This window comes from Hemitrygon akajei, chromosome 21, assembly GCF_048418815.1.
Source record: "Hemitrygon akajei chromosome 21, sHemAka1.3, whole genome shotgun sequence".
NCBI classification, from domain to species: domain Eukaryota; kingdom Metazoa; phylum Chordata; class Chondrichthyes; order Myliobatiformes; family Dasyatidae; genus Hemitrygon; species Hemitrygon akajei.
This window is the reverse complement of record NC_133144.1, coordinates 49,795,981-49,909,208: the sequence shown is the minus strand read 5'-3', so window position 1 is coordinate 49,909,208 and position 113,228 is coordinate 49,795,981. Positions and strand designations below refer to the sequence as shown.

General features: G+C 40.4%; 3 protein-coding genes across 6 annotated transcripts; all 3 read left to right on the top strand.

Moving 5' to 3' along the window:
• The first annotated feature begins 3,765 nt into the window (after window positions 1-3,765).
• On the top strand, window positions 3,766-46,512 carry LOC140714281 (heterogeneous nuclear ribonucleoprotein D-like). 4 transcript variants are annotated; one of them, XR_012095854.1, is made up of 9 exons: window positions 3,767-4,122; window positions 23,765-23,933; window positions 34,209-34,367; window positions 35,295-35,426; window positions 35,693-35,786; window positions 37,013-37,180; window positions 44,009-44,114; window positions 45,431-45,516; window positions 46,141-46,512. XR_012095854.1 is itself a non-coding variant. In XM_073025361.1 (8 exons), exons 1-7 carry the CDS (start codon window positions 3,842-3,844, stop codon window positions 44,077-44,079), a joined length of 1,074 nt encoding a protein of 357 aa, XP_072881462.1. In that variant the 5' UTR covers window positions 3,767-3,841; the 3' UTR covers window positions 44,080-44,114; window positions 46,141-46,512. The 4 variants fall into 4 exon arrangements, 3 of the variants coding, with proteins under 3 accessions (XP_072881464.1, XP_072881462.1, XP_072881463.1); XM_073025361.1 differs by lacking the exon at window positions 45,431-45,516; XM_073025362.1 differs by lacking the exon at window positions 45,431-45,516 and having other exon boundaries at window positions 3,768-4,122; window positions 35,693-35,777.
• Window positions 46,513-49,969: 3,457 nt separating this feature from the next.
• bloc1s2 (biogenesis of lysosomal organelles complex-1, subunit 2) lies at window positions 49,970-69,140 on the top strand. The gene is made up of 5 exons (XM_073025360.1): window positions 49,970-50,141; window positions 52,638-52,754; window positions 54,554-54,673; window positions 61,169-61,273; window positions 65,750-69,140. Exons 1-5 carry the CDS (start codon window positions 50,006-50,008, stop codon window positions 65,779-65,781), a joined length of 510 nt encoding a protein of 169 aa, XP_072881461.1. The 5' UTR covers window positions 49,970-50,005; the 3' UTR covers window positions 65,782-69,140.
• Window positions 69,141-73,336: 4,196 nt separating this feature from the next.
• LOC140714484 (calcium-binding mitochondrial carrier protein SCaMC-2-like) lies at window positions 73,337-104,637 on the top strand. The gene is made up of 10 exons (XM_073025779.1): window positions 73,337-73,621; window positions 75,493-75,595; window positions 76,388-76,475; window positions 79,827-79,938; window positions 82,610-82,765; window positions 86,991-87,143; window positions 94,695-94,802; window positions 97,637-97,804; window positions 99,706-99,856; window positions 103,911-104,637. Exons 1-10 carry the CDS (start codon window positions 73,463-73,465, stop codon window positions 104,093-104,095), a joined length of 1,383 nt encoding a protein of 460 aa, XP_072881880.1. The 5' UTR covers window positions 73,337-73,462; the 3' UTR covers window positions 104,096-104,637.
• The last annotated feature ends 8,591 nt before the right edge of the window (window positions 104,638-113,228 follow it).

Sequence of the window (113,228 nt, the reverse complement as noted above, 5' to 3'; positions counted from 1 at the left end):
CACTGATGTCAGGCTACACACCTTTTCTATCTGCTGCTGTAATTTGTAATCCACATCCCGGCTGATGTTTGGAGGCCTGTATACAACTGCCATTAGGGTCCTTTTACCCTTGCCATTTCTTAACTCAACCCATAGAGGCCACAACATCACACTTGCCAATCTGTAGCTGAATTTGAAGATCGTCCATTTTATTTCGTGTGTATTTCAAATATTTATAGATTTCAAATATAACACTTTCAGTCCAGTATTTGTTGCTCTCTGTTTTAACTGCACCATTCCTCTATTGTCCTGTAACTCATCCCACTGGCTGTGATTATGCCTCATCTCCTGCCTGTCATTTCTATAATCTCTGTTGCACGCTACCTTTGATTTATTTCTGTTCTCCCTTTCCTCAGCCCTATCACTCTGGTTCCCATTCCCCTGCCAAATTAATCTAAACTCTCGCTAACAGCTCTATTGAATCTGCCTGCTAGGATATTGGACCCCTTTGGGTTCAGGTGTAACCCATCCTTTTTGTACAGGTCGTAGCTCCCCCAGAAGAGGCCCTAATGATCCAGGAACCCGAAGCCCTGCCCCCTACACCAGTCTCTCAACCACGCATTAATATGCCTGATCATGCTATTCTTGCACTCGTTAGCACGTGGCACAAGCAGCAATCCTGAGGTTACTACCCTGGAGGGCCTGCTTTTCAGCTTCCTACCTAACTCCCCGAATTCTCTCTTTAGGATCTCCTCCCTTTTTCTACCTATGTCATCAGTACCAAGGTGTACCAAGACTTCTGGCTGTTCACCCTCTCCCTTCAGAATACTCAGCACCCGATCCGAGACATCCTGAAACCCTGGCACTTGGGAGGCAACACACCATGGGGGTATCTCTATCAGGCTGACAGAACCTCCTGTCTGTTCCCCTCACTATGGAATCCCCTATGACTACCGCATTCCTCATCTTCTCTCCCTTCTACACCACAGAACCAGGCTCAGTGCCAGAGACCTGACCGCCGTGGTCTTCCTCTGTCAGGTCACCCCTCCAATGGCATCCAAAACAAGGTAACAATTACTGAGGGGGTTGGCCAAGGGGGTGGTCTCTACTATCTGAGCTCTCCCATCCCTTCCCTAATTGAGTTGGAGTTCATAGCTAATCAGTGAGGAGTGTTGTGTATTTAATATTTCAGTAATATTTGAGTAATATGTTTGATTAAGCATTCTTGTTCATTTAAAATCATCACACACAAAGTGCTGGACGAACTCAGCAGGTCAGGTGGCATCCATGGAAAAGAGTCAACAGTCAACCTTTCGGGCCCAGACCCTTCTTCATGGTCAGTCTTGAAGAAGGGTGTCAGCCCGAAACGTTGACTATTTACTCCCTTCTATAGATGCTGCCTGACCTGCTGAGTTCCTCCAGCATTTTGTGTGTGTTGCTTTGGATTTCCTACATTTTCAGACTTTCTCGAGTTTGTCGTTTAAAACCATTACAGGGTGTATGTAAAATAACATGAGTGGCATAAATCATAATATCATAAGTGCGCACCTCGCTTAAATTAAAAAAAAAACTAAGATACCCATATCTCCCTCCTGGTAATTATCCTTGCAAGCAGAACAAGTGCTACACCTGCCCATACACCTCCTCCCTCACTACCATTCAGGGCCACAAACAGTCCTTCCAGGTGAGGCGACACTTCACCTCTGAGTCTGCTGGGATCATATACTATGTCCGGTGTTCCCGGTGTGGCCTCCTGTATACCGGAAAAACACCTTATATTCTGACTGGGTAACCTCCAACCGGATGGTGTGAACATCAATTTCTCGAACTTCCGGTAATGCCCCTCCGCCACCATTCCCCATCCCCTTTTCCCTCTCTCAACATATCTCCTTGCCTGCCCCTCACCTTCCTCTGCTGCTCCTCCCCCCTTTCTCTTTGTTCCATGGCCGATCCTCTTCTATCAGAATCCCCCTTCCCCAGCCCTGTATCTCTTTCACCAATCAACTTTCCAGCTCTTTATTTCATCCTTACCCCTCCCGGTTTCACCTGTCACCTTGTGTCCCCCCCCCCCCCACCCATTTCTTTTTTTTTCTCTCCAGTCCTGTTGAAGAGTACCGGCCCGAAACGCCGACTGTACTTTTTTTCTATACCTGGCCTGCTGAGTTCCTCCAGTATTTTTGTGTGTGTTGCTCGGATTTCCAGGAACTACAGATTTTCTCTTCCTGGCACTTTGTTTTCCTTTCATTTAGTTTTATGTAACGGAGTTACAAAACACAACAAATACGTGCAAGTCAATTATAAAAGGGATTATTGTTGTCTCAAGGTGCACTCCATTCTAAACACGGCGCAATTGTGTGTGTGTGTTTAAAAGTACCTTGCCAATCTAATTTTCTGCCAACGATCGGGTATCGGAGTCACCAGGGTGAACCGGTATCGTCTGGGCCAGCTGCTATATATATTATAATAATCTCGCTTCTCTGCCTCTTCCCTGGGGCCACATGTCAGCTATCATTTCTTACCACCTTTTAATTCAGGGCCTTTAAAATTCAGATCAGGTCCCACAGTGGGGAGGGCCAGGGCGGGTCTGTAACAGCCGTCAAACTACTCCCGCCTCAAAGTTCTTGTTTGGCTCGGGTTTGGGCTGTGATGAGAGGCTGATGTCTTCCCCCTAATATTTAAGTCATAATGCTGTCAAATTTGTAGGACATTTAAAACTCCCGCATGAAGTAGAGCGGTCGTAAGGGTTCACTGCTATTTGTAGCACGGATTCAGTCAAACCTCACTCGGAACCTTATCAAACCCGCCAGTGATCTGTTACTGAACTTACATTCCATGATGAATCACTCCTGATGAAGGGTTTCGGCCCAAAACGTCGTCACTACCTCCTCCCATAGATGCTGTCTGGCCTGCTGAGTTCTGCCAGCATTTTGTGTTTTTATTACATTCCATGTATTTGTTGTTCATCCAGATTATTCCAAATAATTTGTTTCTATGGCACTTTCGTGGTGGTTTACAATTCATAATAACTCATTGTATAAATATCATTTCTAAGTATCATCTTTTAATTTGTTTTCACTTTTCTTATTCATTGAACTTAAAACAATAAAAAACAACAAGACACATGGAGTCTCCAAAAAGAACCCAAATAAATGATAATGGAGTATTTAAATATTGGTGCAAACTGTAAAATGGGGGAGAAGTAGATTTGGGTGTAGAGGTGTGGATTGAGCTGTGTTACTTTAATGGAGAAAACATGAAATTATTAGATGGCTAAAAGATCCTTAATGGAAAGATGCATTAAATACGTTGAAGAAACAAACAATATGAAAGCGCTGGAAGAATTGAGAGGCAAACCTTAATTTATTCGCGAACGGAAGCGATAAAACAGATGCAATGCAAAGTCAATAATGTTTTATTCTCTAGAAGGAAAGGAAAAATCTTCAGTAGGGATGCGTGGAAGACGGATGGTGACTTCTGCACTGAAATATTTGGCAACATCAATGGAACATCCGAATTGTTGCAGAGAATTCATCGCTTCATTCATTGCTCCTCCGCCCCGGCTGATTTGACCTACGATTGGCTTAAACCTGCCATTGTTTCATCATTTTCCCAGTTCCCATTGGTGAAGCCTGATGCCACTTCGAATTCTTTTCTTTTCAAACCGGAGAAGCGCTGGGAGTCAGGATTGGTCCATCTGTCTACTTGTCTGCCTTTCCGGGCGCTGTTGGTCAGGTGATCCAGCAGCTGGGCAAGGCTCGGTTGACGATTGGTGAAGGGGGGTGCCTGTCAATCAGGCCGAGTGGAACCCGCCCTATCCCCACCTGCCGTCAAGCAGAACGGACTTGCTCTCCAGCTTCTCAAGATGGCGGACTCGGCTCAGTTCACTGAGAACGGTGGTGCCGGGGCGGGTCCCGACGGCTTTGATGCAGCCTTCTACAGTTTCGGCGGCCCGGCGGAGAACGAGACATTCGGCGAGTCGAAAGCCAACGGGGCTAAGGGCGTTAGCGGCGAGCAGGGCCACGAGGCCTCGGGCCGCGTGGGAGATGGGGGCCATGAGCAATCGCAACAACAGCAACCTCCGCCACCGCCCAAGGAGATGGAAGGGTCGAAGATCAACGCCAGCAAGAACGAGGATGACGAGGGGTGAGTGCAGGGCTCGCGTTGGGGTTCTGAGGCCTGTTCCTTAGTCTGCAGCCGTGATGACCCGAGACTGACCCCTTTGTCGGGCTCATTGAGGGTCTGGACTCCTGGGGGTTTGAATGTTCCTTCTCCTGTCGGTACAGTGCTTTAAGCACTGATAATCCAGCAGCCGGGTCTAAACAGCCGCGGCTTCACATCAACCAAAACAACAAGGGGATTTCTATAATTACTTGAAATCAAGTGGTGAGGCCATGTTATATAAAACTTATTTCACTTTTGGGATCTATCTGTCTTTGTCTATACATTCTTTAAAACACAACTCTATGGCAGCATTCGTTGCGTGGTAGGCTATGTTATTTAGTTCAAGTCAATGCATCACACACACAAAATGCAGGAGAAACTCAGCATCTATGGGAAAAAGTACAGTTGACGTTTCGGGCCGACGTTTCGACTGTACTTCGTTCACAGATGCTGCCTGGCCTGCTGAATTCCTCCAGCATTTTGTGTGTGTTGCTCGGATTTCCGGCATCTGTAGGTTTTCTCTTGTTTGTAGTTCAAGTCAATGATCGTTTATGAGAATGTGATTTCTGACTTGCAGCAGTATTGTTGATTCATTTGAAATGGCCCAAGTGATCAAAGAATTACTAGAACAACAAAGTTGCAACTTATTGGCCTGGACAGCGTAAAAAAGTTTTCATTAGTGTGTCTTCCGTGCCCTTTTCAAAATATTTTGCAGCATGAAGAGTACCTGGAGTATAGCATAATTTAGGCAATAACAGCAGCCTGTCTAGTGCATGGCATTGTACCTCTTACAAATGAGTGACATGATAGCGGGAAGATGAGTTTGGAGTTTGCTGTATGGGTGTTGAGTCAGAGGTAGGCAATCTAGGTTAAGATGGCAGATTGACATTAGTGAACCACAGTATATGCTATGACAATCCAGTCACTTTGTGACTCAGACTACTCTTTACAATTCCATATTTATTGTGAAGTTAAGTTCCATAGTTATCTGTGGGGTTTAAAACTTGATTCGAGATTATTGGTCCTGAACATGGCTTCATTGTTGTACCCATGGTATTGTGGCACTAACCATTTATCTAGCAAAGTCTTTGTTCAACACCTCCTCTTAAATGTCTTTGACCATGAAATTTCCCTAAATACTGCCCTGAAATGTTGTAAATATTTCAAACATTTGGTGAAGGACTTGGAATTGTGAACTTCATTCTTGGGTGAGAATGTCATGAACTGTTCTAAGGTTGACCAAGCTGGATTTTATGAGAAAAATCTTGAGTATTCAGCATCTTACCCAGCATCTCTGTCCACAGTGTATGACATATAAGTTTTCCAGTGTTTTGACTTTAATACTGGTTTCTAACATCTGCAGTTTTTTAATAGTCTGATATTTCACCAGTCTGGGTTCTGTAGGCTTCCTTTAGTCGTTAGGCTGCAGTGACTGAAATGCAAGTCTAAAATATTGAGTTGTTCAATAGAGTACTGTTCTTATGAATATTATTCTCACTTGTGTTTTTTCTCTCAAAAGTGAACAAATCATAGAAATTTGCAATAAAATAGAACATTATGTACGTTTTGATTTCTTGAGTTTACACTATAAGTACAGTGCTGCCCTGATGCTCTGATCTGAGGCTGGTAATGCAGTGGTTTGCAGCAAGACCCTGACCATTGCTGCTTAAATCCTCTAGTAATAGGAATATTGAAAAGGTTTCCCACAGAAGTCTACATCTTGTTTTTCTGCGAACCATGTTGGAGTCTGCTTTTAAAATGTAATCCCTGCCTGTTTGAGCGTTTTGTATCTTATTACCCTTTTTGTGTAATTCTTTCTACCTTTTTTCATTTACCTCATTTATAACCTGCCTCCACTGTACAATAATGCACTGGGAGGAAAAAAAGTTCTGCTTTGCACATCCCAAGAACCACCTCTTGGCAAAGGCAGGTATTGATGATAAGAATCACCGTTGTCTTCAGTGTTTCAAAGAAGCCTGAGGAAGAAGTGTTTCAACATCCTGACCTGGTATTCATAGTCTAGCAGACAGCAAAAGTTCCTAACTTCTGCTTCATGGACTACAGGGAAGTAGCATACATTCAGCTACACGGTCCTCTCCAAAGCCTTGTTCTGCAGCACTGAGGCCTTAATTTTACTTGGCTTCACCAGGGGCCATTTTTTGTATGCCTGACACCAGCATTCAATGCAAAGCCTTTATTTTACTTGGTTTCACCAGGGCGGTGAAGGCGGTACCTACCACCTTTGTATGCCTGACACCAGCACTCAATGCAAAGCCTTGTCATGGCCATGGCTTCAAAGGATTCAAAGTATATTTATGAAAGTGTGTATGCAGTATGCAACCCTGAAATTCATCTTCTCCACAGACAATCATGAAACAAAACTACTGAACCTATTCAAAGCAAAACATCAACTGCCCCCATGCACAAACAGCAGCAAGTACATTAAATCTCTCACGTGCAAGAAAAATTGTGCAAATGGGAACAAGATCAGCTCCCCCATCTCCAAAATAAAAACAAATTGTGCAAGTGGCAAAAGGAACATCAGACCCCTCACATACAAGAAAAAATGCGCAAATGGGAACAGGATCATCAACTCTCCTACATACACAAAAAACAAATTGACTTTTGCCCAGTAGCACTTACACCACGCTTAGTCTTAGGCAAATGTAAAAATGGATGATTTCAAAAATAATGAAATGAAAAGTTTCTAAATATCAAAAATTACTATAAAGAGCAGTAAGTTGTTTAAAAAAAACTAAAATCAATATTTGTTGTGCCAACTCTTTGCCTTTAAAACGGCATCAATTTGGGTACACTGTTGGACTCTTTTGTCAGAAAATTGCCTGGTAGGCTGTTTTAAGCACCTTGGAGAATTTGCCACAGTCCTGCAGATTTTGCTTGTCTCACTTCTCTCTCACTAGGTAATCCCAGATAGCCTTGCTGTTGAGATCAGGGCTTTGTGGAGGCCATACCATCTGTTGCAGAGCTCCTTGTTCTTTTCACTGAAGATAATTCTTTGATTTTGGCACGTGTGTTTGGGGTCATTGTCCTGTACCAGAATGCAGTTGGAACCAGTCAGATGCCTCCTTCATAGCATTGCATGATGGACAAGAGTCTGCTTGAACTTGGCATTGAGGATTCCATTAATTCTGACCAGATCACCAACTCTATTTGCAAAACGTCCCAAACCTGCTTCACTGTTGCCTACAGACACTCATCCAGGTAGCACCCTCCAGCTCTTCTGTGGACACAGTCACAAATTTCAAATTTTGATTTGTCAGTCTAGAGCATTTGCTGCCATTGTTTAGCATGCCAATCCTTATGTTTTTGTGCATAGGATAATGTCTTGGTTTTGCTTCTACTTCGGAGGAATGGCTTTTCTGGCAGCAACTCTTCCACAAAGACCACTTCTAACAAGACTTCTCTGGGCTGTAAAGGGATGTACTTGGGTTCCAGTGGTTTCTGTGAGTTCAGAGCTGATAGCATGCTGGATTTCTGATTTAGAAGGGATGTCAGTTTGATGTATCTCATCTGCTGCACTCAGTTTCCATGACCAAACACTGCATTTCTTGCCTACTTCTTTGTGCTTCTTGAGCTTGGACAGCACATCTTGAAACTCCTGTCTGCTGCAAAATTTCTGTTTGGGAGAGACTTTGGTGGTCCACTCCAGTTTGCCTAATTTCACAACAGGTCTACAGCAAATGTTATTTCATTGACTCTTCACTCAATCCTGGAACATCTGGACACAGCAAAGGTGCAGATGTCACAGTGCTCTTCATTGGCTACAGATCGGCATTCAATACTATCATCACCTCAAATCTAATCAATAAACTTCAAGTCCTAGTCCTCAATACCTCTTTGTGCAACTGGATCCTCGAATTTCCTGACTTGCAGACCCTAGTCAGTTTGGATTGGCAACATCTCTACAAGTCTCCCTTGCAAAAATTTAACTATGTAGCTTGGTCCATTAGATTTGCTTCTCGTTTCTGTCCACTGTAAATGAAAGAAACCTTAAGTGAACAGTTAAGCTTATCAAAATGAAGAATCAGAATAAAGTTTAGTATCACTGGCATATATTGTAAAATTTGTTAACGTAGTGGCAGCAGTACAATGCAATATATGATAAATACAGAAAAAATTACAGTAATTTTTTTTGTGTGTGTATATATTGTATTGTGGCGACCCACTTCCCAGCGCACTCGAACCGGTTCACAAAGCGGCGCGCACCGGCTTTGAGGCAGGTCCCAAAGAGGGCGCCAAGCCTGCTTCACCAGCAAGGGGAAAAGCCCGCGTGCGGGACGGGACTGTGAATACGCGCCCCCTACAGCATTCCCGCCCGGGGAGGGCGGGATTAGGAAGGCTTTAAAGCGAGGCCGCAAAGTTTGAGTAAAGCTCTTTTGTAACTGCAGCTCACCGACTCCATGTCGTTATTGCAGTGCTGCGTGTAGCACACCGCTACAATTGGTGACCCCAACGGCCCAAACAATATTTGGACCAGAGATGAACGACGCTGCATCTGTTCATGCAGTTTCGTTAAAACTGCAAAGCATCTGGATGCTGCGACCTCACCTATGGTTCCAGCAAGCAGAGGCCCAATTCCACATTTGGGAGATAACCTCGGATGCCACACGTTACTACTACGCGGTGAGCTCCCTCGACCAGGAGACAGCCGCCCAGGTTGAGGAGTTCATACAATTGCCCCCAGCGGACGGCAAATACACAGAATTCAAAGCCTTGCTCATAAGGACTTTTGGACTCTCACGGCGCGAGTGAGCTGCCCGCTTACTGCACCTGGATGGTTTGGGGGACAGGCCATTGTCGGCTTTGATGAACGAGATGCTGTCCCTGGCCGGAGGTCACAAGCCCTGCCTCATGTTTGAGCAGGCATTCCTGGAGCAGCTGCCCGAGGATATACGCCTGCTGCTGTCCGACGCAGATTTCAGCGACCCCCGGAAGGTGGCGGCCTGGGCAGATGTGCTGTAGAAAGCCAAGAAGGAGAGTGGGGCGTCCGTCGCACAGATCACCAGGCCACGCTCCCAGCAGCAAACCAGACCAGGCCCCGGCCGCAGAGCCCGCTAACCACAGAGGCAGGGGTGAGGAGGCCAATGAACAATGGTGCTTCTACCACCAGCGGTGGGGCGCAGAAGCCCGCCGCTGTAGCCCGTCCTGCAAGTTCCTGGGAAACGCTGGGGCCAGCTGCAGCTGATAGCTACAGTGGCTGGCCATCGGGATAGCCTCCTGTATGTCTGGGACAAGCAGTCGGGACGCTGCTTTTTGGTCGGAGCCGAGATCAGCGTCTTACCTTCGACGAGTTACGACACCTGCAACAGAGAACCGGGTCCCACCCTGAGGGCCGCGAATGGCAGCACAGTGCGGACCTACGGCACCCGTACGGTGCGGCTACAGTTCGGCTCCAGCCGGTTCACGTGGGACTTCACACTGGCCGCCGTAGCCCAACCGCTCCTGGGAGCGGATTTTTTGCGAGCTCACAACCTACTGGTCGACCTGCCCAGGAAGAGACTGGTCCACGCCGAGACCTTTCAAACGTTCTCCCTGGGTGAAGCCCAGTTGCCGGCCCCACACCTAGACTCCATCACGCTGTCCAACAACGACTTCACCAGAGTCCTGGCGGATTTCCCATCTGTTCTGGCACCGCAGTTCACGGCAGTCATGCCCAGACACGGCATACAGCACCACATCCCGACACAAGGACCACCCCTCCACGCCCGTGCTCAAAGGCTTCCCCCGGACAAGCTCTGGCTGGCAAAGGAGGAGTTCAAGAGGATGGAGGAATTGGGGATCATACGGTGGTCCGACAGCCCATGGGCCTCCCCCCGCACATGGTGCCCAAAGCAACGGGGCTGGAGACCATGCGGCGACTACCGCAGGCAGAACGAGTCTACAACACCGGACCGCTACCCTGTGCCGCACATTCAGGACTTTGCAGCAAACCTGCACGGCGCGCGGATCTTCTCCAAGGTAGACCTCGTCCAGGGATACCATCAAATCCCGATGCATCTGGGCGACGTCCCCAAAACGGCACTCATCACCCCTTTCGGCCTTTTCAAGTTCCTCTGCATGCCGTTCGGCCTAAAGAATGCCGCATAGACGTTTCAGCGGTTAATGGATGCGGTGGGACGCGACCTAGACTTCGCTTTCATCTATTTGGACGACATCCTCATAGCCAGCAGCAGTCATCAGGAGCATCTGTCCCACCTCCATCAACTCTACGCCCGACTGAGTGAATACGGCCTGACAGTCAACCCGGCCAAATGCCAGTTCGGGCTCGACACCATCGACTTCCTGGGCCATAGGGTTACTAAAGACAGGGCAACCCCTCTGCCCGCCAAGGTAGACGCGGTCTGCCATTTCCCCCGACCCAACACAATCAAAGACCTTCAGGAATTCGTGGGTATGGTGAATTTCTACCACAGCTTCCTCCCTTCAGCTGCCCGAATCATGTGGCCCCTGTTCGCCCTGATGTCGGGTAAGGGCAAGGACATTACCTGGGACGAGGAGTCCGCCGCCGCTTTCATTAAAACCAAAGAAGCCTTGGCAAACGCCACGATGCTAGGGCACCACAGAACGGACGTCCCTACCGCCCTCACAGTGGACGCATCCAACACGGCAGTTGGTGGAGTGCTGGAACAACTCATCGAGGGTCGCTGGCCAACCCCTGGTGTTTTTCAGCAAACACCTATGACCACCCGAGCTCAAATACAGTGCTTTTGACCGGGAACTGTTGGCGCTATACCTGGCAATCCGGCATTTCAGGTACTTCTTAGAAGGTAGGCCCTTCACCACGTTCATGGACCACAAACCGCTTACCTTTGTGTTCACGAAAGCATCCGACCCCTGGTCGTCCCGCCAACAGTGTCATCTGTCCTACATCTCCGAATACACGACGGATGTCTGGCATGTCGCGGGAAAGGACAATGTCGTGGCGGACGCCCTCTCCTGCCCTAACATCCAAGCCCTGTCCCGGGGGTAGACTATGAAGCACTGGCGGAGGCGCAGCAGGCAGACGAGGAGATCCCTAGTTACAGAACTGCAGTCTCCGGTTTGCAGCTCCAGGACCTCCCCGTAGGCCCAGGTGAGAGGACCCTACTATGTGACATCACCACCGGCCAACCCTGCCCTGTCGTTCCGGCAGCCTGGCGGCGGCGTATTTTCAACTTCATTCACAACTTAGCGCACCCCTCCATCAGGACAACCGTCTGGATGGTAGCCAACAGGTTCGTTGGGCACGGACTCCGCAAGCAGGTCAGTGAATGGGCCAGAACGCGCATGCACTACCAAACAGCCAAGGTGCAGCGGCACACCAAAGCTCTGCCGCAGCAGTTCCACCCCATCCGCCGGCGTTTCGACCACATTCATGTGGATATCGTGGGCCCCCTGCCAGTGTCGCGAGGAGCACAGCACCTCCTGACTATCGTGGACTGGTTCACAAGATGGCCAGAGGCGGTCCCGCTCACCGACACCACCTCCGAATCTTGCGCTCGGGCACTGATTGCCACCTGGGTATCTCACTTTGGTGTACCGGCCCACATTACCTCCGACAGAGGCGTCCAGTTCACCTCCAGCCTGTAGTCAGCTATGGCCAGCCTTTTGGGGACACAGCTGCACCACACAACTGCCTACCACCCACAGTCGAACGGACTAGTGGAGCATTTCCACCGTCACCTGAAGTTGGCTCTCATGGCCCGCCTCATAGGGCCTAACTGGGTGGACGAGCTCCCCTGGGTCGTGCTCGGAATCTGCACGGCACTCTAAGAGGATCTGCACACCTCGTCGGCTGAGTTGGTGTACGGCGCACCCCTGGTCGTCCAGGAGAGCTGGTACCAGCCCCAAGGAGACAAGAGGAAGAACCCGCAGCAGTCCTGGGCAGACTATGCGAGAGGATCAGTAACCTGGCCCCCATACCCACTTCACAGCATGGGCAGAACCCGACCTGCGTACCTAAAGACCTGCAAAACTGTAAGTTCGTTTTTGTACGACGGGGCGGACATTGGGCACCGCTACAGTGGCCCTACGAGGGGCCGTTTACGGTGATCAGAAACAACGGGTCCACATTTGTGCTGGACATTGGGGGGGAAAAAGGAGGTTTTCACAGTGGACCGACTCAAACCGGCCCATGAGAACTTGGCGTAGCCGGTCAAGATTCAGGCACCGCGGCGCAGAGGCAGGCCTCCCAAACAGAGTCCGACCCAGACTGTGGACATTGGGGGGTGTATCGCCGGTTCTGGGGGGGGGGGGGGAGTATGTGGCGACCCACTTCCCAGCGCACTCGAACCAGCTCGCAAAGCGGCGCGCGCCAGCATTGAGGCAGGTCCCAAAGAGGGCGCCAAGCCTGCTTCACCAGCAAGGGGAAAAACCCGCGCGCGAGATGGGACTGTGAATACACGCCCCCTACAGCATTCCTGCCCGGAGAGGGCGGGATCAGGAAGGCTTTAAAGCGAGGCCGTGAAGTTTGAGTAAAGCTGTTCTGTAACTGCAGCTCACCGACTCTGTGTCGTTATTGCAGCGCTGCGTGTAGCACATCGCTACAATATATTAAATAGTTCAATTAAGAATAGGAGTACAAAAACAGAAATAAAAAAGTGAGGTAGTATTTATGGGTTCCAATGTCCATTTACAAATAGGATGGCAGAGGAGAAGAACCTATTCCTGAATCAGAGTTCCTCCTTTCTGACAGTAAAAATGAGAAGAGAGTTGGTATAAATGCTTCTTGATTCCTTAAGGATTAAGCAATCACTAGGGTGAAAAAGGATCTAGTGCTTTTAGGGTATTAATTCCAGCATAATCATTATTTAATCCTGGCTTATTCCTTACATGGATGTTTTGATACACTGACCCATGTGATGGTCTTGATAACGTGATAGCTCTAGCTTTTGCCAGCATGTCATTTGGGTGTTTTTTTTTGCAGCTATCTAGCTTTTATTGTGTGGAGACAGCAATAACTTCATTAGGTAGGAAATTAATCTATGCCTCTAATGGAAAAACTTGAGCTTTATTGGACCTATTTAATTTTGAACTTCGCTCCTTTATATGCTTGATGCTGATGAAGTTGTACATCCTCAGGGCTTGTCTTTGCATGTTTAAGGACTACTTCTCTGTTTTCTTTCAGTCTTTTCTATCTTTAAGTTAGTTTAGCATGTCTAATTTACTGGTTGCATATAGTGTAAAACTTTGGCACTCTGTCTTGTGGTCCTTGAACTTTTTTTGTTTTTGTAAATTTTTACTCTTGCATTAGGAAAGTTGTAAGTTAGAACAGTTTATTAAATAGCAGGACTTAATTTGTGCAAGAGGATAGACAATTTTTTTTGTATTTGCATATCTATACAGCTGATAGACGCATCAGTGAATTAGAACTCTGTTCCTTTGATTCAGTGATTGAATGGCCTTTTAAAGATGTAATTTTCAAGGATACAATTCTTTCACCTTGTATTTTGACATACCATACTAAAATATGTTGCAACACAATAAGGGTAAAAGACTAGTTGCAAAAAAGTTCAAGAACCACAACTGCAGGGATCAGTCCTAGAGTCCCAGGTCCTCATGATTTGTATCAAGAATCTGGTTGGGGAGATCCAATATCATATTTGCAAGTTCAATTTGAGATTAGGATTGAGTGTGAATGGGGGGAGAGGAAGTTGGAAAGAAATGTTAGGGTATATAAACAAGCTGAGTGAAGGGGCAAGAATGTATTGAATGCATTATATGGAGAGACATTGTGAGCTTGCTCACTTTTGGTGCACAGAACAGAAATGGTAATTGAGTATTGTGGATGTTCATAAGGTCTTGGTATCCTGGTACACTAGTCACTGAAAACTAACATTCAGACGTTAGCAAATAGAAAGCAAATGGGATGTTAGACCTGTACTGGTGTACTTGAATCTACTAGTAATAAAGTCGTCAGTCTTCAAATATATAGTCCTGTTAAGAAACTCTCTTAAAGAATTGTGAAGTATTTTCCTTTTTAGGATGGAAAATGCATATGAAATACAGATTCATTAGTGTAGTTCTAGGGCTGGTGGGTTTGCCATACAAGGAAAGGTGGAGGAGACTACATATCCATTCTCTGGAGTAGAGAATAATGGGAGAACTCGTTAAAGCTTGCATGCAATCTAAAGTAAATGTGCAAGTTGGATATTTTTCCTGGCAAGAACAAGAGTTATCGTCTAGAATTTGGAGTCATAGTTTCAGAATAAGGGCCAAACCTTTTAGGATTAAGCAATTTCTTTACTTGGTAATGAATCAAAAGAGTCCTTTACCCTGGAGAACTGCAGAGGTTTGGTCATTGAAAATTAAAGTTGATAGCTTTCTGGATATAAAGTAAATCAAGGTGTGTTGCAACATAATGGGGAAAGTGGTGTGTAATTAAATGGTAAGCCATGATCTTGATAAATGACAGAACAGGATTGAAGGGCCAGCCAATCAACTTTTACTTTACCACCTTTTGCTATCAAGTTTCTGTTATTTGTATATTTGTTTAATGCTCCCTAATTCAATACAGTTTAACATCTAATTAACTATCTAATATCTCAAAACTCTTCCTTTGCATTTATTTTACATGGTGTCTTTTTTTGCTCTTGCTATCTTCTATTGGAGTGATTGTGAAATTTGTTGCAATCAGCTTTAATTTTGACTAAACTGTCTAGGAGTTTTAACTTGCTCAATTAGTTTACTTGAATGCCCGGTAGTGGGTAAGGAGTGGAGCATTTGACTTCGTAGTACAGCTGCTGGAAGGTGTCATAGTTGTAAGCTTTTCATCTCTGCCTTTGTTTTTCTTGTGGGGTAGTTAGAATTGTAATATGCCAAGGTAGGTAGGAGGGTTGTAACTGCAGCTCATTTGGTGTATATTTATAGTTATGTAATCTTTGTGTACTGTGACTGAGGGCATTTGGGCAGTTTGATTTGAGCTTTTGTTGCTTGGTCCTTGACTGATGCAGTGAACATCAAACCTTGCTTTCATCTCTAATTTCAGTTATCTGCATTTGTTAAGGAATACACATAAAATTTTGATAAAATTGTGCTTAATATCTGAGATTTCTTCATGGATTAGAATTGCTCAGCTTGATCTTAGCACAAAGCAAATTTTTGGTATGTGGATAATGCTGACTTCAGTTTAATTTTTAAGCTGCAGAATGGTATAAACCCTGTTATCCTGGCTGGTTCAGGAGTAATTCAAAGGTATTTTAGGAACAAAAATATACACAGGATTTTATAACTTTTACTTATTATTCTTTGCTAATATTTGAGGTTTTACTTATTGGAGATTAATGTGACTGCATTGTTGGCAGGGTGCACAGTGCCTCCTGTCTAAACCCTTGCTGACTTAAAAATACTCTTTGTAAATACAACAATATTGTTTGACAGGCTATGCCTGGAAGTGCAAAAGACTTGGCCTTATAAATTCCCAACCAAACTTTTAAGTTGTCTTTTTGCCAGGAATGGTGAAGTTCTGGTCCATCCCATCCTTTGTCTGCAAGGCTGATCTTTTGGATTATGCTGATAGCTAACCATGATGCCAGTTTCTAGAGTTCATTGTTCCAGAATCGAAATTTGGTATTCGTACGTGGCTCATTTCACATGGATTAGAGTTTATACCGGTGTGTATTTACATTTAAAGACTTGTTTAAAAGCAAGACTTCCAGTAGGATGGCAGCATGCTTGGACACAGCGGCTTCTGCAGGGTTTGCCAAAGGTGTTGCTTTTTTAAAAAGTATTTCAAAAGCAAGACCCTGCTGGACATTGAGGACTTAAAGCTCTGCAGATCTACCCCATCAGTGAGTTGCTCGTTGACAGAAAAACTGATGGAACTGAATATGATGCTGCCTGTGACAGAGGTGTTGGTGTGTGAAGGTGTTCAGTCATACAGTGAATGATGGTCTTAGTCGCTTTTCTAGTGACTACAATCACAATACCCTGTTGGACATTGCTGTGCTGGTGTGGACTGCTACAAGTCTTTGGTTTATTGGCAATCAGTGGAGCTGCGTGGCCTTGGTCATAGTGAAGACCAGGTTTCAAGCCTCAGGCTATATCCACACTGGACCAGATAATTTTGAAAATGCCGGTTTCGTGTAAAAACAATAGGCGTCCACACTATGCGTTTTTAAAAATTTCTCTATCCACATTGAAATGGAGATTTCAGCGAATCTCCTCCTCCTGCGCATGCGCAGGATACATCTACCGAAAACAAGCGACATGTTTGGTGTCGAATCTTGCCGTAAAAGTGCGCGTTTGTGTAGTTACAGACTAGAAAAACTTAAAACGACGGACAGCTGTTGGCTTTCGCACAGGAGAACTTAAAAGTAAAAAAAAACAAATACTGGAGTGTACGGAGGCAACCGACAGGGAGTTCACGGACAGATTGACCCGGCTGATGACAAACATTGAAAAGCTGACAAACTCTGTTGCATTAATAAAGCACCTTGTTAAATGTATAAATGTTTTAATGTCTTCAGTGTTATCTTGTATTTCCATACAATTTACATTAGGCTGTTACACATCTATTGTCAGAGAAGTATTTGCATAAATAGGTAAACCACCTTCATACGAGCAAGGACAGAAAACAGGGCCAAGTGAGTATACTTATTTATTCAGTAAATTATGGGTCAAAGTATTTGGTGAGTACATTTCTAACTCTTCTGGCTTCAGTCTCGTTGCCGTCTGTTCTGAAATTGTTAGGTTGCGTTCAAGAAAACAATGGAGTAGCATGCTGCAGTCTGATAGTGTTTTTAGAAGTCTCCAGTTACCCCGTCCACACTGATCTGGCCAGTTCAGTGTTTTCAAAAATACCCACTTTGGAGAGTGTTTCTGAGAAGCTCCGGTTTCGGGGGATGAAAACGCCATTTAGTGTGGATGAAGGGTAATAATGAAGAGAAAAAGCTTCGGTTGCAGATTTATCTGGTGCAGTGTGGACGTAGCCTCAGTGTCGGCTGTTTACAGCCAACCATGGGACACATTTGAATTGGTCACTCCAGTGGAGTGCTGGCAGCAACGTGGCATGGCACCCATGCTGGGGTTTGTGCTGTCCCCTAGTGTCTGCTCAGCAGAATACAAAGCTAGGTTGTGTTTGACTGTAGACAACTGCAACTTCCATGAACTTGGACTTGGACTAACATACACAAAATGCTGGAGCAACTCAGCAGACGAGACAGCACATAGCAAAAAAAGTACAGTTGATGTTTCGGGCTTTGACCCTTTGCCAAATTTCAGCTTGAAATGTCAACTGAATTTTCCATGGGGGGGGGGGGGTGGGTGTGTGTGTGCATGTGCGTGCGCGCTTTGCATTTCCAGCATCTGCAGATTCTCTCTTGTTTCTGATCGGACTTGCACTATGTTTTTTGTGTGACTGTATATTACTCTTAACTTATGTGCTTGCTTTTTTATGTGTTTGCTATCTTTTATATGCCTTGTGCTGTGCATCACTGTTTACTGTGTTTTGCACCTTGGCCCCGGAGTAACCCTGCTTTGGGGTATATTCAATTCATGTAGAATTGAATTACAATTAGACTTCAACTTGTTGGTTCAGTAATATCTTTCAGGAGAGGAAATCTCCTATCATTTATACAGTCTAGGCTGTATGTGATTCCTGACCAATCCCATGTGGTTTATTTGTAAATGGCCTTGTAAGCTGCTCAGTTCAACAATTAGTTAAGGGCAGGTATTAAATGCTGGCTTAGCTTGAGATGACCAGAGCTTGAAATATTAATTATTAATTATTAATTTAAGAAAAGTGAAGCTTAATGTGTTATCTTTGCTTGATCATGGAAAGTTGAGTTTGTGTAGGTGAAGTTGCTGTCTGGTGTCATCACAATGAACAGAACAAATCAGTGCAGTTGTGGTTCTAGATTTCTACCTGGTTTAGCCATCCATCAGTGCACTGGCAGGACCATAGTGTTTCACCTGTAACACTGTCTTTCTGCTGCATTCAAATGTCTCATTTAATGTGTGCAGAAATAATTGAGGCCATTTGTTTGGCAGCTGTGTTTGCCCTGTTTGTTCACTAGGTTAATCTGCCTCTCAGGATCCACGTAGCTGAAAACCACCATTGTGACCACTGTTGCATCTCCTAAACAGCTTTTATTAGGTTTTGGCTCCTGCATCAACTCTGAAATGGCCTAAAGCACATTCCCACTTCAGTCTTTTTCTGTGCAACTGGTACACCTTGATATTCTGCAGAGTTCTTGTGTTTGACAAGATGGTTCTATTATTTTAACCTACATGTACGTCTTTGCTCCTTCTGTCCAAAGATGTAGCGGGGAGGTTAATTGGTCATTGTAAATTGCCCCATGATTGTTAGGGTTAAATTGGGGTTGTTGGGGATTGCTGTGTGATGTGACTCGAAGGGCCATAAGGGTCTATTCTGCACTGTAGCTATAAATAAATTTTCTTCATAGAGACTAACTCATTGGATTGCTCTTGTTGAATTCTATGTCCATATGACTGAAGCTTTGTAACAAGCTCCTCTTACCATTGAACAGAAATGGAGGTGATCCAAAGATCTAATGACTGTAGCAAACTTAAATGGGACTGAAAAGTTTTCAAATCTCCTGTACTTGATGTTCCAGAAGAGTCTGCAAAGACTGGTGGCATTGTGATGTTCCAGATTACCTGGATTATGGAATAGTTCCAATATGTTCTTTATAAATATAACAACAGTTCAGGAACTTTTTGGAAGGATAGGGAAGAGGGCAAATAGAATTATTAATTGAGAGTCAGCATGATTTCATGAAAGGGAAATTCTTTGTCAAATTTTTTTTGTTTATGTTTCCAGCAGGATAAAGATGAAATCTGGATGTGGTAGAATGTGAAAGGAATGTAAAAAGAAAGACTCTGGTAAAAGTTGTCAATTATCATGAATAGAATAAAATTGGTTTCCTAGAATGGTTTTCATTTTATCTGTTAGGGATGTGGGCCATGACTGGCTGTTGGAAGCTTACAAAGTATATTGCAACAGAAATGATAGATATATCGGACTATCTGCTGATCATACAGGCTAGGTGGTTTTGTGAGATGGAAGGAAGACTGAAAGCATTCTTAAAGGAAAAACACGGGTTAATGAAGAAGGTTGCAGATGGAATATAATGCGGGAAAAGTCAAAGTTAATTTTAATTGTTGGTGTACAGGGTTTATCACTGGTTTATGAAATGTAGAAAGTTAAGTGGTGCAGCAAGCAGTTGGGAAAGATACACATACTGATTTGTGTAAGTTGGCATGTAAAGGTGTAGAAGCCTTCTGTAATTTTGTGGGATTTTGCTGAGTCCACAACTGGATTGCTCCTTAATTTTGATCTCCCAGGATAGAGGGTGTGTCTGGATGGCAGTGTGGCTTGGGTTCACCAGGATGAGCTCACCTTTTAGAAATATTCTGTCAAGGTAACTGCCAAGTGCCTGTTTCTACTGATGGGTTTGGAACTAATGGGTGTAGTGGCAGGATAGGAGATCGGTCATTCAAACAATAAAGTTCTCTAATCAGGCGAAGATAAATGTTTAAATTCTCTACTCTAAAAGACCATAAGATATAGGAGCTGAAGTAGGCCATCTGGCCCATTGAGTCTGCTCTGCTATTCAATCATGGGCTGATCCAATTCTTCCAGTCATCCCACTCCCCTGCCTTCTCCCCATACCCTGGCTAATCAAGAACCTATCTATCTCTGCCTTAAATGCACCCAGTGACTTGGCCTTCACAACCACTCATGGCAACAAATACCACAGATTTAACCACCCTCTGACTAAAGTCATTTAGAACCATAGAACATTACAGCACAGAAACAGGCCTTTTGGCCCTTCTTGGCTGTGCCGAACCATTTTTCTGCCTAGTCCCACTGACCTGCACCTGGGCCATATCCCTCCAAACCCCTCCCATCCATATACCTGTCAAAGTTTTTCTGAAATGTCAAAAGTGAGCCTGCATTCACCACTTCATCTGGCAGCTCATTCCACACTCCCACCACTCTCTGCGTGAAGAAGCCCTCCCTAATGTTCCCTTTAAACTTTTCCCTCTTCACCCTTAACTGTAACTCAGTTTCTCAAGTCTCGGCAACATTCTTGTAAACTTTCTCTGCACTCTTTCAACCTTATTAATATCCTTCCTGTAATTAGGTGACCAAAACTGCACACAATACTCCAAATTCGGCCTCACCAATGTCTTATACACCTCACCATTACATTCCAACTCTTATACTCAATACTTTGATTTATAAAGGCCAGTGTACCAAAAGCTTTCTTTACAACCCTATCTTCTTGTGAAGCCACTTTTAGGGAATTATGTATCTGTACTCCCAGATCCCTCTGTTCTACTGCACTCCTCAGTGTCCTACCATTTACCTTGTATGTCTACCCTGGTTTGACCTTCTGAAGTGCAATACCTCACACTTGTCCGCATTAACCTCCATCTGCCATTTTCAGCCCGTTCCTCCAATTGGTCCAAATCCCTCTGCAAGCTTTGAAAACCTTCACTGTCCACTACACCTCCAATCTTTGTATCATCAGCAAATTTGCTGATCCAATTTGCCACATTATCATCCAGATCATTGATATAGATGACAAATAACAATGGACCCAGCACTGATCCCTGTGGCACACCACTAGTCACAGGCTTCCACTCAGAGTAGCAATCCTCCACTACCACTCTCTGGCTTCTTCCGTTGAGCCAATATCTAATCCAATTTACTAACTCTCCATTTATACCTAGCGAATGAATCATCCTAACTAACCTCCCATGCAGGACCTTGTCAAAGGCCTTACTGAAGTCCATGTATACAAACAACATCCACTGCCTTCCCTTCATCCACTTTCCTGGTAACTTCCTCGAAAAACTCTAATAGATTGGTTAAACATGACCTACCATGCACAAAGCCATGCTGACTTTTTCTAATAAGTCCCTGTCTATCCAAATACTTGTAGATCCTATCTCTTAGTATTCCTTCCAATAATTTACCTACTACCGATGTCAAATTTACCGGCCTATAATTTCCCGGCTTACTTTTTGAGCCTTTTTTAAACAACGGAACTACATGAGCTATCCTCCATTCCTCCGGCACCTGACCCGTGGATATCGACATTTTAAATATTTCTGCCAGGGCCCCTGCAATTTCAACACTAGTCTCCTTCAAGGTCCGAGGGAATACCCTGTCAGGTCCTGGAGATTTATCTACTCTGATTTGCCTCAAGACATCAAGCACCTCCTCCTCTTTAATCTGTATAAGTTCCATGACCTCCTTGTTTGCCTTGTTTCCATAGACTCCATTCCAGTTTCCTTAGTAAATACAGATGCAAAAAAACCCATTTAATATCTCTCCCATTTCTTTTGGTTCCATACATAGCTGACCACTCTGATCTTCAAGAGGACCAATTTTATCCCTTACTATCCTTTTGCTCTTAACATACCTGTAGAAGCTCTTAGGATTATCCTTCACCCTGACTGCCAAAGCAACCTCATGTCTTTTTTCAGTCCTCCTGGTTTCTTTCTTAAGTATTTTCTTACTCTTTTTATTTCTCCACATCTGTTCCAAATGGACATCCTTCAATCCTGAGTCATGCTCTCTTATCCTACTGTTGTTCTACCATGGGAAATAACTTTGCCACATCTAATAAAAATGTTGCGAATGCTTAATAATTGAGCAAGGAGAGTGGGTTGAGCTCTTGGCTCCTGGTGGAATGCTGCAGCTTGATTTGCATTGTATAGAAATCAGTATTTTTTTAGTTCCACTGTACATTTAGTTGTTTGTGAGATATCAACTTGTGTCAAGGTTCACCTTTCAACCTTTTGTTACAGTTTTTGTCCACCATTGCATCATTTTAAATGTTTATTTTCATATGTGTTGCAGTGCAAATAGTACATTTGAATAGCCTTGTAACAAAACAATTTAAAAAACTACTTGGGACATTGCAAAGCTCTGTATATTTTGCCTTCCACTTCTGTTTTTGATCTCTAGTATTTATCTCATTGAATTAATTTGATTTTAATTTCATTCAAAAAAATAACTCTTCTGTATCTGTTTCCGAAACAGGTAACATGGTTTAATGCAAGAGAAAGACTGAACTCTAGTTTTAAGGATTAATTTTCAAAATCCAAGCATTTAAATTTACAGTACTGGAACTTTTTCAATAGCTATTCAGGCCAATGTGCCTTGGTTTTAAGGGTCAGTAAATCCGCCAATTAATAACCTAGAGGTCTTCCTTTCAACACCACCAATGTCTCTTGTATAGTGGTTACCATAGCACAATTCATTAAATCCAAGAGTTTCTAATTTGTTTAGCCTGCTGTCTCAACCGACAAGAAGACTCAGGGGTTCTTTTCTAATTTTGAATCCACTTCAGTTTGATTATCTCCCTATTAATGCTATTTTGCAAAGCTGAAGTAGCAAATTCTTTGTGTGAAAGACAAATTTTAACAATTTTTAATTGGTTTTAGTAATTTCTTTCATTGGGCATCTTGAAAAATCATTTATAACTTATCAACTGCTAGCTTTAATCAGAAAATAAGCTCTGCTTGGAAATCTAAGCAATTATTTTTTAGTGGCAAGATTGGAACCAGAGTGTGATAAGTGAACTGGGATTAAAGAGTCTGCTTCCTTTTGTTTTCGGTTGGCTGAGAAACAGTTCAAAGTGAAAATGCAATTTAAAATTAGCAACATCCATGACAATGAGAGGAAAATGTCACAGAACACCTTTCACAGTTATGGTGTAGACTCTGCATGCATCATTTGGAATTGTTGGCTTGGCGGAGGCCTTAACAATGACCATTCTGCCATTTCATCGTGGCTGATTGATTTTCCTTCTCAACCCTATTTTTCTGCCTTCTTCCCGTAATCTTTGATGTTCTTACTAATCAGGGCCTATCAATGTCCACGTTAAATATACCCAATGACTTGGCCTCTCCAGCATACCCAGTAGCAATTCTACAGATTCAGCACCTGGCTAAAGAAATTCCTCCTCATCTCTGTTCTGAAGGGATGTCCTTGTATTCTGAGGCTGTATCTGGTTTATGACTCCCCACTATAGGAAACATTCTCACCCCGTCCACTCTTTTCATTATTCTTTAAGTAGCTGTTCAAGGATACTCCTTTTCAGCTCTTGTATTATTTTGGCATGTTTTATTTTCAATGGGGGTGGCATGATAAAGAAATGTTAGGTTATCAACTGCAGTTATTGCTTACAATCTGTGAACAATGTTCACACTAATGTACAAAGCTTTTGCCATCCTACTTCAAATTCTCAGATGTAAATTTGTCTTCTTGGCCTTGATGTTACATAAATTATTCAATGTCCTGGGTGGCTTAAGATAATGATTTAAGTTTTTGATGCAAAGTACTAAAGCTTAGCATCCCTTTTTTTCCATTATTTCTTGCCAAACATATATCATTGGAGCTTGAATGACATCTGATTTTCTGAGTAATGTAATTTTGGGTAATGTTAACTTGTCCCCAGAACAAGAGTGGTAGAAACTTGATATTTACCTTTAAGTCAAAGATTGAGGTTGTATTTAAGTGCTAGTATCGAGATGAGCAGTATTGGCAGTGCTGTTCCCCCACTAGACCTAAGATGATAAACTTGTACTGGCACTGTTTTCAAAACTGATTTGCACTTCCTCTTTTTATATTGTCACTGTGCAGGAAGATGTTTATTGGTGGACTCAGCTGGGAAACAAGCAAGAAAGATTTAAGGGACTACTTTTCTAAATTTGGAGAAATTGTAGACTGCGTAATCAAAATGGATCCTGTGACTGGGCGTTCGCGAGGATTTGGGTTTATCCTCTTCAAAGATCCTGAAAGTGTAGAAAAGGTAGGATTTGGTATTCACTGCCAGTTTTAACCTGACTCCATTCAGGTTAAATGAGGATACCTGACTTCTTAAAACTATTCAACTGTGACACTGCGAAAGGTTGAACAGCAGTTTTCTTTGGTTTCCATTTTACTTACGCCTTCCGAATCTACTGAAGATGGTTGCCTTTATTTAAGATGGTGGGTAAACTATCTGCTCCTGGGTGTTTGCCCAATTCACTTAACATTTTAACACATACCATCTGTTCACCAGATCTTTTTGTAGGGTGCAAGTTTTACAGGGTGTGAGAAAGTAAAATTAAACTTTGTCATCATGTAATTGGGCATCCAAAGTATTGAAATATATTCAATTTTTGGCCAAATATAGCTGCCATGATGATCTATGCAGGGTACGACAAAGAATAAGATGAATGATTCTGATACTGTTCTTGAGAGAAGTATCTGAAGTACCAAGGGAACTTGCTTCAGTTGGCTATCATCATCTGCATCATCCACCTAAAATTGGTTAAGAATTGATGATCTAGAGAATGGCTTCAACAATGCAGCACCTTCATAGTGCTCCAGCCCCAGTGGAGCCTGAATCCACAACTGTTCGACTATCATGGGGAAAGTGCTACATTTATCAGAATATTGACTATTTTAAAAAGATCTCATGAGCACATGGGCAAGTGTCAAATCACTCAGGTGTTTACTCAGAACCACTAGGTGTTTTCTTTGGACTCTTCAGCTTGTTCAGATACAGCTAAAGCATTCTTCTTGTCTTTGTTCTTGTGCATTTATTAACTAGAGTTCTGCATGAGAAGTAGATAGAAATCAAAATTATCCTGCAGTCAGGTAGCAGAGTCTTCTTTGAAAATACCAACTTAATGGCTACGAGCCACTGAGCTAGGAATTGAATCTTATGGTTCTGAATACATAATTTTATTTTCCTTAAAAGTAATCAGTGAATGCAAACTTTATTCCAACCTTTTAAACATCCTGAATTTAAATCTCAATGGATATGCAATTATTTTTTTATTTTCCCCTTCACGCCCCTCGTCTTTATTTTAAAGAAAAGAGTGTCTTCTGAGGTAATGACACAAATAAAATTTGTATAATTAACCTTGAAAATTATGACTTTTGGAATTTGCAGGTTTCTAATCCCAGGGGTTGATTGTTTGGGGTGGAAATATAGTAAAATACACTCAGTGGCCACTCGTTAGTTACACCTACTTGTTAATGTAAATGTCTAATCAGCCAATCATGTAGCAGCAACTCAATGCATAAAAGCATACTGACATGGTCAAAAGATTCAGTTGTTCAGTCCAAATAATCAGCATGGGGGAAGAAATGAGATCCACGTGATTTTGATCGTGATTATTGGTGCCAGGTGGGGTGGTTTGAGTACAGGTAGTCCCGAGTTACGAACGTCTGACTTATGAACAACTCGTACTTACGAACCAAGGAAGGAGAACGCCGTCCGCCATTTTAAGTCGTTGCCATTGACACTGTGTTGAGTGTGTAACTTTGTATTTGGCTTAAATTTTTCTTAGCAAGATACACCCTGGCCCCCCCTTCCAGTCGGCTGGTGGTGCAGTGAGATCAGCGCCGGGCTCGAGAATGGAGGTTCCGGAGTTTGATCCAGTGACAGATCACTTCTGAGCGCGCCAGATTGATGTCGAGCTTGCAACTCGACCTCGTTAAAAAAAAACACTGCCACCTTCAGTTTAAATTCCCACGCGGAATATTGTGGAGGATCAAATACCCAAACCCAGCACAGCCCCCACTTGTCCCATTTAACCTGGCTCAGTGTGGTGGACTTTAGGACCTGGGGAATTCAGTGTGGTGGTCCTTAGGACCCAGGGAATTCAGTGTGGTGGTCCTTAGGACCCAGTGGAGCTTGGGAGCTGGCAAAGTTCTGGATCCACTGCTCGCAGTTTTTCTGTTCTGTTGACGGGAAACGATCATGATTGAAAATAAAGTGGAAATAATAAAGCGTTTGGAAAGAGGTGAAATGTCATCCGTCATTGGAAAAGTGTTAGACTACAGTCGGTCAATGATTGGAACAATTTTAAAGGATAAAGTGAGAATAATGGAGCATGTGAAAAGCCCTGCCCCGATGAAAGCTACAATTATTACTAAGCAACGCAGTGGTTTAGGTATTGAAATACGTATGTTTCTTAAGTGTTTTACATGCATAGAGAGGTAAAATATATACTATATACTAAGACAAACATTTGACTAAGTGACGCTAAATAATACCAGATGTACTTGTTCTGACTTGTGTACAAATCCGACTTAAAGACAGACTCAGGAATGGAACTTGTTCGTAACCCAGGGACTGCCTGTATTACTTGGGATTTTCATGCACAGGAGTCTCTAGACTTTATAGAGAATGTTCTGAATGGTAATGATGGTGTGTTTGATCACTGCAGCTTCTATGGGGTCAACCAGCAGTGTTACTGTCCTATTTTAAACTGTTTTCTTTATGATCGCAAGATCCTGCTGGACATTAAGAACTTAAAAGTACTGCAGGTCTACTCTGTCAGCGAGTTGCTCTTTGGCAGAAAAACTGGATAGTGTGGATCGTCTTCTGCCTGTGTCAGAGAAGCGTCAGTGTGCGAAGAAGGTGGGCAGTCTAATGGCAAGTGATGGTCTTCGTCGCTTTTCCTGTTGGACATTGTTAAAGTGGAATGCTGCAAGTCCAGATCACTGATTTATTGGCAGATAGCGGAGGAGCTCTGAGCACTAGGCCTCAAGCTGCAGTGTCGCCTGTTTACAGCTGTCCAGGAGAGAAGCATCAGCATCGGTGCTGCCCCCAGTGTTCACTCGGCAGAAAACTGTGTATTGTGTCCAACTGCAACATTCATGGACTCAGCATCTTAGACTATATTTTTTATATTACTGTATTTTACTGATATCTTGTATGTGCTTTGTGTGGTGTGTGACTGTGGTACTGTGTTTTGGAGTAATGCTGTTTTGTTTGGCTGTATTCATGGGTGTTCATGTATGGTTGAATGACAATTAAACTTGAACTTGAATATTGTTTGTTTTGTGGAACATTTAGTGAATGGCAATTCTGTGGGTAAAAGTGATTTGTTCATAAGGGATCATAGACAATTGGACAGACTTGTTCAAACTGACAGGAAGGTGACTGTAACTCAAAAAAAATCACACATTACAACAGTGTTGTGTGGAAGAGCATCTCTGAACACACGACACACCGAACCTTCAAGTGTATGGGCCACAGCAGCAGAAGTCCACCCTGTGTTTCACTCCTGTACCTGATAAAGTGGCCACTGAGTGTATACTTATTGAACTATTTGTTTTGAGCACTCTGGCTAGTAGTTTTTGCATGTCAGTTATTGCTTGGGGTGTAAATAATGTATTTATAAATTGGGTTGAAGCTTTCTGTGAAATTAGCTTTTACCAGTGTGTATTAGAACATGACAATATACAGCATTAGAACTTTATAAATTGTTGTATTATATTGCTGTGGTATGGATTATAGTGCATTAACAATATTTTTTGTTGAAAATACTGTTAGACTTGATATCTGCCTTGTGGAGAAAATTTCTATTTACTTTTGCATGTCAAACTTTTTTTCTGATTTTTATTCCTTACGAGCCAAGTTTTGATTCATAATTATGCTTACTCAGTTCTTGTCTCTTTACAAATTATTTTGAATTCCTTCATTTTGAACACCTCATCTGGGTTATTTCTTAATTGGTAAACAGTAATTATCTATATTAATAACTGATGAACTGAGTCAAGTATCAGAAGACTTGAGTACGAAGTTAGAGGCACAAGAGGTTGTAGATGCTGGAATCTGGGCCAAGAAGTTTGAGAGGATAAAGATATTTATGCAGTCTGTCCTTGTGGTGCAGTGGTTCCCAACCTAGGTCCATGGACCCCTTCCTTCATGGTATTGGTCCATGGCATAAAGGTGGGGAAGCTCTGTTGTGGTGTGTCCTTATCCTGATTCAATTCTGATGGATCTGCAGTGCATTCATTGTAGGACAGTATATCGTGTCATCGTAGTTGGAGTTCATTGCTGGGTGATGTGCTTTTGTTGAATAAATGGGAATTGTTCAAATGTTGAAAAGGATTTAGCTATGCTAGCATTGAAGTTGGTTTGAGAGGAAGCACCTTTGTTGATACTGCACTCCCTTGCACATTGATATAGAGTACTGTGCAAGGGGGCTTAAGCTAGGGTGCCTAAGACCTTTGCACAGTACTGTATCTGTCGATGTGGAACAGAGAGTGAGCTTGTAAATCTGGCAGGAGTAAAGGATATTGCGAATGGGGTGGGGTGTGCAGAGGGGGGTGTGGGAGTGGTAGCAGAGGAGGGGTGTTGGGGGTGGGTGGAGGGCAGATGCAGGCACACCCAGCCTTAAGACATCAGGCAGGGTCATTTGATTCTAAACATTTGGTTTATTGACCATTACAGAACGTCTCTGGTGCCTTCCATTCTGTCCCCTCTCCTTTCCCCTTTTTCCAACAATGATTCCCCTCTCCCTGCCCCTTCTCCACTCAGTCAACAATAGAGACCCACATATCAGAATCAGGTTTTGCATCATTCACATACATCATGATATTTTTTCAGCAGCAGTACAGTGCAATACATAGAACTACTACAGAACTGTGCAAAAGTCTTATACCCAAGACATTACAGTACTGTAGATAATACTTGGTTATAAATTGGAGCTTGAAAAGCATGCCATTTTATCAGGGTGTTACTGCCGCAAACATTACTGTTGTGTTTGGAGCATATTGAAAGAGGCTTGGGGAATGGAGCTCTTCACCCCTGCAAGCGCTCCAGTAGAGGAAAAATAAGAATGTTTTTAAAAAGGTGAAAAACTGGAAATATTTGTTGAGAGCTATAAATGTTAATTGTTCTTGAAAACTTGATTACTTATGGCCCGTTGCATTGCTGGCGTTTAGGGCAGCAATGAAGATCCTCCATCTCTGGCGGAGTTCAGGGCTTTCTCATTCTGTTAGTAACTTCAGTTTTTCACTGCTGACAGTCATTCAAGGACCTGGTTAAGACTCGGGAGTACTGTCACACTCAGAAGTAGGATTCTTCATTGCCATTTCCATAACAGTTTTATTTTATCAGTCAGGGTTGTTAGCCCTGAGCTGAACCCCTGAACCTGGAGGACCAGTGGGCCACTTAGTCTGGCCTCAACCTTTTGACCTGTTTGGCATGGTTGACCCTGCCAAGAGCCAAAGCATAAAGCCCTGACTCCTGCCAACATAGCTCTGCGTCATTGAGGCATGTAAACTTCCAAACCATGACAAGGTTGTGGTCCGCTTGAGGTCTTGAAAGCTGATTTTACTTTTATTTGCCAAATTTTTATTGTGAAGGTGAATGATGGGAACTATTGCAATGCAGTTTTGACTTGAAGAAACTCAATAGCAATGTTATGGTATTTGTGTACTGCAATTTATTCCTTCTACCATGAACATTTTGACTTATTGGTTAACTGTTGTAGCCTGTATTTAAGCTAGTTTTCCTTGTCTTTAATTTTCCGTAGAAGGATGCAAAACATGAAAGTGGGGGAAGGGGGAATCAGTTGAACACAGTGAAAGAAGTTTATACTAAAGAAGCAGATTTTTAACCCCAAGCATTAGCTCACATTTCAGGAGCTAATTGCTGCACATTTTTTAAAGCAAGTTTTGTACATGTTATGGACCGCTCACCTATTACTTTTAAAGTTAAAAATGATGAGGGGTTTCATAAAGCACTGCTTCTGGTGACTGATAATGAGATACATCTACCTTTGAATGAAGCAAGGGAGCTTGTTTGCAAATCCCATGGTGAGAACCTCCATGAGTGCTGTTTGCTTCAGGCTGTGGTTCATTTGAGCTTTGAAACTTGACTTGGATCTGTACACAGGGAAGACAGTTGGTTTATGTATAAAGATGTCAAATGAAAATCTTAAGCAAATGCTTGGCTGCACTTAACCTACTTTCTGAATTCCATTAACTACGATGTAAATAAGATGACTTCTCAGCAGAGCTGTTGAAATGTTTTCTCCTATATAATTAATGTAGTGTATGGTCTTTTTCAATTTCACCTTGGAAGATCATGTTGGAAGCTATTTTGTTTGCATTAAAAGCCCAATTACATGCAAATACACTTTCTCCTTGCATTTTATTTTGACATCTTTTGACCTATAATCCAAGTGCATTTCATATTGTTGTCACAAGTACGGTGGTGCATGTTGGTAGCCAAGTTATGAAGAGCAAGATTCGAGAAGTAATTATTGCATCAGCTAATGTCTAGAAATCATTGTTAAGTGATAACAAAGTAGTGTTTTTATGAAAAGGATGTTTTAACATGTTAGTTCTTTTGAAGATCTAAGTGTGAAGGGGAACTTAGGAATATATTTGGATAAAGTATTGTTTCCTTTTTTATTCCCTCCATTTTCACTCCATTGACCAAAAAAGGTCAATTCCATTTGCCTTAATTACTTATTATACCTGTATTGTAACTTCCTGCATGTGATAAGGTGCCCCTTTAGTTATGTGCAAAAGATAAGGACTTGTGGAGTTGAGTACTGTTGGAGGATTAGTTAACAACTGGAAGTAGCAACATGGGTTGGTTTTCAAGTTGATGAACAGTAATTATTTAGTACTGGGACTGTGGTTCCTTCATCAGTTATTAACATAGATTATAAAAGAGTCATATATCTGAAAAACTGGATAGAAAGGTTGGAGATGCTGGAATCTGGAGCAGGAAACAAACTGTTGGAGGAATTTGGGGCGCCAAGCAGCATCTCTGGTGGCAATAATAGTTGACATTTTGGGCCAGGATGAGTTTCTGTTACCAAAACACATCAGTCTGTTCTTGATAAGTGTATTGAAGTATCTAGCCTTTGGGGTGTGAAAGTTGTGAGGTACTAATTTACCACAGTTGGTGGTTCTGAGAAGATGCTCTCATTTAAGCCTGGCAGTGAAAAATTAGGAATTAAATCTAGAGTTGTCCTCTGGCATGTTGCTGTTGATATTTAATGTCCAGAAAGGCTGGGGGATAAAATCCTCAAACTGCTGTAAAGCTGAGACACTTGAATACACCGAAACCAAGATGAATTGTATCTTCATTTTTAAAAAAAAAAGGCATGTTTAAGAGTTTTATATTTCCGCTGAAGTGTGAAATAGTGTGTGAGATTTGAAAATGATCTAGAATTTTAAATAGTGACAAATTAGTGTAGTAGCAAGCCTTTCATAAAGTTTATCTTGGAAATCAGAAGTTAGTCTGAAACTCAGACACGAGGAAATCTGCAGATGCTGGAAATTCAAGCACCACACACAAAATGCTGGTGGAACGCAGCAGGCCAGGCAGCATCTATAGGGAGAAGTACAGCTGACGTTTCGGGCCGAGACCCTTCGTCAGGACTAACTGAAAGAAGAGATAGTAAGAGATTTGAAAGTGGGAGAGGGAGATCTGAAATGATAGGAGAAGACGGGGGGATGAAGCTAAGAGCTGGAAAGTTGATTGGCAAAAGGGATACAGAGCTGGAGAAGGGAGAGGATCATGGGATGGGAAGCCTAGGGAGAAAGTAAGGGGGAGGGGAGCACCAGAGAGAGATGGAGAGCAGGCAAAGTGTGGGCAGAGAGAGAGAGAAAAGGGGAAAAAATAATAAGGGATGGGGTAAGAAGGGGAGGAGGGGCATTGACGGAAGTTAGAGAAATCAATGTTCATGCCATCAGGTTGGAGTCTACCCAGACAAAATATAAGGTGTAGTTCCTTCAAACTGAGAGTGGCTTCATTTTGACAGTAGAGGAGGCCACGGATAGACATATCAGAATGGGAATGGGATGTGGAATTAAAATGTGTGGCTTCTGGGAGATTGTGCTTTCTCTGGCGGACAGAGCGTAGGTGTTCAGCGAAACGGTCTCCCAGTCTGCGTCAGGTCTCACCAATATTTAAAAGACCACACCGGGAGCACCGGACGTAGTATACCACACCAGCCGACTCACAGGTGAAGTGTCGCCTCACCTGGAAGGACTGTCTGGGGCCCTGAATTGTGGTGAGGGAGGAAGTGTAAGGGCAGGTGTAGCACTTGTTCCACTTACAAGGATAAGTACCAGGAGGGAGATCGGTGGGAAGGGATGGGTGGTATGAATGGACAATTCGCATAGGTTGTGATCCCTGTGGAAAGTAGAAGTGGGGGGGGGGAAGGGAAAGATGTGCTTGGTGGTGTGTTCCCGTTGGAGGTAATCTGAGACTACCAGTTGAATGATGAAAATGCTTGTACTGATGGTCTTTGTTCCCTGAACATGGGAAATTTAATTTATTTGTTCTGCAGTGTTGTTGCTTGCATCAGGCTAGCTTTAAAACTGATTCCTGGGTAGTATTGCCAGTTATTTTATGGGATTTCTTTGGGTTAATTGCTTACTACTTGTACTGATGGGTTTAATAATTTATGATGGCCATCCATGCACAAATAATATGGCAGCCTAGGCAATGTCAGAAGCCAGACTTGCATGAATGTGACATGTCTGCTCAGTCAGATGACTGGAATGCTATTGCTATCCCTGTACTTGAGCAACCAAGAGCTTCAGAATCGAAACGGTCAAAATTGACTGTGAAGAATTAAAAAGCTGTATAGCTGTGTATTAAGTTAATATTCATGACTGAATTTCAGTAGTTTTGATAATGCAAAAACTAATGGAATGGGTGGCAAATTGACAGCTTAGTACTATGTATGCTAGGTTGTGGCACTGTTTGGACAGTTGTGTGAATATGTAAGAACAAATTAGAGTTCAAGTTAATGTGCCTTCAATTATTTTAAAATGGATATTGGTCTCTAGAAGGAAGAATTTTTATTAGATGTATGTATCTTGGAAAAAAATGCTAGTGAGTGGAAGATTGAAAGGTTTTGTTCAGAATTTGTTTGTCCCTTTGCATGAATCACTGAAAGAAGTTGTACAAGAGATTAGGAAGTCAAATGACATGTGGCCCTTTATTGCAAAAGAATTTAAATGCAAGAGTAGAAACATTTTCCTGCAGTTGAATTCCTGGCTCATCCAGATTGAGAATATTATGTGCAAATCTGCCCGCTCCAGCCTCGTGTTAGAAAGAACATATTTGCCATAGAGAAAGTTTAACAGTGAGTCACAAAATTGGTCTGTTACATGTGGATAATTAAGTGGATGGGGCCTATACTCTCAAGTTTTAACTGAATGGGAACTGCTGTGATTGAAACATTCAAAATTCTTACAATATTTCATAAGTAGATGTGGAGTTGATGGTTCCATTGGAGATCTGGAAGTCCCAGAATAGGATGGAGATAAGAAATTTCTTGACCTATAAGATTGTGAAAATCTTTGGAATTTATTCAGGAAGACTGAGCTATGTCACTCAATTCTGTATATTTGAGGATAAAGATTAATAAATTTTTAAGAGGGATATGGGGTTTGTAGAGGATTCTGATAAAAGTAAAAAGTTCAGAGTGGAATAAGCTATAGGCAGTCTCCAGGATATCACAGGGTTCTTGAACTGTTTGTAATAGGAAACTGCATGAAAGGGTCGCAGAACCAGCTGTGGTGGGAGAATGCTAAAGCAGAGGAAGAACAGCTACCAGTGGCATCAATGATTCAGTGAGTGAGGCGAATAAGTTTGTTCATGGGGTGTGGGGGGGGGGCAGTTGTTAGAGAAAGCCTGCAGAAATGCCCCATTCCTGGCAGAAGATAACTTGCAACTGGAAAATTCATCCTGTTGGTCTCCTAAAAACTTGTTTGTATGTAAGGGGTGTCTGTAAGTTGAGAATTTGTTTTCTTTAGTATAAAAGGTTACCTGCAGGACAGAGTATGTAATTCGGGGAGGGAAGATGAGGGTTATTGAATGTTCACAGTATTCGTTGTAGTGGTTAGCGCAGTGCTTTACAGCACCAGCTGTAAGATTGGGTTCAATTCCCTCCATTGTCTGTAAGGAGTTTGTATGTTTTTCCCATGATTGCATGGGTTTCCTCAGGGTGCTCTGATTTCCCCTCGCATTCCAACAGCATAGGGTTAGCGTTAATGAGTTGTGGACATGCCATGTTGGTGCTGGAAGTGTGACGATACTTGCACAATCTGCACTGATTGTAAATTATGCAATTCACTGTTTCAGTGCACATGTGACAAAGTTAATCTTATAAAAACAATTTCCTTTATAGTAACTTTTTCCAGTGATTTCAGAACTTAAAGAATTTACATGTAAATTAATTTCATTTGCTAGTTTAAATAAACTTATACAACACTAATTTGACAAAAGCATTATAGATGAATCTTTTGTTTTAACATTCAGGTATTAAATAAAGAACACAAACTTGATGGAAGAGTTATTGATCCCAAGAGAGCACAAGCTATGAAAGGCAAGGAGCAGATCAAGAAAATCTTTGTCGGTGGGTTGGATCCTGACTGTCCGGAAGAAAAAGTGAGAGAATACTTTGGAACTTTTGGAGAGGTAAGATCCTTGTTTGTACTCAGAAGTACATAAATCTTTTTACTGTGAATGTATCAGAGGTTCATAAATTAGCCCAGATTAGAAACCTGTGTCTACATAATTTGCATCCAAGAAGGAAGTATTCATGGTATTTCTATATTAACCTTTTTCTAGCTAATCACTTTTGCCAGTTCTTTGCTGTTACTGGGGCATTGGTGATTAATCTGATAATATGCATGTTTCTTTGCAAAATACTGTTTGAATCTTGATTTTTGTTGAAAGCTGCTTTCTCATTGTTGTCGTGAGCATAGGAGGTGGGGCATGGTCTGCCAGCTGAATTTAGTTATAGGTAGGAGTTTATACGCATGTAAGTAGTAAGTTATAATACTGTGGATAGACACTCATTTTGGGTTAAAATATCCTGTTCCCACATGAATGTAGAGCCAGTTTCATTTATTTTCCAGCTTATTATAAGTGAAGCAAGTCAGGTTATTGTTCTACTCAACCAAATCAATGTTATGCAAAAAAAGGAGCAAATTGCTGGAATACCTTAGTGGGTCAAGTAGCATATGCAAGAGGATGGTTGATGTTTCAGGCTGAGATACTTAGAGGAAATGGACAGTATCTAGAAGTGAGGAGGAATTAGACAGGTTGGTAGAACTGGATGAAGCATCATAATGGGCAGGGTGAGCTAGTTAGGAGGGGTGGGGGTGTTGTTAAGATGGTGGCTTGTAAATTATTGGATGGGCACAGGGGGAAGAAAATACAGTGGATTTAAAAAATGAGGGGTTTGAAAATAACTTCAAAAGGCAGGAGAAAGTATGGCCAAAAGTTTGTTTTGGACCAATATTATCAGTGATGTAAAGGAATCTAGAACAAAATTGTTAAGGGAACAATAGAGTTGCTTTCCCTGCGGAACTTAGAAAAGATAATTATTTTATTCCTTAGATTGAATCCATTGAACTTCCCATGGACACAAAGACCAACAAAAGGAGAGGATTCTGCTTCATCACATTCAAAGAGGATAACCCAGTGAAGACAATTATGGAGAAAAAGTTTCATGATGTTGGAACGAGCAAGGTATGGTAAATTTTAAAAAATATATTATTGGTAATTAGTCGTTGTACAGCATAGAAATGTGCCCATTGGCCTACACTAATCCCACTTGCCTGCATTAGGTAGTAAATGCTGGTTATTCATATGCATTTTTAATACTTTGTCAATCAAGAATAAATGAAAATCTCAACTATTTTTATATATCACATTCATAATTGAAATAAGCTTTCATATAATGTTATTTCTAGACAATATTCACACATTCAGTTGCTGTTATGTTTTTTTTAAAGGTTGAAATCAAATTGGCCCAGCCAAAGGAAGTCTACCAGCAACAACAGTGGGGAGGCAGAGGTGGATTCACTGGAAGAGGACGAGGTAGTGGAGGTATAATGTATGGAGGGTAGTGATTTAGCAGGAAATGATCATTGCATATTATTCTATACCTGTATAACTCTCGTCAGCCTAGGCAAAGTTTGTAATGTCTGCTGACCATTGAACTTTTTACTAAGGCTTGAGAGCTGCGCAGCCAAACCTTGGTGAGGGCGGGGTATTGATGATTAGAATGACAGCAACTTCTGTTACATCTAACAAGTATGAAATACATATTTTTAAGAGCCTATAAGATCTAAGCATTCTGTCAATGCATGGATTAAGGCTAGATATGCTGTACTGGCTTGAATGCAGCCCTTAGCCCTGTGAATAGCTTGTTAGTTGTCAGTGAGCTGTTGTGTTACTTGCCCAACACCAGCCCCTACACACTGAACCTTGAGCATTCTATATCTGTGGGTGCACCAATAGAAAGCACCAGGTACCCAGCAAAGTAGTATGTAGTGATAGGAAGGGAACAACAACCTCTCCATGTACATGTGTGGCCAATTCATTTCTGCTGGAGTTTTCACCGAAAGCACCATATTCCCAGTAGAGCAGTACACAATGATAGGAAGGGTGATAGTTTGTGACAGGTGCTTGATGCACCAAAGTGAGAGGAAGCCATGCTGTCAATAACACATCATTTTCAATGTAATGCTTTAATAACTTGGTGCTGATTCCATCACTGCTCTTGTGCCTGTGAGCATACCCCCAGCACAAAACAAAGTATCACTGGGTCATGAAATACAAATTTACTCTATCTCAATTAGCGATACTGGTGGGCATGGCTACTACTTTTGCAGTCAATGCATTCCTCCCCCCTCCCAAAAGATCACTTGGCTAAAAGAGCTGCTGATGAAATGTTTACATAGAGATGAGGCATGCATTTAGAGTACAAATCATGTCTTCAGATTGATCCTACATGCATTAATGGAGAAATATGATTGCCTGTGCTATCTTAAGTTTTAAACAGAATTCCATGAACAGTTGTGGGATGAGTTAGATCATTTATCTGTTGTGCCTTCTGCCTTGAAGTGAACGGATCTGTAACTCTTGTGCTTTCATTCTTTTATATTTTATTTGCTTTAGTAACTTTTTGTTATCAGTCCACCTTATTCGCAATTGTAGTTGAGCATGGGGTAAATGGATTGCTGTAGTAAGGATTAAATAAAATGGATGGTGCTGCTATTGACCCTCTGAGTCCACTTGGAATGCTAACAATTTTTGTTTTCCCTTTCTAGGACAAAGTCAGACCTGGGGTCAAAGCTACAACAGTAACTATTGGAACCCAAGTTATGGAAATTATAACTATGGCTATAACCAGAATTATGGTGGATATAGTGGCTATGACTACCCAGCATACAACTATGGCTATTATGGTTATGGACAGGGATATGGTGATTATAACAGTAAGTTTCAGAGACCAGGAGTCAATTCTCAATAGTTTACTAGACAAAGTCCAGTAAGTAGCCCCTCATTCTGTTAGTCTGCTGAGTTGCTGATCTTGTTTAATCTGTTTTGGAGAAAAAAAATTCAAAAAGCATTGCAAAATGGAGAGAGACTTGCTTTGTCTCTCTAGTAGGATTCTTTAATAGTGAGTCACATATCTACCTATAGTCTTTACATGGTGTGGAGAAACCTAGAAAGAATGTAGTTTTACCCCATACATTGGTGTCTGGCTAATGGCTTACTAGGGAGGCAATCGGATTTTCAAACTCTGGTATTAAATCATCTGCATTTGGATGGTGGTAGGTGTAAAATAAAAATTTGAATAACTGAGTTTTCATAACCACATCACACCCTAAACAATGAAATGGTCATTGTAGTAAGATATTGTTGTAAAATTTTATTTTATTAGATACACCGTGGAATAGCGCTTAGCTGTCCTTTGAGCTGCACCACCCAGCAACCCACCGATTTAACCCTAGCCTAATTACGGGACAATTAGCAATGAACAAGTAACCTGCAAACTGGTGCGTCTTTGGACTATGGGAGGAAGCTGGAGCACTCGGTGGAAACACGCATCCACGGGGAGGACATACAAGTTCCTTACGGAGGACACCGGGTTTGAATTTCAAACTCCGATGCCTCGAACTGTTATAGTGTCGCCTTTACTACAGTACTGCGATGGTTAACTCAGTAAATTTCTGCCAAAGTGTAAATGTCTACCAATTTGTGTACAGCAGTACCTGAAAAACAGCAATACATTTAATAAATTTATTATCTATTTAAAATGTTTGTTGAGGAATATGAAGTATTGATAATGAAACCCCTTTATAGTGAGCTTCTCTAGAGATGCAGCTCGTTAGCCCCTCACTAACAGCCACTGGACTCAACCGTGAGAAAACTACCTTTGTCAAATTCTGTTTATCTAGGGTCAGTATGACTTAAGTCCCACTAAAACTGGGAAGTTGGGATGTTTCAACCAACCAAACCCCAATCTGTACAAATATTGCCCCCATGCAATTTGCCGTCAGCAAGAAATAACTGATTGTACACTGCATACGATTATAAAGAAAGTATATTTACAAATCTCATTCTTATTGAACAGTTAGTAGGAAAAAGAAAAGAAAAAAAATAACGAGCCCATTACAGTTAACCCAGTCCAAGTGTGCACACAAGTCAAAACTCATCTTAGTTGTCTTTAACTTGCACGCTGGACCCATGGTTTGCATGAAAGCTCACACCACCTTCTGAATCTCACTCAAAATCCAACTCAAGCAAACAGACTCCCCCACGGTGTATTGGTCCTTCTTCCTTGAAGCCATTCATGTGCAGAATGTACCTTGTGCAACAGTGATGGAATCCTTAGCCATCATCCCTCCTGTCTTTTCCCAGCTCCCACTCAAAAAAACCTTAACCCAGGTCAGTGTCCCGTCACAAAAACTCCTCTGCCCAACGTTCTCTAGAACCTTTTCCCAACTCTATCATCCTTATTGGCTGACATAACATTCCTCAGTTGAGCAATATAGCCCTTCATTAGCTCAAACCCAAACATGCTAAAAGCAAAACAGACTACTCTTACAGAACTGCTAAAATGAAATATCTACAGCATAGCAGTAAAAATCTTATCCAGGGTTTTGCAGCTACAATTGGGCCACCGGCTCTTTCCCAGCTCTTCACGCCTAGTAGAGATCATAACATTTTGCAGAGCTAGTGCTCGGAAGATTGTGGTTTCAATTCTCGCCACTGTCTGTGAGGAGTTTGTACATTCTCTGGTTTCCTCCCACATTCCATAGATTCACAGCTTAGAGTTAGTAAGTTGTGGGCATGTGATGTTGACACTTGAAGGCTGCCCCAGCACATCTTTAGGTGTTGATGCAAACGATACATTTCATTGCATGTTTTGATGTACATGTGACAAATAAAGAATCTTTTTATTTGATCTTTAATATTTGATGTCAGGGACAGTGCCTCTGACAGGATAATATACTTACTGCATTGGAGTGCCATCCTAAATTTTTGTGCTCATGTCCTTGGGCTTGAACTACAACTTGAATTCTGAGGTGCACAATTGACCCAATAAGCCATTGCTGATGTGTTCAAGTTATATTGGTTGAAACATTTCCTTGGTCACAGAAAAGTTATGATGCGGGATTTTCACCCAGGCTCCTTATCGGATCCTTTTATGGACATTTACCTGTTAGTAGTTGAGAAGATTGGATTTTGGTTCCTTCATTAGATCATAAGACATGGGAGCAGAATTAGGCCATTTGGCCTATTGTGTCTACTCCACCATTCAATCATGGCTGATTTATTATCGCTCTCAACCCCATTCTTTGCCTTCTCCCTGTAAATTACATTAGCATGCTGAGTCTCAGCTCGCATTAGAACAGTAACTTCATTAAGGTATTGAGTATTGATTCCTGTGGAATTGATAAATAACAAGGGAGTTTAATGCCTTCTCTTCTATACCCTTTTAGGCCCCAGTATGTATCTCTTTGTTAGCATCCTGTGTCTTTGAAAATCTGTAGTATTCCAGCAATGGTCTTTCCTATTTTGCAACAGTGCCTTTTCATACCACAAAGTAATTTTTTGAGATGATAGAATCCCAGAATACCTGTGTAGTGAAATGCTGCGATGGCCTTAGTTACGTTTTCACAGGAAGAGAATGCTATCTTCAGATTACAGTAGAATTCCCTTCATTGTTGACCAGGTGATCCTCCCAAATTTGATTGCTGAATGGAATAGAAATGATATCTGCCTGTTTTAGGCAGGTTTATTTAAATAGAATAAACCTTTACCTTAAGATGGTGGCTTGTGATGCTTTGGCAGAGCAGTACACTGGAATTAACATGTCCAGTGGTATCTTTGCACCTTCTGAAACCAGCAAAGACTAAAGGATAATGGTTGGAAGAATATCTTGAAGTGAAATTTGGTTTAAGTAGAAGTGCCTGAGGTCAGCACTATTTTGTTGATTAAAGTGGTAGTAGATTAAGTATTTATATTTGAAATAAACTTTCAGGTTGCACTGATACTGGATAAAATATGCAAATTTAATCTGAGGGGAATTTGAGGATGATAGTTTTGTGTGATCAGGAGAGACTGGTATCTCCAGTCTGTGAAGTATAAATGGAACTTCTGACAATAAAACCCTGGTACTGTATTTGGAAAAAAAGAATAAAAGTTGAATACAACTCTGCCCTTTTCAAAACCTATCTAGTTGTTTGGAAAGTTGCAAATTGTCAATAAAAAAAGATTTCAAAGAATGTTATGTAATGTAATTTCTCTGTCCAAAAGGCATCCAATTTTTCCATTATAGTTTCTATGTTGTTAACCACTTTACACATAGCATGCCATCAACAGCAATAAAAATGGCTGTGATTTGTTTGTGTTCAGTTGAGTGAATGTTAGCTTCCTGTTTCTTGGAATAGTACAAGAGATTCCTTTTAGATTATACAACCCCTCTTTTTAACATACCATAAGATTAGGAGCAGTATTAGGCCATTCAGTCCATTAAGTCTGCTCTGTCAATCCATCATAGCTGAGCTATTATCCCTTTCAACCCCATTCACCTACCTTCTCCTCATGACCTTTGACGCCCTTGCTAATCAAGAACCTATCAATTGCTCTTTTAAATACATCCTATGACTTGGCCTCCACAGCTGTCTGTGGCAGTGAATTCCAGAGATTCACCACCCTGTAGCTAAAGAAATAACTCATCACCATTCTATAGAGACATTCCCCTATTCTGAGACTGTGTCCTTTGGTCCTCAAATCCACCACCATTGGAAACATTCCCTCCACACCCACTATCCATGCCTTTCAATATTAGATAAGATTCAGTGAAATGCCCTCTTCTCCTCTCAACTATTTTTCTAAACTCCAGCGAGTACAGGCCAAGAACCATCAAACTCTTCATAAGTTAACCCTTCCATTCCCAAAATAATTCTTGTGTATCTCCAACTTTGTTAGACAAGGGGCCTAAAACTGCTTACGATACTCCAAATGCAGTCTGACCAGTACATTGTAAAGCTTCAGCATTACATTGTTGCAGTGCCTTGGAAAAAGTATTCATCCCAACTCTTTGTTCACATACATGATTATTACAGCCAGGGATTTTGAACAATTTAACTGAGAATTATTTGTGAATCACGTGCTCCTTTCTTTCACCGACTTAAAAATACAGGGAAAAATGTAAAGCATGAAAAAACTTAAAAACTCAAATTGAAATATCAGCAGTTCAAAGGTATTATTCCCCTTTGCTCAGTACTTAGCTGAACCACCTCTGGCAGCTTTTACAACCGGTAGTCTTTTTGGATAAGACTCTATTAACTTTGTACAACGTGATGGAACAAGATTTACCCATTCCTCCTTGCAAAATTACTCAAGCTATGCCAGGATAGTTGGGGAGCGACGGTGGTCAGCCTTGAGTTCTTGCCCAGAGAAGTTTGATCAAGTTGAGGTCAGGACCCTGACTGGACCACTTAAGGCCATAAATTTTCTTTATTTGAAGCTATTCAATGGTTGCCCTGGCAGTGTGCTTTGGGTCATTCTCCTGCTGAAAGAAGAACTTCCACCCTAGTTTAAGCTTTCTGGCTGAGACTAGCAGATTTTTAATCCAGGATCGCTCTGTATTTCACAACACTCATTTTCCCATCAATCCTGACCAGGTTTCCACTCCCTGCTGGTGAAAAGCATCCCCGTAGCATGATGTTATCACCACCATACTTTATAGTAAGGGTGGTGTTACCTGGCTGATGCACAGTATAGTTGGCGCTCACTATCCACGGGAGATTGGTTCCCCCCGTGGATACCAAAAAACACAGATGCTCAAGTCCCTTATATAAAATGGTGTAGTATTTGCATATAACCTACACACATCCTCCCGTATACTTTAAATGATCTTTAGATTACTTATAATACCTAATATGTAAATGCTATGTAAATAGTTATACTATATTGTTTAGGGAATAATGACAAGGAAAAATCTGTACACGAATCCCAAGGCGAACAATGGTCAAACAACGAGTGTTGGAGAGAGAACTTCCAGGTTTTCCCGATCCGCGGTTGGTTGAATCCACGCATGCAGAACCGCGGATAAGGAGGGCCGACTGTATTAGATTTACGTCACATATACCACTTAGTTTTGAGGCCAACAGGTTCCACTTTAGTCTCATCCAAACATAAGACCATCTTCCACATCCTTACAGTTTCTTCTAAGTGACAATTTGCAAGGATGTACATTTTTTTTAAAAGTCAGGACTTCTTCCTTGCTGCTCTTATGTAAAAACACTTTTTGTGCAAGGCCTTGGAGATTGCAGCCACTGACTTCTGCAGCTCACTCGGAGTGACTATTGAAATCACAATAACTCCTCTTACAAGTGCCGTTATTCTCTGGCGGCCTGACCTAGGCAGTGTGGCTGTGGTCCCATATTTTTTCTACTTTTTCTTGATGGACTACACTGAACTCTGAGGCATGTTCAGTGCCTTTGAGATGGTTTTGTACCCTTCCCCAGATATGTGCTTCTACTATTTCCCTGACTTGAGTTGAATGCTCTTTAGTTGTCATTTTGGGTTGGTTTGACAGGAAGAGGGGTATTTATTCAGGTGATCCTTCAATTTTCTACATCAACAAATTGGGTGAGTTTGTAAGGTAATATACAGTATTGCACTGAGGAAAGTTAGTATAATAATTATAAAGGGGATGAATACTTACACAGCTTCACAATTTTTTTAAATTTTTAGTAAATTGTTTACAGATTTTGGAATTTTTCTTTTGATTTGACATGATGCACAATGTTTTGTAGATTTGCTCAAAAATCCTACAATATATTTTAAATTTAGAAAATGAGACAGTAAAATGTGAAAACAGTTGTGGCAGCTAAGTTTTTCAAGACACTGTATATTCTAATCTTCTATTAAACTCTTTGTTCACTATAATGTAATGCTGACATTACATTTGCCTCCCTTGCCACTGACTCAACCTGCAATTTAATCTTTAGGGAATCCTGCAAGAGAACTCCCAAGTCCCTTTGCACATGTAATTTCTGAATTTGCTCTCTGTTTAAAAAATAGTCTGTGCCTTTATTCCTTCTAACAATGTGCATGATTACATACTTCCCTATTCAATGTTGCATCTGCCACTTCTTTGCCCATTCTCCTAATCTTAGTCCTTCTGCAGACTCTCTGCTTCCTCACCACTGCCTGGCCCTCCATCTATCTTCGTATTGTCTGCAAACTTGGCTAGAAAGCCATTTATTATTAATCAAATAATTGACATAGAAAGTGGAAAGAAGTGGTCCCAACATTGACCCCTGCAGTCCACCGCTAGTCACCAGCAGCCAAACACAGATGCTCCCTTTATTCCCACTCTTTAACTAATGCATTCAGCCAATTTTCTATTCATGCCAGCATCTTTCCTGCTAGTATAGTACCTCATTGCATTAGTCAATACTGTGATGGAAATCCTGGATTTTGCATTCAAAACATGAGGAAATCGGCAGATGCTGGAAATTCAAAGCAATTCACACAATGCTGGAGGAACAGCAGGCCAGGCAGCATCTATGGAAAAGAGTAAACAGTCGACGCTTTAGGCCAAGACCTGGGTTCCTTTTTCATTCCAAGTCTGAGTAGGAGCTTGGAACTCATTGGTTCCTTAACAGAGATGAGGTTGCCACCATCTGAGCCAAACTGACACTCTGGCAAAGGTTTTGGCTGAACAGCAGTTTAGTTCAAAAGGTGGTCAACGGCTTGAGAGTTGACAAATCCTTTTCTTCAACTAATTTTATTTTCAGGTCAACCAGGCACCTATGGTAAAGCTCCGAGGAGAGGAGGAAGTGGCCAAACTCAGTATAGGCCTTATTAGATGACTTGGCTGTTCCGAAGCTCTCCAGGAACAAGGTAAGCGGTGTTCCTTGGGTTTTTGAGGCCAGTTTGCACATACAGAATTAAAAAGCTGGTTCAATTTTCATGAAGTTGCCTTGTTTTAACCCTGTAGCAGATCATCAGTAGCAGAAAAGATTAGTTCATCTGAGACCTTCACTTTTTACTGATCTAAGCATACATAATAGTATCTGTAATATAAATTTTTATTGGCTATCATTTGCCTCAAGTTTTTCATTACTATCGTCCACTTCAGAGTCTTTAAAGCCACTGTATCCTTGAAGCCATGTAAAATGAGCATGATTGCTATCCAAGATCAGTAAAGAAAGCACACGGATTCCAAGTTGTCAGATGTATTGGTTGTGAGAAGATGGTAGCATTAGTTATAAACTCTCTCCCTGAAAAGGTGGTAGGAATATAGGTTGAAAAGTTCTTCATTTTGCACAGACAGAAGTCCTGTGGCTTCCTTCTGTGCCATAAATGCCTCTGATCTATTTAGTGGAATGCTAAGAATGATCTTTTTTGAGAGATTTAAAGGTTTTTTAAAATAAAAGATCATGTAGTAAAATTAACCACTGGTTTGCAAAAACAGAAATCCACCTTAGTGAATTGTAGCAGATTTTAAAATACTATTAAAATGTTTCATGATTCTTATTTCACAGTCTGTGGGCCGAAGTGAAGTTTATAAATTTAACTTGGGTAGTGACTTCTGCTCAGCAGTGAGAGTTGGGTAGGGAAGGAAAGGACATTATACCATTTTCAAATTCATTGCATCTTTATGGTAATCTCCGACCTAATTTGGCTTTGTATGCTGCTCCATACAGAACTGTTTGAAATCAGTAGAGCCTAAATAATATTTAATTGAAATAATGTAAGTTTTTTTTAGAAACACATTTCACAGGACAAGCTAAAAGTTAAACTGCAGTCTTGTGAAATGGGCAGTGGTTATCACTTTGAGTTAGTTATCTATTTTTGCATGTAGTATTAACCTTGACTTTGTCTCCAGATTGAACTAGCTCTTTAATTTCTGTGCTTAATATAATCTAAATTTATTAATTGTTTATCTTTATGCTGCAGATATATAGTATATTATTCTAAACATTAAATATGGGTATAACTTTTTATTCTTACTCCCATTTAGCTCTTTTTGAATTTTTGCATAAATATTTACAGCAGTAAATTGTGTAAGGATAACCTAGAGATATTTGAACACTTAATGAGTAAAAGATCTCAGGTAATGTACCATAATGGGTTTTAAGAACATCAGAGCAACAACCTGATAAGAATTCTACCAGTCTAATTCTGACTTGTACCGTTATGTTTGTACCTGCCAGTGGGAACTTCATTGCAGGCCATGTCACCATGACCACACGATTCGTACAAGCCTGCACATTGTGGACAGAATTCGAGATGCCCTGTGGTATGGTCTCTTCCAACCTTCTGTCTCACCATAAAGATTAAAGACAGTTTAAAAAAAAAACTCTAATTATACACTTTCATTCACGCAGACATTGTTTTTCCTTTTTTTAGATAAAATTATGTAGTCATATTTTCTTTACAGGCTCAAGTTAAGTGGTAATATAGCCATGACCTCCTGTTTCTTCAATGGATAAAGCCGTTCTTACAAGTTGTGCTTTCTTTTAGTAGTGTGTAATTTGGTAATGTACTATCAATCGCTAAATAATGCTTGCTTTTTTCTTTCTATAGCTCAGTAGTGATGCGTGACTGATGAATGTAATGTTAATGGACTTGTATATTTTTACAGCATCTGCAGTGTGTGATTATATTAATATATTGTAAATGCAGTTGGCTTAACAACTGAAGGCTGGGCCCAAGAGCATGGAGGACTTGGGTAATTCCTTTGAAGATAACTACCAATCAAACAAAATATAGTTTTGCTCATCAAACTAATTCTTTTTGCTACTTAAATATTGGTAAAACAGTAAACATGTCTCGGCCAGCCCAGTACTTCACATGGTTAGTATCTGCTTTTATAAAGCTGAGGTAAAGGCTTAACCCCATGATTGTCCCTTCTGTTTTTCAGGCAGCGACAACTCTTATAACAAGAGGGAATAGACATCTTTTGAAATCCTTTCAGAGAAGAAATCGGTCACAGATTTTTTTTTTGCATTATGGGCAGTGTTGAATTTGGACACATTACTTTTCCTTTGTAATTTTTCTTTTTTAATGCAAGTAATACTTGACTGTGACTTTTTTTTGTAAAGGGGACAAAAGTTGTGTAAAGTTTTTAAACTAATATAATGTATCACCATTTAGTCTTACTGCTGGTGAGCACGTCGTGGATCAGTGTGGCAGATGTAAGGGGAAAATGTGTTTTTTTTGTTGTATGAGCTCTGTGAAATATTTCCATTTGTAACTCCTCCTGCGTGATTAAATAAAAACGTTTGTACATGTTCTTAGCATCTCATTGTATTCCTTTATGCTCAAATTCTTGGCTCAGTCACTCTGGAAGTGTTCAAAGTTAATAGTACTTAAATAGTACATTAATGTGGATTGTAGTTTTACCATAATGCAGTTTTAACTTAATATTGTCAATGATTATGTGTTGGCTTTGACTAATCTTGAGTTTTCATTTGTAGCTTATCACTTGATCTCACTGTAATGACAATTGATTTCTAGCTAAGAACAGTGTGGGTTGAGGTTTTCCCTTTTTATTGAAAAAAAGAACACTGCCTGAAAATGGTCCAGAAACCATTGTACATTGTGCTTTGGTTCAAATCGTAGGTTTGTAAGCCGGTTGGTGCTGCCGTGTCATTCACACTGGACTTCGAGGTGACTGGTCCCTCGCATTCGAATCCAGCTGGCATCCATGCTGGTTTGAATGTCAAGCTCATGACTTGGCCTTGTAAAAAAAAACCAGAAAAGTGCTAAAGACACGGCAAGATTGCTGCAAGATGTGCCACAAAGCATGGAGAGGAACAACAGCAAAGGACCAACATGAATATACTAATGTCAAATACACAGGGCAATTGAACAAGAAAGGTAAAAGTGCTAAAAGGTTGATGCATGATCCCCAATAATTATTATTGGGGATAACTTGTTGGGAATGAAGAGATGGACTAATCTAAACCATGTAGGACCAGAGAAACACTTTGCTAGTCATGGCCTGAGTGCCTTTGGAACTACATTGTTGTCCGTGGTGCATGTTGCAAACTGTCAGACACAGCTTAATGAGAGTGAAATCCTACTCAATGTGGCCATAAAAGAGGCCACTGCCCATTGAATTTATGCTGACTATCTGTAAAGCAATTTGTTCCATTTTCTTTGTGTAGCCATACTGTATATTTACTGTCTTTGTAAATCAGTCTAATTTCCTTTCTGAATTCTTAACATTTTTGCCAGCCTTGAGGAGAATTAGCAGGAGTGGATTGTTTTGTCTTTTGAACCTGCTCTGCCATTTTTGTTTCTTCTCATGCCTTGTGGCGCATTGGGCAGCACTTTTGCCGTTTCTGTAGCATTTGACTTTTTTTTAACAAGGCGGAGTTGCTAGCTCAGAATCTCAGCCCAGCACAGATGGAAAGTGTGCAAGGAGCCAGCTGGAGACTAACTCAGGACCATTCGCCTCGAAGTTCAATGCTGATGCCACTACACCACCGGTTGGCAACTCTGCCATTTAATAAAAGTGTAATTTTTAAATTTGTAGCCTGAACTGTTTCCTGTGGTAATATTTCACCTCTATGCATGCACCCCGTCTTAAAAACTTCAAGGAAGGCCTGTGATCTAAGGGAGAAGAATGTCATAAGGACTCAACCCTGTGGGGTGGGAGGGCGCAGGGGAATGTTATTTAATGTGTCTCAAATGGATGATATTTTAAGAACAGTGGGCACACCCCCAAAAAAGTTTGCATTCTCCCATGAAAGATTAAATGACCCAAGAAATCTTGTATTAGTCCAGATATTGGTCACGTAAATCACAGCTCCAATCTATTAACATTCTTTACTAAACAAGGAGTTATGTGCTGTGTACAGTATTCCAGATGTACACTCATCAATGCCCTTGTATAAGAGACATAACTTTTTACATTCAGTAAATGACAACATCATTAGCCTTCCTAATACACGTTAGCCTTTTGTGAATCATGCATCTCAGAACACCACTCCCATATTTTAAATAAAATGATTTTTAAAATTTTTGCTGTAAAATGAAGGGTGACCTGTAGACGTTTATAAAATGGGTGGTTGGTCTTGCCAAGCTGTGGAAGTTCAAAACTAGAGAGCATATGTCTAATATGAGGGGAAATATTTGAAGATGTCAGCAGCAGATTTTCCCCACAGATGTTACTGGGTATGTAGATCATGTACTGCCTTTGCCAAATATCCCTTTTATTAGTCTTTAATGGGATGTTGAAAACAGATTTGGCTAGAAATAGCATAGTCAAGGTGAGCATTGAGATGCAAAGGTGGGTTACCTTCTGGATTTTGAGGATATTTGGCTTATTGTATGTTGGAACATGAAATGGAATTTCAATTGTTTAAGTTCTAATGTTGAATGGATGAAACCTGAAATACTAACTTTTTGCATTAACCACATGGTGGGTTTTTCTCATGGCTACATGGAATTGCATAATAATTGTGTAGAAACTAAATGCTGTTGAATTGGGTGCAATGCAGATTTCAAAATGTTACAGATGCTGAAATTGTAAAATAACAATATTTCCAAAGACTCAGGGCAGCAATATATTGAATGTGAATTATCATTTTATCATGATATAAAACTTCCCTTTAGTGGAGGAAACTAGAATTGTAAATTTTAAATCAGACAGGCTAGTCTGGGAGTGCTTAAGAAATTATTTTCCAGAGTGTGATGATCTGGTAGGGTAGAAGATGTAGCCCATTACAGATCAATATTTAGAGATACAATACAGAACAGGTCCAATGAGCTGCACCACCCAGCAATCCACCTATTTAATGCTAACCCAGTCAGAGGACAATATAGAATGACCAATTAACCTGTGGGACCCGGGAGGAAACCTACGCCGCAATGGGGAGAATAAAGGTGTAGATATAAAACTGCAGATTAGCTATGTTGAATCAATTTTTTTATTTAATCCTTGTTATTTACATTGTTGGCAAGGACATGACTGGGTACCATTTATTGAGTAACACAGCATGGGGTGAGCCTTTCGTCCCTTGTCCACACTGACTAAATTACCTTCCTGAGCCAGTCGTATTTGCTTTCATTGGGGGGAATGCTATATAAGCCTACCCATAGACCAAGTCCACGTCAACACACTAAATACTGGAGGAATTAGGCAGGTGAGGCAAAATCTATGGAATGGAGTCAACAGTCGACGTTTTTGGGCTAAGAACTGACGACGAGGCTCGGCCCGAAACGGCGACTGTTTATTCCTATCCATAGATGCTGCCTGGCCTGCTGAGTTCCTCTAGCATTTTGTGTGTGTGTGTGTGTGTTGCTTTGGACGTGATTTTCTTGTCTTTGTGAACCAAGTCCACATAACTCTGAACCCCTTAGGCACCCTTTAAAAATTACCCCTCTCATTTTAGACCTATGCCCTCTTGTTTTAGGTACGCTTCTCTAGCTTGTAAAAGATGACCACCTTTATGACATCGTTGCCAGTGAGGTACTCAGCAAATCAGACAGCATTTATAGAGGAAAATTTTCTCTCTGTACAGACACTGATCGACTTGTTGAGATCCTCCAGCATCTGCAGAATCGCCACTGACGCTACGTGAACTTGCCCAGCCCACAGCTGTTCCGATGGGACAGCATCCACGTGTCTAGGCGCAGGCCGGCTCCTGATTGGTTAGAGGGACGCTCCAAGAGGAGCTTTTCGTCATGTGGGCGATTCCAGCGACGGCGATTGGCAGGCTGCATTCGCAGCTGCTGGTCAAGTGACCCTATAGTCACATGACCACGAGGAAGGCAAGATGGCGGAGGTGGAGCCGCGGCTCCTAAACGAAGCAGGCGCAGGTCCAGGCCCAGAGCTTGAGGCCGGCGCAGCGGATAGCAGTCACGGGCATGAGGGAGAGCAGGAGGTGCCAGGGGGCGGAGGCAAGAGGACCGGTAAGCAGTTGGAGTCGGTCATGCCTCAGGTTGGATCCCTTCACACTCTATATACTAATCACGGCTCCCGCATCATCTTCCCCTTAGCGCCAACACCCTGTTCAGTCTGACCCTCAGAGGAGATTGCAGCCCGTACCCTAGTCACGGGTGCACAGAGCCTAAAAAAAGCCCTTAGTTTCACTTCTCACCTCTTAGTCTATAGACCTAATTGCAAAACATCCAGACACTTCTTAAAATGTTCTTTTCCAGTTAATACTAATGAGTTCCAGAAGCTCACTACCTTTTGCATTAAAATTTATAATTTATAACCTCCATCATTCCTTCATTTAATGTAGTGCACCTAATTATTCATTTAAATTGAACAAACCAATAAGTTGGTTTCTTGTTGCCAGATCTACTGAGATACAGTACAAAATTATGTTTGGCATGACAACTACATTTCATTGCATCAAAGTACATTTACTATCACAGTATGTATACTTTAGACAACTTTGAGATTCGTCTCCTTATAGGCAGCCACAAAACAAAGAACCCCAGTAGAACCTATTAAAAGCGCAAACACCTAATGTGTGGAGAAAAAAAAACACATCGTGCAGACAATGCATCATATCAGTAGATGGAAGTTGTGCAAGGGAGAAACAGCATCTGGATGCACACTAATATTACAGTGGTACAGAAAGTGCAGTGGAGACAGACAAAATAAATTGACTAAGTACATAAATGTCACCATATACAATCCTGGGATTCATTTTCTTGTGGGTGTACTCAATAAATCCATAATAGAATCAGTGAAAGACCACACCAACCTGGTGTTCAACCAGTATGCAAAATACAACAAACTGTAAATATAAAAAGAGAAATAATAACAAATAAGCAATACATATTGAGAGCATGAGACGAAGAGTCTTTGAAAGTGAGCCCATAGGTTGTGGGAGCATTTCGTTGCAAGGCCATTATGTGGTAGACTACCATTGAAGCTTCCCTTGAAACTGGTGATACGTGCTTGCACATCTGCCCAATGGGAGTGGGAGAAAAGAGAATATCTGGTGTTTTATTGATATTTTATTATGTTGGCTGCTTTACAAAGGTGGGGAGAAGTGTAATCAAAGTCCTTGATAGATGGGCTGGTTTGTGTGATCTGCTAAACTATGTCCACAACTCAGCATCAAGATACAAATCCCTAACTCATCCTATTGAAGGTAAATAAGAGGAAATTTTGTTAGCTGGGCCAAACATCTTTCAAAGAAAACAGCTTCAGACCTACTGAACTTCCATTTTCATCACCTCTTCTAAAGATCAGAGTTCATCCTTGATGATCATTGAAATGCTGCAGGATTGCTGTCCTGTTGTCATTGTCTGATAGACTGTAAATCAAGTTGCAGTTTCACGTTGATATACTAAGTTGTTTTTTTAAAAGACTTTCCTGATCTGCCCAATACTTGTTCCTCAATCAATATCATAAAAAACAGAACTATTGTTAAATTGCCAGTTTTGTCAGAAATCCCCATATTAACTGCAACATCTTTAAAGTGTTTTTGTTTGTAAAATAGTTTTGATGCACTATAGCCATTAGAGGTGGTTTGATAGGTAGTGCAAAATATGTAGCTGGTCGCTATTTAAAAACTCTAGAGCTTTCTGCTTAGGTGATGCTGCAAATGTTCATTGGGTCAGGCCACATCTGTGTGGGAAGAGAAACACAGTAAGCATAACAGATCAAAGACTTCTTTGGAACAGGGAAGGAGAGAAATTTTTTTTTTGTTAAGCTACAGCGAGGATGGGGTAGGGAATATATCTCCAGGGTCTATAATAGTAAAATCTGGGTGACCGTCGGTTTTTAGTCTATCAGAGAAATGTTCCACTCTCTCTGTAGCTTACAAGCTTCTTTTCTCTGCTTCCTTGTTCTTTCATAGGAACTTTGACCTGAAATGTTAACGCCATTTCTCTTTGCATGAATGCAGCCTGACCTGCTGAGTAGTTAGAACATTTTCTATTTTAATTTTAGATTTGCTGCATTTGCTATTTTTAATTTTCATTATTTGTGTGTAATGATCTGGTTGCTCTATGGTACATTGTTCCCTGATGGTCACTTTCTTTGCTATTGTGGCACTGGAAAGACTGCAAGTTGTTAATTCCCTGAGGACTTTTTTGAAGTTGTCCAACTTGATATTAATTGGGATGTTTTGTATCTCAATTTGTTACTCAGTTGCAGACCAATCTTTCCAAGAATGTCACAGTCAGAATTTACCAGCTAACATAAAAATTAATTTGCATGTGTTTACAAAAAATAAAATATTAAATTACATTCATTCTTTTGAGTAGAACACCTCGACAGTTATAAATAAAATTAACAATCTGAGGTCTGCCCATCCGTTTTACAGTCTACCCAGCTGTATATTTTCAGAATTGCCTTGTGGGACATTATTTTGTTTTCCTGTCCTCAGCTCCACTTTTGGAGGCAATGACCAGAAGTACTGTATTATTATATTTCTCTGACAGATGATTTTGGAGTGGAGACGGCGGAAGAAGCTACAGAGCCTTCAGAGCCAGACATTAATGAACTCTGTAAGGATATGTTTACCAAAATGTCTGTCTATCTGCAAGGAGAGCTTACAGGTTAGTTTGATGTTTGTATTGTAGGAATTAAAACTTGCAACTGTACTCTGTAATTTGAGTAGCATGTGTTATGTTTCACACCAGATTAATCATCCTTTGTACATTTTCAGTACAAGAGTTTTAGAAATAGTTAAAGATTTTTGTCTTAGGTTGTCTCAGCAGATTGGAGCTGTAAGTGGCGACAAGCAATGAACAACAAACTGTGCATATGCAAATATAAATATTGTTATTGTATAAATATAGTACATATTTATGGTGGTTCTGCTAGCTAAAAATGTACAGGTTAATTCCAACTTTTAAGAATAGGGCCATAACAGATACACTTTAAATTCTTTAATGGTGCTAGATACTTGATGTAAACAGAGTCAGTATATTTGGAGAATACCAGACCAATAAAATTACATTTCCATTTGTTTCAATTATAGAAAAGAACTTTTGTATAAAAGTTTAGTATAAAAGCAGAAGGATTTGTGGAATAGGCATCTTTTGAGCAGACCAAGTAGCAAGTTCAGGGTGGGATGGAAAAAGACTTAAACATTTGGAAGATGTGACCATTGAAATACTGCATAAGGTTGGCAAGGTCAAAAAGCATATGCGTGTTTGGGAATGAAGAGGAGGCAAGGTAGTGAAAGTCAATGACTAGAATGTATTTTGCATTTTTATTTTGATGTTGCAGGAGGAGAAAGAGAGTGTTAGGGAGCTCAGTAGGTCAGTTAGCATCTATGAAGCAGAATAAATAGTTGACGTTTCAGCATACTTCATTTAGAATCTTGGCCTGAAATGTCAACTGTTTATATCCCTCCTTAGATGCTGCTTGACTTGCTGAGCTCCTCCAGCATTTTGTGTGTGTTGCCCAAGAGTTCCAACGTCTGTAGAATCTTTTGTGTTTGGCAGTTGGTGTGTGTGTCTCCTGACTGGGAAATGATGAAAGAACAAGATAAGATTGGGATATATTTCTTGACATGGTGAATGCCTGGTTGTTAATGCAGAATGCAGTGTTTATTTAAAAAAATCATATTGTTATGCTTGTTAATCTGAAAAATGAGTTAATTGATTGAAGAGCTGCATTTGCAATTGTTGGATCTGACTATTTAATTCTTAGATTAGATTGTTCAATTGATTTTTGTGATTTAACTTGTGTACTTATATCTTATATAATTGTATACAAATAACTGCCTAGTGTGCTTTCTAGTGGACACAATATGTATATGCAAGTTCAGTGTGTTCCCCAGATGCTATATTGGTATGATTCTGGAAGCCTCTTTTGGTACTGCATTATTTGAATAAGAGCTATCTCACTGGTTGACTCTTATCTACGATTTGAATGAAATTTCCTTACCTATGGGTATAAAAGAGTTGCACCATGAGGTCTTAAAATCTTAATCTTAGTTTCCGTGTCTCTTAGTAGTTTTGTCTCTCCCTTCACTTAATAGACCTGCCAGTTCATTTCACTTCTTCTTTGTTCTATTAATACTTAATAAAACAATTGTGAAGCAACAAGTTTTGTACCACTTTCCTGACTTCTGAAAGAATCTTGGATTAAAACATCAGAATCCATCACTATCAATCCGACACCTGTCTTCGATTTGAAGCTGAACATTGTTTGTGTCACTTTCGGCTAAGTAATGATGATTTATACCTGTTTATTCATTTCCGTAGATGTTGCCTGACCTGAGTTCCTTCAACATTTTCTGTGTGTTGCTTACACCTTTTGCAATCTGATAAATTTATTGCTAAGCTGCACAATGCAGAAATAGTCTATAAAAAATATATTAACGCGTGTTAAACTGTTTATTTAGCTACCTGTGAAGATTACAAACTGTTGGAGAACATGAACAAACTGACTAGCCTTAAGTACCTGGAGATGAAGGAGATCGCTGTTAATATTAACCGCAACCTCAAAGATCTAAATCAGAAATGTAAGTGCTTGATATTTCTGGATTGCGGGGGGAGTCATGGTTACAATATGTAATTGTGAACCTTGTTGCTGCTTCTCAGTCATACCTATAGATCTGTTTGAGTAAATTTTAAGCTTAGTTATTGAAAGTTCTTCTAGATTAGCATCTCTTTGATGTTTCTTGGCTCAATGAGTTGGTATGGTTAATACACATTATAAGCTAATTAAATTTAATTTTTAACTGTCGGTACGCACACTTCAAAAGCTGAGTACTGAATGCTGTATTTACATAGATGGGTGGAGCTGGTGCTGAAAACTGCCTGTTTGGTTCTTCTACACAAAGTCCTCAGTGTTCTCAAGATGAGTGAAGATTTTCAGGGTTGAATCTAACAGCTTTATTGAACTTAGTAGCATAAGCATTTATCCTTTCATAATACAAGGGTTCCTGGGTTATAAAGGACCTGACTTTACACAAATTCTCACAAATATTTTTAAAGTGTTTTTCAAGCTAGTACAGGTCGGCTACCTCAAATCTGGCAACCAGTAATTTGGTTCCACTGCTGATTTGGACATAATTTCTGCCAGCCTGATTTCAAATTTCCCACATTGTCATGCCAATCTGTCGCCATTGTTTTGATGGTGCCATTAGCAGAATCAGCTGTTGGCATGGTCTTTAAAAGATGCAAGTTGTTCTTCTGTGTTACTCTGCAATAATTTTTATAATCTATGCTTATCTGGCCCCAGTCATGTCTTCTTCGAATAAAGGAAGTGCTTTTCGTGGTGTAAAGTGCAAACACCATACTTTGCCTATTCAAGATAAAGTGGAAGTTCTGAAAAAACTTGACAGGGGTGTAGCTGTGAAAAGCATATGCAACTTGTATAACATAGGCTCTTACACAGTAGAAACAAAAAGAAAATTTGCTCTGGTTCTTTGCTGACAGCAAAACAGATGTGCTTAAGGACAGAAGATGCTTTCATCTGGGTAAAGTTCTCATAAATGGGTTAAATTCTGCGTCAGTGAAGATGTAGAGTCGTCAAGGCGAGATGGTGGAGAAACAAGCGAAGTTATTTCGTGAAGAATTAAGACTGGATTATGAGTGTGATTACAGTGAAGGGTGGCTTCAGCATTTCAAGCAGTGACATGTCGTAAAATTCTGTGCATTGTATGGTGAACAGCAGTCAGCAGACAAGAAAGCAGCTGCTGAATTCACTTAGTTTCTGATGAAAATTTAAGTCCTGAGCAGGTCTACAATGCGGTTAAAATGGCCTTATATTGGCGTTGTGCTCCCAAGATGAACACTTTAGGAGATCTAGGCCTCATATGGAGCCAGTGATCATTAATGGAGAATGTGTGGAGCAGGTTAAGACCTACAAGTATCTGGGAGTACAGTTAGACGAGAAGCTAGACTGGACTGCCAACACAGATGCCTTGTGCAGGAAGGCACAGAGTCGACTGTACTTCCTAAGAAGGTTGGCGTCATTCAATGTCTGTAGTGAGATGCTGAAGATGTTCTATAGGTCAGTTGTGGAGAGCGCCCTCTTCTTTGTGGTGGCGTGTTGGGGAGGAAGTATTAAGAAGAGGGACGCCTCACGTCTTAATAAGCTGGTAAGGAAGGCGGGCTCTGTCGTGGGCAAAGTACTGGAGGATTTAACATCGGTAGCTGAGCGAAGGGCGCTGAGTAGGCTACGGTCAATTATGGATAACTCTGAACATCCTCTACATAGCACCATCCAGAGACAGAGAAGCAGTTTCAGCGACAGGTTACTATCGATGCAATGCTCCTCAGACAGGATGAAGAGGTCAATACTCCCCAATGCCATTAGGCTTTACAATTCTACCGCCAGGACTTAAGAACTTTTTAAAAGCTATTATTAATGCTTTTTGAGATAGTGATTTAGATGCATATCATATTTTTTTTTACTGAGTTAAGTATTGTATGTAATTAGTTTTGCTACAACAAGTGTATGGGACATTGGAAAAAAGTTGAATTTCCCCATGGGGATGAATAAAGTATCTATCTATCTATCTATCTGACTACAGAGGTACAGAGTCACCAAGAGTTATAAAGCATCAAAAGATCGTGTCACTGTGTTGGGATGCTCTAATGTTGTAGGAACCCACAGATGTAAATTGTTAGTGAACAAAAGTTTATGTCCCAGAGCTTTCAAAGAATTGAAGCAGTTTCCAGTAATTTACCACAATAACAAAAAAAGGATTACATTGGACTGGTTTAGACATTGCTTTGTCCCAGAAATGAGAGCTCACTGTGACTCTCTTGGTCCGGACAAAAATTGTAAGATAATGCTGATTTTAGATAACTGCACATCCAAAATCCAAACTGCAAGAATAAAATGTTTCAAAGTATCCATTAATGACTGAATATAGTATTTATTCCATTTGTTTAATTGTCGACCACATTGGATAACTATTCAATGAAATGGAAGAATTATAGCAAGTATATATGAAATGAGCAAGTGTGTATATGAGAGTGAGGATGTCATTCTGCAGCTCTAGAACTTCAGACAGAGACACTGAAGTTATTGCATGCAGTTCTCTTCTGTGGAGACTGGAGAGGGTGCAGAAGAGCTCATAGGTTAAGGGTGAAAGGTGAAATATTTTAAGGGGAGCATGAGGGGATCTTCTTCACTCAGAGGGTGGTTAAAGATGGAATGAGCTACCTGAGGAAGTGATGGATGCGGGTTCAATTTAAACATTTAAGAGATATTTGGATAGGTGCTGGTGTGACATCCACACCAGACTTCAAGGTGAGTGGTCCCAGGTTCGGCTCCCTTGCAAGCTTTCCATCTGTGTTGTGTTGAGCGTCGAGCTAGCAACTCGGCCTTGTAAAAAAAAAAGCCAAAAATGCTAAAGAACAGCAATGTTGCCTTCTGATGCAACACAAGACAGGGAAAGGAACAGCAATAGACTCGATGGGCCAAAAGCCCTGTTTCTGTGCTGTGGTGTTCTATGACTCAGTGACTAAGAGGTTTAGCAGGATGTTGTCTGGATTAGAGGGTATGATCTATAAAGAAAGTTTGGACAAATTTGGGTAGTTCTCCCATGAGGTTGAGGGAGATTTTTAAATTTATGACAGGCACAGTTGGGATAGATATAGTCTCTTCCCCATGGTAAAAATGTCAAGCACCTGAGGAATGCTTTTAAAGGTGGGTGGGGAAGAGTTTAAAGGCGACAGGAGGCACATTTATTTTAGACGGAGTGATAGGTACCTGGAATAGGTTACTGGGAGTAGTGGAAGCAGGCAGTTTGCTGGAGCTTAGGAATATTTTTACCTATGCATATGAAGGGAATGAGGGGATGTAGTTGGTACACAGCTGGAGGTCATTTAGTAACAAAATGGCCTGTCCAGTGCTGTACTGTTCTGTGTTCTATAGGTTGTGTTACGAACCCCGTAACTGGGTGTCTTACCAGCAAAGATAGGAGTATCCGTTGAAGTCTGATGATACTGTGTTTAACAGTATTTATTAGTAAAAATACACAAAAATAATATCAATGCAAATATACAGATAATATACGTCATCAATACTAAACCTAAAAGTGCGGGTGTAATAATAATCAATAAGAAATAAGCTCTATCGTTGTCTAGGGGATAATGAATTGTCCGATGGAAATATAAAGTTCAGTTCAGTTCATACAGGCTGCAGTAGTTGTTGTTTACTGTGTTGCAATTGTTGGAGAGAGAGAGAGAGAGTAACTTGCCGACTTTCCTTTTACGATCTTGATCCGTCTCCGTCCTTTAGCTAGACCGTTCCGTGGAGGACTCGTCACCCAGGCAAGGGTGGACACACACACAAGCCCCCACCGGTCTTGTAGCGTCTCTCCTGGTGCGTCTGAGGGGTGTTCCCCAGACCCTACTTTTATCCCCACTCACGGGGTCTCAGATGTCAATCAGGTTGGGATGATGCAATCCCTCAACCAGACCACTCTGGTTGCCCCCTGAGGGGTTTCAATGAATAGTACAGTACTCAATACACAATTCCTTCTCCAAGAGACAATAGCAGTGATCAGTGGTTCCGTTCGGCTTTTGTTAGAAGGAGACATTCCACTTTTGTGTACCCCTGCGTTGTCAATAACAACTGCCTTTTCTGTTATCCTGCGTCTCTCTCATCTCCCTTGATAACAGCATTGGAATAGTAGCGATTTGCGATTCTCCAAAGGGGGGGGGGGGTGACTTTGCACCCTTCTGCCCATCAGAGTTGCTCCTCATTCATAACAGTAGCTATTGCAAACAGATGTTTCTAATCTACAAAGAAATTGGTTGTAGAATGATCCCCTGTGGAACCCAGTGACTTTGTAGATTAGTTTATAGGTAAATCTCCACTGGAGGTGGGAAAATAGAGCCGACTATCACATTTGTGTATAAACTGAGCAGCATGACCATGGTTGTACCAAAATAAAATGGGGACACCTCTTTTTCCCTTATTAGGGTGAGAGAGAGCCTGTGGTTTGTCGAATTACCGGGTGAACAAGTAGTCTTTGGGGTACTGCAAGTCTTTGTCTTTATTGATGCTTTGCTGCACGCTAGAGTGCTCAGTGGAGGGCACCGATGCTTTTTATTGCTGGTGGGGGGGGGGGTTCATTGCCTTGCTGCTTGTGTGTGGGAGGGGGGAGCTGGGTGGGGCTGGGGGTGCTAACGTTTAACTGTCATTCATTCTGTTTTTGTGGATGTTTGTGAAGAAAAAGAATTTCAGGATTTATATTGTATACATTTCTCTGACATTAAATAACCTTATTGAACCTAAAATCCAGTTTCACAATACAATTCTGTGAACTGTGTCCTAATTTTTAACACTGAAGGCATGAATTCATGAGCTTTCTGAGGCATTGACGTCAAAAGTACATCATTGCTGTGGTTATTTTCTGGTGAGGTTACCAAGTACAAAAGGATGCCTCCGACACAGAAGCACGCCAGAAGGAAAATTACATTTTAAACTTGAAACTTTCTATTGTGAAGTAGTTGATTTGTTTAGCATACTGTGCCGATTAGAGAAGATACTCTAATGTTTTGAAGCCTCTAAATTCAACCTGCTGGTTGTATCCCATTTTAATCATATGTTGCTTACTGTTACTGTCTGATCATGTTTTCAAGCAAATGAGAAAAGTTATGTATATTCTGTTGTTTAGTGTAGTGGAGAGTGGGTAAGCCACAGGGGATTATATATATTTTGTTGACCTTTAATTGGAATGTTATTAGACCTCTTAATTATGCTAACTAGATCGCTAATTGGGACAACACACACAAAATGCTGGTGGAACACAGCAGGCCAGGCAGCATCTATAAGGAGAAGCACTGTCGACGTTTGGGGCCGAGATCCTTCGTCAGGACTAACTGAAAGGAAAGATAGTAAGAGATTTGAAAGTAGGAGGGGGAGGGGGAAATGCGAAATGATAGGAGAAGACCGGAGGGGGTGAGATGAAGCTAAGAGCTGGAAAGGTGATTGGCGAAAGTGATACAGAGCTGGAGAAGGGAAAGGATCATGGGACGGGAGGCCTCTGGAGAAAGAAAGGGGGAGGGGAGCACCAGAGGGAGATGGAGAACAGGCAGAGTGATGGGCAGAGAGAGAAAAAATACAAACAACTAAATATGTCAGGGATGGGGTAAGAAGGGGAGGAGGGGCTTTAACAGAAGTTAGAGAAGTCAATGTTCATGCCATCAGGTTGGAGGCTACTCAACCGGTATATAAGGTGTTGTTCCTCCAACCTGAGTGTGGCTTCATCTTGACAGTAAGGAGGCCATGGATAGACATATCAGAATGGGAATGAGTCGTGGAATTAAAATGTGTGGCCACTAGGAGATCCTGTTTTCTCTGGCGGACCGAGCGTAGGTGTTCAACAACACCTTTCCCTTCTCCAGCTCTGTATCACTTTCGCCAATCACCTTTCCAGCTCTAGCTTCATCCCACCCCCTCTGGTCTTCTCCTATCATTTTGCATTTCCCCCTGCCCCCACTACTTTCAAATCTCTTAGTATCTTTCCTTTCAGTTAGTCATGACGAAGGGTCTCGGCCCGAAACGTCAACAGTGCTTCTCATTATAGATGCTGCCTGGCCTGCTGTGTTCCACCAGCATTTTGTGTGTGTTGTTTGAATTTACAGCATCTGCAGATCTCCTCATGTTTGCTCGCTATTTGGGACATTATTGCAATGCTAACTAGATCGCTGATTGGGACGTTATTGGAATTCTATTTAGATCACTAATTGGAATGCTATTAGATCACTTAGTTATGTTATTCGAACACTAATATCACTATTAGAGCACAAGTTAGACCATTATATCACTAGATAGTTTTGTTAGTTTTTTAATTGTCTCAAGATTGTTTGTCTTTGCTGGTTTCATAATAAAGGGTGGAACGTACCTTTTTTGATTTGGAAATTTGTTATTTGGAAGTGCATCATACAGTGTTGAGTACCCTGGCTTAGTCTCTCAGCGGTTTTGGTTTGTTTTCAAGTTACCGTTACAAGGACGTTAATTAAAATTTGTGTGATCTTTTGTCTCCCAGATGCAAATCTACAACCATACCTTGATCAGATTAATCAGATTGAGGAACAAGTCGCAGCATTGGAACAAGCAGCATACAGATTGGATGCGTACTCCAAGAAACTAGGTGGGATCTCATGCTGTTTTTGAAACAATCTGACAATTTTTGGAAACATTTTTACTCCTTAAATATTATTGAATGCTTATACATATCTTGAAATGTTAGAATATTCAGTAATACTCAATATAAACATATAATGTAGAGTTAAAGAGTAATAGAGCAATAGAAAATGGGTATGGGGAATTAATGGAAAGCAAGGAGATGTCAGATGACTTAATGGTATTTTGCATTAGTGTTCACTAGAGTCACAGAACATACTATATGTTGGAAGAGTGAAAGGGAGTGGGGAGCTTGTGAAGAGAACAATCACCAGGGAAATGTTACTGAACTGATTACTGAACCTGTAATATTTCAAGGTCCAGATGGATTTCATTTTTGTCTTAGAGCATTTGGGGATTCCAGACTAGACTGGAATCAACGAGGGATGCTCGATAGCTGTGGCAGGGTTTGAATGTCATAACATCCTACAAAGTTAAATCTTGTGACATAGGGGACAGCAGAGCTTCGCTTCCAGATGAGCTCAGTGGAATGCTCGCTTTCACCACCAGAACAGGGAGGACCCATCATACTCCCCCATGTTTCCTGATGATCCTTTGGTCTCAGTATCTGAAGGTGAAGTGCAGGCTGCCTTCAAGAGAGTAAATCCAAGGAAAGCATTGGTCTGGACGTAGTGCCTGGCCGAGGACCGAAGACCTGTGCTGACCAACTGACTGTTGTATTCATGGATATCTTCAACCTCTCACTCCAGCAGTGTGTGGTACCAGCCTGCTTCAAGCATACCCAAGAAGACTTTGGCAACCTGTCTAAATTACTATTGTCCAGTGGCACATACATCCACAGTGGTGAAATATTTTGAGAGGGTGGTGTTGAAGCATATCAGCTTCTGTCTGAATGGCAGCTTGGATCCACTCCAATTTGCCTATTGAAACAACGGGTCTACAGCAAATACCATCTCATTGGCTCTTCACACAACCCTGGAACATCTGGACAGCAAAGATGTATTCATCAGGGTGCTCTTTATTGATTACAGCTCTGCATTTAATACTATCATCCCCTCAAAACTAATCAGTAAACTCCCAAGACCTCAATACCCCCTCATGTAATTGGATCCTGGATTTCCTCACTGGATTTCCCCAGTCAGTTCGGATTGACAAAAATTTCTCCACAATCTCCATCAGCACAGGAGCACCACAGGGATGTGTGCTTAGCCCCCTGCTCTACTCACTATAACCTATGACTGTGTGGCTAACTACAGCTCCGACACCAGATACAAGTTTGCTGATGACACTACTGTTGTGGGCTATATCGAAGGTGGTGATGAGTCAGCATACAGGAGGGAGATTGAAAACTTGGCTGAGTGGTGTAATAACAACAACCTCTCACTCAATGTCAGAAAGACCAAGGAACTGATCATAGACTTCAAGAGAGGGAATCTTGAGGTCCATGAGCCAGTACTCATCGGAGGATCAGAGGTGGAGAGGGTCAGTATCCTTAAATTCCTGGATGTCACTATCTCAGAGGACCTATCCTGTCATATAAGTATAATTGCAAAGAAAACAAGATAGCACCTCTACTTCCTTAGGAGTCTGCAGAGATTCAGCATGTCATCAAAACCCTTGGCAGCAGTCACAGTCTGGAGAGAACGACCGACCGAGGAGAGCGACAGGCCCGCGCTCGCCCCCGCCCCCTTGTAGAATCTATCAGCTGACAAAAGTTTGTTTCGGTACATCGCAGCGTGGTAGCTGCTCTGATACTTACGAAACACTGAGCCCAAATTAGGTCATCTGCGAATAATTTAGCACTGGGTTCCCCATGAACATTCAGAGTGCTAAACGGGTTTAGAGGTGGTGTCCATCTGTCCGTGCTCCAGGCTGGTAGCAACGGCACTTGCTGCCGGCTGCGCGAGGGTATCACTGCGGTTAGGCAACTGATGACCTCGTGTGGGTTCAAGTTCAACAGTGGCCATGACAGGGAATGAGGAAAAGTGCAGCTGACTCATATTGTTTCCTCGCGCCCCGGTGGTTGGGGACCACTGAATTACACTGTGTAGTGCGGGGGAGCTACAGTCATGTGCACTGGGCAGAAAGAACGGAACTAAAACCCCACAACCCGGAAACAATCTCTCAACAGTATTTGTATATTTATTTTTCAGTTTTTTGGGGGGATCTACTGGGAAAGTCTCAAAGATTGACCAGTCGATCGCGATCGACGGGTTAGCGACCACTAAGGTAGAGGATTCGGTTCAGTACATCAATGGTAAAATCCTCCCAACCATTGAGGAAATATATGAAACGTTACTGTAGTAAAGCAGCATCTATCATCAAAGATCCTCTCGACCTTGGCCGTGCTCTTTTCTCACTGCTGCCATCAAGTAGAAGGTACAGGAGCCTTGCACCACCAGGTTGAAGAACAGTTACTACCCCTCAACCATCAGGCTCTTGGACAAAAAGGGATAACTACACTCATTCTCTTTCTAGTGTTTCCACAAACACTGGTCACACTTTAAGGAGTCTTTATCTTGTTATTTCACGTTCGTTATTGTTATTTATTTATTTTTGCATTTACCCAGTTTGGTGTTCATTGATCCTATTTACAAGCTATTGTTCTATAGATTTGCTGAGTGTGCCGGCAGGAAAATAGAATATCAGGTTGCATGTGGTGACATGTATGAACTCTGACAATAAATTTTACTTTGAAATTTGATTAGCTGTAAGTTATTTGATTCATTTTACCTTTCCATTAGGTTGCAAAATATAACCCCTTTAATCAAAACGGGAGGGAGACAAAGCAAGAGTCTAAGATCAGTTAGTTTCCGTCAGTAGCAACATGTTAAAAACTATTGATAAAGACTTTTTTGCAGAGCACTGTAAAATTTCAGTGATATCAGTCAAAGCTAACATGGTCTTATGAAAGGAAATTATAGGTAAGCAATATATTGAAGTAGTTTGAAGAATTGATGTGTATTGTGGATAAGGGCAAATTATTGGATCTGCTGTACTTTGGTTTCCAGAAGGTCGATAAAGTATTGCATCTAAGGTTATTGGAAAATAAACGCTCATGGTTCATTAGCTAACATGATTAAACTTAATGAGTATTTTTCTGGTTAGTGTGCGTGTTGATAGGGATTGGAGCTGGGACCTGAATTTTTTTTATACTTTATATAAATATCTGGATGAAGGAATAGTTGTTAAATATATTGATGACACAAAGATAGAAATAAAATTTGTTAAGTGGACATAAGGAAATTACACAAGTTATAGAGTTAAAGGAATGGGCAGAGTTTGGCAAATGGCACATAATGTAGAAAATGTAAAATTCATTTTAGTTAGAAAATTTTAAAAAGCATTGTTGAAATGACGAGTGAGTTCATTACACAATGAATAATTGAACATAACAGAAAGAGCTTATGTTTCAGTTACATAAACACATTGATGTGACTATGTCTGAGGTACTTATTTAAGGAAGGAAGGCTGTCAATTCATTGGAAACACTAGCAAACGTTCAGTAGACTGAATGGTTTGGTTGTCTTCTGAAGACAGATTGAACATGCTTATCTTGTAGTTGTTGGATTTTCGAAGAGTACCGAGGGACTTGATTGGAACTTTAATGAATCTGAGGAATCTTGACGCAGTGAATATTGTCTGGATGTTTCATCTTACGGAGGAAATGGAGAAACGGGTTCATTGTTTAAAAATAAGGAGTCACTGGTCTATGATAAGGTGTGGTGATTTTTTTCTTCTGTTATTGTGAGTTTTTGGAAGTTTTCTTCTACAAACGCTTGAGGAAATGACTCTTCAAAAACGCTTAATGTAAGGAAAGATGGAGTCTTGATTAATACGGGAGTGAAATGTTACCGAGGGGAGACAGAATGAAGAGTTGAGATTACGGTTAGATCAATCATGGTCTTTTTAAAAAGAAGAGCAAACATAGAGGTGGGGGAATGAGGTTGGGAGGTTGCTTGGCTTACTCCTTCTCTGAATTTGTATTTTTGTAAGTGCATTTATAATTCAGCCCAATGATTCCTGAACTTTGAATTGCTGGCACACTAATTGCTCAACCTGTCGTGATAGTTTGTGGCTCTGATGCTAAATTTGTGATTTTTGAACTTGTAATGAAGTGTTCTATTTGCTATGTGACAAAGTCCTTAAGTGCCTATGTAGGCAGCCATTCAGGATCTCCTTTCTGGTCTGTTGCTTTGTTGTTACAGCCCAGTTGTCTATCATTGCATTAAAAATGTGATACGTTTCAATATGCATCACAAAATATTGTGATTGAGGAGATTACTGGATCTGAGATAGATCAGAAAATCTAACATGAACATTTACCTGTTCCAGGAAGCAAACTTGCCATGTTATATGGCTACATCTACAGTGCGACCATACATATCTGGGCAAATCCTTAATAGACAAAGAATAATATCCTAGTTGGAGTCCTTTCCAAGTGTAATTCAAAATTCTCATGCACTCTTCTTCTCTTTTATAGAAGCCAAATTTAAGAAATTAGAGAAGCGATGACCTGCACTACACTGAAGATGTCACGAACGATGTATGTTCTTCTGTGGGTAGATGACATTCAAGTGACTGCAGAATGAAGTAGGCAACTGATGAAACTTACATGTGGTGATGGAAGGCGTATTGATTAGTTCTGCACTGACAAACCTGCAGCGAAGACTGATTGAATTAGAGCATTCTTTCACCTGCCTACACAGGCAAGCAGTAAATCTGCAAGTAAACTATTTGGACTAGATACGTTGCAATTACTAACTATTTTGTAATAATAAGAAATGGTTGCTGTACAAACAATTTAAAAGCTTGTTGTTCTGTTGAACTTATTTCAGTGTTTCTGTCTCAATCTTTTCTGTGACTGTTGGCATAGCTTCTGGGTGATTCCTATGAACACAAGGGTGGAGTGAGAAAAAGCTCTTGAATCTTCGGCTCTCCCCCTTCCACAGACAGACCCTCAATCGTGTGCAGAGGTGATTTAGCAACCAACTGACTAAATTATGACAAATGCTTTTTTGATGGTATATTGAATCTACATCCATTCTTTATAATAGTACATAAAATCTTACCGAAGATGCTGATGACTGGTGTACATTTTTCTCAAATCAACTTGGTGTACAAAAGAGAGAACTTTTGTTGCTTTGTATAAAAGCAATCAAAAGGCAATCTGGAACAAATGGTCCTTATCATGTGGTAAGTATTGAACTGAAGCGTAGGTCTCCATAATCCGTTCATGATAGCAGTGAATTAGTAAATGTTTGTACAATCTTGTATGATGCAGCAGCTAGTTTGAAATACTGATGGTTTGGGCTGATGGCAACCTGTCACAACATATTTAAAAATAATGAGTGAATGAAATGCCAAACAATATAAAGCATATTTTTAATTTTATTGCTCAGTTTGCTTTTCTAAATGTTCATTGCCAAGGCATTCTACCATTGTTCTTTTTTAGGAAATAGTAAAGTTGTCCCTGCTTGTTCAAATGACCGGTGTAGTTTGCTTCCTCATTAGGTACAGTGGCAGCTTCTTTTATTAATGAATAATGAATACCTGCATGGCAGGTACAATGCAAGGCATTTATGTTTCTTCATCTCAACTGTTCGAAGACTTACATTAAGGCTACCTTCTTCCTTCTGAACTTCTCCGCTAACCTTTTTTTGTCTTTGTAGCAGTGGTATCAGTTGAGAATACTACTGATTCTTCAGTTCTGCCCTACAGAGGTGTTCTAGATTTTGTAGAAATTTGTTACTATCTTACAGTGGAGAATTGGGTGTGAAGGTGCTGGTAATGTTACATTCCAAGTGGAGTTTTAACATTTGGATGCCCAGGAGAACATGATTCTCTTGCGCCTCAGTGTAGTTGTATGCTATCTACGGCAGGGTTTTTAACCAGAATGCCCTGGCCTGCTGTTGGTACTTTACAGAAGCCTCCTCCACTCACCTTCACCTCACCCCATCCACATATCTGTTTCCCTTGTGTTTGTTTAGCTTTACCAACAAATGCACATAATACTAACTAGTTCAACAATCCCTCATTGCTTGTTCACGTTCAAATCATAGTCAATTTCTACTTGAATTCTCTGTTAGATTTTCCTCTTTGAGACTTCCCTGCGTTGATGTGCCCAAATTTGAGGTTCCATCAGATCATATCAGTGGAAAGAAATTGAAGCCCTACTCTGTTCCATGCTTTCTCATAGCAGTAATGTCTCGTGGAAACTAATCTTGTTTGTACCTTTCCCATTGCAGCATTACTTGCTTCTCCATTGTTGTAAGATGCAGCTGGATAATATAGTATAATAAAGCTTTCAATGTTGACAGTTGGCATTTAGCAAGTGTTTTGCAACATCTTTGCAGTGATGCAATAGAGAACGGACTTGAACCTGGTGCATTTGACCAATCTTGTACAGAAATAGGATTCAGAGCAAATCTGCATCTCTGGGCCGTGAATACACTAGTTGCCTGCATCGGAGGATTCCTGTGATCTTGATCCACAAGTAAAGTTTGAGATTAGCAATTCATATCTGTATTTTTTTAATATAATCTGATGTCCATTAAACTTAATACATGATCTGTATTTTAAAAATGTATGTTTGGAAGTTTTAAGAGTATTACTGGATAATATAAGCTTGTTGTGTAATGTCTGATTTGATACTAATATTTGAGTCAGTGCTCTTGTACCCAAATGCATTATACTGGTCAAATGATTAACAGAGATGTCTCTTATCCTTTGAGTAAAGCACATGGAGGATATAGAGTAAGTTATGTGATGCATGTCTTCCCCAGCACAACTTACTGTTGTTCTTTAAACCACTTATCCTTCCAAATCATGCTATCAATTAAGTTACTCATTATTTACATGTTTGTGTACATACATTTTGTAGCAACTATTTCTGTAACTGATTTGAAACTATTTATTTCTGTATGAATTGAACAAAATAATGATAAGAACAACCATTTGCATGTTTACTGCATTGTTGGCTTTATGCTTTCAGGACCATCAACACAAATATAATTGAAAGATTCTGATATTAAGGGAAGGCAAACTTTAATCAGTTTCAGCATAGTTCTGAGACTACTTATCTAAGACCATGCATCTACGTCCATCCTAAATGGAAACTGAAATGCAGGCAATGCAGGAAAGATCGCCAATCTCAAAGGAATCTGTAGATGATGTACCTGAACGTTTTGTGATTGTAGAGAGAGTATTCATTTTAGATTTTGTTGTAAAACTATTTTCTTTGCCTGTGTTGAAACCTTAGTGTTGCTGTTCTAATGTATGAGCCAAGTTGACAGTGATGATTAACCGAGGCAGTCCTCAGGCTCCTACAACTGTCTGGCAATCTTGACCAGCCTTCATCCATTCTACCCTATACTTTTGTAGCTTGTAATACCCTAATTGAAGTATCATTCAATCTTTGATATTGGCTGCTTTCTCTACCGTACCCTTAATTAAAGTATTTAGGATTTTATGTCCTTAACAATGCATTTCAGCCATTCCTTGATTCATTGATTTATTATTCTGGTGCTTGCTGGATGGAACCCTGTGGTCAGTTGAGATAACTCCATTTAGTTTTCACTTTTTGTTGAGCATCCCTTCCTCATTTGATGGCTCCTTTATTTGGTACTATAAATGCAATTATCTTTGACTTCTGTGTAATGCATCAGTCTTTGTGACTTTTGCTTAAGGGCTATTAAAAACAAAACTCGTTCCCTTTTTAATATTTTGCTATGTACATACCAGCTGTGGAAAATGAAGATTGCTAGCATTGAACCATTGGTAGGTTGTGCCTGTACCATGTTGCCACCATTCAGAAATAATTCTGCTGTATGTTTTATATAAATTTCTGTATATAAATTGAATGTGAAACTGGTTGTTCTGTATCCAGTCTCTGTGTTGCACAAAAAAGCTGTATGTGTTTACAGAAAATGCACTGTTAGAGTTGTCTGAAAGTGGGATTATGGCAGCAGAAATGAATAATACTCTATCCATCACCTTGTGTTTCTTTGACTTAAATTGCCTCTTCGTTACAAAATATGGTTCTACTTAAAGGTGCTCGTCCTTGTTTTCAAATCCTTTCTTGGCCTCTTTACTTCTGGTCTAATTTCTATGGCCTCACATTTGATAGCACGTTGAGACCTGAATTCAAATTCCTTCATCAACCAATCCAAATCGCTTTACTTCTGATATGTTTCTTAAATTCCACTTCCGATCTTATGGCTAAATGCCCTATTTTCTGTGAAACATTTTGGTGTAGTGCTTTGCTGAAAACGTCATATGAACTGGCACAATGGGCCAGAAGGTCCGCTCCTGTTAAGATTTGATACGTAATAGTGGTGGCCCGTGTTGCCATTGGTGTATTCGTGACGTATACATCTTAATGTAGGAATTGATTATACAATTCTGTAAAGTTTGTTTTTCTCACAGTTTGAAGTATAAGGTTACAGAACAGTTTAAAAATATTTATTTCAAGCTGTTTTCAATTCGGGGTTGCATTTCCAACCTTTCCATAATAATCTCGTTCTGATATATGAACTGGTGGTTTAGTTATGCAAATGAGCTTGTGAAACCATCACCATCTGTTATGACAGAATCAGTATGTTTGTTAGACTCAATCTTGGGAATCTGTAGAATTAACATGGCTAGCATGCGTTCAGCATGAAAGTCTTAATAGAGCAAGGGCTTTAGACTCCCATGATCAATTCATTATGAAAATAATCATTTGTTTATTTTGTTAATGGAGCTAAATTAAGCAACTCCATGGTGTGCTTTGCTAACTCTAAATGGAACCACTAGATGGCACCTATGATTTGAAGGCATCATCCATTGAGATTTGAGATGGCATGAGAAACTAAATAGCTTTTACCTATGTTACCCAGCTATTACTGTAATGTATAAATTGGATGCAACAGTACATAATAAAAAAAGTCTCATTCAGTTTATGTACAGAAAGATGTATAAAAATACTACAGTATTATTTCCTGCAACGTGTCAGAATTTTGACAATTCCATATCACAATATTGGGAACATTTCATATTGAACTATTCAGCATTTGCACCACACACATACTCAGTCCCAGACTTTTAAAATGCATCTTCTTTCCCAGGAACATCACCAGAAAACATCTACACAATTTTTACGTGAAAATGCCATAATTACAGAACAAAAAGAAACAAAGTCAATTTTAATGCAAAGTGATCAAAGTGGTTCAAGAAACAAATGATTGAAGGGAAGGTTGAATTGTTTGGTTATTGACATAAAGTATAAAGTAATTTGCAGATCATGTTGTAATTGTTCTAAACTGTCTCCTCTGGTTTAGTTTTGATTTTCTCGTCTTTCAGGCTCATTTGTAAAATACTCAGAAAATGAGGAATGCTTAATTGTGACAGTTGTCTGCTGCAAGTTAATCTTGATATTTATGCTTTTCATAGTTTAATTAAACATTAGGAAGAGACCATTTAGCAATTGTGTCTAATTGTCTCCTGGTTAATTACTTGGTAAAGTATTGGAATTAGTTATTGGACTAAACAGGATCTTTTGGGGAGAGGGTTGGGAATTGCAGAATAGATATAATTGGATTTAAGAAAGAAATTGCTTATTTAGTGGACTTTGTCTCTTTATTGGGGGACTATCATCACCCCAGTTTTTTAACTCTTTAAGCTAAAAGTTTACATCACTTTTTTGTGGACAGTATATTCTTAGCAGATGCTTCAAATCTTGAGCTGGGATACTTGTGCACTTTTGCATGTTAACAGTTGATGGATATTTAAGTGTTTGGCTCAGTGTTCTCGTTGGTAATGGGGAAGAAGTATGTTGGGAAGATAATGTGAATAGCCTCATCTAAGAATTAGATGATACAGTATGTATGGGATTATAAATCAGCACATACAGAGGTGATATAGAACCTTGATTTAATGCTATGTTGAAGAATGCTGCTAGATTGCAGTGTATTCAAGAGCTCCCCATTAGCTTGGAGTGGCTCTTGAGTGTACAACCTTTTGATGTTAGTGCTATGCAATGAATAAAGCCAGCCAATGTTTAATGATACAAGAGTGGTGAATGTTAATTGGAATGTAGCATGCCACTTTAAGCGCTGAATTTAATACAAATTAATTTAATTTTGAACTTTTCCTCTCTGCGAATCACTGTTGGTTGAAACCATTGTGATGTCACTATTGCATTATGACATTTTATTTTTCTGTAATAAAATAGAAAACACCTTTAGTTGATCAGATGCTTAGCATTATAGCAAATACAAATAAATATCATGGCATCAACACAATAGCACACCATCGACTACCTCATCGTTAAGGAAAGATTCCAGATTCTCTGGTACGTAATCACCATGGATATTTGATAAAATTTCGGCTTCAGTCACTGTGGATTATACCACATGAGCTTCTCCAGCAGCAGAGCTTGAAGCTAATTGGCTATTTAATTCTTTTATTGCAGGTGAACATCAATGCAGATGCTGTCCAGTATGGCTGATTGTAATGCTGGAAATTTCATCACATGAATTGCTTCATCACTTTCCATCCTAACCCCCTCTGCCTTTCCAACCTATCTGGAATATAGATAGAATCTGTAACCCAGTTTTTTGTTGTCCAACAGTTTCTCATTCTACTTTTATAAAGGTATAAAACATAGATCTTCAGTTTTAGTTTATGTCATACCCTGCAGATTAGCCTTCATTGTCTACAGAGCCCAGGGTAACGTGCTATGTTGGCATCCTTGATGAAACATTAAAATTGCCTTTTGTCAGCCTGTTGACAACAGTCCACTTAAACTGAGCAATAATGTAGATATTTGTATGATTTTTGTATAGGATTTGCTAGATGTTAAACCATTTCCACTACTTATAGTATTCATCTTCCTCTATCAAAATTTGACTACTGTTAGAAGTAACAGTCATTGAAGTTATACTAGTAATAATAGGAATGTTCCCCACTATCAGTAATTTTGTGGAGAAATCACCCTATTTTAGTGTGTCTGGGGGAACTCACTCTGTAGCTTGTTTCCATCGTCTGATGTTGGTGTATAATAGATCATTTGCCCTAAGTAATTCATCCCACTTCATCTCCAAATTATTGGGTAATTCTCTGTAATTAATTTGTTAAAAGCTCTGCATTCAATTTCTCCATTGACTGGAAAGGAATCTTTGTTTTTACCTACTCATATCCTGCTTTTCTGTAGGGCTGCGAAGAGTCAAGTTATCTTATGAAGGAGCAGGAAATTCAGTTTATAGAAAGTCAGTTTTCGGCTCAGAGCTTGATTGTGAAACTCTTACACTCATACACATTCACCATTTGTTGTTTGTCACATTATCTGTTAGAACAATGTAATCATAATACAATGAAGTGAAAGCACAAGTTGTTTGGATGAACTCCATGACTGCCTGCTCTCTTTGTGGCTCTTTGTAGCCACTTGGGCTGTAACCTAAAGCCTCTGGTGGAGAACCTTAGAACCAATGTTGTGCCAGCACGTAGAGTGTGTGGTCATGGAACTTGTATCCTTTTGAACTGAAGGCAAGGCGAGGCAAGTAAGTCAAGCTGACACACAGACTTCCATAAAGAGGTTATTTGTGTTATTACAATTGATCAGAGGAACTGGATGGTTTCTTTCACCATGTACAACTATTGAGAATAGACGAAACTAGCCAAAAGTTCAGGGCAAACAGCTTTGATACCTATTTGATTTAGGTGGTATGGGATCATGAACCCAAACTTGTTGTACACCGCTATGTGATTATTGTGACCCTGAGCTATTAGTAACTGGTATATGGTGTTCGATAACCATAATCACAGCCTCAGCAAGATCATCCCTTATGACCAGAGATGAGGAGGATTTTCTTCAGCCAGAGGGTTGTGAATCTATGGAAATGATTACCACAGACGGTTATGGAGGCCAAGTGATTTGGTATGTTCTTGATTATTCAGGGTGTCAAATGTTACCGGGAGAAGACAGAAGGAGGGGGTTAAAAGTGATAACAAACCAACCATGATGGAATAGGCAAGGTGGGCTCAATGGCCTAATACTGCTCCTATGTCTTATGGCCCTGTCAAGGTGAAGTGCTATTGGCAGCATTTATGATTAACAAGCAGCACAGATAAAACAAAGCAAAGTAAGTACTTGTACCTTTCATTCCAATTTTGTAGTGTTTGAAGGATTGTGTTTTGTGTTTCAGGAGCCGCCATAATGTTACCATTTTTCAAGGACATCTTTGATCAAAGCACCCACAATGAATCTAGACCATTGCCTGATATTTGGGAACACCTTTACAGAAAGCTAAATGTCTACAAGGATGGCCGTATAGATGCCGATGAATTGAGAAAAGAACTGGAAGAAATTGGAAAGGTATTTGTTGGATGTCAAGATTCCAGCCTTTTATATTTTATCAATGTATGACAGAAAGATAACTGAGTCACATCTGTAAATATCTTTTACTGATAGCTTTTGGTCTAAAATAAACTTCAGTTTTTTCAAAGGAAGAATATGGGCACTCCTTCAAGCCAGTATCATTTGGCATGATCATGACTCATCTGTAAACTAAGTCAATCCTTGTTTCCTTATAGCCTTGGGTAGCAAAGGTTTATCAGCCTTGTACATAAAGTGTGTGAGGAGCTTCTTTATGCAAGAGCTAATCCCTCAGTTCTCTGTAGTAATGTTTTCTAACTTTTCTCCTCACTGGATTGTCTCTGATTTTAGGAATGACGCCCTCCTCGGGTACTTCCATTAACATACAAAGATAGGAAATGGAATCATAAACTAAGATTAACTACATTATGAAGGATATTTTTTGCCACCGTTATCTTGGGTAATCCATTAACAGATGAAAAAGACTTGCATTCACTGCAGTTCTGTGGAACAGCTGAAATTGCGTGTATGGGACAGATGGACCAGGACTGGATGAGTTGTCCAGATTGTTGTGATCTCCTTCCACTGACCTTTTGAAGAGACTCCAGGTACCTAGTGCCTTCCCAGATGCTTGTTTGGAGGTCCTAAACCTGAGGTGTGGTTGGTGAGGAAATTTTATTTTTCAGGAGTCTGAAGACATCCATGAGTGGAGATGAATGTTGAAAACTTTTCCTGCTGTTCCTGTGGGCTAACTTAATTCCAGGGAAAGGTTGTTGAATATATTTATATGCAAGATTGAAAAGAATCTGGACCAAAGTGATGTAATACCACACCTCTGCTCCCTCCTCTACTCTAGCCTCCTCCCACCTGCCCCCTCCAAAAAAAGAGCCAAGAAATCTCTAGCATCAGTAAATAGTAGAAATTACTCAAGATATTCCAGTCATACTCCCTTCAATGATCAAATCTAATCATGAGGTTGTATTGACCATGGGATTGTATCGACCAATGGTTATCCATTAGCGATTCTTTTAGCTAATGTGATCATTATCTTAGATGAGAACAGATTTGGGTGGCTCTTGAAACAGAGAAAGAGACAGACAGCAGACCGTTGCCTAGCCAGCAATGTCAGGATGAGAGGAGGGAAGAATAATTGAAAGTCTAGCCAATTCCTATTCTTTCACGTTAACCTCACATACTCTGATCTTTATTCTCATAGATTGGAATATTATTTTGCTAGACCTAATTATGCCACCAATTAAGTCTACCCTGTTCTTAAGGCTACATTATCCCTCATCATGTGGGTACTGAACAGGGTGCAGTCTGACCAGCAATCTCAGCAGAGGGCGATTTGTGTCCTTTGATATATACTGAAAGTCAATGCTCTATTAACCTGGCTACGGTTTTTCCGACTGGATGATGAGCAGTCCATTGATTATACTAGTTTTAATGATAACCTTTTGAAGTAATTGTAGCCTCGGGAATATCCAGCAGTAGTTTTTCAACATATACAGGTAAATTTTACAAGGTAGAAATTGATGATATTTCTGCAACTGTTGTAATGTGTAGCATCTGTGTTAGATTTAAAAGTATGTTTCAATTTCAAGCATTTAATGGTCTTTAATTATCACAGATTAAGCCTTATTTGGCAAGTAAGACGAACAATGTATATAAAAAGATTAAAACTGTGAGGATAAAATGGTGCATTTTACTCCTGGAAACTAGATCCAAGTGTATCTGATTGAAGTGAATAATACTTATGTGTATTCTTTTCTTTTAGCTTCTCTTCAGTATCTCCATGAGCTAGGTAGAGATAGTAAGTTTTGACCTAAAATGAACTTTTCTTTATCAATAAATGTTTTTGCCTATTACAGGATGGCTTCGAAGGAAGAGACTTTGAAGCATTCGTGAAGTATCTTGACAGCCAGCAAAAGACCATAAAACTTGGCTTTGGGACGGTTGCAAAGGAGAAAACTGGTGAGTCAATGACTATTGAAATGGCCATTGAACTTTCTAAATATCAGCAAGTATGTAAGTGCATTTAAAATTAAGTATGAACATGGGATATTCTCACCTTCTAGGCACTGTGGTGATGCATCCTGCTGCACTGTTTCCTACCTTTTGGAAACACAGTGAGGCCCTATTGTGTTTTTTATAGGGAGACATAGGCTGGGACTGGTGAATGGTTGCAGGCTGGAAAGGTACCTGTATATTCAGGTGGTTCTGTGATTTTTAATCATAAGAAATTTGAACTTAATAAATCAGGCGCCAAATAGCAATGAGATCTGGCAGAACATCAGTACTATCAAATTGGTTCATCTTTGTTCTTCTTGGCTTGTTTGTGACTCAGACTCTTCAGTAAATGCTGAATCTAATTTTCCCTGAGGTAATGACAATGTGCATTAAATAATATCTTTAGATCAACATTGTCCCATCTATGAAATGTAAGTCTTCGACACAGATGTAACCAAACATATCCAGTTTCCCTTTTCCTAGAGCCTCTCCAACAAGTTCTGATGAAAAGTCATTGACCTGAAGCTCGCACTTTCTACACTGGTTGTTTCACTTAGTGTGTGATCAGAACATTGTTCTTATTTCAAATTTCTAACATACACATTTTTGTTGGTTTTGAAGCAAAGTTACTGTGCATTAAACTCCTGGATGCAAGGTAGCACATCTGTGGCAGACAGACAGTGATTCTATTTTTTAATGTTCATTTCATATTTTTACCATCTGCACTGTTTTGTTATTGTACTACTAAACTTGTAGGCAAAGTTGGAAGACTGAAGGTTATACAATTCATGGGAAAACTACGTGTCAGTCTTAGTATCTTACAAGCAAAAAAGGTTATAAAGCAGTAAGTATTATTGTCCATTCTTCCTCAGATATAATTATCCCTTTTTCTCATTTTGTTTTAATTTATGAAGTCGAATGTGTTTTAAGATTTGACAAACCCTTATACACGCTTGAAACGACTTTACTACCGTTATCGGAATTATATGCTTTTCTAAATAGCTCTATCAAACATGTACTTGCTTTGGTTACATTTTTAACTGACCTATTAACATATTGTCAAATCTGTAAATACCGATAAAAGTCTTTTTTTCTAATCAGTGTTTCTCTTTAAGCATTTCAAAACTGAACAGTGTTCCTTCTTTCATTAAATTGCAAAGAACTGTTATTCCTTTAGCTGTCCAGTCCTTAAAATCTAGCATCCAGTTTATTTGGCGTAAAATCTGAGTCATATGCACACCATTTAAGAATTGCAATATCTCCCACTAGTTTATATTTTTTAATAGTTTTCCATATTTTAAGAGTCCATTTCACCCATTGGTTATCAATAGTATTTATGTACCTTTGTAGGTTGTTATCAGCCAAAATTGCCTGTATGAGGATGGGAAGTACCCACTCCTCAATGTTTTTCCATTGAGCGTCATATGATGGGTTACACCAACATATCACAGCTCTCAACTGTGCTGCAAAATAATAATCTCTAAGAGAAAGTAGGCCCCATCCCCCCTTTTCCTTGGCTAATTGCAAAGTTTTGAGACGAACTCTAGGCCTTTTACCTTGCCAAATATAACTTGATAACATTTTGTTCCATTCATTTAATTGATTTTGATTAATCTCTGTTGGTAGGGTTTGAAAGAGATATAATAGTCTGGGAAGTATATTCATTTTAATAGATTCAATCCTTGAACTGAAACTGAAAAAAGGAATCAGGTTGCATCTTGTTATGTCTTCCTTAATTTTTTTAATATATAGGCTGATGATTGCATTCTTATAATTTTGCCAAATCATCTGGCATAATGATACCCAAATATTTGAAAGACTCTGTTTGCCATGCTCGGGGATATCTACTTTCAATTTCTCTTGGTGGGCTATAGTTATATGAAAGTAATTGGGTTTTATCTATGTTGATTTTGTATCCTGATTGTTGACCATATTTTTCAAAGGATTGCATCAAGGAGTGCCCTCCCCCGTTCTTTCTCCCTAGGCCTCCCGACCCATGATCCTTTCCCTTCTCCAGCTCTGCATCCCTTTTGCCAATCACCTTTCCAGCTCTTGGCTTCACCCCACCCCCTCCGGTCTCCTATCATTTCGGATTTCCCCCTCCCCCTCCTGCTTTCAAATCTCTTACTATCTTTTCTTTCAGTTAGTCCTGACGAAGGGTCTCAGCCCGAAAGGTCAACATTGCTTCTTCCTATAGATGCTGCCTGGCCTGCTGCGTTCCACCAGCATTTTGTGTGTGTTGCTTGAATTTCCAGCATCTGCAGATTTTCTCATGATAGTAACCTCCCTGTTTGCTGGAGAAATTGTGGAAATCAAAATGCAAACCATTATCATGTTTTCTGGGAATGCCCCTTTATCAAAGACTGTTGGAGTGGGATACACAGTGCCCTACAAGACATCTTTAAATGTGAAATACCCTTAGAAAGTAAAACCATATATTTTGGGTATACACCTCAAGAATGGTTGAAAAGAGATAAATATTTAATGAATACACTGTTTGTGGCTGGTAAAAAGACTCTTACTAGGAAATGGTTATCACAGGAGAGCCCAACCTTAAATGCATGGATGGAAATTACAATGGACATTTATAAAATGGAGAAGATAACAGCATCTGTTAATCATAAGTTGGAACAATTTGATTCATACTGGGAAAAATGGTTTAACTACATAACACCTCATAGGCCTGATTTTATTCTCACAAATCAATGAATATGTTGTAAAGAAAAGATCACTCCCTACTTGTACATAGTTTTCTCCTTTTACTTGTTCTTTCTTTCCTCTCTTTTCCATAAATGTATACCTTGGATAAATATTATGCAGAGATTTGTGGCATATATGACTATATGATATATATGTACAATATCTGAAATACATCTTATGGAAATGTTTGTTTGATGATAAACTTCAACAAAAAATAAATTACAAAGAAAAGGGAAAAAAAACAGTAAGTAGTGGGACCATTCAGTTACTGGACTGGAATTCTGGAAGCGTGCTAACTATCTAGAGGTGGGATTTAAAATTAATTTTTATAATGGTTCCACTCCACTTTAGGTACAGCTCAACCTCCTTATACAGATCACCCCTAATCCAGAAGAAATTCCAGTTACCCAATTGTCACCAGCTCCTTATACATGTTCTATCTTCCTATTTGTAAATTTGGCGCTTCCTGACATAGGGAGTAATCCTGTGATTGAGGACAATGGAACATGCCTGTCAAGGGGAGAAGGGACGTGTAATGTAATTGAGTACGTATGAGAATTCAGAAAGCAGTAATGCAGAAGTTTCAACCTTGCAGTTGTCTAATAGGCGTACAGTTTGTTTCAGCCTGAGTAGATGAGAGCAAAGGCTGAAGAATAAATAAGTAAAGTGACCACAGCACTATGGTATAAGAGGTCACTCATGCTGAGGAGTGAAAATGGTGTGTAGATGCTGTCCTGTGAATTTGTTAATACGTAGTGCAAAAATAGTGAGGCAGTGTTCATTGTCCATTCAGGAATCTGATAGCAGAGGGAAAGAAGCTGTTCCTAAAATGTTGAGTGTGTAACTTCAGCCTCCTTTACCATCTCTCAGATGGTTTTTATAGGAAAAGAGCATGTCTTGGATGAAGGAGATCCTTAATAATGGATGCCGCTTTTGGAAGATGTCCTTAATGGTAGGGGGTCTAGTACCCATGATGGAGCTGGCTGAATTTACAACCCAGTGCAGCCTTATCTGATCCTGTCCAGTGGCCCTTCATGTTGGATAATGATGCAACTGATTAGAATGCTCTCCACGGTTTATCTGTAGAAATTGGAGCGTCTTTGGTGACATACCAAATCTCCCAACGCTTCAAATGAAATACAGCTGCTGACATACCTTTATGAAAATGATCAATCAATTATTACCTGAGCTATATGCAAGTTGCACGACGTCAGTAAGAGCAGAGAACTGAGAATGTAGCTGAAAGATTAATGTGAGAGAAATGTTGAGAAGACTACTTACTCACTATCCCAGCCAAATTCTCTTACCTGTCTAGAATCAAGATCACAAAGTTGGAAAACACCAACATTTGTTCCATTGCCTTTAATAAATGAAAAATGATTTCCATATATAACTATATGGATTTAATGAAATGAAAGGGAATTTGGCTTGAACCCAAATACATTATTTTATGTCATAATCTACATTATTCATCTCTATTCTTGAAATTAACCAGCTTGGACAACAATAAGTATATGGACATCGATTGGAACAAGTGGTGGCAGATCTATGTAACAGACAAAGAGGACAATATGCGAAATATGATTGATGTCTGGAGATATAACAGTGTAAGTATTGCATACAAAGTGATTATGTACTTTTTGACTGGTTGAATCACGATGAAGTTAACAATTATCCAGAGTTTGCAGTTGGTTAGACTGACTTCCATTGATGTAATAGTTTGTTTCTTATCAATACCTCAGAATGCTTCTGTATATAGTAAATTATTTTAGAAACTCAATGATGTCTGGTTTTGTGAGGGCCACTGATTGGATTTTTAAAGTTAAATACAAAATTTGAAATTGGGAGTTGTCAATATCCGTAACTGGGAGGAGGGATCTGGAAAGCTAGGAGGTTATTTGCTTTGAGATTAGTTAGAATCACAAAGATGATTAATTCTTCTTTGAAAGATAGAGCCTCAAGTTAACATAGAACATAGAAAACCTACAGCACAATACAGGCCCTTCGGCTCACAATGCTGTGCCGAACATGTACTTACTTTAGAAATTACCTAGGGCTACCCATAGCCCTCTATTTTTCTAAGCTCCATTACCTATCCAGGAGTCTCTTAAAAGACCCTATCGTTTCCACCTCCACCACTGTCACTGGCAGCCCATTCCACGCACTCACCACTCTCTGCATAAAAAACATCTCCTCTAACATCTCCTCTGTGCCTACTTGCAAGCACCTTAAAACTGTGCCCTCTCATGCTAGCCATTTCTGGGAAAAAGCCTCTGACTATCCACATGATCAATGCCTCTCATTATTTTATACACCTCCATCAGGTCACCTCTCATCCTCCGTCACTCCAAAGAGAAATGGCTGAGTTCACTTAACCTGTTCTCATAAGGCATGCCCCCCAATCCGGGCAACATCCTTGTAAATCTCCTCTGCACCCTTTCCACATCCTTCCTGTAGTAAGGCGACCAGAAATGAGCACAGTACTCCAAGTGAGATTTGAGCAGGGTCCTATATAGCTGCAACATTACCACTTGGCTCCTAAACTCAATCCCACGATTGATGAAGGCCAATGCACCGGATGCCTTCTTAACCACAGAGTCAACCTGCGTAGCAGCTTTGAGTGACCTATGGACTTGGACCCCAAGATCCCTCTGATCCCCCACACTGCCAAGAGTCTTACTATTAATACTATATTCTGCCATCATATTTGACCTACTAAAGTGAACCACTTCACAATTATCTGGGTTGAACTCCATCTGCCACTTCTCAGCCCAGTTTTGCATCCTGTCAGTGTCCCGCTGTAACCTCTGATAGCCCTCCACAACACCCTCAACCTTTGTGTCATCAGCAAATTTATTAACCCATCCCTCCACTTCCTCATCCAGGTCATTAATAAAAATCACAAAGAGTAGGGGTCCCGGAACAGATCCCTGAGGCACACTACTGGTCACCGACCTCCATGCAGAATATGACCGGTCTACAACCACTGTTTGCCCTCTGTAGGCAGGCCAATTCTGGATCCACAAAGCAATGTTCCCTTGGATCCCATGCCTCCTTACTTTCTCAATAAGTCTTCCTAATCACATTATGCCTCTCCAAATGTTCATAAATCCTGCCTCTCAGGATCTTTTCCATCAACATACCAACCACTGAAGTAAGACTTACTGGTCTATAATTTCTTGGGCTATCCCTACTCCCTTTCTTGAATAAGGGAACAACATCCAGAACCTCCCCTGGCCCCATTGATGATGCAAAGATCATCGCCAGAGGCTCAGCAATCTCCTCCCTCGCCTCCCACAGTAGCCTGGGGTACATTTCATCCGGTCCCGGTGACTTACCCAACTTGATGCTTTCCAAAAGCTCCAGCTCATCCTCTTTCTTAATATCTACATGTTCAAGCTTTTCAGTCCACTGTGAGTCATCCCTACAAGTTACAAAGTATCGAAAGGATATAAGCTGTAGGATATATGTTTGAATATTGCCATTTCATTCTTATTATAGAAACAGTGTTGGTGATGGTACTGTTCTGTTGTAAAGTATAATAGAAAATGAAACTTCATTTTAAAGAAGTAGCATTCATATATATCTTTCCACAGTCTTGGACCATCCTAAAATGATCTGTAGCCAATGAATTACTTTTGAAGTACATTAGGGATTTGGGATTAGGGATACAAGAAATGTGGCAGTCGGTCTGCGATGTGATGTTAAACACAAGACAAATAACGCTCAGGATATCGGGGAAGTGGTTGTTTAATGTCCCTCTGAGAGAGCAGAAGAAGGGGCCTTTGAATAACATCTGAGTGATGGTCCGTTCTGAAGAATAGAATCTCACAATGTTGCACTAAGTAAGCCTACATTTTAGTGCTCAAGTTTTCAATAGCAATTGGACGTTCAATTTATTACTCAGATGAGAGTCCTGTTCTCACACAAATTAAATGGAATTAGTATTAGTTTATTATTGTCACATGTACTAAGGTTTAGTGAAAAGCTTGTCTTGCATACTGTTCATTCAGGTGAAATCATTAAACTGCACTGAGCTAGTTAACAATGCAGAATAAAGCATAAAAGATATTGAAAAACTGCAGTATTGGTAAATGATAAAGGGCAAGATCATAATGAGGTAAATTTTGACCAAGAGTCCATTTTACTGTATAAAAGGTAAATAAGAGCAATTCTGGAGGATTGGAGCTTTTAATTACTTGATTTTAACCTGCAAAGCCAATGGAAGCACAAAAAAGACTTCACCTTAATGCTTTCTTTCACCACAACCCTGCTCAGATCTTTTCTATCAATGATGACATAACCAATTGTGAGGAGTTCTTAGAGAATGAGGAGCCAGAGAAGTGGTGGGGCCATCTGATTGCAGGAGGCACAGCTGGAGCTACCTCACGAACCATGACTGCCCCTTTTGATCGTCTCAGAGTGCTAATGCAAGTAAGAGTGCTGATTGCTGCTGTGTCTATAATTTATATGTTACTATTACTGCTCTCTTGATGTGCTAATGATCTTGTTTAATCACTGATTTTAAGTTACTGAAGTACGAACTGGCATTCTCAAAATATTGACTTCCATGTGAATTGTGAGATGATCTATAAGTATGGAGCTACTGAGGCAATCTTCATCAGTTGTTTTCTCAGGTATATTGATTGTCTTTGGAAAAAACAGTTATATTGCATTAAATGAGCTGGTTTATGTCAGAGACCAGTGCACTTCATTCATCATCTAGACCTTTGTGGGTCAGCTCTACTGAAGAGCTGGCGCAGGCGTGTTAGGCTGAATGATCTTGCTAAGTTCTCTAGCAGACTATTTCTTATAAATGCTACTCTCCCTAGCACTTTCCCTCATTCTGGTGCCCTCTCACCCATTCTCTTGCCCTCCACTCTCCTCATGACCTGCCCATCGGCTCCCTCACTGCCTTCCCTTTATTCCATGATTTACTGTTTTCTCCTATCAGATTCATTCTTCAATCCTTCACTCCTCCCACCTAGCCCCTCGGAGCTTCGCAAGTCATTAATTCCCTTTCATCTCCTCTCCCCCACTCACCACCTTCCCCCTTGCCTTGTCTCATCTATCACCTGCCAGCTTGTGGTGCTTCCCCTCCCTGCTAGCTTCTACTTCATTTCTTTCCAGTCCTGATGAAGGGTCTTGGTCTGAAATGTTATCGGTTTATTTCCTTCCCTAGATGCTGCCAGACCTGCTGAGTTCCTCCAGCATTTTGTGTGCATTGCTCAAGATTTACAGCATCTGCAGAATCACCTGTGTTATCCTATCATTAATGTAATACACCCCCCCCCCCCCGCCCCATCCTCTGGTGTCAGAATAATGAACGTGATGAAATGAATGCAGTAGATTCCAGTTAATTCGGCCAGCAGTTAATTGGGACAGCCACTTATTTGGGACAACTCTTAAAGCACAAAAACTAATCAAGAAAATAGCTAGGATTTCCTTCATTTATTTGACACTATACCGCTTCATTAGGGCAGGAGATAGTTGGCAATCAGTTGCTAACAAGTGTCAGTTGCATGCACTTGTGTGTACGTTACACACTACACCATGCCTAGAGCAAGCGGTGTTTTTATAAAAAAGCAGTGAATTTTGTCACTGATAGTTGGCAGGAAATCAGAAGTAAGACAATTTAGAACTATTTTGCTCACTGTGGTTACGTGCATTTATGTTTCGAGTTATTAGAAATGGCCGGGGGTAAAAATTAACTTCACTCCTTCAACAAGTTAGGAACTATGAACAATTTGAAGGTATTGGCAATCATCTTAAATGTTACAATGAAAATGAAGATTTGGAGGGTGCAATCATTGAAAGCGTTGTATGAAGGCAGTCCATTTTCTGCACTAGAATGAGGCTGCACTGATTGTGTTCATTTACAGCCAATCAAAAGAACACGGCAGTGTAGACTAGATGAACTCCTCCACAAGTAACTATTAGGAACTGATACACAGTTTTCTAGGACTGTCATAGCATTGTAAATAAGTGAAAAGCAGTAGATGTTGCAAATTCAAAGTAACACACAAAATGCTGGAGGAACTCAGCAGGTCAGGCAGCATCCATAGAAAGGAACAAACAGTTGACGTTTTGGGCCAAGACCCTTCCTCAGGACTGGAAAGGAAAGGGGAAGGTGCCAGAATAAAAAGGTTGGAAGGGAAAGGAAGATAGCTGGAGAAGGTAGGTGAAGCCAGATGGTAAATGCCTGATAGGAGAGAAGAATGGGCCATTAGAGAAAGTGAGGGAGAAAGGGCACCAAGGGGAGGTGATAGGCAGGTGAGGAGAAGAGATAGGAGGCCAGAGCGGGAATTAGAAGACTAAGGGTGGGGGAGAGAAAAAAATTTATTGGAAGGTGAAATTGATATCCATGCCATTAGGTTGGAGGCTTCCCAGGTGGAATACAAGGGTGTTGCTCCTCCACCCTGAGGGTGGCTTCATCATGGCACAAGAGGAGGCCATCGACTGACATGTCGGAATGAGAATTTAAGTGTTAGGCCACTGGGAGGGTCCGCTTTTAACAGATGGAGCGGAGGTACTTGACAACACGGTCCCTCAATTTATGGCAGGTCTCACTAATGTAGAAGAGGCCACATCGAGAGCACCAGACACATTAGTTACTGTGCTGTACTTTTCTATGACTCTACGACCTCAGCAGGTTCACAAGTGAAGTGTTGCCTCATCTGGAAGGACTGATTGGGGCCCTGAAAGGAGGTGAGGGATGAGGTGTGTAGGCAGGTGTAGCACTTTGACTGCTTGCAGGGATAAGTGTTAAATGTGAGATTAATACAGGGGAACAAATGGAGCAGAGAATTAAGGAGGTCGCAATCCCTGCAGAAAGCAGAGAGTGGGGGAGACGTAAAGATGTGTTTGGTGGTAGGATCCCTTTGGAGATGGCACAATTTGCAGAAAATGGTGTATTGGATGTGGAGGCTCATAGGGTGGTAGGTGAGGACATGAGGAACACTATCTCTATTAAGGCGGTGAGAAGATGGGGTGAGTATGGATGTCCAGGAAATGGAGGAGATGTGGGTCAGAAAGGAACTGAGAAAAAGGAATAGCATCTTTCCAGGAGACAGGATGGGAAGAGGTATAGTCAAGAGAGCCTGGGAATCAGTGGGTTTATAAAAGATGTCCGTCGACAGTCTGTCTCCTGAGATGGAGACAAAGATATCAAGAAATGGAACAAATGAATTTAAGGGCAGGGTGGAAGTTGGAGACAAAGTTGATGAAATTGATGAGCAGCACTCATGCAGTCATTAATACAGTGGAGGAAGAGTTGGGGAGCATTACCAGGGAAGGTTTAAAACATGGATTGTTCTACTTAGCTAACAAAAACATAGGCATAGCTGGCGCCCGTGGCTACCCCTTGAGTCTGGAGAACATGGGAGGAGATGACAGAAAAATTGTTGAGGATAAGGACCAGTTCTGCCAGATGGAGGAGAGTGATGGTGGAGGGGAACTGGTTGGTTCTTTAATTTGAAAGAGGCAGAGATTATTGGTAGTGTTCTAATTTGTTCTGTAAGTACATAGCTTGTTGCTCAGTTAAATGGTAGCTTGCCTTTTTTATATGCCTTTTAAACTATTTCCGTGGAACTTTGGCTAATTGGAGCAGCCACTTAATTGGACCAAAATATATTTATTGATTCCAATTAACCAGAATCCACTCTATTGACTATTCTCAGGAGGTCAAGTGTACAGACACCAAGTGGATGAGCTTTGTGCTTCAGTTAACCATTCTTAGGATCTGGAGATGTGGAGTTATATTCCTCAAAGTTTCTGGTAACACGACAGAGTTTAGATATTGAGTAGATGTTTTAGAATTTTAATGGTACCGAAGGAAACCATTAGTAAAGTCTCAAATCTAATCTTCTATGTGCTCTTCAGAGTCAAAGGCACTTCCGTTTGAGCCAAGAATTTACTTTCTTCTGGCTGGGGGGGACTTCAATCAGCCTCCATTATCTGAAGTTATTGAATTCTTAGTGTCAAAGATCAACCATGCTATAAATTTCCACACATGGGGAATGAGCAGGGTGAGTGGGAGTTTGACTGGTCGTTCAAAGGGCTGGCAGCAAATGATGCCTTGCTTCTTTGCTCATGGTACCATGTTTCAGTGGTCAGATGTACCACAACAAACTTTGTAGATGGAAAGATGGAAAAAGACACTTTGTACTTGGTCTTGCATTATGAAAATTAAAACTTTTCCCCAGATTTTACAAAAATAAACAAGTACTTCAAAAAAATTCTACCCTGTAATATCAAGTTATTTTTAAAAAATCATAATCTTAGATTGCCTTGACTTTCTGAAGAACTGGTCTATTAATTCTATTGTGATATTTGCAATTCTTAGTTCTGGTATCTTCCAGCTCCTTGCAGGCTCATTTGATATCCTTCACTTCTTCACTCTAATACTGTGAAAGATGGAAAAAAGCACTTTGTATTTGGTCTTGCATTATAAAAATTAAAGCTTTTCCCCAGATTATACAAAAATAAACAAGTACTTCAAAAAAATTCTACCCTCTAATATCAAGTTATTATTTTTTTGCTGATCATTTTGTTTCACCTGCCATTGTTATTAAAGGTAATTGTTTGAACTCTGTCAGCACTAGCTTTTAAGCTTATAGTTCACTGAAATAAATTTTATTTTGGTACCTTTTTCTTCCAGGTTTATTCTACACGAGAGAATAAGATAAAGATATTGAGTGGCATAAAGCAAATGATTGCAGAAGGAGGTTTGAGTTCAATGTGGAAAGGAAATCTAACAAATATAATGAAAATTTGTCCAGAGTTAGCCATCAAGTTCATGGCATATGAAGAGGTATGGACAGACATAAATTAATTGTAGCTTTGCATTTTTATTATACATGAATGTTCTATAATTTAAACACGTTATATTCTGCATCGAGACACTTTGTTTTGAAAACATCTTAAAATGTTAGATACAAGTGAGCTATAGCCTGAAGTGGAGAAGAGCATTAAAATTTGTAAACTTACTTAACCATACTGTATTCAGACCCTGGATCTTGGTGGCCTCTTCCTTCTCTTTCTATTGATCTATAATTACACTAGTCATTCATAACTTATAGCCATATAACAATTACAGCATGGAAACAGGCCATCTCGGCCCTTCTAGCCCGTGCCGAACGCTTACTCTCACCTAGTCCCACCGACCTGCACTCAGCCCATAACCCTGCATTCCTTTCCTACCCATATACCTATCCAATTTTACTTTAAATGACAATATTGAACCTGCCTCTACCACTTCTACTGGAAGCTCGTTTCACACAGCTACCACCCTCTGAGTAAAGAAATACCCCCTCATGTTACCCCTAAACTTTTGTCCCCAAACTCTCAACTCCTGTCCTCTTGTTTGAATCTCCCCTACTCTCAATGGAAAAAGCCTATCCACATCAACTCTATCTACCTCCCTCATAATTTTAAATACCTCCATCAAGTACCCCCTCAACCTTCTACACTCCAAAGAATAAAGACCTAACTTGTTCAACCTTTCTCTGTAACTTAGGTGCTGAAACCCAGGTAACATTCTAGTAAATCTTCTCTGTACGCTTTCTATTTTGTTGACATCTTTCCAATAATCTGGTGACCAGAACTGTACAGAATACTCCAAATTCGGCCTTACCAATGTCTTGTACAATTTTAACATTACATCCCAAATCCTATACTCAATGGTCTGATTTATAAAGGCCAGCATACCAAAAGCTTTCTTCACCACTCTATTCACATGAGTTCCCATCTTCAGGGAACTATGCACCATTATTCCTAGATCACTCTGTTCTACTGCATTCTTCAATGTCCTACTATTTACCATGTATGTCCTATTTTGATGATTCCTACCAAAATGTAGCACCTCACACTTATCAACATTAAACTCCATCTGCCATCTTTCAGCCCCTTTTTTGACTGGCCTAAATCTCTCTGCAAGCTTTGAAAACCTACTTCATTATCCACAACGCCACCTATTTTAGTATCATCTGCATACTTACTAATTACCACCCCCATCATCCAGATCATTAATGTATATGACAAACAACATTGGACCCAGTACAGATCCCTGAGGCACACCACTAGTCACCGGCCTCCAACCTGACAAACAGTTATCCACCACTACTCTCTGGCATTTTCCATCCAGCCACTGTTGAATCCATTTTACTACTTCAATATTAATACCTAAAGATTGAACCTTCCTAACTAACCTTCCGTGTGGAACCTTGTCAAAGGCCTTACTGAAGTCCATATAGACAACATCCACTGCTTTACCCTTGTCAACTTTCCTAGTAACCTCTTCAAAAAATTCAATAAGATTTGTCAAACATGACCTTCCACGCACAAATCCATGTTGACTGTTCCTAATCAGACACTGTCTATCCAGGTAATTATATATACCATCTCTAAGAGTACTTTCCATTAATTTACCCACCACTGACATCAAACTTACAGGCCTATAATTGCTAGGTTTACTCTTAGAACCCTTTTTAAACAATGGAATAACACGAGCAATACGCCAATCCTCCGGCACCATCCCCGTTTCTAATGACACTTGAAATATTTCTGTCAGAGCCCCTGCTATTTCTACACTAACTTCTTTCAAGGTCCTAAGGATTATCTTGTCAGGACCCGGAGATTTATCCACTTTTATATTCCTTAAAAGCACCAGTACTTCCTCCTCTTTAAACATCATAGTTTCCATAACTTCCCTACTTGTTTCCCTTACATTATACAATTCAATATCCTTCTCCTTAATGAATACCGAAGAAAAGAAATTGTTCAAAATCTCCCCCATCTCTTTTGGCTCCACGCATAGCTGTCCACTCTGATTCTCTAAGGGACCAATTTTATCCCTCACTATCCTTTTGCTATTAATATAACTGCAGAAACCCTTTGGATTTATTTTCACCTTACTTGCCAAAGCAACCTCGTATCTTCTTTTAGCTTTTCTAATTTCTTTCTTAAGATTCTTTTTACATTCTTTATATTCCTCAAGCACCTCATTTACTCCCTGCTGCCTATATTTATTGTAGATCTCTCTTTTTCCGAACCAAGTTTCCAATATCCCTTGAAAGGCATGGTTCTCTCAAACTTTTAACCTTTCCTTTCAACCTACCAGGAACATGAAGATTCAGTACCCTCAAAATTTCACCTTTAAATGACCTTCATTTCTCTATTACATCCTTCCCATAAAACAAATTGTCCTAATCCACTCCTTCTAAATCCTTTTGCATCTCCTCAAAGTTAACCTTCCTCCAATCAAAACTCTTAGCCCTGGGTCCAGTCCTATCCTTCTCCATAATTATATTGAAATTAATGGCATTGTGATCACTGGACCGGAAGTGCTCCCCAACACATACCTCCATCACCTGACCTATCTAATTCCCTAACAGGAGATCCAACACTGTCCCTTCTCTAGTTGGTAGCTCTGTGTATTGCGGCAAAAACCTATCCTGCACACATTTTACGAACTCCAAACCATCCAGCCCTTTTACAAAATGGGCTTCCCAGTCTACTTGTGGAAAATTAAAATCTCCCACAATCACAACCCTGTGCTTACTACAAATATCTGCTATGTCCTTACAAATTTGCTCCTCCAATTTTCACTCCCAATTAAATTATACAATTAAAATACTGTAATTCAGAAGCTATTAAAGAGGCTGATGAGCATGTATGGAAGGAAACCCTTTTTGTTGGTTGAGGCCTTTAGGGCCCCTAGAAATTGCCCAAAAATTTGAGCCATGCTTTTCAGTTGGGGGTTAGGAAGAAACTCTACATATAAAAAGTGGTAGAACTTCAGATCCTCAGCAATTCTTAATTTTAAAATAGATCTATAGATTCTTGTAAACCAGTGTTTCCCAACCTTTTTTAGCTCAACACCTGACTTAAGCACTTTCATACTTGCCAATGCCCCTCTTGGGCATAATATACATTCTGGTGCCCCCATAGCATAAAAACATGTTTACCATATACTAACATGAGAAAAATGATTCTGCTTTAAAATTCTATTTGTCTTTAAACCTAGTTTATACAGTACCTGTGCATGTAGAGCGGTTTCAATATCAGTGTGATCTTTGAACTTGATGGTTTTTAGCAAGAGTTGAAATATCTGGTTCAAGTTGTGACAGCAAAAACCATAAATCCCCACACTTAACAAGCAGTTTGGGAGTATGTGGTTCACTACACTGAAGCCTCTTTCAACAATATTGGATGGAAATGCAATGAAGAGCAGTCTGGCTCTTCTCCAAAGATCTGGAAACTTTGCATGACATTGTAGCCACGTATCACAAAAGCCGACATTTTTGAAAAGCATTTTTGAGGCTTCTTCATTCTGAATTTCCATAATCTCTTCTTGCAAGCTCTCTGCCTGTTCTTCCACCTTGCAAAGAAGTGGGTTAATTACCCAGTCTGGAATTTCCAGATCATTAAAATCTTTGAATCAATTCTGAAAATCCTTCTTCATTGACTGCAGATGTAAGCATTACTCTTACAAATGACCATCTGTGAAATAGAATGTCATACTTTCAATGCAGAGAAACTGAGAATATTCTTCTCCAAATGTTTTGCTTATATATTTCCAATTTTCTAATAAAACCAGACACTGCACTTTTTGCCTGGATTAAATTGAAATTCTCACCCTGCAGTTTCATATTTAGAATGTTCATTTTGTCATACAGATCGGCTAAGTGTACCACTTCTCCATGTAGAAGTTCAATCTTATTTCGCAAGCTCTTGTCGACTTTGAGCAAAATTTCAACCACAGTGTCATCAGTGCCACTAAACCAGCATGGCGACCTGTCGTACATGATGCTCTATCTGTTGCACAAGAAATCACGTTCCTAATCGGAATACTTTTATCCTAAATATGCATTTTGAGCTCATGGTAGATTTGATTCTCCATTGATATTTGCTTTTAACTTTTTACAAAAGAGAATCTCTTCATAAACTTCTTCTGATAAACTGCACATATGCCATTAGCAAGGCCTCATTGTCTCACAGAGTTGACTCATCCAGTTGTATCCCAAATTCTGTTTTTTATAGCTCTGTGCATAGTTGGTACTCAATGTCTTCACTTATTTCATTAATACAATGAGCTACAGAGGGTTACTCAGAGGATTTGATTTTGAAATACTGGTATTAATTTTGAGAACAATGGTGAGCACTTCTGATACAGCAGGCATTATTAATCTTTCACCAATTGTAGGAGATTTTCCACACTTCACTATCATTTTGTACTAGTTGCAAGAAGCAGTGAGACCACCATCAAGGTCATTTTTAGCTTTCTTGGTAAATGACTCAATTGTGCAATGGTTTTCAAGTGCTTCTTTCATCTCTGGAACTGAGTAATACCATAAGTAGCCTTTTCAGATGTCTTTTACAGAAGTGTTCCTGCAATCTTGATGGTTTTATGGTTTCATTAGACAGTACGGTATTACAAATAAGACACATGGGCTGGGGTGTCACTGGTCTGATGAGAAAGGAATAAAACCATACTCCAGGTATTGACACACTTTCTATAGTTTCTGTTTCTGAGCAGGATTAAAATTCAAGGCTTCACTGCCTTCAGACTCATAGAGATCGTGTTGTATATATTTATCCATCATTAACATAGCTAAATTAAAATAAAATAAAATTAAAATGAAATATTAACACTAACTGGGATTGCCTGTCGGATGTGACAATGGCAGTGAGTTGACATGGATGGAATGATGGTAGCAGCATGCAAAGGGACAGTGAGGCAAAGATGAAGACGATCACAACATTGAAAATTATGCTGACAAGGATTCAGATTGGAATCTGAATGTTGGTTGGGTTAGAGCTGGTGTTCGGCAAGCTACCTTTATACTAGTCCAGTTAGCGCGATTGACCAATCCCATAAGGTATCATAATCCCCAAAGATGGTTCTTGACCACACATGTGAAGCTGAGGTCACTTTGAACACCTCAAGAGGAATTCTCAGTGTTGGAAAGTTCACTGATTGGCTTCATTTCACCGTTTGGTCCCGGCCAGCGCAGTATCGTTGTGTGCCCTGTTTTCTGCAGACCTGTATCGAAAGTTGAGAGGGTATACTTGACTTACCAGCTGTTAAAGTGCATGAACTCATTCCATGCCGCGAGTCAAGGGAATTTTTGGGCACCCTGGCTGCTAATTTATGTATTCCTAATAATATGTTTGGTTAGTAAGGTCGGATGAAATTGCCGAGTTTCAGATGAGTTGTGACAAAGAGTGCTCACTGCCTGCAGAGCTATGGTTCTATCCATGTTCCAGTGTCTTATCCTTTTCTTAGGAAGCGCCAGCTCTTCTAACCGTTAGTCAGCTCATGCCTCAACTTAGAGTGCTGCTTACCCCCCCCCCCCCAAGAATGTTGAATGCCCCCGATGACTTTTATTTCCCTTAACAACTCCTTAGGACACATAACAGCCCCCATTGGGAATCACTGTTGTAAACTAAAGACATGAGGGATATGGTGCACATGGAGTTACACTCTGGACTCAACTATTTGCAGCGGCTTCTTCATTGATCTTTCTTTCATAATGTAAGAGGCGAGTATGCTCTCTGATTTTACAATGTTCAGGCATGGAGTGATAGATATTCTTGCTGCAGAAGTATTAAGTATTAACCTTTCCAATCAGACAGCAGTTACCCTCGATTTTCAACGGCATTACCATTGACAAGCCTCTTATCAACAACATGCTGAGATCACTTGAACAAATTTATTTTTATCCAGAAGTGCCAAGAAGAGGGTGTATTCTGGAGTTATGGTATGAGTTATGAGTTATGGTATAGAGCAAATACTAGTTTTAACAGCAGCCGGTATTCAGACCTGCATGTGGATTGTAGATTGAATTTTAAATGCAGCTCTGAACAATGGTATTCCTGGAGCTGCAGGCAGGAGTTCACAATGCTGATTAACATTCATTTTGGGTATCTGGAGTGTGGGTGTGATGAAGGAGGAATTTAAAAGCTATATGTAATTCAAAGGAAGCATTGTAGAACAAGTGTCAATGGGCCAAATGGCATAATTCTGCTCCTATATCTTATGCTCTTATTGTTACTATAGAATTGGCATACCGTTACCTTCGATCTTTAAAATGTCATGTAATATTGGGTTGAGCAGGCCTCTTCTTCCAAGAGGGTCTCAGTATAATGCCTGTTGCTTGTTTTTTGTTGAATAAAACTCTTCTGTATCCATTAGCTTCAGTGTCTCTGTGGTACTTCGTTCACATTACAACTATCACCATTGACCAGAGTCTCATTTGGAGAACTCACGTACTATAAGAGCGGTTCAGAGACCCGAGCTATCCTCTGATGAATGACCCACCTCCTGGCATCCAGAGCTATTCTACCATTCCCGAAACAGGCACTTGATTGGACAATTCTCAAAACACTCAGCACTCTCCAGAACAAAGCAGTCTGCTTCATTTGGACCCCATCCACTGACTGTAAATTTTATACTGTGGGTGCAACATGATAGCATGGCTATTACAGCACCAGTGAAATGGGTTCAATTCTTGCTATGTCTGCAAGAAGTTGTACCAGAATGTACCAGAATGTGACAGCATGGGTTTCCTCTGGGTGCTCTGGTTTCCTCCCACATTCCAAAAACGTACGGCTTTGTAGGTTAATTGGTCACATGGGGATAATTGGGCAGGTGGGTGAACCAGAAGGGCTGTATTTCTAAATAATTACAAGTAAATATCTCTTCTTTCTACCACTGTCTGTAGTGTCTACCATCAATGAAACCACTGTAGTTACTCACTCAGGCTATTCTGCCAGTACCTCCCAAACCACTGATCTCTACCACCAGGCAGATCCTAGGGCTACATAGTAATGTCACCACCTGAAAGTTCCCTTCCAATTCCCCAGCATCCTGATTTGGAATCATAATACTAGAACTTGCCGAAAAACACTGCAGGGCAACTTGAGCCAGAAAGACTGCAGCAGTTCAAGAACGTGATCCATTAACCATCTCTTCACAGACTTCAACAAACTGATAATAAATGCTGATTTTCTCAGCAATATTCAGATCCTGGAAAAGTGAATTAACTAAACAATAAGTCAGTGAATAAAGTCAAATGACAGGCTTTTGGAGTTAAATACCCTACTCCTGTTTCAAGATTGTTGCCCCTTCATTTCCAATGGGATATAAGAGATGAGTTTTATTGTTACAAGGTGAGGATTGGCTGGTGGGTGTGTCCATTCCTGACTTTGTTGAGTCTTGAAGGACAAGGCTTGGTGGTGGAATGTTACTGTACAACATGAATGATGCTTTCAAAGTACCAAATAAAATACTCCATTAGAAAGCATAATAGATGTATTTTCTTTGACATTTTAACTATATTTGTCTGAAATTTGTTCCTAGCTAAAGGAACTAATTGCAGCAGATCCAGAAAATCTGAGAATGAAAGAGCGATTTCTCGCTGGATCAATGGCCGGAGCAGTGTCTCAATCAGCCACATACCCTATTGAGGTAGGAAATTATGACCAGCTTTTCGCTTAATATTTAATGGTGCATATGTCTGTATTATGATATGATATTTAGTAACTAAAAGTACTTCTGTGGTCATGCCCTGTTACTTCATGAAGTCACTAGGGAAACACATGTTATTTTAATAGGTTTTATCAGAAGTGCATGCAACACTCTGTGCTGAAATACTCAGATAAGCAGTGGTAAGTATAGTTAGGTGCATTCAGAATTTAATCTTTAATTCTCTGCTTACTTAAGCCCCTATTTATCACCATTGAAGAATTTATTGTGTGTTGCCTTCAAGACTTTACTCCACTGCTTTGTCTTGTTACATATTTTCCAGAGACACAATATTGAGAGCTTTGACCATAATAAGACAAAGGCACAGAAGTAGCCTGTTCAGCCCATTGAGCCTGCTCCTTCATTCAATCATGGCTGATTTATTTTCCCTCTCAACTTCATTCTCTTGCCTTCTCACTGTAACCTTTGATATCCCGACTAATCAAAAACCTATCAACATCTACTTTAAATATACCCAGTGACTTGGCCTCCACAGTTGTCTGATACTGAATTCCACAGATTTATTACCCTCTGGCTAAAGAAATTCCTCATCTCTGTTCTAAACAGATATCCATAAGACATAGGAACAGAATTAGGCTATTTAGACCAGGAAGTCTGTTCTGCCATTTGATCACAGCTGATTATTATCTCTCTTAACCCCATTCTCTTGCTTTCTCCCTGTAACCTTTGATATCTTACTAATCCTTATGAAAATCCTCAATGAAAAATTCCATATTTCATTTAAGTAAAAATTAGGTTGACACCTCAGTGTTGCCAAGTCAGGTGTTCTTGATTCAAGAACTTACTCAGGATGAGAATATACACGTAGGCTGACACCACTTCAGTACTGGATTGCAGATGAGATTTTAATTTAAGACCTTTACTGCTTATTGTGATAAATGTTGAATAATATTTAATGGTTTTGTTGGAAGAGCCCCTTGACCTGACCAATATGTATGAAATGCCAAATAGTCCAAAAATTCTCCACAGATGCATATCTTCCTGGCTGAAATTGTACTTACATTGAACAACTTCTGTTGTTCTGTTCCTGTAACTGGTAGTGTGGGACCTAATGTTCCTGTACCTCCTTCCTGATGCTGTAATGTGAAGATAACATGGCCTGGATAGTGGGGGTCCTTGATGATGGATGCTGCTTTCCTGTGTCTGTGCTCTTTGTAGATGTGCTCAATGGTGGTGAGGACGTTTCCTGTGATGAGTTGGGCTGTATCCACCACATTTTGTAGGTGTTACATTCTCAGGCTTTGGTGTTTCCATACCTGGCCACGATACAACCTGCCTCGTGGTTTTGTGATTTAAATGCTTTGGCCTACAATTTTTGGCAGACTTGTTGGTACCAAATGAATGAATTCAGCACATGGAAGGGCATCAGTTGGAGGATTTTTCCACTGATGCCGAATAGAATGTGGTTTGAACTTGTGGTAATTGCCATCCCTTTTGAAAGAGAGACTGACTTTCAAATAAACACTTGAACACTTCAGAGAACTAATGGATTGGAATTTTATAGCTGGGACCTTCAGGGAACACTAGGCTTGCAAGTTGCAACTTCATCCTCCAAACCAGCTCCAGATCATTTTGTGGAATCCAGCCTTTGATGCCACCGGTTGTTGCCAGAATGGACCCAGTACCCCAAAATGTCCTGATGGATGGTTAACTCAAAACCCAAAGTTGACCAAACTGTTTAAATGTATGTGAAGGCCACTGACATTCAGAAACATACAAAAACATTCAAACTATTAAAAGTAATAATAAAAAAACACAAACACTAGACAAGAAAATAAATTCATAACATTTGAATGAATTTTGTTTATTTTCTAAATGTAAATTACCTGAGACATAACTCCTCACACTTTGTCCAGACAGTAACCTTATCCTTCACAGTGAAAGAAGTGAATGGAGTTGTGAGACTAGGAGTTCGTTCACACTCAGATTTCTAGTGAAAATAGTTCAAAAATCATAGCAGGTTGACAATTGGCTGCTTAATTACTGTGGAGTCTTATGCTAGACCATAGTCATGGAATCACTTGGTGAGCAACTCTCAGGAATTTGAGGACTTCTGTATTTTCACATACTTGAACAGAAATCCTGAATTTCCTGACAATAATGGAAGGAACTGCCAGAGATGCTTCATGCAGTTTACTGTCTCCTTTACTCGGGAGACAAATCACACATTGATTGCCTGCCTTTGAAAAACACCTTCCTCTGACTATGTATGAAGCTGAGCTTCTGGTCAACTATATCTTTAATTCACCATCCCAGCACTACTCTGTCCTCTTACATCCTGCATCCAAGGTTGTTCAACAGGAATATTGACGAGTAACACCTGATATTTCATTGTAGCACATTCTGGTCATAGTCATACAGCATAGAGCCAGGTCCTTCAGTTTGCCTTGTTCTTAAAGTTGAGATCAGGACTTGCAGATAATCAGTACTTCAGTTAGTTAGTTTTCTAATACCTACATATTTTCCTTTTGCAACTTCAGTTAAGGATTCTGATTCTCCCATTTACCTCCCTTGACCAATCTTTGTCCACCGACCTCCATTTTTGTTAATTTTCTTATATCCAGTCACAGACTTTAGTTCATACCCTTCTTCTCCAATCTCCAATACAACCAAATAAAAATTGTTTTTATTTTTATTTCTCCTCATCCAATGAGAATTCATTGATTTGAAATTTGATTGCTGTTTGACCTGACCAAGCATTCTGTGTTGCTGCACTTTGGAATTAAATATTCTGTAATTCATCCTGCATCCACTAGGTGTTGAAAACCAGAATGATGCTGCGAAGGTCTGGAGACCCTAGAGAACTCTATACCCATGTCAGGAACATTTTCATGAATGAGGGTTTTTCCACTTTCTTCAGAGGCTATGTTCCAAATATCATGGGGCTCATTCCGTATGCTGGTATAGACCTGGCTATGTATGAGGTTAGTGTTTGTATGAGTTTTAGCCAGTTGTGAAAATGTTTATGATGAATAACTTGCATTTATTTATTAAATTTTTGATACTCCATGTCACAAGGAGATACAGACTGGACTTTAGAATTAGCCATGAGGAAAACGAAAGAATGAATTTCTAAAAGCAACCTATTCCATCGTTGCTCTAAACTGCTGTACGATCAACTAAATATGTTTTTAAAGTATATGCATGGACACTAGCCTTTGACAGCATAGCAGGAAAGCCAGTGCCTGATTTCATCCTCAGTATTTGGGCTACCCCACCACCTAACCTTGTTCTCATCAAAAGCTGCCCCTCAGTTTGTTGTACACTGATATTGCCCAACACTGCTTGGGGGGGGGCATTTCCAGAAGTAATGGGTAGCCTCCAACCTGATGGCATGAACATCCATTTCTTGAACTTCTGGTAATGACCCCTTCACCATTCCCCATCCCCTTTCTCACTCACCTTATCTCCTTGCCTGCCCATTATCTCCCTCTGGTGTTCTTCAACCCCTTTTCTTTCTTCCATGGCTTTCTGTCCTCTCCAGTTAGATTTCCCCTTCTCCAGCTCTGTTTCTCTTTCACCAATCAACTTCCCAGCAGTTTACTTCACCCCCCCCCCCCCGGTTTCACCTATCCCCTGGTGCTTGTTGCTCCCCTCCCCCCACCTTTTCAATCTTCTACTCCATCTTTTCATCATGGTATCTTAAAAGTTTTTATCTCCTAGACAACTGCCTGATTAACCGTTCTAGCTCCCCCCCCCCACTCGATCATTATCTCAGTCTCCGCACTGCACTGTAAACACTTTAAACCACTTTTTATAATGTTGTTTACATTGTTAATGCATGGTGATATTTATATAATTATGCACATTTAGTTCCATATCTGATTTTAACCTTTAAGTTTATTTTTATATAAATTATTATTATTATTGTTGAATGTTGTTTATTGTTGCAAGTTGTGCCAAAACACCACAGCAAATTCATAATACATGTAAATGTACTGTATATGGCACCTAAAGTTGATTCTAATAATCAGTGTGGACTATTTTCTAAATGGAGACAAAATTTAAAAATCTGAGTTGCAAAGGGACTTAGGAGTCCTTGTGGAGGATTTCCTAAAGATTAATTTGTAGGTTGAGTCAGGGTTGAGGAAGGCAAATGTGATGTTAGCCTTCATTTCAGGATGACTAGAATATAAAAGCAAGGATGTAAAGATGAAGCTGTTTAAAGTATTGGTGAGGCCCCACCGAGTTTTGTGAGCAGTTTTGAGCCCTTTATCTAAGAAAAGGTGTGTTGACATTGGAGAGGGTTTAGAGGAGGTTCATGAAAATTATTTTGGGATGAAAGGCTTGTCATATGAGGATCGTTTGATGGCTCTGGGCCTCTACTTACTGGAATTTAGAAGAATGAAGGGTGATCTCATTGAAATCTATTGAATATTGAAAGACCTCAATAGGTTGGATGTGGAGAGAATGTTTCCTCTAGTGTGGGAGTCTAAGACCAGAGAACACAGCCTTAAAATGGAGGGGCATCCTTTTAGAAGGGAAATGAGGAATTTCTTCAGCCAGAGAGTGGTGAGTCTGTGGAATTTGTTGCCACAGGTGGCTGTGGAGGTCAAGTCATTGGGTAAATTTAAGGCAGAGGTGGATAGATTCTTGATTAATCAAGGCATGAAGGGATATGGGGAGAAGGCAGGAGATTGGGGTTGAGAGGGAAAATGGATTAGCCAGGATGAAATGGCAGAGCAGACCTCTTGGGCCAAATGGCCTAATTCTGCTCCTATATATTATGGCCTTGCAGAGCACATAATTAATACTCCTCACTGTACTTTCCAGCCCCAGGAATGCTGTGTTTTAATTTTAAAGAGTCCTAATATTGTTCCTGCAGACTCTGAAGAACTTATGGTTACAGACGTACACCACAGGCAATGAGAGGCCCAACATCTTGCTGGTGGTGGCCAGTGCTTCAGCTTCCAATGTAGTTGGTCAGTTCGCCAGTTACCCATTGTTGGTGCTGCACACTCAGATGCAGGCAGAAGGTGAGCAAAACAAGGAACAGTGAGTTACAGATCACAAACTGACTTTTAGTTTGACATTTTGTGTGTAACAAAAGAGATTTGTATTTATATAGCACCTTTTCTTCACTAAAGTAGTCTTGGTTTAGTGTTCAGTCAATTAAGCATTGAAGATTCAGGCAAGTTTTAGGCTCTAGGTGAGGCCATTTGGCCAATGCCATTGATGAGTGTTCAGGCAAATCTCACTTCCCATTATCACTGACTAACTGCATGGCATGAAGTTTGTTGTTTTGTGGCTGCAGTATGGTGTTCGTGAACCCTGTAGAATTTTCTCTACTTCTACATAAATGTGATCAGATCTTCATGTAAGTCCTAAAACTAGATAAAGAGAACCTAACTAAATAAATAATGCAAAAATGTTATACGTGTTCATTTATTTATTGAGAAAAATGATCTAATATTACATGTATTTGTTGGAAAAAGTATGTGAACCTCTGAGGGAATGCCTTCTATAAAAGCTATTTTGAGTCAGATGGCTCCAATCTATTAGATGTGATTGGAGGTGTGGGTTGTAGAGGTGCCTTGCCCTATAAAGAAGACACAAAATGTCAGGTTACTGACAGAGCCTGCTCTTCTCAAGAAAGATCTGTTTATGTGCACCATGCTTTGAACAAAACATCTTTCAGAGGACCTTAGAAGAAGAAATGTAGAGATGCATGAAGCTGAAAAGGCTACAAAAGCATTTCTAAAGACCTGAGTGTTCATCAGTCCACAGTGAGAGAAATTGTCTGGAAATGGAGGAAACTCAGTACTGTTGCTACTCTCCCTAGGAGTGGACATACTGTAAAGATCACACCAAGAGCATAATACTGAAGGAGATGAAAAAAAGCCCAAGGGTAACAGCAGAAGTTCTGCTGAAATTTCTATAACTTGCTGAAGTCTCTGTTCATGTGTCCACTATAAGAAAAACACTGAACAAGAATGGTGTTCATGGAAGGACGTAATGGAGGAAACCACTGCTCTCCAAAAAATAAAATTGTTGCATGTCTCAAGTTTGCAAAACACTACCTGAATGTTCTACAGTGCTTCTTGGACAATGTTCTGTGGACAGATAAGACAAAAGTTGAATTCTTTGGCAGCAATACACTTTGCTATGATGGGAGGAAATAAGGTACTGCACATCAACACCAAAACCTCATCTCAACTGTGAAGTATGGTTGAAGGAGTATCATGGTTTTGAGCTGTTTTGCTGCCTCAGGGCCTGGACAGCTTGCAATCATTGAGGGAACAATGAATTCAAAATTGTATCAAGGCATTTTACAGGGGAATGTCAGGGTAGCAGTCCGTCAGCTGAGCTTAATAGAAGTTGGATGATGCAACAAGACCATGACTTGAAAGACAAAAATAACTCAACAATAGAGTGGCTTAAAAAGAAGAAAATTCGTGTTTTGGATTGGCCAACTCAAAGTCCTAACCTTAATCCTATAGAAACGTTATTTAAGGACCTGAAGCATGCAGTTCATGCAAGGAAGCCCACCGACATCCCCGAGTTGAAGCTGTTTAGTAAGGATGAATGGCCTAAAGTTCCTCCAAGCCGACGTGCAGAACTGATCGACAGTTACCGGAGATGTTTGGTTGAAGTTATTGCTGTACAAGGGGTCACACCAATTACTGAAGGCAAACGTTCACATACTTTTTCCAACAGATACATGTAATATTGGATCATTTTTCTCAATAAATAAATGAACAAGTATAATATTGTTGTGTTATTTATTTATTTAATTGGGTTCTCGTTATCCAGCTTTAGGACTTATGTGAAGATCTGATCACATTTTAGGTCATATTAATGCAGAAATAGAGAAAATTCTACAGGGTTCACAAACTTTCTAGCACCAGTGTATATATACAGTATATGTATGTATAGAGGGAGATGAGCAGAATTAGGCCATTAGGCCCATTGAGTCTGGTCTGCCGCTTCAACATGGCTGATCCATTTGCCCTTCTCAACCCCATTCTCATGCCTTCCCACCATAACCTTTCACCCCTGACTAATTGAGAACCTATCAATCTCCACCTTAAATACACCCTGTGACCTGGCCTCCACAGCCATCTGTGACAATGAATTCCACAGGTTCACTGCCCTTCAGCTAAAGAAATTCCTCCTCATCTCTGTTCTAATTGGGTGTCCCTCTGGTGTGAGGCTGTGTCCTGTGGTTCTAGACTCTCTCACAATAGGAAACATCCTCTCCACATCCACTCCATCTACACCTTTCAAGGTTCGAAAGGTTTCAATGAGATCCTCTCTGATTCTTCTAAATTCCAGTGAGTACAAGGTCAGACAATGAAATGCTCCTCATACAATCACCCTTACATTCCCAGAATCATTCTTGTGAACCTCCTCTGAACCCTCTCCAATGCCAGCACATCCTTTCTGAGATAAGGGGCCCAAACTGCTCATAATAGTCCAAGTGAAACCCAACCAGTGCCTCAGCATTACATTCTGACATGAGCAATCATTCCACGGTCAAAGTCACTTGGATCACATTTCTTCCCTGTTCTGTTGTTTGGTCTGAACAACAACTGAATATTTTGATCTTGCCTGAACGCTTTTATGCATTGAGTTGGAGTCATAAGTAGCTAGCCATCTGGACACAAACTGGGGTCTGATCAGCCCCGCTGGGTCACCTGGAGGAGGGTGTATGATGTTGAAAGACCCAAAATACCCGATAATTCCAGGAATGTCACTGAAGGTGTGTCCAGAGGCATCAGTAGATGTATGTACACAGCTGCCACATGATTGGCTGATTAGATATTTACATTAATGAGTAGGTTTACCTAATAAAGCAGTCATTGAGTGTATATGGCAAAGAAAGTTAACTCTTACTGTGGAAATAATTAGCTGGACTTGCCTTTCAGAGGAAACATAAAAAATCCACAGCTACATTAGTTTTATTGTAAAGCAGGCCTAACCCCTTCAAGATGACTTAATTGGACCACTAGTCTGTATCCAGTGATGAGGGCCCAGTGAGTGCATAAGGATATCCTGTTCCTCATGTTTGAGGCAGTAGTCTCCAAAGATATTTTTCAGGCATTCAATGACAAATTTCCATCAGGCTCTCTGCCAACCCTGAACATATGCACATACTTGCTCACTCACCTTAAACCTTCTTAAACCTGCAGCTTCCACTACCTAGGAGGTTAAAGATAGCAGGTGCTTGGATGCGACGATCTCTAAGTCACGGATTGTTCTGATTTGTCAATAAACTGGCCATTCCTTCACTGCAGTGAGGCCACACTCTCTAACAGCAGTAATAGACTGCAATAAAAAACTGTAATAATAATAATAATAATAGACTGCAATAGTAGACTGTAATAATGATAATAGACTGCAATAGTAGACTGTAATAAAAGACTGCAGTATGGAAAATTGGTGCACCACCACTGTGTAAAGGGAAATTGAGGATGTCCACAACCCTTAGAATAAATTGTGGAATGGGCTGCCGGCGACCGTGGTGGAGGCGGAAACGACAGGGTCTTTTAAGAGACTCCTGGATAGGTACATGGAGCTCAGAAAAATAGAGGGCTATGAGTAAGCATAGGTAGTTCTAATATAAGGACATGTTTGGCACAGCTTTGAGGGCTGAAGGACCTGTATTGTGCTGTAGGTTTTCTATGTTTCTCTGATATTTCTCCTTCATTCTTAAAAAAGTGGTCAATATAGGATCCAGAGGGTTGTAAAGGCTACATCACTGTAAGTATTTAAGGTGGAGGTTGATAAACTTTTGAAAGATCAAGGATTGAAACCTATAGTACCTGATTAAGAAATAGAGTTTCATGTAGATCAGCTACAATTGCATTAAATGGAGGTGCCAGATTGTCTATTCCTGCTTCTGTTTTGTTCTTGTGTCATCTACTCTCTAACACCCGCTTCAATACGCAGTGTCGAGCAGTAACTTTAGATCTTGGGTACCTGTTGTGCAAAGTCAGCAGAACTGAACAAAAATCTTTTATCACGAAACCCAGTGGGACAATTTCCGAGTTAATTTTGAAATTGAGTTTTCTTTTATTTGATTGTTAGTGATTAAAAAGGGAAAGAGAAAACCAAGACTGAGAGAATACTTCTGGAATATTCTGACCAAGGATGGTTTGCCTGGTTTCTACCGTGGGTTCACTGCCAACATGATCAAGGCCATTCCGTCCGTCTGCATAAGCTACGTTACGTATGAATACATGAAGCCGCTTCTCGGCCTCCACTCCCACTGATGACGGCAATCTGACACTCTGCACCTCTCAAAAAAGAAGGACATGGTGGTATTCTCCATTTTGTTCATCAGTAGCGTTCTGCTCAGTCACGTGCCTCATGCTTGATGAAGTTAAAGAAAGCCTTAGAAATAAAAGAAATTCCGTTTCATTGTTTGAGAACAACTTGTTTACACAAGAATTTCTTTCCATGTATCACTATTATTGTTCAGTCATATGAGGGCTATAGCTAGGGTGAATAAACTTAGTTTTCCCCCAGGGAAGGGGAACTAAAGACTAGAGGGTGTGGAGAAAAGATTTAAAAGGGATCTGAGGGGCAACTACTTTGTGAAGAGAGTGATACATATGTAGCACGAGCTGCCAGAGAAAATGAATGAGGCAGATACAATAGCTACACTTAAAGGACATTTGGTTAAGTACATGGATAAGTATGGTTTGCAGAGATATGGGCCGAAGGTGGGCAATTGGGGCTAACTTGGTGTGCACCGTGGTCAGCATGCATGAGTTGGACTTGTCAGGTAATGTAATTGGTGCAGATGTTTATAATTCACAGCCCACTGACGTTGAGTTGGGGTTCACTCTAAGAGCCTGGTCTGACATGATGACGTAATTACGTAAAGTATTTTTAACTGTGCTTTAACTTGTTTGGAATAAATGAGTTGCTATGTTTTATCTCAAATGTAAAAGACCTTCACAGTTTTTACTTATGAAAACCTACAGACTGAAGGATCCTTTGCCATGCTGTATGAATCTCTGACGTGTAATTAATAATGAAGAGGAAAGTCATCCAGGGAATCAAGGAACTTGATAGAGATGTAGATCTGAAGGCAACAGTAAATTATTCTTTGCTCTTTCTCTCACTCAGACTTCCCAATGATATTAAATCCTTCCACAAATATATCACAAATTTTCATCACTCCACAGATTGCAGTCATTCCTTCAACTCTGCCCCTTTTATCTCTTTGTACATGTCCCTTTGAACTACATATCTTAGGGTGTTCCTGTGTCAATTTTTTTTCAGTGGCACTCCTGTGAAGAGGAATTGGATAGATTTTCTCTGATGAAGATGATATCCTGCAAGTTTTGTCACTGCCTTATCTTTAACTATTATTTCTGAATGTGTTGTCAGTCCCCTCAATGCTACCCAAACCCAATGTTGTAACAACCACCCGTGTGAAATTTGCTCTTTAAGTGTAAAATGTATGGAGCATAGAAAAATAGGAAGTTGAGGAATTTTCCTTTACTGTCTTTTGAGTTGATATAAAATGATTTGTCGTCACTTCCTTTTAAACTGTAGAATGTGGCGGATAATGGCGAAAGGTAATTGGAGCTGATAGGGCCGCGTCAGAAACAAGAGAGTAAGAAGCTTGGGTTGAGTGGGCATGGATTCTGACTGTTGAGCCACTCTTTCAGTCACTGGTGGATGGAACTTGTGGCAGAGCGGCAACCATACACTGTTACTGCACAGCTGCTCAGGGTAGACAACAGTTTGCCCTTTTCCCTTGAAACTTGCTTCTTTAATCCATTCACATTTACAGACTTGCCATTTTAAAGTCCCATGGTTCTCTAAGCAGGGGAGATACTTACTATGGAATATTCTCATCACAGCTGCAATGACAAAGAACCTGAACATCTGACTGTTAAACAAACGGGAGACACAAGATTCTGCAGATGTTGGAAATCTGGATCAACACACACAAGATGCTGGAGGAACTCAGCAGGTCAGGCAGCATCTATGGAGACTCTCATTTGGATTCACCTATCACCTGCCAACTTGTACCCTTATATTCTGGCTTCTGCCCCCACCCTTTCCAGTTCTGATGAAGGGCCTTGGACCGAAACATTGATTCCCTCCATAGATGCTCCCTGACCTGTTGAATTCTTTCAGCATTTTGGATTAAGCAGGAGATGTAATAATGGCTAGATCTGGAGGAAATGTGATATATTGGCACGTAGAATGCAGGAAGAAGGTTTATGGACTTTATGGACAGAAGAAAGACCGTGAGAACATGATCAAAGGCTTGTTGACCTTGAGTCTTAATTCAGATTATCCTTGACATGCTGAGTATTTTCAACATGTTTTATTTTTATTTCAGATTTACCAGGATGCACAGCACTCACTTTGTTGTATGCATGGATCTGGTGGATCAAGTGACTGTGCTGTAAGCACTTTGTTAACAGTACCGCCTGTCTCCACAAGATGGCTGCAAACTATGCTAACCTAGGATTCTGTGTCACTTCATAAATACTTCTTTTGAAAGTTGGGGGATTACTAGTGAGATTTTAGGGTCACTTTGAATCAGGGGTATTTGTGTTAACTGGACAGTGAATTAAATTATACTTTAACTCCTGAATTTAGACAGCCGGTGGTGTAGTGGCATTCTCACTGGATTTTGAGGTGAGCAGTCCCAGTTTCAAATCAGGCCGGCTCCTTGCACGTTTTCTATCCTTGCTTGCAACTTGACCTCGTAAAAGAACAGACAAATGCTGAAGAAATGGCTAGGTTGCCGCTGAATGCGTCACAAGGCTCAGAAAGGAACAACTACTCCTGTATAACAGGTAAGTATCATCGACTTAGTCCTGCTGTTCAGATGAGCTGTGGAAATGGGTAAGTGATGGGAAGTTGGATGGGAGGCGGTTGCAAGAGGGAAGGAGTGTGAAATGTCCATAGCACTTGGGGATGAAACTTAGTTGTTGAAGCATGGAACAGAACTCTTGCTTCTGCCAGTTGCACCAATGACATTTTTATACTACCATTGTTGGGAATCTCTTCTGTCAGGTTTAAAAGCCAGTGATGTCTCTGTGTCAGGAGCGTTTGGTGTTGTACCATGACATCTTTTTGTTGAGATGTTCAAACTGAGACCCCGGTCTGATTTCTCACGGACTCAGGTGATCCCGCGGCTCTATTTTAAAATGGAGTAGGAAAGTTCAAGGGCAAAATATACCTATTAAGTAAGATCTGTTAAAAAAGCAGAAACTATCTGTCTGTGCCATTTGGCAGAGCTTGCTGTGTCCAAATTAACTTGCGCATTACCTGCAGTGTAACTGTGGCAACTCTTAAAAGTATTCAATCGGCTATGAAGCATTTTAGGCTACCCTGTGATAATGAAAGGTAATATAAATATGGATTTAGTATTTCATTATTACTGAATTGTATGTAATTTGTACAGCTAACTCAAGTATGTTGGGACTTGGATTTAATCTGCTCAAACTCATTGTGAGTTTCATTCCAAGACTACAATGTCAGTATATTTTCAATTTTCATTGCTTAACGGGGGTCAGTGTACTAAGCACCCGGAGTGTGGATTGTTATCCTGCAGTACAAGATACTACCCCAAACACTATAGAGTAGACAGTAGGTGCAAGAGTAGGCCATTCGGCCCTTGAGTCAACACAGAAGCAATGTCATTGAAATGCTATTATTTGTTTCTCTAGGGCAAGGAGTTCTGGTGAGCAGACAACTTCCATTAGAATACACTGAATATTCATGCTTCTTGAAGGAGAATGCTAAAGAAAGGGCAAGTAAGATGACTTTTGTATTAAATTTGTGATGATCTTGAAGGATTTTGTGTTCAGTAGCAAGACCAGCATTTATTGGCACTTGGAAAAAGTTACCTATTTGAATATTTGCTGAGTTTTAAGTTAGTTCAAGGAATTAAAGTTAGTATTTTGACTTATTGCACTATTCCCCCCCACCCGCAACCCTACCCGTACCCCACCCCTACTCTTTAGCCTCATCTCCTCCTACAGCTAATTGGAAACATCTGCAGACATGGTTCACCATTCAGCTCTTACCTCTTGCAGCCCCTTCCACTACCTCTAAAATCTGATCCTTGTTCAGATACTTATGCTCAAACCAATCTATGGTAAGACAAAATCTTTGGTTTTATTTCTCCCACATACTTGCATACTAACAATCACTGCCATAGTTTCCATCTATCCTCTTGGCCACTGCCTTAGATTTAACACACTGCCACCTAAATCTATATGCCTATCATTACAAAAGAACTGTATATAGTTGTAGGCTTACTTCCTCACTCATTTTTGTGCCAATACTTGAGAACAAATTCAAGCCATCTCCACCAGACTCTCTCGAAAGATCCATTGATGAATCACATGATCCCAATTGGGCATGACATAACAACTGTAATTGGCTGTAACATTTTATTTCAATATACCTTTACAAAGTACGGTGGCATTGCACATAGATGGATTTTTAAACAATTCTTTAAAGGTGTTTCTAATTTTGCTTCCAAACCAAAATTTCCAAGGATTTTCTATAGCTGCCGGTAATATGGTGGAGAGTTGGTTAAAAAGATGCTCCATCACTGAGATCTGCATTTGGAGGGTTAGACGGGTTGGTACAAGTTAACATGAGATTGTACAACCCAGATAGTTGCCATGAGTTTTCAGTGTGTTTGACTACAAACCCAACCTACTAAAATTGTGCCTGAGTCAGGGATGGGGTGACAGGAGGATGGAAGCAGGGGCAGAGTATGTCTCTTTAGCCTCCTTCTCGTGTATCCATTTGCTAAATGTATGATTGCAAAGGTGATTCTCGCCAGGTATTTCTTGTTCTTGCGGTTCCTGAACCAGCTGGCACAACCTAGCTAAGGACAGTCTCAGAATGCCACCACCTGACCACTTTGATCAGCTTGCAGTACAATGCTCTTCATTTTGTTCATAGTGTTCTTTCTTGTAAAAATTGTGTATCTTTTATGTTTGTTGTTTTGTGAAAAATTTCCTTATCTGATGCGATGCTGCTGCCAGTACGGTTTATTGCACCTATGCATACACATACTTGTGTATATGGCAATGCTGGTGCCTCAGTAGCTTGTGGCATTTTGGAGTTTGGAGTTTAATTCCAGTGCTGTTCTGTAAAGAGTCTCTGTATGTCTTACCCCCCCCCCCCCCCCAAAGGGAATAAGTAGGTTAAGTAGGTTTTCTCCCGTTCCGGTTTTCTCCCACACTCCAAAGACGTACTGGGTAGGTTAGCTGGTCATTGCAAGTTGTTCTGTGATTAGGATAGGTTTAATTGGGTTTGTCAGTCGGTTGCAGTGGCGGTGTAGCTGAAAGGGCTGGAAGGGCCTGCTCCACACCATATTACTAAATAAAGTAAATAATATATTTGTCTTTGACTTTGAGGTAATGTTATTTACATTACCTGTTATTGTACTGAAACTACTGAAGGTGGTTTACCCATTGAATAAGATATTGTAATGCAACAATTCTGATCTGCTTATAATAGTCTGCACATTTATTTCTTCTATCAAAGTGCATGACCATACATTTTCCAACATTGTATTTCATTTGCCACTTCCTTGCCCATTCCCCTAATTTAAGTCCTTCTGTGGCCTTCCTGTTTCCTCCACACTATCTGCCCCTCCACCAATCTTCATATTATCTGCAAACTTGGCAACAAAGCCAGCTATTCCATCATCTAAATCATTGATATACAGCCTAAAAAGAAGAGGTCCCAATACCGATGCCTATGGAACACAACTAGTCATGGGCAGGGAACGAGAATTCTTTTATTCCCACTCACTGCCTCCCACCAATCAGCTAATGCTCGAACCATGCTATAACTTTCCTGTAATACCATGGGCTCTTCACTTGGTAAGCAGCCTCATGGTTGGCTTCTTGTCAAAAGCCTTCTGAAAATCCAAATACACACCATCCACTGCATCCCCTTTATCTGTCTGAATTGTAATCTCCTCAAAGAATTCCTATTGGTTCATCAGGTAAGATTTTCCCTTAAGGAAACTATGCTGACTTTGTCCTAGCTTGTCCTGTGTCACCAAGTACTCCTTAACAATTGACCTCATCCTTAACTCCAATGTCTTCCCAACCACTGAGATCAGGCTAACTGGTTTATAATTTGCTTTCTGCTGCTTCCCTCCTTTCTTAAAGCATGGAGTGATTTTTGCAACTTGCCAGAGTCCAATGATTCTTGAAAGATCATTACTAATACCTCCACCATCTCTACTGCTACCTCTTTCAGAAACCCTAGGGTGCAGTTCATCTGGTCCAGGTGACTTACACCCCTTTAGATCTTTCAGCTTTTTGTGGACCTTCTCCCTTGTAATAGTAACTGCACTCATTTCTCTTCTCTCACACCCTTCAATACCTGACACACTGCTAGTGTCTTCCACAGTGAAGACTGTGACAAAGTACTCATTTGGTTTATCTGTTACCTTCTTGTACCCCGTTATTATTTCTCCAGCCTCATTTTCTGGTGGTCCTATACCCACTCATCCCTTTTTTATATCGCTTTTTGTATCCACCTTGATAATATGTGGTAGCTTGCATACATATTTCATGTTTTCCCTCCTAATGATTCTTTTAGTTGCTTTCTGTAGGTTCTTAATCCTAATCCTCTATCTTCCCATTAATTTTTGTTGTATGCAATCTCTTTTGTTTTTACATTAGCTTTGACTTCCTTTGTCAGCCACCGTTGTACTGTTTTGCCGTTTGAATATTTATTTGTTTTTGGAATACATATTACCTGCACCTTCCTCATTTTCCCCCAGAAACTCAAGCCATTGTTGATCTGCTGTCATCTCTGCCAGCATCTCTTTCCAATTTACTTTGGCCAACTCTTCCCTCATACCACTGTAATTTCTTTTACTTCACTGAAATACCTTGTCAGACTTTATTTTCTCCTTATCAGATTTCAAGTTGAACTCAATCATAGTGGTTCCTTTACCTTAAGCTCTCTAATCACCTGTTTCATTACATAACACTCAATCCAGTATAGCTGATTCCCTAGTAGGCTCAATGACAAATTGCTCTAAAGAGCCATCTTGTAGGCATTCACTCTCTTGAGATCCATTACCAACCTGAATTTCCCAATCTACCTGCATGTTAAACTCTCCCATGACTATCATAACATTGTCCTTTTGACCTGCCTGTTGTAATCTGTAGTCCACATCCCAGCTACAGCTTGGAAGCCTGTATATAACTGCCATCAGGGTCCTTTTACCCTTGCAGTTTCTTAATTTTTTTACTTCCTAAGAATTTTCTGCTGTTTTAACAAATTTGTTATGGAGCCTATAACAATTTTAAGATGCTCCTGAATAAAAAAAATCTTTAGGGTCACTATTTTTGAAGACTTCCCATCCTGAAATTTCCATGAATTCTTCCTTTTTGGTCAAGTAATTTGTGTACCTGACCTGTTTATCCTATGAGTCAATGTCGCCCAGAATGCAGAAACTTCTTTCAGGCTTCTGGAGATGGTGTATGACAAATTACTGTTTTAGTATTTTTAAGGACAACCTTGTCTTAAGGAAACAGAGCAGTGGACCAGTATAAATATTTATCACTATTTAATAACTGCTTCTTAAAGCTCTTTCTGAATACGCCTACAGGAAAAGTTGATAATGAGTTGCAATAACGATTGAGATCTTTTTGATGAAATTACCAGGTTGACATGCTGAACTCAATTTTCAGAAAGCCATCAATAAAGTACCTCATGTTGATTACTCTACAGGTAGTATCTTGTATATATGGGAGTTTATTTTTTACATTGGTTGGAGTCACACAGGTGTACCATTGTAACTGGTAGTTGTGGATCTGGTGAGGGGAACATTGATTCCCTGGAGTTGGCTGTAGACTGTGGTTTACTAGTATTAGTATTGGGCCAAGATGAATTGCATTATTGATTTTTGGATTTGCTATGCCCGTTGAGGGTGTCAGATGGTGTGAAGTGACACACTTTGTGAAGTTAAACCAGGCCAGGGCACACAGAGTTCTCTGAAGGTAACATCAAGGTGAAGAAGCTTTATGGCATGCTTGCCTTCATCAGACAGGGCAATAAGTTGAAATTTTGAGATGACATATTGCAGTTACACAAAATGTTGGGTGTGAATATACTTCCAGTTGCCATAGTATAGGAGGGATGTGATTAAGCTAGAGAAGGTGCAGAAAAAATGTTCACAAGGATGTTGACAGGCCTGGAGGACTTGAGTTATAAGGAAAGACTGCTGCTTGGCCTCCTTTTCTCAAGGGCAGGGGTTCCCAACCTGGCGTCCATGGACCCCTCAGTTAATGGCAAAGCTCCATGGCATTAAAAAGGCTAGGACTGGTTTCCCTTGAGCAAAGGAAGCCGAGGAATGACCTTACAGAGGTTTGTTACATCATGAAGGATGTAGATAAGGTAGATTATCTCAGTCTTTTACACAAGGAGGTTTGTCTAAAACTAGGGCTTCTAGGAGGTTTAAGGTGAGCGAGGAAAGATCTTAAGGGGATCTGAGAGGCAAATTTTTCTGCAGATGGTGATGGGTACTTAGAATGAGCTCCAGTGGGAGAAGGGTACAGTTACCATGTTTAGAAAAACATTTGGACGTGTGCATGGATAGGAAAGGTTTAGCAGGTGTTCACAACATGGGGTCCACGGACCCCTTGCTTAATGGTATTGGTCCATGGCATAAAAAAGGCTGGGAACCTTTAGAGGGATTTGAACCAAAGGCAAGTAAATTGGATTAGCTCAAGTAGACACTACAGTTGGTGTGAACAATGTTGAACTGTTTTTGTGTTGTATATGACTTGTTAGTACAGATTTAGATACTCAAGGAGAGAAGACAAAGCAGTGGTACTTAATTTCAATTTGATGTATTCTATCAGAATATACTTGTCATCCGCAGGGTGATTCAGAAAGTAATGGATTGAAGATGTTTCTGGGTAGTTTGTATCTAAATGTCCCATTTTCCAGCTCCCCTTCCAATCTCCAAGGGATTTATGCAGTGAGAAGTGCTTGTGTTGACATCATGCTTATGGGATGGTCTACTGTCGTGCACATATATCCATTTAGAGAATGAGCATGTCCCATTTAAGGTATTTGCTGGTTTAAGTAAATTAAGAAATAACGTGCCTGTAACATTAATTTGGTATATTTTAAGAATATTTTTAGAATGGACAAATTAATAAATAAACTACATAGTGGGATGAAAAATAAGACTTTGACTTTTAAGTTTCTAGGTCGTATCCCTATATATATCAATTAGGATGTATTTTTCTAATCATTGAGAACAGTAACCTTTCCACAGGTTTGTTTGCTGTGTTGGTGTACATGATTATAGCACAGAGTATCCATTGTAGCCAAAATTCAGAAGCACGAAAGGAAATGTCATTAGGTGAT

Coding starts and splice junctions, on each gene's coding strand:
- LOC140714484 (XM_073025779.1), top strand. CDS start 73,463: ATGTTACCATTTTTCAAGGACATCTTTGATCAAAGCACCCACAATGAA. Junction 73,622..75,492: donor AACTGGAAGAAATTGGAAAG/GTATTTGTTGGA, acceptor TGCCTATTACAG/GATGGCTTCGAAGGAAGAGA. Junction 87,144..94,694: donor AGTTCATGGCATATGAAGAG/GTATGGACAGAC, acceptor ATTTGTTCCTAG/CTAAAGGAACTAATTGCAGC.
- LOC140714281 (XM_073025361.1), top strand. CDS start 3,842: ATGGCGGACTCGGCTCAGTTCACTGAGAACGGTGGTGCCGGGGCGGGT. Junction 34,368..35,294: donor ACTTTGGAACTTTTGGAGAG/GTAAGATCCTTG, acceptor TTTATTCCTTAG/ATTGAATCCATTGAACTTCC. Junction 35,427..35,692: donor ATGATGTTGGAACGAGCAAG/GTATGGTAAATT, acceptor TTTTTTTTAAAG/GTTGAAATCAAATTGGCCCA.
- bloc1s2 (XM_073025360.1), top strand. CDS start 50,006: ATGGCGGAGGTGGAGCCGCGGCTCCTAAACGAAGCAGGCGCAGGTCCA. Junction 50,142..52,637: donor GGGCGGAGGCAAGAGGACCG/GTAAGCAGTTGG, acceptor TTTCTCTGACAG/ATGATTTTGGAGTGGAGACG. Junction 52,755..54,553: donor TCTGCAAGGAGAGCTTACAG/GTTAGTTTGATG, acceptor CTGTTTATTTAG/CTACCTGTGAAGATTACAAA.